The sequence below is a fragment of the Agelaius phoeniceus genome, chromosome 7 (assembly GCF_051311805.1).
Source record: "Agelaius phoeniceus isolate bAgePho1 chromosome 7, bAgePho1.hap1, whole genome shotgun sequence".
Taxonomy (NCBI): domain Eukaryota; kingdom Metazoa; phylum Chordata; class Aves; order Passeriformes; family Icteridae; genus Agelaius; species Agelaius phoeniceus.
Genome location: NC_135271.1, coordinates 36,791,895 through 36,936,073, shown reverse-complemented (window position 1 = coordinate 36,936,073; position 144,179 = coordinate 36,791,895). Strand labels below are relative to the sequence as shown.

Here is a 144,179-nt window from a genome sequence, read left to right as displayed (position 1 = left end):
CTCATTGCCTGTTTGAAAGGACTCCCTGAGCTCAAAGGATATAAAAGTACAGCAGAACCCAAATAGCACATCTGCAGTGACCTATCCCCATGGAATACACAAGCCCAGGCCTGGCAGGCAGTATTCCAGCCCTCAAGGTCTTTGTCTGGAGGAATCAAATCCATTGCTCTGCCTCTCTGATTGAAGACCAAAGAAATTTGTATGATCACCTATGTACCTAAACCCAAAAATCCTTCCTTAAATTATTGTAATGGCCCAAGACTAAACCTATATATTTTTCTTTTACAACCCCTTTTTCCCCAACACCAATCAGCTGGAAAAGGAGTTTTCTCATTACTTTTGTACTAAAAGTTGAACAGTGAACAAGGGAATATACTATGGCAGATGAACACAGTAGTATTGCTTCTGAGTATCACGTGTCAATTGAGAAAGATTTGGACCAGAAAGTGACCAAAGCCTGCTCTTTGACAGACAAGGTGGATTCTCCCTGTGGTACAAATGCCCACCATTGCATCCCCAACTATGCATCAGACACAAGTGGCAATAACACAAGAGCTGACACTCAGCTCTTGGAAAGAACTGAGTAATTTGGAATAAACTAAGTGCAAGGTAGTTTAGGCACACTTAATCTGGAAACTAGGAATTATTTCTAGTAAAGGAAGGAGACAATTTCTGGATAGATGAACAAGACAAATAGAGATTACTGGTTTTGAAGCTGAATGCTGATGTATGACAGAGATTATATAGTGCAAAAACTTAAGTTTCTGCAGTGGACCAGAGCTCTTCTGTGACCTGTAGTCCTGCCTTCACAATGTACTGCTGTGTTCAAACTCTTGTACTCTTACTCAGTCTTTGGAAAAGGTGTATGAAATTGGAAAATTGAATCCATTTATCTCATTTACTGAAAAAAACCCTGAAGTGGAATCCTGTTCCATGCAGTTCACTTGACTTAATTAACTAAAGCCTGAATCAGTGCTTGTTTGCAAATACTGTCATTCTAATCAGGAGCCAGAACCAGCAATTGTTCCTTTTCTATTAGAGTCATTGAGGAGGGCACAATTTGATTAGCCTATGGCTTTATTGATTAATTTATCATTTCTTTGTTTGGTATAGATTTTGATGGATTTTCTGTGCTCTTGGTTGTCATGAATACAAAAGCACTACACACATATCCACCACCACAGCTGACCCATCTGTTGTTCTCCTGATGCTCTAGTCACTGAAAGTGCCTCTTTTTGCTGCCCACCAGCTCTCACTCACAACAACTGCTGTCTGAATTGATGACTGCACCTGGGCTACAGCTTCCAAAAAAGTACAGTGTCCTTACCAGAGACACAACAGGACAGAAGAGCAGGTAGTCACTGTGCCCCTTCAGTATGAAATTAAGGTCTATTTAGACACAGGTCTCATTGTAGCATGACACCAGATTGCTGCAGAGCTATGACATTTTTAGAAATTTCTGATGATGAGCAATAGCTAATATTTTCGGAATAAAGCAGAGATATGATGGCATTATAGGGCAAGACCATTACCCATGTGGTCACACCAGCTTGTCCTGTTTGATTTTGGAATGGTAGAAACTCACACTGGCTCTGCAAAAGGAGCCTTGCCTCGTGAGTGGATTATGTGTTACAGCCCCTCTATGGAAAATGGATTTGTTGAGAGTTTTTAAGGTTTGATAGAAGGTTTACACCTTCTTAAGATCAAAAGATGTAACTCCAAAAACATAGCCAGTAGTATCAGATGGACACACAAACAGAAATGAGAGGACCTGTTAAATCTGAATATAGAATACATGAGCTATTGAAAGGAATTTGATCTTACTGGTAAAGGTTCAACAGCTAAGGAACCTAGGTTTAGTTTGTGACTCTTCCTCCTGTGTCTTTAGGAAGTCAATTAATCATTTGGGGCATACATTCATCATCAGCAAAAACAGTTATTGCACTCTCACCTCCTGGAAATCATTGTCTTGAAGACAAGTACCTTAATGCTGTGTTCAGGCCCTCATGGACCCATTGTCCTGGTACTTTGTGTTTTGTTTTCTGAACCAGAAAGTGTTGTTAAATTACTGTTCTCTCCACAACATTGCAAGAAATCAAATCCCAACTGAGAATAGCGAGTCTTTTGTTATCTGCTACTGCACTATTGGAAAAATTAGAGGGGCTATGCCAAGAAAAAATTAAACTGACTGTTGACAAGAAAGAAACTGGAACTACTAAGACCAATTAGAAAAAAATAACAACAAAAAAAATTGGGGAGAGGGGGGAAAACTATAGAATTAACCACTGTGCTTTTAACTGTGTGGCAGAAGCAGTGTTCATTAGAGCAGTACCATTAGGAATTGAAAATGGGAATTCTGATTTTGTATATATGTGCCTATATGTACTTACCTATATGTATTCACGTATTTATTGACATTTGTACATTAGTATCTCTTCAACTGACAGTCAGGAGTTCTTTATCTGTCTCTGAAACATAGTTCACTGAAACAGAATGTACTATAAGATAATTTCTTACTAGCAGTGGTTTGAAAATATAGAACAACAGACAGCTTGAAGTGTACCCAATTAATCTGTGATGAAAAGCAGAACAAAGATAGTATTTCCAGGGTATAAAAAGAGAAAGTATAAATGTGATGCAGATCAAGTGTCTGAACCTTTTTCCATTTACCCCCATAAAAGTTCAGTATTAAATTGAAAGGGCTACACTGAATTTTAACAGCATGGCCCTATTCTATTGTTACTTCACTCATACCTAATAGTAAGCAAACCACAGAGAAACAGAGAGGCACAACTCAGGGTTTCATCCCTGATTAAAAGGTTTTTGAGCGTGACAGAAAGCACAAAAGCTGCTGGCAAGTTGGGTATCCAGATACCATCTTTTAGCGTTTGTCGCTTGCCGGGTTTCTGATGTACCCAGGATGACATTTAGAGGCCAGGTGAGTCACCCTTCTAGCCCTTTTCAATAAAAGACTACACAGCAATGAATGCAAGGTACTGCAGAAACAGAGAAAGTGGGATACTCCCCTTTTCACCTCCTGAAATAAACTATCATGTTAACAATCCTGAAACATTGATCTGTGCTGCCTTGCATTATAGAAACCCCATCAAAAACTAATTAAGAGCCAAATACCATGCCATCTACTTCAAGATATGTTTCTAAAAGCATTTCATGCTCCTCTTGAGCTTATTCTGCGATCTCATGAAAATAAAGCATTCATCATTACTCCCAGACACACAAAGACAGAGGTAGAACCTAAGCAGCCCTTTTTGCCTGACTACTAAAATAGCACTTTGCTTCCAGGTTTAGAACTGATTCACAACAGAAAAAGTCAGAAGGTCAACAAACACAATTAGATTCAAAGCACAGACAAGCAAATCTTCACTTCAGGCCACATCTCCAAACAGCAGCCAGTTGGCAGAGAGAAGCTCAGCAGGTTAGCCTTGTCCTCTCTGCCCACTTGCCAGAACAAATGGTGCTATTTCAGTCTGCCGTGGCTGCAGGCAAGCGATTAACTCTCAGGCTGATGAATTGAGAGCACAACTAAATGGAGCAACCCAGTTTTTCCATGGGGTTCTCTAATCACAATTCACCACCTAGTAGGAAGAAGTGTAATCTTAGGTTCTTGCAGCCTTTCTGGTGGGTAACATGATTATATTGTAAAGCCATAATACAGTATAATGCTGTATACCTTTATGGAGCCTGAGATGGCTGCGGCATTTTAGCAGCATTATAATACAAAACCCAACCCACATTACACACAGAATATATTTAGCCCCTGTTACAGAGAAGTTGAGAAGACTAAGCTGATCAATAAAGAGTCTACAAAACCTCCCTGCAATGATGCAATATAAGAAAGATGAGCTCAGGATTTGATAGGATCCAAAAGTGCAGGAGAGAAATCCTAAAATTAAAGAGAAATAAGGAGGAGCCATCATCTGTGAGGTGAAGAAAACTATATAGGCAAGTTGACCAGGACATGCTCAAAGTGAAAAAGGATTTCCAACAGGCTGAACTGAAGCTAGAAAAAAGAAGTTGTGGGGATGATAGGAGAAGGCAGGTATTCAAATAAAGGGACAAGAATGGTTGAAGTGTAGAGTCAGTAGAGAAAGCCTGAGAAAGCCAATAGAAAAGCAAGAGAAGGACTGAAAAATTTGAAAAGAGACAGGGGAAGTGAATTCCAGTAAAAAGACAGGGAAGAGCTAAAAGAAACAAAGAAATGGGTGCAAAGAAAAGAAATTCATTACATCCCAGGAGATGTGATCCTATGGAAAAGCCAAGGGAGCATGCTGGGGCATTCACACCTTAGTTCCTTTTTGGTTCTGGATTTCGACAAGAAGTTCTGCCTTTGCCTTCATCCATAACCCTAGAGAAAAAAGTAGAAACAGTCATTAAGATGTTAGACATTTTTCCAGTTCATTTTCCCTGAGACAGAACTAGGACAGGAACATTTTTCTGGGACAGGACCATTGCTCCTCCTAGGGAGAAGCTTCTGACTGTCCAAGTCCTCTGACTCAGAGGTACCTCCTCCTGTCAAGAAGTCCAAACCCCACAACCCTGGAGTTCTCTATGATGGGATGCATAGAGCTGGGTGAACCCACAACAGCTCAGGGCTGCCTGGTTTGTCTTGTCTGTGATTGTATGACTTTGCCTGGCTCAGAGCAGCTGGCAGGAGCAAGCCTGGTGGATACATTCACATTGCTCACCTTTCACCTCACCCCAAACCAAGCTCCTCGCACCCATCCATCAGCATCCCCCAGCCTGGAGAGAGGGCTGAGATTCTTCTGTCTGGCTGTTAATAGCAAACAGCACCAGATTGGAGGCCTGCAGACTCCCTGGTGTTCAAAGGAAAGAATTCTCTCTGGCCTGTCTGACCACCTTTCTGCAGGTTGGCTTTCAGTCAACTTTCTGGCTGCCCTGCTGCGCAGTGCTCACAGAATGAATAAGCCTGTTCTTGCACACAGGTCTTTCATCTCTGTCTAGGCAAGCTGGAAATGAAAGACTGGGCCACAGCATTCAACTAAGGTTTCCAAAGCAATTGGCTTCCCATTCCCCAAATATAGACTGAGATTACACCTAGAAACAGTAATTGCCACAAGTTTGCTATGATCAAGCCAAGGGACTGCTGATACATATTCTCCAGCCCCTGCAGTATGTGCAGACTGTGTCTAGAGGCAAACTGCTACCAAATTTAAACCAAGGTCCCCAGACCACACAGCTAAAAGCCTTGTGGTTTTATAATTTATATTTCATACAGAAGCTCCTGAGGGAACAGAGCTGGTTTAATCCCTCCCACCAGCAGCACTCCCTAAAGCATGAATGACCCCCTTGGAAGTACCTCTCACCATCTCACTGCTAAGAGAGGACAAACAGACAGGCTGATGTAGATGTCTGCAGTCTGAGTGGCTAAATGAGCTCCAGTAACTGCAAAATGAACAAAAAAACAAACAAACAAAACACCAGCAACAAAACCAAACAAATACCACAAACAAACAAACAAAAACCCACACAAAACTCTTTGGAATTAACTCTTATGATGATTATAGTGCTGATTCCACTGCTCTTTACTGCAAGATTACATCACAAACCATTTTATAAAGAGGGGATGGGAATAAGAGGATTATTTTTGCTTTAATTTCCTTGCCCAAGAAAGGGATCTTTCAGGTGATCTAGAGTAAATGTTGAGGGGAGGGAACGTATATACACAGAAGGGAATCTTCCAACTTGAGGACTAATCAAACCTCTGTAGAAGTTCAGAAACTTTCCAAAAGTCTTTTCCAGTTTTTTGATCACTCAGAAATCTTGTTTGCAGAAATACACTGCAAGTCTGATCTTTAAATTGGATTGTTACACAAGCTTTTCACAGCCTCTAAACAAAGAAACATAGAGTCCTGTGGCAGTCTGCAATGTACTCAATGTGAAATATCTGAGCATTAGCAGGACTTGCTCTGCAAAGGCAGAACTTTTGGGAGCTTGTGGGACCACCTGAACTGTCAGTAACCTGGAGCAGCCTGGCAAAACACAGATTCACAATTGCTACTAAGATGGTTTATCACAGTTTTCTATTGAAAGTCTTATAAGCTCAACACACCCATTTGTATGAAAATTGGACTCACTCACATCTGCTCAAAAGCAGGCTGGGGCCAAGTTGAAAAGGCATCCTGTGCATTACACCTCTGCTTAGAAACCAAGGCCTATTGGTAAAGTTCATTTTGCAATAGGAAAGAAATAAAAAGAGAAAAATTCCCTCCTCAAAGTCCCTGCATGGCCTCTGCCAGTTACACACACAGTAACCCCTTCAAAGAACAAAAAAGTTCATACCTTCTCCTAAGCCAATGCTCAAGAAATGTAGACTTTAGTTCATATTTGCTTTTCTCTGATGCATCTTTTTTTACAGTTAACATATTAAAATCAGAACTGAAAATGTAACAAACATCTCCTCTCAAACAGAGCAGAGATTTGAGAATATTATCAAAGTCAGTTCATAAATTCAAACAAGTCTCTTACATTTTACTTGGATTATTTGGGTCTTGTGTGTGCATCTATATCATCACACTTGAGACACAGGGCCTCCCACTTGATTGTAACACTTTTAATGATTTGTAATGTGACCTGCAGCAAAAAAATTGCTTGTTGTGGTAATTTAAACACCCTTTCATTTGTTCTTATTCCTGTAACAACTCTATTCCTTACTTCCTACTAAACAGACAACATAGCCCAGAGATGTTATCCTTACACCAGGACACAGGAGTTTCCAATGCCTCTGAAGTGGCCATGGCCATGGGAAATTGGGGAAGGACTTGGGAGAAAGAGGACAGAGACTCATTCTTCTCTTTCAAAAGTGCAGCCTCAAGGGCTGGCACACAGCATGCTCAGGTGCTCTGAGATGGGATGCAGTGCTACCAGGGCTTTAGAGGAAGGGGAGGGCTTTGAAATATCTGGGAAAGAAGCCCCCCCCTGTATTACCAGCGTCAAGCAGAGCACTGTTCTCAGCAGGCAGGTAGTGAGATCACACCACATTGAAAGTCAATGAAGACTTTGAAGTTCTGACTTTACAAAGACAAACTCATTCTTACTTTTTTTGCCTTTCCCAAGTAGCAGTTCTGGCAGACACCTGAAAAGAAACGGTAACTAGACGTAAATATAAACAATTACTGTGTTTTACCCCTGTGTTATCCCAGCGGTACTTGGCATTTTAGGAGTTTAAAGTTTAATTACATTTTTGCTTTTGGTACATTGGATAGCCATTCACCTATGAAGAAGAGCATCTGAGAGGTTTTCAAGCTCATTTAAAACACTCAGAAGCAAAAACTGCTGAAGCGTGTGAGGCTGGCTCTGTGTTTTGATGTGCTATAGAATAATGTATGGAATTATTTATACATTCCCTAAGTGGTGCATTTTTCATTGTGCTTTCAGCTAACTTGCAAACTCCACTGGTCCCATCTCAGGAAAGCTCTCTCCACACTTGTTAATGCTTCAAGTAATATGCTGAGTTTTTCCTTGCCCCATAGCACTATTGTGTGGAAGGAGATATTTGAAAGTCTGCTCAGATTACAGTGTTATAAGAAAAGGGGGAAAGAGATGATCGAGAACATTTCAGTCACTTCATTGCTCACTGAATTTCTTATTTATTCAGATTACCCACTCCCAGCTTCTTCCAATCACTTTGGTTTCTGATGCCTTTCCTGCTGTTACCTCACAAGATGGGAGCTGTAGACCCTTCATCCTGAATCTCTTTGAATTCATTCATCAGCAAGAAACCCCCAATATCTAAAGCTCCAAAGGTCAAGTCCACAAGGTCGCAGTGTGCTCCCCACAAAAAGCCTGTCAGGGCAGGCTGTTTTGAGGGACAGAAATGGCCATGTAGAAGTCAGCTTTTGATCTTCATCACGTGGGCAAGGAGCCAGGGGAATCACCAGAATCACTGCAGAGGCTTCCTGCTTGCTTGGTTACATCCTGAGTTCCACCACCCTCGTGTGTTTACCTCCCCCATCTCTCTCACGCTGTCCTGAGCATCCTCCTGCTGCCAGGGGCATGGAGCCCCTGCTGTGCTCAGCTCCACCAGCCTGTGCTCCAGAGCAGGGGAATTGATTTTGCTAACACACATCTGAAAACACAGCTTCTGCTGCTGTGGTAAATCAACACAGCACCACAGGATTGGAGCAATAAAACACGGAGCAAGCTGGGGGTCTATTTCCTCTGCCTGAAGGGTGCTCCATCATGCCAAGCTATGATTACTACAGCCCCACACCAGCAATCTCCTCCATTTCTCAGGTCCAGTTTCAGTAGTTTGGTATAGGACTGCATAGTTGTTTGTTTTAATCTAATCACTATTTATTTTCAGTTATCCAGGAGAATGCAAAAATCTTTCACAATACGCAAAGCCCTGGGTTTCTTTACCTCTGCCTCTGAGTGGGCTGGTTGCAGAAAGGACCTGGCCACACAGGCTCTGATTTGGGGAAAAGATAGAAAATGTGTTAGTGGGCAACAAAAACATAAAAACAGCATAAAGAAGCACAGGGAAAGATATGATCAAAGAGAAAATGCTAAATAGATTGTCTAAAATTTCTTATACATACATGTATACATATATGACTATATTTATATATGTAGTTGCTGTGTACTTATGTATAAAAATATGCATGTATGTATAGAAAATGTCTCCCTCATCACATGTGGGCTCCACTAGAAAACCCATTGTTTTCATTCTAATCTATGAAGGAAGTAGATAGCCTGGTGTGATTTTTCAAAGGAAAAAGAGGGAGCATTTGATGACGCTGACTCCTACACTGCCTCCTGCCTCTTTCAGTGAGGCTTTTTTCCTCACTCAGAGCTGTCCAAGGGATTCACACATGCACACATAAACATATGCTTCTGTCTTTGCTCAGATGCTTGCATGATTGTTCTGGCCAGCAGTTACCCTCTCAGTCACAGGGACAGCTTGTCTTTCACCAGCAAACTTTGTGAGAAGCCTCTGGACTTCCTCACCATTGTTTCAGGTTTTGTTACTTTTTCTTATTTAGCTGCAGAAAATTGTTAAAGAGAAGAAGTCCAGCTCCCCACAGTGCCTTTCAAAATCATTTCAAATGTACCTTACTGGGCTGAGACAGCTGTTTTTATCTTCTTAGGGAAAAAAAAAAGAGAGAGAGAGAGAAAGACAGAGAGTTCTTTTGCTCCTTTTTTTTCCCTACTCTACAGACTCTCTTTTAAAAGGCACGTGTGTTTCCACTTCTGATCAAGGTTTCACAGCAGGAAGACAGCATCCCTCCTACCACCAGCAGCCTCCAAGCCTCACTCTGCAGCCTTTCCCTTCCACATGGAAAGGCTGCAGAGCTTAAAGCGTTACCTCTGTTTCCCTCTGCAGAAGCCTGGGACAAACCCCAGGGTAGCATCACAGAAGAGAGGTTACAGAGACACTTTCATTTCAGGATCACAAAGCCCAGTGCACCATGCACCAGGACCAGTTGCTGTTGACTCTTTGGAAACCTCTCTGGGAAATCATGGTGCCTGCATCCTGATCCATACATCCCAAGCCACACCACAACTCCACCTGCTCCTTCAGAGCTGCTCCAGAGGAACAGCCAGGGTTAGGGGAGCACAGTGGCCACCTGCACCCCCAAGCTGGACAGTCCTACCAGGTCCTGCCTCAGGGACCCACCAGGTAACAACACAAAGTTTCTCACCTGATTCCAGAAGGAATCAGGTTGTCTCCAGGACGGAGTTGAGTGCAGGCCAGCTGGACAGGGCTGGATTAGACTGTGGCAGTACTCAGGCTGCTGAACCTGAAAACATTTACAGAACCAGGAATCTATCACCTCAAACAGGGCTACCAGGTCGATGAGCAAGCTGTCTCCCTGCTATCCAGCTTTCTTTTCTGAGGACTCACTTATCACTAGCACAGGATGTCCCCAGCTCACACCAGGGAGAAGAAACTCAATAATTATGGTTTAGTCAATTAACCTTTTGGACTCCAGCTCTAATGGGGCTACCACTGACATCAAGGAAAGGGATAAGGGATGTTGTGGGATCAAAGCTTGCTAAACCAAGTGCCAGATTAGCAGAATTTTAAGGCATTGGAAAATTATATCAAATAAGATTTATAATCATAGCTGTTACAGAGCAGATCCAATGGGAAAAAAAAAAACAAAACAACAAGTCCTTTGACAAAAATAAAGGCAGCTATGAAATAACCTTTCTGAGGCACTAGCATTCCCATGTAAGAGCTGAAACCAAGTCTATACTGCAATGAAATAGTTTTCTGCAAAACCATGCTGCAGTCCATTGGCTAGGTCATGCTCATGAGCTGAACTGTGACTCTGGGATCTAAAGGCATCAGTCACTTCTGTCAGAGCAGTGTTAGTAGTTGTGAAGCAGGAACCAGGATCTGATCTCTGCGAAGGGACATAGACAAGTTCAGTCAATATATTATTTGCTGTGTCTACACTGACAGCTGGATTGGATCCAAGCCCCATGGCCACCCTCTGATTTACTGGAGCCTTTTAGTAACTGCGTTTCTGCTTTAGCTCAGTGGTGAGCCAGAATTAGCAAGTCCTGCTGAGGTCCCCAAAGAAGGGTTCTGGTAGGTCAGAGCAGCTGTAGCCATGGGGAGAAAAGGCAGGTTTCTGTCAGTGTTGTCAGGGATTGTGGCCGCTCTGTGGGAACGTTTTCCAAAGATAAACTAGGTAAACATCTCATTAAGAGCCTTTCCTGTTGGCCATCAGTGGATACTCACTTTCTCATCTTCTCAGAGAAACTCCTGTACTGGATTGCCATAGGACCAATATCAAGTTCAGCTATGCCATTCCTGCTGAGACCTGTCTTGGTTCATCATGTCAAAGCCAGTGTGGCCTTCCTGCAGGCTCTCACATCCTCCAGTCTGGAAAAAGCACAGAGTCAGGGGAGCAAGAAAACAGATATGTCTTAGAAAGTCCTCCCCAAGCTTAGGTAAAATACAGCGAGCTGTGAACCCACCCAGGGGACACTCAGACTGATCACACTCAAAGCAGAACATCATGCTGATGATCAGTACATTATTACACAGCAGCTGGGCTACAATAATTGTACTCCTCCTTAGCCTTTGTAACAGCCCAGATAATACAGCATGGCTTATCCCCAGGAAAAAGAAAGGTTACATCAAGCTGCTCCAGTCTCAGATTAAAACCATGTGAGCAGAGGGGCAGTCAGCAGTGCCCACCTGGCTTCCAGTGACATACTGAGCCGCTTTAATTTGGAAAATTGTCTAAGCCCCACATTTCATGGTATTTCTTTTAATGTGCTGGAGGGTGTTTGTCATGTTAGGCTGTGTAGCTTAGGGCTGTTTTGTGCTCTGTTGTAGAGCACAGTTTGTTAAGGTTCCTGTGCAGGTGCTGGGGAAGATCACAAGCATTACCCACCATGACAGGGACACATGCACCTCTCCTCTCAGCCCATTTCACCAGCCTCTCCAATTGTACAGGAGTGATCCCTGTGCTGTTTTATACATTTTGAAACACATTAAGGCTGACACTTATGCAAATGTAAGCGTCTCATCCTTATTAAAGGGGATGTTTAACTTTGAGCTCCTATAAAAATATGTGTGTGCTGTGGCCATCCAGAAGCCTCTCACACCTTCTGCCTACTGAGACAAATGGGGCATTTCAAGCAGCCACCCATCTTCTTCCCTGTGACACCATGAGCTGTTGGCACAACGGGCTGAGGAAAGCCAGAGCCATACTGACACCGACTGACTTGTTCCATGCCTGCACCAAGGAAGGTTATACAGACATTTTAATCTTCATTAGCACAAAGCCCTGCATCTGAAAAGATAAATCAAGCACAAGGAAAGGGCAGAATAAGCCTTAAAAATTAACATAGGGCCACCTTCCCACCCCTGTCTTTTCATATGAGGAAAAGATGTTCTATCAGGACTGTAAATGGAGCCCCCAGTTGTGAGAGATGCTGAGATGTGCAATTTTCCTTCATGCTCTGCCTCTCACAGATGCCACTAAATGGTAGTCATGGAAAGCTAAGCTGTCATCCCTTTCCTGGAGTGATTTCCACTTACTTTGCCTGTGTGTGGCACTTGGGGATGTGGTTGGCAGTGTTAGGATAATGACTGGATTTCCAACCTAAACTGTTCTATAGCTGTATTTGGTCACATTGCACTGTTCATTAAGTGATCTCAAAAACCTTTTTGAAAGGTGGCTCCTGGCACTGACATCCTTGCAGAGAGGGCAAACTGAAGTGTATTGTGGTGAGGGACCTTGCCTGTGGTCCCAGGGATTAGGAGTGATTGGAGATGGTTTTGGGTTTTGAAGCCTCAGATTAATTCAGGCTGCATAATCCAGGCTGGTACTAGGTAGTTGCTGGCACTGTCAGCTCTTGTTCCTGCAAGGAAATAATTATTTGATCATGAGATTTCTCATACACATATATCTGGCAGGTACACATGGAATTAGTTATAACTGCCTCGATTCTAAGCCACATGAACTCATTAAAATTCATTCCAATTAATGCCAATGAGCCGAAAACAAACCCAACACCTGCAAGCCAGAGAGAAATCAGCAGTTACAATACTTTACATATGTCACCCTACCTTGGAAGTTTTGCTGGAGCTTTAATGTGCAGGCTGTGAATTGAAAATGAAAATTTCTCTGCTTAGACAGATCTTTACAGCTAAGGAGTTGAGAAGGTTAGGGAAGCCAATGCACAATTAACCTCATTGTGGTGCTCTGCATGCAGCTGGTCCAGAACTACTTGCACAAGTTGGGAAATCTTTCCCTCCCCTTACCACCAAGGAAAGTGAAGCTCAGAAGGAAGCTCAGAATGGCACTAGAATTGTTCTCTTGTGAGTCCCACCTCAAGGAAGAACATGCACACAGGTGTTGACCTGATCAGGGTTGAAGAGGCAGAGTCTGCAGTTCCACTAGCCCACACTGCTTTGTCAGGGAGCTGGGAGACAGGAATATCCTAGAAAATTGTCTGCCAAAAGCAGGAATGTGCTGGTGGTGAGACCAGCCTGACAAGCTGCTGAGGTCCAGCTGCAGCTGCCAGCCTCTGCCCCAGACCTCTATCCATCAATTACAGCCCTCGGGTGGGGAAGAGAGCTTGAATGCACAAGAGCACACGGGCTATTTTCAACAGCCCAAAACATCACATCCTCTCCCAGCTCTGTCTCTGTGGTAGAGGAGCTAGAGCTGAGTCCCCTCCACAAAACCATTTCCCTTCTGAGGGTGCTCCACAGCTCTAGAAAGGTTTAGGGACCTCATTTTAGCCTCATGCAAAGGAACATGCAAATTGCAATGACAGCACTGTTTCTTTGTGACACACAAAATCTGGGCTGATTGTGCTTCTGGGGCAGGAGACCAGAAAACAAAAATAAAAGATAGAAACTTCTGAAATCTATGTGAACCATTTCCCATGTTTCTGTAGCACAGCAGCACTTCAGAGACAGAGCATGCCTTGCATTTGTTCCCTCTCCTATCTGCAGTGTTGATATTTGCTTTAATGATTTTTTTTTCATTTCTTCTCTAGGTGCTCACTGGGAATTGTCAGCATCTCTTTTTCCCTACCAAGAGTGAATGAACCACAAGTGCATTTTGTATTCAACTTAACAGACTGATTGACTTTAGACTGAGTTTCACTATTTCTCACCTGACTTTCATTACCTAGAATAAGATGGTAAGTCAACCTGAACTGAAAGTAATTAAGGGAGTTTTGGAAGGGGAGGGTAAAAATAAAAGAAAAAAAAATCATTCTCTCTTCAAACACATAATTGTACAAAAATAACAGAAAATGCAAATGACTTATAGATGTGCCAATCTGGCTCATTTGTTGTCACTTTGAAGATAGTAACTACAAAGGGCAAATATTTGTAATCTACTGACACTGCTAAAGTGCGCTATTTAGCATCTTCAAAAAACACCTCTTTGGTTGGTCTAAAAGTATCTGAAGGAAGCTTAGAAGTCACTTCTCATTCAGGCATTCCCCAAAATATCAAATCAAGCAGGATATGGACTTACAGACTTATGTGAGTTAACATTCCAGCTCTTGGATTTCACACAAAGTCAAGTACAGCCCCTTTGCCAGCATGACAGGCTGCAAGCTCAAGGGTATATGGTTTTAAGAGCTCTGTTCAAGGCCAAAATATTTCAAAGGTACCTTGTCCAAACTTGGATCTGCACATGAAAGGCAGGATTTCTTGTATAGCCATTACCAGTATTAGGAGCTTTCAGTATTGGTAGATAAAAAAAGGTATCCCAGAGAGCTATAAGGTACATCACAGAATCATGCTGGAAATTATCTAAATGTATTCAGGTCTGCTTTGGAAAAAAAAAAAACAGACTCATAGGGACGACCTGAGTGCTGAGAATGCCACTTTGTAGCTCTAACTACTTCATCCAATAAAATTTCTCTTTTCAACAAGTGCCATTAAAACTCTGGTGGCGAACATTTGATGGCAAACCCAGAATTATTTTGGATAAGGATCAGGGAGAGGGCAGAGAGCAGGGCGAGGTACTCTTTGCCTCTAACCCAATACACATTACACTCCTTCAAAAAATCACTCAATGGTGATTTCAGCCTAGATCTTATGCTGCTTGAACCACAGGAAGAGATAACGTGCTCCATATATGGCCCATCAGTCCCATTAACAGTGAGAGGAAGCAACAAAGACAAGTGTTAATGACAGCGAATCCCCAGGAATGAGGCAAGGACCAGCAGTGCAGGAGGGATATAGGGCACCAGCTTGTTCAAGTCCTTACCCCAAACAGCTGATAAATGCCTGCCTTTGAACCACCTTTTGGTCACCCATGTAAATAGTGCTTCCCACAGAACAGAAGGCTTCAGTGGAACAAGAACGAATTTCTGACATGGAAGATTTTCTTCATCTCAGCAGCACAACAAATGAATTAAAGATAAAATTTGGGCCAGGGCTTTATTTTGGGGCAGGTCAAAAGCACAAAGCACAGAGGTTTTCCTTTCCCCAAAACTTATAGGGTGGCTGCTGTGAGATGTCCATGAAAGCAATACATTTCTGGCCACTGTGTTTTACTCATGGTGCATGGACTGGAACCACACTGGATGTGTGTCCATAGCCTTTGGGGACTTTTGGATGAATGGCCATGAAAAAATATTTTCTCTCATTTCCAGATAACTGTGCACTGCAGAGATTTATCCTCTAAACAAGATATTTATCCTCTGAATAAGCTTCTCTGTCACATTAAAAATAGTGAAACCTCTTAAAGAAGAATTCAACTTTGAGTAGTGTGTTTAAGCATCCAACGGTCATGAAAGGGGATAATTTATGCATCAAATAAGGAGCTGTCACTTTGTTCTGTGATGGTGAACAGTGTGAAATTCATCACTGATGCTGCCTCCTAGCAGAAACTGTAGGGAACATGGATGTGAGTAGAGTGTCCTGGGTAGCTGGAGCCTGCAGCTTGCATCCTCTACCAGTTTTCTGTCAGGCTATGAGACTCCAGCATGTCCCTTGGAAATTCACTAGCAAGAATTTCCACAGATGAGAACCAGGCAGAAGATACAGGTGTAGAGCTGTCTGCTCACCTGGCTTGTTTATAGGCTCTGTGTTTGCTGCTGCTACCCACATGCCTTCCTGCCAGGTGAGAAAGAGTCTCAACCCCTCCCATGCTGGATCTTTCATCGGTGCCTAAGAAGGAAAGGTATCCAATGTCTTGCTTCATCAGGAATGTGTTCTCTTCTGAGTTTCAGCAGAAGAGCAAGATCTGGTTTATCAAAGTTGCTGCAATGTGGTAAGAGCCCTTTATCCTCATAGCACATCTGGCCTCCAGTGATAACAAAACCATTTATTAAAATTGAGTCTCCCACAATTACATGGTGGGCCATTATTTAACTCGAGAAAGCAAATAGTCTGTCCTAAACCCTACCCATAGATACCAAATGTATCTATTTCTCTACCATGCATCATTAAAAGTCCTCCTGTCCTCAGGCTCTTTCTAGGGCACAGCTTAAGTTCCAGCTCACATGACAAACAGCCTTTGGACAGCATTCCACAACACTGGGTGTCCTCTGTGCATTGACAGTGGCCAGACAACCCTTTCCCACTACCTGCTAATTTCGAGTGATGCCAGGTCCAGCTGAGCCAAATAGACATCAGCTGTTCATAGCAGTACTTCTGGAAGCAGTGGGGGTTGAAATTATTAGCAAAGACTGTCCTTTCCTTCTACCTCTACAGCTGGCCTAAAGAGGGGGGGGGGGAAAGCTTAATTCTTTTTTCATTAATTGTTTTTTAATTCACTCGATTCTCTGCTCCTGTTCCAGTGCCTTTGCACAGACAGTACTTTGTGCAGCAAAAGTAAGACCAGGAACAGCAAGAGGAAGGAAAGGTTTGAATGCCTGTCTCGGTATCATCATGAATGCTTAACTTGGGAAATCAAACCTGAATGTTCCCACCTGTTTCTGAGATTTTAGCAACCCTTTTTACTCTAATTGTTTCACTGATGACTGTAATTAAATCAAAGTATGACAATTGTCCCCAACATTTATTTACCTGGAAGCTGGCTACTTGTGCTTTAGGCCCAAAGAAAGGCTGTTGTGCCCACCAGTTCCTTCAGTATTTAATATTTTTCTAGATATGGCTCTTGATCTAATAAGAAAATCTATTATCCCTGTCTGCCGATTTTATCTCAAGTATTTATGGTGATTATGTTACTAGGGGCTGTAGAGTTACTTATCTGTCAATATATGCTCACTAATTTATATGTTCATAATTTTTTTTTTCATTTACCTGCAAGGCTGATTTTTCCTTTTTCTTTTAAGATCTATTTAGCAATAGATCTTCTTTTATGACAATGTTTCTAAGCCAGATTTGGTGCAGAAGCAGAGCTTCCTCCTCCTCACATTCCCTCTAAATTGTGTAAGTGCAAACACAGAACAGCTGCAGAGCTACATTTATACAGCTGGTCCCACACACCACTTGGTGGTTCCTACCTTCAAAGAGCTGACCTGAGCTCCAGCAGTGGGGAGAAACCCACCCCAGATCAGATCCTGCACTTCTGAGCAGGACAGACACAGCTGGCAACCACAGTGGTCTCCTCACAGAGAGTTATCTTCATTAAGGACACTTCAAAGTTAAATTCTGGGCTAAACAATTAAAAAAAAAAAAACCCAGGCTGGAAGCACATCTGGGGTTAAAGGCAAAGGCAAGATAAGAATTCTATGAGAACCTAGTAGGGACAAAGCCCTTAGGATAATAATGGAGGATCTCCTATCAGATCTACCAGGAATCACCTATTTGACATTATGCAAATCTTATAGAGTAAAATCCTGAAATATTAGGTTTATCAAGGTGTAGTCAAAAGGCCTTTCTTTTTCTTTTCCTTTTAGTGCTGTCTCTGTCACACAAGAAATTCATGCGATCATAGGCCCTATACAGGCTTGAGCAGAACCTCTAGCTGGAGTTTTACAGATTAGAAAATGTGTAAGGGAGGGGCATGTCACCCTTTAAGGGTGCCTGAATTGTGCTCATGCAGGGAAACAGCTCCTGGCTGCTGGGAGCTTTGTCTTCCATTCAGCTCCTTCATGCTCCTGGGGAGCTGGTCACCCTTCTCCCACTCGTCCTATTTCACAGTCTGATGGCCAGTTTGGTTATTTTGGGAATGTTTCAGCACCCTTTGAGGTTCTCCCAGCTGAGATAATAGAGAGAGACTTTAAGGGAAAAAAACAGCTCAACAAAAACCCTGTCCTCTTTATTTTTGTAAACACAAAAGCTCCCCAAACCTTTGATTTGGATTTGCTTTTAGAGGATGCTTGCATGTCTGCAAGGCACTGCTGGAACAGCAGAGCTGAGCAGAATGGACCCACATGCTGGGCAATTTCCCAGCTGCTAATTCCCACAGACAGAGCAGCCTCTGATGTGGAATGTGCTGGAAGGACAGGAGCTGCCAGCCACTTTGGGCACATGTGGGAGCTTTGTTCCTTTGACTTCAGAGGAGCCATTTTATCTGGGCACCCCAGCAGCCAGCGAGTGGGGCAGCCCTGTCAAATGCAAACTAGAAATGAGCAATACCTATGAAAGAGAGATATCATGAGAACCTGCCTCCTGGGAATAATGAAAGGCTCGGGCAGGTTGCTCTGATTGTGCAACCTACCCGGGGCCTGTCAGCTCTGATAACAATGGCAGCCATCAATTCCTGCAAAAATGGCAATAGCATGAATTGGAAATTGTGAAGAACCATTTAGGGTCGAAATGAGATTTTCTTCAGAATGCATTTGTCGACGTGTTCCCATTCACTTGAAAAGCTCTGGACAGAACAGAACGAACGTGAAGTAGCCAGGGCTGGGAGGGGTTTTTTTGTTATTATTCCTCCTCCTCCTTACAAAGCAGTTTTAAATGCCAAGAGCTTTCACAAAACAACAGCGGTTTCAAAGCTGCCAAAGGGCAATTTGAAAGTGAAAGGTATTCTCTTCAAATTACCTTGGAAAATGATACATGGTATGAAAGGGGTTTACTTTTTGGAGTGTTAAAGAGATACCAAAAATCCAATTTTATTGTCAGATTATGGAGGCAGGCAGTAGGGGACTGTGTAAAATTACCAGATCTCCTCTTTAGATTCCACAGATGTCTATTTGCCTCTCACTGACACCTACAATGAGGTATCAGAAAGAACTGAAAGGGACAAAAGAGGTGTGGCTGTTTGGAAAATCTGTTTTGTTAGAATATTAACAAAAAGAGTCAGAGCTTACACAATTGTTACCTATTAATAGTGAGGAAAGAACTGCTTGAGACAATGCTGGTCAAAATCCCTGGAGAGACAGGAGCTACAAGAGATTTTTGTATTGGTTAAAGGAAGGTTGAGCCTGAAGAGGAAAATAAGTCTGTGACCCTCTTTATCAGCTTTAGATAACAGTATTTAGAATGCAGGTTTTTAATAGGGTTCTCTCCCCACACCCTTTGGTGCATGGAAAGGGGATTTTTGCCTTTTCATTTTTCTGAACAGCATGACATCTATTATTCCCCAAGGGAAAGAGCAAATCAAGTCAGCCTCTAAAATGTATGTTTTCTAACTTGTAGAATGGATGGATGGAAAATAACAGCACAGGCCTTTGAAAAAGGAAAATTGAGTCTGAAATCTGAATAGGATGAACATAATCGCTGTGTTCAGTGCAGAGGAGAAGGCAAACCTCAGGATTGAATTTTGCCCCAAGATGAGCAGGGAAACGTAAACCTGAGGATGGGTTCAGTCCTGCTACACAATAGACTCCTTTTGCTTATAAGTCCCAGTTCTATTTTCCCTCTTTCTTGTTCTTGAATTGGTTTTTATCCTTTAGAAAAAGATGGATCAGTAAAAAAAAACTACTTTTTGAAGAGCCTAGCACGCTTAGTTCCCAGAGAGTAGATATTCCTTTCTCTGAAATCACAGAAGATTTCTTTTCTCTTCTGGTCCAGGCTGACCAGTGACAGCTCTGTCCCTGTGGGCAGAGATGATGCTCATCGATCCAAACCCAAACTTGACAGTAATGGATGATGCCTTCTGACAGCTTCTAGGAGACAAAGTCTAACTCAGCTAAGTCAGAGCAGTCAAATCCAGCTCCCACTGGAGTCAGGTGGTCCACACTGTGGTTTAAGTTCCTCAACAATCACCTAGCAGTCAGGTGAAGAGGTAAGACTGATGGACACCTTTTCCATCTCTGTTTCTTGAAAGCAGAAAGTGCTTCCTCTTCCCAGAGAGTCCCTTTTCAGGTGGAAACAAATCTGGTGGACCCTTCCCAGAGGACTGTCCTCTGGTTCTCCCAGTAGTGACCTTTTGCCTGTGCTGTCACAAGCCCCACTGGGAGCATTTTAAAGCTGGAGCCTGTAACCATACAGAATTTAAGATGCTCAAATATTTGCTTTGCATAACAGGCAAAGAGCCACAGCCTGGGGTAGTGCTCACTCTGAACCCAGTGGAAACAGGGGCTGAAACCATCCTTACCTCTTTCTCCTCCATCTGTGACCCTTAAAGGAACATCTGAAATACAGGAACAGAGCTGGATTTGTGATTTCTTTGAGCTCCAAGACTGCCTTTGAGGGAGAAAGATTGCAGCATGAGCTGCAACAGTGAAACACAGTGTTCATACAATCCAGGGTATTGCAAAGAACCATCAGAAGAGAAACAAGCTTCCAACAGCAACTCACTGCATTACTTCTAAGTTGTCCTTTCCTTGACAACTAAGCTTCTACAAGTTCAAGAGCGTTCACTGGAGAATTTCTTTATGAATCAGAAAGGCCAAAAGAGAAAAAAAGGGGGGAAATTGTTTCACATTTCCCATTGTTGCTTGCTTTGCTATTGAGGCTTCAAAGTAGGCTTCCAAGCAGGTGGCAGATCTGTGTTTTCTGAGGCTGAAATGTACATGGGTGCATGCACACTCTCACAAAATATCAGTCTCTATCTGTCAGCTCCAATGAGCTCTTTCTGCCTTTGTTTTTCAGAGAAGGCTGAAAACCATGTCCCTCAGCCCATGCTGCAGTGAACTGTTATGCAGCTGAGATAACAGAGTCAGATTAAGGGGGATTGAAAGCTTTTGGGGAGAATTTGCTACTAAGAAAGATTTGTGAAGTTTACAGAGCCAAACACACCAAAATCAGGAGCTAAGTCCTTTTGGAAAACAAGCCCTCATTTGTTTGTAAATAACATCTGTGCATGCATGCATGCACATGGACATCCTCCCACCACCAGAAGCTCTCATTGTACCTGCTCTTTGAAAGCCAAAATTTGTTGCTTCATAACTGCTCCATGAAGTTTCTAAGGAGAAACACAGCTTGCTTTGGGAATATGGCATTAATGATTCACATTAGTGGCCAAATTATTGCAGCTTTAGGGGGTGGGGGCATAGGGGGGCCATTTCCTTGGGTGGAATATTGAAAGCAAGGCAGTTGATCATTTATGGCAAGCATGGTTTACCAGGAATCTCACCCAGAGAGGGCCTGAGGGCTGCTGCTCCTCTGGCTGGTTCTCAGCCTCTCTGACTACATGCTGCTCCCCAATGGCAGCTGCAGCAATTTTTTTCCCTTCCTATTTTATCCTCAGACCCTGTTTTTTCAGTCTTACCGTGTGTAGGCAACTGATGCTTTGCTATACAGTGAATAACATGTTTTGCAGGTAGAGAAGACAGCCTGGGGGAAAGAGCAGCTGTTTTTCCAAACAGTGTCTTTGGGGAGCATTTGTTTGGAGCAGGTTAAAGCCTTGGGTACTCCCATCACAGGAAAGCCCAAAGACACCCAAAGTGAAGAGCTGGATGTTGGTGACACCCACAAGTGAGTGGCCCTGGGCAGGAGCCAGGGTCCCCTGCTCGTGCCTCTCTGGTGGTACTTGCACACAGCAGTTCCCTTCCTAGACAAGCCTGGGTGTCCTGTGCCATGCTGTGGTTGTCCCCTTCAGATCATGGAGTGATGCAAATTCTGCTTCCTTCCTCTGCCAGGGGATTTCTATTCATTCTCATCAATATCATAAACCATCTTTCAGTGATTCCTTCCTGCTGGAACCAAAAGGTTTAACCCTTCCTCCTGCCCTTGCTTCCCCATCTGTCACCTGTGGTGGCACAGTGATAAAGAATGCTTTAGAGCCTGGGAGATGCTCACAAGCTAGCAGGATGCAGGAGAAGGCTGGCACATCTCATTTTGGCCAGCTGGGAAAGAAAAGCCTTAAAAACAGCTTGGGGCTTAGCATGTGCTTCCAGAACAGCAAGAGCATGTGCTACACTATTCACCCATCTTTGATATTCCACTTCTATCATCATCACAAAGAAGTAATCGATTAAAAATTAATATCCCAGCTCTGAGATAGCAGTATTATTTCCTAATAAGTTTCTTGCCAGCCGCTGCAAGGCAGTAAATCTGACATGGCATGGTCATAAGAGGAAACATATAATCCTTCACCCTCTTTTTAAATATCTACTCAAGATTCATCCCCATGCTTGCAGAAGTTTCCAGGTATAGGGAACATTGTCCTTCCTCCTTAAGCAATGTAAGGAGCAGTAGTTAACAACAGTTAATTGTAATATTTGTCTTGATGGAACCTTTTGCAGTATTTGGTAACATCATCATCATCATTACAGACCCCTCTTCCCCCTGGGGTGTTTAAGCATCACCATCTACTCACTGTCCAGCAATTTTTTTTTTGTCACCTCCCGGCAGTCTTAGAAGGATAAAGAGTGAGAAAGGTCTCATACCTTGATTTACTAGTAGTAGGATCTCCATTCAACCACTTTTCTTTAGAATTTCTTGTCCAAAACATTCATAACCCATAACACAGAATTTTATCCCATTATTTATTCTCTCTAAGGTCTTATTCTTCCCACAACAAAAAGATGCTGGGAGCTGATACATTGCTGCCCCAAATCCTCAAGCTAAGAGCTAGAGCAGGGGTATCATCTCTTATTAACCCAATACCTCCCCAAATCTAGCTTCTGCAGTGCTCAGACTGAGTCATGTGTCCCACAGACTCAATGCTCAGCCTTCTCAGGCCATTTGCTATGTACAAGCAGACTCTGTTCAAAGCAGGGTATTTCTAGGCAGAGAGGGGATTTAACAATCAAAAAAGGAAACAGCAGCAGTCAAAAGAAAAAATATTGACTTGTCCATTGTGAGCTGAAAAGTCTAATAATAACCAATAAAGTTCCTCTTCTTTCCTCTACTCCCCAGCCTAAAATATGTCTGCTTTTCAGATTAACTCATTGCTACTCAGGCTCCCTGCCTTCATTCCTTTAATGTTTAACACAATATATTAAAGCAGAAAACAATGCCCTCAGCTCCATTTCAGGAAGCACTATGCAGTCAAGTATATCATAATCTGCTTCTTTATCTTTTCTCCAAGGGAATCTTTGCTCTCCTTCCCTCATAAACCTTCCTAGTAAACTGGTACTGCTGATTACCTCCTGCTCTCTGTTGGACTGGCTCTGCCATTTGTTTCCATTTAATGCGGGGTTTTTTTTTTCTTTGACCTTTTTGCTCTGAGGTTCAGCCCCCAAAGTCCCAACAGCCAATAAGAAAACACCAGAGCACTTGGGGTTTGGACTGGGCACACCGTGTGAAGTCTCTGAAGTGCTGGAGACCTTCACTCACCTCCAGCTTCTGGACAGAGAATGAGATGAGGAACCACTCATGGGGACAGACCTGTCCCTTGCACAGTGTGTGCATACATCTGGTGAAATCCTTCATCCAGCAGCTCAGCTTCCCCCAGCTGCTCCTGGCAGTGTCTGACAGCCCCGTGAGAAACTGGATTCCACTTTACACTGGAAAGTGGCAAAGCTGAGAGCAAAGGTGACCAAGGGCAGAGGGAGGATCCAGCCTCCCAAGTGGCAGCCAGGCTGCAGCACAGCAGCACACAGAGCCCAGACCCCCTGTCTCTGAGCCCTCTGCCTAAACCACAGGGCTATTAAGCTAATAGGCATTAGTGTATGATTTTTCCCACAGGAGCATTTATTTCCTTGTGTGGTTAACTGCTTTGTCTTGTATTTCTCACTGCCATTGCTGTGTTGGCATTCTGCAAACCTCCTTATTTGCTGTTCTTTGCCCTTCTCTCGTGGGTTTCTGTCTGCACTGGGATTGAGGTAGACTGAGGCGTCTTTCATCTCACCTGCTAAAGTAATGATGTTTGCCATGAGAGAGAGGGTTTGATCAGGGAGAAGGAGGGGGAGGATTTAGAAGGAGAAAAACAGTGAAAAGAACATGAAGGAAAAGTAACTCAGGCTGGGAGAAGAGATTGAAAATGTTGGTTGATTTGACATCTGATGCTTTGGAGAAATTCTTGGCCATATCTACTAAGCAGGAGCCTTTGTGCTCCCTTTCTGGCAGCAGCAGGAGAGACACAGCAGCAGAGACCTGTGCTGCAGACAGTCAACAGAATGTCTCATCCTCCAGAAAAGCAACTGCTGTCCTTGTTCTTAGGGATAAATTGCACTGCCTGGATTTTGTGGGGTTTGCAAATCCTGGAAAACTACATTTGGCTACATTTTACATATTGCTACTTCTCTTTATTTTTTGCGCTTTGCCTTTCCCTAGTTCCAGCCAAGCAGTCTCTGTAGCCTCAGTCAAACACCCCTGCTGTTTATGCTTAGGGGAAGTGAACACAGGAACAGACAGCAAGTCTTCTTTCTGATGGAGCTGTTTCCCCTTAGGCAACTCAGGATTTGATTCCACACAACCATGGAGAAACCAGATCTGGGGACAAGTGGAGATGTGCCCACCCTTGTGACCTGCCCTGCCCAGGCACTGCTGACTCTGTCAGCACAACCAGCTCACATATGGCTCAGTTACTTCTACCCTGTACAAGGAGCAGATCCAAAGCACAGCAAGGGGAAAGGAGCTGGCAAGAGAAGCCTCCAGCTGGATGAGGAGAAGAAATAATGATTCAAAATCTAGCTAGCTGCCCTGGGCAGTACTAAAGCTCAGGGGAAGCCCTGATGCTGTCTAGAACAAGTGGAGATGCTTTGCTTCCCAAATCACCAAAGCTTCAAGGATATTTCAGGCCTCAAACCTGCCACTTCACCAGGATGGGATGTTACCTCTGAGGCTGGGAGGCATTCATCACCCTGAGTGAGGAATAACGGAGAAGAAGCACGGAGATATACACATGTACTCACCTGTATGCTGTGCCACCCAGCAGGATGCCTGTGACAGGACACCTCCCTGCCAGGGCTCCTGGAATTCTCCCCTGCAAAGCTGACAGAAAGACCCTGTGAATAGCAGTGGGTGGATTTATGATTCGTATATAGACACATAAATGTATTTCTAAAGCTCTTTACACATCATGAGGGCTGCCTTGTTTCTGTCTGGGAGCCCCTGGACACATATACATGCTCTTAAGCACATGGGCCACAGGTTTCACATAAAAAGCACAGAGCATCCACACAGCAGATATGTTGTCAGGGAAGAGGTAACAGTACAGCTTAGGTACCTTATGTCAGACTACACTGGAAATCCAGGAAAAACAGGGAAAATTCTTAACATCAAACTGAATAAAATGCCCAGGAGAAAATGTAATGTCCCATTGCTTTTATATTTATTTATACAGCTGTGTCTAATTAGGTAGGTGCGTAGGTTATATGGGATAAATAGATTTGACAGATATAACAAATTGCACAGGGATATAAATTAAACATATTGAGTAGGCAGATTTTACATCATAGATCAGCTGCTTGAAGCTCCTCAAACCCATGAAATTGTGTCAATCATCCCCAGGAGACAGGTCAGTGCTGAGAGCACAAATGGAACAGCAACCAGCACACACGAGGCTGTGTCTGTTCCAGATTCGTGTGCCACTGCTCCCTCTCAGCCAGATGATGTCAGGATGAAGAGCTGTCACTCAAAGGTGACACTTCCTTTGGGACTAGACAGTGCTAACAATCAATAGGGTGGCATTTTTTAGTGCTCACTTCCAATACTTCCTACAGAGGTTACATGCTTTTCCTTTCTACCACATACAGCAGAAATGTGTGTTTGACACACCTGGTCACTTGAAATGCAAAAAAATAGAGAAAATAGAAATAACCTTCTCTTTATACATGGCAGTGATTTAATATTGCCAGATGTGAGCCCAAACCCAGGCTTGCCATAAAGGCACTTGAATTCCAGCACAGTGTGACTGGAGAAAGAGAGATGTTACCAAACAGGGACTTTTCCAGAGTGCCCTTAATTAAACCCAGCATGGAAGGACACAGACTTCTGCAGTTTGCATCTGTGGACTATTTTGTATGAAACCCCCGATGCTCCTTCTGGGGATACAACTCCCCGTGTGTCAGCAAGAAAATGGAATAAGCGCAGGGAACAGTGCAAACCACAGGGCAACAGTGCCACCCTGAGCTGCTCCTGCGGAGCTGCACAGCAGCAAGGCTGCTGCAAGGAGTTCAGCTGCCTAAGGCAACAGGATCCTTGTGCAGCCTGGTTTAGGCAGGAGCTCCCACAGCCATGAAGAAAGCTCTCAAACTGCTTTTGGCTTCAGCCAGACAGGCCACCAAAGTGGAATAGATGTATCTCATTCCTAAAGCCCAAATAATGTGTTAACCAGGCATGGCACCCATGGCTGTGCTCTCCTGATAAAAGCCTGTCAGGTGTCAGCTGTGACACCAATCCATCAGTCCAGATTCCCTGTGACAGAGCCATTGCTGAGCCTCCCAGCCTTCCTCACTGGGAGAAATGCTGCAGTTAAAAAGAAAAACACAACATGGAGTGTTTGAAGGACAGAGACTTTGCTTGGCATCATGATATAAAGTCCCACACCTGGACATTTATCTGCAAACTGTGGCAGTGTTTCAACCCTGACTGTAGGATCTCCTGTCTCTCCCCACAGTGAAATTCCTCTTCTGCCAGGGCCACCCTTCAAGCCTCCTTCCTTGCTCCCAACCTGCTCCTGCAACCTTCCAAAGGCTGAGGGGTTGTGCTGCTCCCAGGGGGCCTGGCCACCTCACAGGGACTCTGCTGCTTTTTCACAGGAGCTGAGCCACCTTGAAGGAAGAAATGTGCCCTTTACACAAGCATGTCAGTAACACACAGCAGCCCCCTAAAGTGTTGGTGGAGATACCCTGTCTGCAACGCTTTGTGCGGCACTCAGCATGCTGACTCTTTAACATCAGGCTGAACTTAGGAGAAAAAGGTATGCTGTTCTTTATAATGCACAGGTCAGTGGTATAAATCTGGCTTTTATAAGTGCCTGGTGTGATCAGTGCTTTCACAACCTTTCACTGTGGCTATAACCAGTCCTGTGGCTTTCACTCACCACAGGGTGTTGCAAATGAAGTACTTTGGTCCAGCAGCCCAGGCACTTTTACATCACGAAAATTTGCTTTGTCACAGAGTCCATTAAGGGGAAATGGTGCTGTGCTGCAAAGCAAGTCTTCTGTACCCCTGCAAAATCATATCAATCTACCAGTCTCACTGCTGGGAGTGACTGCAAACAGGCTGAGGGAGTTCTGCAGAGAGCCAGGGCTATTAAGTGCTATTGACTGGACTTTAAAAAAACACAGGGAGTTGCTGGTTCTTTTAAAGTCCTTGTTAATAACTATAACACACACACCCCAGCTCCTCATCAGAGAAGTTGGCCTTATCTTCTATTTGCTGCTGAAAGATCTGCCCAGCTGCCATTATGCTCTGCCCTTCTCCATCTGATGGCTGGACCACACTCCTGGGTGTGATCCATCCTCAGACAACAGGACTTTTATGCTCTGAGGAGTGGGTGATACAACTTGCTCCCAAGAGTAAGAAAGCAGAAAAGAAATAACAACTCTGGCAGCTGTAGGGCTCTATCCTAATTACAAAACTCTTTTCCCCAGCTGAGATGGGGCCTGTTATCTTTCTTCCATCCCATCCCATGGACCAGTGACACGTGCAAGGCAATTTTTAGCCACAGCAGGAGACAGGATGCAAGAAGTTTGCTTCTTGGTGGGGCTCCACAGCCTCCAATCCCACTCCAATTTTTTCCCCCTAAACTCAGAGCCAGGCTGCAACACTGCAGGGCTGAGGTTTTTGTGAGCTATTTCTGCTGAAACAGCAGTGCTTTTCCTCAGCAGAAACATCTCCATGGTGGCAGGATCATAGCAAAAGCCCCAAAAGCCACAGCAGCAAGTCCTACAAGAGCTGTAAAGAAATGGTTTGCAAGCAAGGACTCACCTCTGTCAAAGCCAGCTCCTGAGGCAGCCAGGACCCTGGCTGTAGTGGGAAAGCAAGATCTGAATGTCATAAGGAAGAATTGAGTCTGGAAGAAGCCATAAGAGGAGGGCATTACTTGTTCTCATACCCAACAGCCTGTTGCCACGTAGTCTTGAATTTGAAGAAGCTAAGTTATACAGTGCTATCCCTAGTAACACTGAAAGACACTTTTTCCCTTCTGCAATGGCTGTTATCAGAGAGACATCTTCCTTCCAGGCTGTCCCAAAAGGAAAATCAACCCCTAAGAGACATATCATGCTAGCCTACCGTGATACTGGGCTCTTGTGACAGGTTTCCTGCTGAGAAAACATGAATAATATTACTTCTGGAGATGAGAAGAAGTCCATCTCATTCCATAGGAAGCCCAATGTTAGTGATTTCTGACAGAAACTGGACACAGTGGCCATCAAAACCTGTTCAGGGACTAAACAGGACATGGGGTGAGAGACCTATTAACCAGCCTCAGCTGCTGTGCTCTTAAGAGCCTGGAACTCCATGACCTCCTGTGGTTGTGCAGAAGTCTGGGGCAAGGACCAAAACCAAAATGGCCTTCAGCCCTCCTGAAGGCCATTGCAGCTGAGCTTCCTTTCCTGATCCACCTGCCTTTATTTAGAGATGATCTTCAATGTTCCAGAGGCAATCCTTTATCAATGGCAAGGACACCAAATTGTACATTCATCTTGTTTATGCTACCCTGGCATTGGGTATTTCTGTAGCTGCCAGCTCTCTGTGACACATGACCAACATTCTTGAAAATGGGATTTCTCAGAAGTGTCTTGGCACCTCTGAAAGCAAAACACCCATGATTTCAGTAGGATGCAGGCATGGAGGCTTCTCAGTCAGTCCCCACAAGTATTTATCTGAGTCCTCCACCACCTAAACACCATGGAAATTCCAGCCCAAACATCACACTGCAGCCTCCCACTAGGATGTCTGAATAGTTGCATCATTGAGATGAAAATGTGCCATTTCCCAGCTGACAGCTGCTTCCACTACAGCAGCGCCTACATTTGTGTGAGTATCAAAGGGGGACAGCTCTTGTACATCATCACATTTGGCCAGAAGATAACTAAGCAGCTATCAAAGCTAAGACATGCAACAACAAAGATAACAGAAGATGGTTTCAAAGTACAACACAAACCACCCTTTTCCCCCTCATTTTCTTTGCTTATTCTTCCTTTTTTCTTTCCCACTCAAGCAACTGCCTAGTGACTACCTCACACCTGAAGACAGGTGAAGCAGAGGTGCTTTGGGAGTGCTGGTGCTGTGAGATATTCCATGTGTCACAAAGGCTTGGCCTGGCTGCCTGTCCTGCAGAGAAGGGCCACTGAAACACTGCTCTCTTTGCTGCTGTTGTGCCAATGTGTCCCTTCACCTTCAGCCATGGAAAGCCCAATTTTGTCTTCTGCAGCTCAAGATCTTTCTGCTCAGCAAGTGTGATGGTTGGCACCATCCCTTGGCACAAAACCAACCCCTCAGTTTTAAAAATTAAGCTGGGTCTGGTCCTTCCTGGTAGGCTGTCGTGGTTTGTTGAAGCATCTATGTCCCCAAGATGCAAAAGCTGCTTGGATGAACATTACTGTGCACAGGGAGGGGAGATGCAGGGATGGCTTCAGTGCTGTGCACACATCCTCTGTTACACACACACACAGAGGCTGCAGCTCAGTTGCTACAGACTCCCCAAAGAATGGTGCAGCCACAACAGCAAGCACCTTAGGAGGTTAGGTCTTCTTCAAGCTACATTTAATTCCTTCACTTACAAACCTACACATTAATAAAAAGGGGGTATTGGAAGAACTATTCATTTCCCAGTGCAAGTGTTTCAAGAGAACATAAATGAGGCCTTTCAGGAGTTAAAGAGCACCAGAACAGCAGAAAGTTCAAGTGGAAATGAAAAAAAGTCATTACAGATTAAACTGGCTGTGTAAAGCCCCCAAAGCTTAGAATTAAAAGCTTTTAAAAAGCTCTGCATGGACTCACTGACTCATCAAAATTTAAAGGCAGAATTATTCCAAAGGAGATGCTAACAGACTTTTAACTCAATGATGGAAAAAGAAGTAGAGCAGGAAAGGATTTTAAAAGTAAAGAAAAAAAAATTCCTTTAAAGCCTTGATAGACTTGAGCTGGTCAGGCTGCTGATAGCAGCACTGCTGAGTGGCTGCAAATCCCATCTTCAGCGTGGAGCATGAGGCAAATGCACAGCTGGGAACTGCACAGGGAGCTGCTGCAAAAGGCTTGAGCACACTGGATCCCTCACCCTGTCCTTTCATGCTCTTTAGCCTAATAACTGTAAGGAGTGTTGCATTTCTGGCCTGGATACATACTTCTTGAGATTCAGAAACAGAGTTCAGAGAGAAGCAGAGGTACAGACAACCCAACTTTAACACCTGAGAAACCTCCACAGGAAATTTTCTTTTGGGCATCTCAATTCCTATTGAAAAACTTGGGATTTAGCTCTTTCTTTTTCTGGATGTGTTAAGAAGAACACAACAGTTTCACTTTCTTTCCCCTTGAGTTTTTTAACACACACTAAAACCCACAGGATTCCCTCCTGCTGCTGGAGATAAAAATGGTGCAAGCCCAGGGCTCTGCTTGGGAGTGCTTCATATCTAAGCTAAGCAAAGCTGGTCAACAGCTGCAACACCTTACATCAAAAAAAGAAAAAGCTTAATTAACAAAATTGTAACATTTTTAGAATGTTTGTAGTAGAAATATTATGTTCTAACGTTTTGATTTTCTACTTTTCACTTCCACAATAGCACTGTGAAATTAAAATCAGGAAATAGATGTTTATAATAAAAGTGGAAAAGTTGGAACAGGAAAATACAGAAAACAGGAGTTCTGTGTTTGGCAGGCTGGTATTGTGCATCAGCTCACTGAAACTGAGTTTTAACTTTTAATCTCAATTTGCTCTTAAGGCAAATGTGAAAGTCTCAAGCTAGCCCAGAAACAGAAAATCAAACTTTTGTTTTAATTCCAATCCACATTCATTTCTACATCACCTTCATCACCCAAAACTTATTGTATCAGAACAATAATGGCAGAGGAAGACCCCATTCCTGGCCTTTGCCCAAATTTCCAGCATTAACATGCAGTTCTTGAGAAAGCTGCAATTTCTACAAAGGGACTTGGAAAATACACACAGAGCTCTCTGAGTCTGCTACTATGGCATCTTCCTGTAGTCCAGGTCCTTTGAATTGCACCTAACCCTGCTGCAGATCCCACAAGAAGCCCACGTCAGATAATTCTGCTTATAAAGAGCTTGAGTATCAAAATTAATCACAATCAAGCAACAGGCCACAAGAATGACACCTGGAAGGAGGAAGTCAAAAACATAGTCTAATTCCAGGCAGAGAAGACTTTCCTGGCTGTCTCACACACTCATCAGGAAGCCATTTGTTTATTCATTATTATTTATGATAAATGAAGTGTGCTGTAAACCCAAGGCCGGAAGAAGCTGTGCAGCTGGAATAAGATGCTCCTCAGATGGCTGCTCTGGGGAGACTGAAATGTTTTTGCAGAGCTAATTGCCTCATAAATTGGTTTTATTCTCCTGGCTGAGGCTAATGTCTTCTTTTAAAGTTAATAAAAAGAACTCAATTTGCTGATTGTTCTGGACTGGTACTAGCAAAAAGAGCTGCTCAGGGACTCTGGAAGGGCCCAGACAATTCCTCAAAGCCATTGCAGCTTGGATGCTAAGTGGTGACAAGCAAGGTGTTCCCTGTCTGCTATTTAATCTGCTTTCCAGTGATGCTGTCACAGTGCGTGCCTTGGGTATCCCCAAAAACGTTTGAGGGGGAGAGATTACAGCTGACAGGCTCCTGTAGCAGACTCCAGGGCTGGGGATTGAGGGAACAGAGCAGGTGTTTGTGCCAGAGAGTGTGACAGCAGCAGGCACGATGTGAGCCCAGGTCCCAGCAGTGCTCCAAGGCACAGCAGCCCCCTCACTCCACACCTTCCATGGCTCAGGGCCACCAACTCAGCACTTCCAATGCACCCCCTCTGCAGGTCACAGTCCGAGCAGCCCCGCAGAGCTTTGTCAAATGGAGCCTGTAGAGCCCTGACAAGCCCCATCACAGGCAGGGCTGTGTCCTGCCCCACCACCCCCAGAGCCTGGTGCACATGGAATTGCACCAGCAGGAACATTTTTGCCCTGGTCAGGTAAGAAATTAGCTATTCCCTGCTGCTGATCCTTACCTACCCTGACATCCAGAGTGAAGTGTGAGCTCCTTACAACACATCCTCGCTGCCTTTCCATTTAGGAGTCAAGGAAATCCCTATCCACGACCATGGCACGTGCAGTGCCTGGGTGCTGCATGCAATCATTGCAGACACACCAGCTGCAGCCACCACCCCTACAGGACCTCTTTGATAATCTGAGATAAATGAGAATGTCACAAACCTACAGCTTCTTACACTGACACAAATTTCCCAGGAGTTAAGCAGGGACTGACTCTGGAAAACTTCAGCAGAGATCCAAGGAGGATGCTTAAAACTCAGTGCCCCTTGGCCCCTCATGCATTGAAAGGATCAAATCCTCTGCTAGTGCTGAGCACAGGGAATTCAGCTCTGATGCTGAGCTTAATTAAATAGAAATATGAAGAAAGAAAGGCTAATTAGATAGAAATGCACAGTTAGAGGATGCGAATGCTGATTAACCTAATAATAGACAATAATGCTGTTAAAGGGAGGTAAATGGATTGCTTAATGGATGGAATGATCTATAGTATATAATATGTAAAGTACTTAACAGTAAACATTTAATTACCTCTTCAGTTGCATTTTTCTTTACTGTGTGGAGAAAAAGTGCTTCATAAAAGAGTTATTGGATGGGAGTAATTTACAGTCCTGCAAAAACATCTGTATTGTAAGGGAGAGAGCAACAATTTGTCAGAGCCACGGCAGAAAGCCTGAGACACAGTGAGCAATGCTGGAGCTGCCAGATAGTTAAATACCTGTCCTGCTGGTATGGTGCATCACTGCCTCGGTGGGGCAGGAGGCACAGCCTGCCCTGATGTGCCTCCCCCAGGAAGGAGGGCTTAGGAAGCAGAAGATGGATGTGACACTTCACGAGATGGCTCCAGGTGAAATTCACTGAGGATTTAGGAAAGCGACCACTTGTCACAGAGGAGCAAAGCCAGCTTCTGCTCTGTGCTATGGGGAAAGTTCTTAGAGGGCTGGAAGCATCTCTGGTTTATGTGACCATCAAGTGCAATGCTGTTGTAGTTATATTGCAAGAGTTCTATTGTCAGTACATTGCAAGGGTTCCATATTGCTAGAGTTTCATACCTCCTCGATGTTCCTTGCAGGCAGCTCCTGTAGGCACTGACTCTTCCTTGTCCTCACAGCAGCCAACTGACTCCAGTTCCCCTCAACCAACCAATCCACTCTTTCATAACACTCTTCTCATTGGCTACAGCTGCAGCCTGTTAACATCAGGCCTGCTCCTAATCTTTAATAATTAACACAGCTGCAACTCTTTAGGGGGTAAGATTACTTTCTATACTACTGTTCTATACTACTACTATACTACTATTTATTTTCTTATATTTTATCCCCCTATACAATGCCATGGCCCAGCCACTAAAACACTGTGACTGCTCCCAGCACAGATGAACTTTCTTCAGTTTGAGCCTTTCCTAGATTTCCTCAGGGGAGCCAGCCAGAAGTCTGGCATACAGAAGGTGTTTTTCAGACCTTAGGGATGTTTCATACTGAGACAGGGAGCTCATGGATGTCACGAGTGCCTCCGTGTGGCCAGCTCCCTGCTAAAGCAGCATCACCCACAGCAGCAAATACAGCACTTTCTGCAAAATCAATAGTCAGGTCTCTCCTGGAGGCCTCTAATAGAGATGTACAGAGGCAATCCTGGATATTAGAGAGGGGAAGTCACTCCAGGAGACTCTCACAGGTCTCTGAATTGGAGAAATTACAGTCTGTGGCACAGGGGTTTCTGTACCTGCTTCACTTCTGCTGTAATAGGCATCATTGTGACTGTCAGAGAGCGTGCCCTAAAGGGCCACATGATCATGTCCCCCTGGGACACAGGACAAGGCTTGCACTCCTTACTGGCAGCACAGCAGCAGTCTCAGTCCCATCACATTCATTTCACACCCTGGGCTGTATCATGTTGCTCAAATGATCAAAACATGTGCAATTTAATTTCTATACCTTGCACTCCTGCTAGAGCTTTTTTTTTCTCCTATTTCATTGCTAAGCAGCTGGGAGAGAGGCAATCATTTGCACTTGGTGGAGCTCAGCCCTCTCCCTGGCAGGGTCAGTACTGGAGTGGATTTCTTCCTCATCACTTGGATTTCAAAAAGCAGCCTTGCTTTCATCTCCTCGTTACAGCACAGCTCTGTCATCTCCAGTGCCTGATGCAGCATAGGTGGCACCTGAATTTCTAAATTTTAATTCCTGAGGAAGTGCTGAGACAAGCAGAGTACACGTGAAGAAGTCAGCCTCAGTGAGAGGGAGCACAAGCAGGACATGAGGTAACAGCAGTGCTAGGAAAAGGAAAGCTGATATTAGGTTGGGGCTGTGCCAGAGTTGCCTACCTGACTTTGTTAACTAACAAGTTCCCTTACAGATCTATCCCCACAGCATCCAATAAACAATCTCACCCCAAACCTCTCAGCAGCACATCAGAACAGCTCACAGAGTCTGCCCATTGCCCCTGGCAGGGGGCTATGCCTTGTCCAGTGGGAAGCAATGCCTGTTCCATTACCTGCACCACAGGGCCAAGCAGAGCAGCCTGGCCATTAACTGCCTGTGATGAGCTAATTAATCATGGGCACTTGCTGAATTCCTGTTCCCACACCATTATTAATGGCTCTGTGGATTGGGCTGCACAGCAGAGGCTCCTCCACATGCTGAAGCAGCAATTCTGCTCTGCAAAGGGCACCAGCTTCACCCAGCCAGCAAACAGGAGAAATTGCTGAGTGCTGCCCCAAATTCTCATCTTCTTCTCACCAATGTGGACTGACTCCCAGCTGCCCACTGGGGCTCAAGCTCCTGTCACAGGGTCTTCCCAGGTGGCATGGGCTCCTACTGAAGGACAGCCCTGGTACCAGCTTGTCCCTTCATGTGGGCATGTCATGAGGTGACTGACACCAGTCACTGCCAGTCCATTGCAGCACAGAATGCCCTGGCTTCCACCTTGCCACTCCCAGCCTCAGCTGGTGCCACATGTGCCTCCTCCATTTTAGAGGCTTCCTTCTCCAGCTGTGTTGCCAGAGGGAAGCCCAGTCTTCCCTCAGTGTGATGAGGTCCACTGAGGTTGGACCAGGGCCCCTTGAGCCTGATCCTGCTCCAGATGTGCTGCCAGAGCTTATGTGGCCACAGCCTGCACGTGGCCAATGACACCAACTGCTGCTTGTTTGGAGCAATAAAACATCACTGGGAATGAATTATGCAGCTGAGCAGAGACTCTGACAACGAATTCTTCACTGCTCCCACTCATCCATCTTCTCCCCTCCCATTTCCTTCACATTTCTCGGTGATGGGAATGGAACTGTGTGAGGCAGGACAAGCAGAAGGCATGAACAGAGCCTCTGGGTCTTGCTCCTGCCCTGTGAGCTCCCATCTGCAGCAGAGCTGGCCCAGCTCAGCCTCCCAGGAGCCACCACACCAAGGCAGAGCCCGAGTCACCAGCTGCAGTGATAGTGCCAGGGGCACAGCCTTGCTTGTGCCTCTTGCTCTCCCTGTGCCACAAGATGTGACTCAGGTCCATCCCAATGCCATAGAGGTGAGAGCCTAAAAGGCATTTAACCCTCCAGGCTGTCTTGGAAGCAAAGGAATGACACAAGCACAGCCTAGACAGCTCCCCTGTTCTGGCTCTGGGCTTGTGGAGCTTGTGCATCCTAAAGCAGTGGACTCTGGCAGTCCATCCATCAAAGTGTTCACTGGCACCAATTTACAGCTGTGCCAAGCCTGTCTGGAATCAGGCATCTGAGGGAGTGGCCCCAAAACCAGTCAGCTATGAACTGTGAATCCTTCTAATCCTGTCCCTCAATCCCTGTGGCTGATGGGCACAAACATCCCCTTTCTACCTGCAAAGGAAATGTCCAATTCAAAGAGCAGAACCCAAAGCCAGACTGGGAACTGAGCTCACACAGGTGTGGCAGCTGGCCAGAGGGAGCTGGAAAAGTTTGGCCAGGTGGCACAGAGTGCCCCTGCAGTGCCATAGTCCCACCAACAGACCTGCCTTAGACAATGAAGATCACATCACTTTGGGATCAGTAGCTAATAAAAAGGAAAGATCTCAAATCCTTCCTTACACTACATTCATTTAGTGCCACCATCAACTGGGACAGAGATGGCCGCTACAAGAGCTTACCCTGCTGTTGTGAGGACCAGCATCACCCTCTCCATCCCATGTGATTGTAAGAACTCCCATTATTAAAGGTGCCTGGACACCAAACATCTATGAAGCTACTCACCTCTGTGGGAAGAAAAATGTCCTGAATTGTTTCAGCTTCTTAATATAAAGGTAGGGAAAAAATAGAGAGAGAAACTGACGCAGGATTTAGGATGACACAAATTATATTTCTGAACATCACCAAGAAACAAGATGGGACAAATTCATCTAGTACTTGTGGAACTGGGTATCACAGCTCTAAATACAATGGGAATTGTTCAGCTTTGATTAAACAAAACAAAAATTAATTAAAAAACCACTCAACCCCCAAACATGTTTCAGGTCATTGTGATTAAACTCAGAGACTGAATTAACAGAAGGAAAAGAGATTGCTAATACACTGCCAAAGTCATTCCCACTTAATTCAGCTAAAGAGAAGCAATAAGCCCAGGGCTGCATCTGGCAAGTTTCAAGTAGGGTCCTTCTACATGAAATGCAGACTAGGGTCACGATAGCAGAATAAGCTGCAGGAGGAGGTGAAGGAATTATAGCCATAGGACACATCAAAGTACAAGCTTATACAGACCAGTCTTCACAGCTGTCGTTTCTCCATTTAGTTTCATAAGCAAAATTTCCAAAAGAGCCTTTTATTCTTTGCCCTCACATGTCAACATGACCCGATGGTTTGTGAGGGCTGGTGCCACAATCCAGCTCTGGGCACCACCCAGGACTCCTTTCCATCATCAGGAGTTGTGCAAAAAGTTGTGAACTAGAGCATGCAAGCAGAGAGGTGTCTGCACCAGTACCAGGTGTGACAGTACCTGTGTGGCAAGGAGTAGCTTCCCTTTGGTGGCCCAGGGAAGAAAAGCTGTTGCTTGTTTTCCTGGTATCAGCACTATCAAGCTGCATTGTGTAGGATTTGCTGATGGACATGTTTTTGCATCTTCTGGCTTTGCACTTTTTGGCTGGTGGGGCGTGCCCGATGCTGCCACCATCCTCAAAGAGCATGGGAGAGGCTGGGAGGTGAGAGGAGCTGGAGAACGGGGCCAGTGCTGAAATCAGAGGTGACTGTGTTAGATGCACACAGTCCTCCTTGTCTCTGGGAGATACACAGGTCTTCCTAGAAAGGGCTGAGAGACACCTTTGCCTCCTTCAGACAAGGACATTCACTGTTTTGGGCACTGACTGCACAGCATCCAACTACCTGTGGCAGAGCATTGCATCTGTCTGGCACAGAGCAGGAAGCTCAGAACTCAGTGCCACTGGCAGGCAAGAAGCACCTTTTATCAGACTGAACATACACATCTTGGCCATTCATATTTTGTTCTCAGCCCTATAGAGTTTCTCCCTGGAATTGAGAGGTGAGGGAGTCAGTGCATCAACCCAAAATGAAAAAGATCATGAGTCATTCCTCCATCCTCCTCCATCTCCTTAGCCTTGGGCCTTTTCCCTCCAAGAGGCTACTGCAAAACCTAATTTAGCTGGCATCCCAGTTCCAGGTAGAATTTGGAGCCCTCACTCCTGCTCCAAGTCCCCTTTGACTTGGGGCTGTCTGCCTTGGCCACAGTCTTAGGGTAGTGGGACTGGAAAGGGTTCTGCAACAGTGAACAAAGCTTCAGGGATTGTGGCACAATTCACACAAAGCACTGCCAGCTTTTGAGCAGCTGGAAATGAACCTGCACAACCCCATTTACTGCCTCACCTCAACAGCCAAGCAAAACAAAGGTGATAAAAGCAGACAGCTGAGGAATTCCCATGGAAAATAGCACAGCGTATGTGGGAGTCTCACCTGGAACATCATACTCTTCTTCACCCTGGGACTTTTCCTTGATTCTATCAAATAGATATATTACTGACACTGCTAAGATAGAAAAAGGGGTAAGAAACAATACCTTATTTACTTCTCATCAGTTGGGTAAATATTAATTCCCACTTCATACAAGGATTAGGCTCAAACTGGAGTATCATAAATCTGTAACCAAACTGAAGCCAACAGCAAGAATGTCTTTTTAAGTCCAGCTACAAAATCAGTCAATGGCACGGGATGAGAGATGCTTTTATTTTTCACCCAGTAGAACAATCAAGTGGAAGATTATTAAATGGGGAAAACAACAGCTTTGATGGGCCAGATACCAAGTAATCCCTGAAACGTGTCCAGTGTATCTGTCAGTGGAGCAGAACTGGGCTTCTTTGGGTTCTCTTCAGTGGATATTTGCAAAAAAATACAGTTTAGAGTTAACTGAAACCAGTCATCAGATTAAGAAAAAAGGCAAAGGCAAAAAGACTATTAACATTAAAACATTTTCTTTCAGCATTTTCAAAACAGAAGGTTTCACATTTTTGCTTCAAAGCAACTTGTTACAGCCCAAGACATAACGTTTGTTAAAATGCAAGCCTAGAAATTAATGTTTCATTTTGGTATGAAAGGATTTGTTTGTTTGTTTCAATTTTTCCCTTTTTCATTCCACTGCGAAAATGGAAAAAAAAATTGTCTCAGGCCACCCTTACATTTTTTCTCCGATTTTTCAGTTCAGCCTGCAAACTGAAAAACCAGAAGGGCACAGCCTACTTGAGAGTTTACTGTCCCTCTTTCTATTTGAATCAGATTTAAACCAAAGAATAGGGGAAGTTCATTTCACCAGGTAATACCAACCAGAATCAAGGTATTTAGGAGATGTAGAAACACTGAAAATGGGAGGAGCCATGGCTGTTTACAAGGGGCTGAACGACCCAGGAGACAGCTCTCCTGGCTCTAAAGAACACTGCCATCTACAAGTTTCCTGCTCTGCCATCCTATTTTCACATAAGGCAATTTATAAACTGTGGGTCTGATCCTGCATTTTCAGAACCTGACTGAGATGTGCTGACACCACTTATCTGTGAGCAATGCAAGATCCAGGTAACCCACCCTAACCTGCTCTAAGCCAGGGGGCTTGGGGGTTTTGGGGTCGGGGGAAGCAAATGGAGAGAGACACAACGCTCTCCCCACCAGCAACACTGGAGCATCACTCACATGACCTGAAAACAACATCCCTTTTTTGCAAAGTGCTACCACTTCTGCAGGGACAATACAGTACTGGATAGTTGCTCTGCAAGCTCAATAAAATGAAAAGGCCTTACAAGGATCTTTGTTGGGACAGTCATCTGGTTCAAGCACAGCAGAGGACAACAACAGCAAAAAAAAAAAAAAAAAAAACCCACAATAAATTAGGTATCAGCACAGCTTTCTAAATGGTCTAGAACAGTTACTACAAGACAAAATCACAGCTCTGGTAACTTAGAATCTTGTCCTTTTTTTAAAAAAAACAAAGCTATTATCCACAGGTTTTGCATAAAAATAAACATTTTAAGCTGACAGCATTATGTTAATTGGATCAACCCGCTTTTTTATATATATATATTTCTATATATATTTAAATGTATATTTTTATATGAATAATCTTTAAAGGAGTAATGGGAGTCACAAATGCATAAAAATAGATATTTTGAAAAACAAAAAAGAGTAATAATAAAGACAACCCTGATGAAAAAGGAAAAAAAAGTCAAACAGGGCAGTATTCTAAAGCAACAGCTCACCATACCATAATTTGTGGAGTCCAGTCCTTCTGTATTGTGAGCAGTTACTCCTAAATACTATTGGGGTTTCTAACAGTGATGCAAAATAAATTTTTGCACATTTTTTTCTTTTAAAAAGGAGAAGGGATTTGGGTATATAGGACAGATTTAATGCCTGTTACATTGCTGTAAATAACCAGCATGGAATCTCCCAAGCTGAAAGCAGGAGGAACTCCAACAATGCTTGCATCTATAAGAATATATTTTCTAATCAAAATCAGATCTGTTCCTCCAAACTAAGTTGTTTCATTTTTTTAAAACACAGTTTTTGCCCTACAATGTTTTTCTGTTGTTCTACAAATAATCCAAACAGACTGGAAAAGGTGAGATTTTCAGTACTCTGTCAGCATTTGGTGCAGCTTTGACAAAAGCCAACTCCTACCAGTTTGGAAGATTATTTCAGAGTGATCCTGAGCGTGGCATAACCTCACTGTTAAAAATCCCTTCAGGGCAAAACAATCATGGGGGAGGAGGGGAAGCTGTAAAAAATTAAAATAGCCTGACTTGCTTGCCAGCTGCGTCAGTATTCAAGTAAAGTTTATAAAGTACCTTTGTGGGACTTTAGAGTCTTGGAGAGCCAGACCGGCTTATATTAACAAGTGTAATATGCACTTAGAATATGCCTTGTCATCTGCTTGTCTAAACTAAAAAAAAACAAAATTCAAAAACAAACAGAAGCAAAGGAAAGGTAAAGGAAAGGACTCAGCATCAGTATTAGACTGCAGAGTGTCTTCTTGACACTGACAATTTGAAATTCTTGCCTTCCTTTCTAATGCATTACAATAGCATGAAGTCACACAGCCATTTTAAACAAGCATTTCAAGAGTCCTGTTTTCATAGAGGTTAACTTGATCATCAGCACAGCACTGGAGAAAGCTGATCTAACGATATTTCACTTACAGAACTCTTCAAAGGAAAATAAGAAATACAATTCCACAAAAAACAACGCCAATGAAAAGCACAGAAAGTAACTTGTTTTTTATCAGTGTTTTTGCTTTGATATTCTTACAGAAAAAAAAATCCCTTATCTGTCTTAAAAAGCAAATTTTCTAACCAGTAGATTTTAGAGCTATTTTCCATCTACATGAATCTAAGCTTTTCTGAAACCACCAATAGGTTTGGGTTTTTTTGGGGGGGGGTAAGGGATGGGGATGTGTGTACTAGAGGATTCCCTCTCCTAAATTTCAGACATCCAAATGGCATCTGTTTGTTTTGTCTTGTTTCTCCTCTTGAATTTGTCCATTCCCCTTAGGTTTTCAAAGGCCAACACCACCGTGAGAATTTAGGTGTCCGCATTTGAAAGAACTTTGGACTGAGCACAGCTTCACACATTTCACCTTCTTCATGCCCTTTCCATGTAGTTTCTTCTCTCTTTACATGTATAAAATCACAGTTTATGTAACATTGTTTTAAAGGAAGAAAATAAAACACACACACACACACACATACATTGTAGTGGTGAACACTATACACTAAATTTTTTTTTCAACAGCATAACAGAAAGTTTGGCCTACTGTAGGTTGAAGATGTAGGGAAGGCTGAATTTTTATGGTTGCCATGCAAGCCACCTTCAAGACAAAACAGATTAACCCACCCAAGAGCAAATGCTGCTCCTACTTTCAAGCCATTCAACAAATACTGCCTTTCCAGGAATCAGACTGACATCTGACAATTCAGTCAATGCGGTACTTGGAGAACCTCACTGAGTTGCTTCTGCATCAGTCCTTTGAATCCAAATGCTGTTTAAACCAAAGGGGAAGAGGGTATCTGAATTGCCTTATTATTATTAATATGTATATATTTCAATAACACTTTGAATTTCAATTAACTTCTGAAACCTTGCCCTTTGAGAAGAACACACCCTTTAAGTTGACTTTTTTTTCAGGCTTCTATTCCTTCATAATTCTCTCTTCATTTCCTCTTGTTGTTCTTTTTCAGTTATCTACCAGAAAACTTGCTTTCTTCCAGCAGAAACGCAGCTGGTGGGCTTGGACTTTCACTGCACCCGTTCTGTGAAATTCTCAGGGAAAACCCCTCGGCATTGGTCAAGTTCCTTATGCTGGATCCAGTCAGACTCCTTCACACCCATCAGCCATCCTTCATCCTGGAGGGGAAGACAGAGATCAGATGCTAAGGGACAGATGTGAGCAGGGATTTTTCTTACACAGTGCAGGCCAAGGAGGTGTCAAGACATTACCAAAGCCATGCTCTTATTTGGCTTGGAGACAATCCAGGAGGAGTATGGGGGTGAAGGGAAAAATGCTTTTGTTTCCTTTTAAACAGAGAAAAGGCTACATCCCACCAGAGTTCATACCAAAGCTCCCATCTGACCCAGACTGTGCAGACACAGTAAAAAATGAGTAAAAAATAAGCAAGTGTAACAGAAATATGTCATAATTTACACCCACTGAAACAGGAGAAATTCTGCCAAAAGAGACTCCCAGAGCTACAGGATGGGAATCACCAATCTCACCTGTCACAATGCAAATATGAGGGGTCTAGCATTCTCCATAGCCATAAAAGAGACAGAGACCTCCAGCATGTAATTCACCCTGTTCATCTCAGGCACAAGTGTTTGGAAAGGATGAATCAGCTCCAGGAGGTGCTCATCCCTGCTCCAGTCAGGGCACCCAGATGATTGGCATTTTAGAGGTGGTTCAGGCAAAATCAGTCTTATTTGCTATGCTGAAATCCTGATCTATGGGAACTGGGAGCTGAGGAACCCAATCCATCTTCCCAAAACTCAGCAGTCTGTTTGGTTTGATGCAAGGTGAGGTTAGCAAAACTCCCAAATTCTGGCTGTATGTGATTTAGGTGTCTCAATAAGGTCTTCCCTACCCACCAACCTGTACATCTATAAACACAGATGAATTTTCACTCAGGCAAAGGAACCCAGCTTGGTAGAACCTCGTCATGAGCAGAAGCAGACTTCTCACCCTCTGCCTGCAGGCTGTCCTGGCATTAAGATTTCTGCTCCATCCTAGGCACATGAGGGAGATAGTCAAGATATTCAGGGTGGGAGGGCTGCACTAAGCTTGCAGCTCAGGTGTATAACCTCTCTATTCTCTGCTTGCCTTGGAGCTGCCACAGTGGAAGCTCCCCTTCCATGCACATCCCCCGCTCATTTGCAGGGGGCAGCCCATGGGTTTAGAGTGCAGCATGAGGCATGGGAGCTGCACAGCCCCCAGAGCCTGCAGGCTCACTCAGCCCTGACGCTGCCTTAGACTGGAACATCCAGGAGATGTCATGGGAACGACACGAGATGGGAGCCCATCTGCAGCAGCCAGCTGCAGGGGCTGCGGAAGGACTGACATGCCATAAATCAGGAAGACAAACAACGAGGCAGAAGACACTGGGCCCAAGTGTGTAGAAGGCAGCTCCCAGCACATCAGGCACAAAAGCTCATCCATTTGCACACAGTGCTGTGCCATAGAGCACGCATGCATCACTCCCACCACATCCTGCTACGAAGGGTCTCCTTGGCTGTACACAAGGATCCAGATGGGGCCTTAATTTTAAACCACATCACTTGAAGTGCCAGCTTAGAAGTGTTGCTGCCCTCAACCCTTTCTTCTATCAAGAGAGATGAATCCAGGCCTGGGCATACCCACAAACTGAGACCTAAGCTGCAAGGTAGGGATGGGAATCACTCCAGTATCCTAAGCTCCCTCCACTCACGTGCACAGTTCATGCACATGTTAACAGCCAGCAATTCCTGGCTGGGTATGGTTGAGGTTAGGGAAATGAGTTGTAGCAGAGGATACACTGTAGAAGGGTTAGAGGGCTTCAGTGCAGCTACAGAGTCATGTTAGCAACACTCAGAGCTCACCCTCTGCAGCTTGGAGAGTCTCGAGTTCATGGCTGTTGCACTCACATCCAGCTAAAGTGCAAACACAGGGCGTTGAAAAACTCTGATCCAAAAACGCCATCTGCTCCACAAACGCCATCTCCTACCACAGAAACTGGGGGAGCTGACACTCATTTCCCATCCAGAAAGCTTTCTGAGAAAGAAATGTTCACAAATGCTTGTGCAGGGCAGTCCCACCCAGTGGGGAGTCATGTCTCCAGAAGGAATCAGTGCCTGTTCCTCAAAAACCTCTCCTCCTCTAGCAGTGTGGGAACTGTTGGCAATTTATGGCAACATTTCACAAACATCAGCATGATCTGCCTCCATCATTCACAAAGCCAACAGCTGGGCCTCAAAGAGGATCCACGTTTTCTGAGTTAGTGAACTACACCATCTTCCCTTTACCCCTTGTGGAATCCAGATCTTATCTGAACTTGGCCAAACCCAAAGAGCTGATGACTGCTCAATTGATTTGGAGAATTCTCTTTCTTTTCCAAACAGAAACCTAGAGATGTGAGCATTAATTTTATAAATTCAACACCTCTCTCAGTCAAAGTAGTAAAACTGCTGTAGATTGTCAGCTGGGTGCCCTCAAACACAGAAAGTGAGGAGGACTTACTCAAGGCTTCTAGCTCAAATTAAAGAAAAATACGACCAAGTAAATTCAGGTTGAAGATGAGCAGCAAGACTTGCTCTCTGGAGCCGAGACCTGCTCTAGCCTTTGATTCTGCTGCCATCTCCTGACCAAACACAGTCATTTGGAAACAGCCACTGCTGTGCTCAAGTGCAAGACATCATCCACCAGCTGCTTTCTCAGAGCTCCAACATTTCTCAAAAGAGAAGAAAACATCATAAGGTATGAGTCACTTCTCTCAATGCCACAGACTGTGCTGTAGTGGTCATAGGGAATATGGATCAAGTTTAGGGGCAGTGAGGAGGCAAAGTATGGGCTCAGCTGTGCTCCCTGATCAAGAGAGCCACTGTATCGGCTCAAATGTTTTCATAGGGACAAGAACCCATGGCTACTCCACATACTTTATGCAGAATAATGTTTCCACTTTCCAGGAACAAGCAGAGTCTCCCCTCTGTTGCAAGAAGCCAATCTCAAGCTCAAGGACAACCAGCTTTATTGCCAGCTCCCAGCCACAAACTAACGGCTCAGGACTCAGCCAGCCAACTGTTAGTGAAGAAAGAAGCAGCTCAGGAAGCCCCCTTGGCTCCACCTGGCCCATGCTCACACCCTGCCTCCCCCACTCACCTGCTCCTCAGGGTTCTCAAATGGAATCACCAGCACCACGTCCCCGGCCTTCAGCTGCAGCTCGTCAGTGTCGGTGGCCGTGTAATCGTGCATGGCCTGGACCTGCAGGGACAGGAGAGCAGCACTTTGAGCACTACAGCCTAAAATGCCACCTGAAACCACACTAAACGTTATGAGCCTCCTGTCATTCTTCAGGGCTTTGCCATTCTTTTGCTTTCAGCAGAACTCACAGAAAAAAAAATGGGAATTACAAAAGCAGGGAAATGTTCCTATAGTAAGATGCTGTCAATTCTCATTTTCAGGCCATGATACAGCTGTGCTTTCTTGCTACCACACTCCCTTATGCACATTAAATTTGTGGCTTATCTTCACCCAAAATCACTACTTCCTCCACTCCTTTGCTGCAAGTGATCTTTGGCATATTCAGAATGCCCACCCAACTACCTTGTCCTATACTTTTCTCTGTTAATTTGGACTTTTTGACTTCCCTGAACACAGAGTCCTCTGTTCCTGCTGGTGTTCCCAACTCTTCTCAATTTGTCAACTTGCACCAAAGCTTAACTTTTCCTGTCAGGAGCACATTTTATCCACTATCCAGAGTTTGTGACTGACACCACCACACCACCAAGACAGAGACCACTCCAGCAGAGAGAATAGATTTTGCTGCACAGTATAGCAAGACCTTTAGATGATGATCTTTTTACATAATCCTTTGAAACATCTGGAACTGCATGAAGCTGCACTGCTGGAGAGGAAGGTTTATCTCTTCTTCAACTTCTGTTCTGCCTTTCAATGTGGCCTAGCCCATGGCCATGCTAAATGAAAGCAGTTAATGCCTTACAGGGGATGAAAAAACCCTCACCAGGAACTCAATGCTGCACAGCCACACACTCACCTTGAACAGAAATCCTGGGGGCATGTCAGCTCTCTCAGATGAAGCACCTCCTTCCACAGTGCCATTGACAGTTGCAGGGAAAGTTTCCACAACAACAGCAGGCAAAGAGCTCTGATAGGCAGTGGCAGCCCAGGAAGGGAAAAAAAAGGACATTGAGAAAAGAGAATCCAAAACTGAAGCTCCAAGTCCACCCTGGAGGATCCAGACCCCAACCATCCCATCCCCATGGCTTCAGTGGGTTTTCCAAGCACACCAGTCAGCAGCAAGAACACCCCAAGGGACAGCAGAGACAGCAGTGAGAAGGCAGGATTGGTGACTGCTGTCTTTCTCTGCCTAAGGCTGCAGAAAGGCAGAGATGAGTTGTAGGTTTCCTGAGACCATAATGCCCAGCATTTCCCAGTTGCTGTGGTCACAATGCAATCTCATAGAACCCTCCTGGAACAGACAACTCAAATGTGACAGCCTGTAGGAACAAAGATGCCATGAGACAGGACCTACCCCTGTCCCCTATAAAGGGCAGTAGTGTCACCAAAAAGAGAGGAAGCCTGGATATTCAGGAGACACAGCCAGAGCCCAGAGGACAGAGTAGGTAAAGTAAATGGCAAGCAAGAGGGAATCCAGCTGACATAACAGCTTAGGACAGCATGGGCTGTGGGCTGACTCTATAACTTGGGTGAAGGGACAATTCCTTTACTGAATTTTCCAGCAGAACTTCTCCCTAAGCATTACACAGATAAAATGCAACTAAGTCTGGTCCCTGAATAAGAGCATTGTAACTCCTCTGGTGGCAGGGAGGTGTTTTTCCAAGCAGCCACACAGCTCTTTTCCCAGTCCAGCCTCCCACGTGTGCTGTGTAACAAAGGGATGGAGGAAAGGGATTGCTGTCTCTTGAGGTGTTTACCGATCCTGAGTCAGCTTCAGTTTTAGATGCTTCAGCTCCAGCTGCTGCTTCTGATCCAGCTGCTTCAGCTCCTGCACGGGCTGCTTCTGCAGGCTGCAATACAAAAGTCATCCCAATGGGAAGTTACTCTCATTCCAGTTACACAAGTGTGCAGAAAAGTGCAGCCCAGCCTGTCCAAGTGCTCTGTGCCACTGCCTGAGCCATCTGCTGACTAACAGGTGAGACACTGCAGGGTCTGGCTGCATTTCTGTCTTCTCCTTTCTCTGCAACTCATGGAAATCACAACTAAGTCAGAAACCCCCAACTCCAGCCATGCAATAACTCAGAGGAAATCAATGAAACACCAAAAATTCTGTCTGCCTCCTTTCTCTTCACGATCCAAACTGCAGACCTACTTAACACACACACAGTATCTATTATTAGCTCTAGATTGCTCACTTGTAAGAGAATACAAGCTCTCTTGCATGCCAAAGAACAAGGATCTCTCCATACTCTATTTCCAAGGATAACAATCACAGAATATTTAAGTACTCACCTACTCCCAGAAACAAAGGAGCATGGTAAGAATGTGGCCAGATATGAAATTTAGTCCAGACCCAGCATCAACACGACATTAGCACTGAATCAAACAGACACTGAGCTAACTTTCACTCCCTTCAATTTTGGACAGGCCCAAAGAGTTGTGAATTTGGATTCTTTTGTGAATATTCTATTACTAAGAATTTTCTATGAATATTCCAGATGGAGTGCGTAACACATTTGTGTTGATGGAAAGTTTCTACTGCACAAAAGCTGCCACCACCAAGGAAATTCAGTATCATCCACAAATCACTGCCTGGCAAAAAAAGCCTGGGGACAGGGGTTTCTGTGCACAACAAAACACCAACCAAACACCTATGACAGACTTCCAGCAGTTCAAGTTTTTATTCTCCTTTATCTTGAGTCAGATCAACTTCTTTTTAACGCAAAATCAAAGATATTCATTTGCCCCTCCCAGAAATTGCAACAATGCAGGAAGTACATTGGTAGCACCAAGACTGCAAATCAGCCCCTTGGGAGACTGGCCAGGCAGCATTTGGGAAGACTCCCAAGATTTGCCATTTTTAATATATGGGAATACCCAGCTTTAGCATGCCTACATGCCTCATACATTTGACAAAAATGTGTTGTCCTGCTTCAGCTGGGATAGTTGATTTTCTTCTAATAGCTGGTACAGGGCTGTGTTCTGGATTTAGGATGAGAATAATGTTGCCAACACTGATGATGTAGTTGCTGTTGAGCAGTGCTTACAACAAGTCAAGGACTTTTCATGTCATCATGCTGCCCTGCCAGCAAGGAGGCTGGGGGACACAAGGACATGGGAGGGGACACAGCCAGGACAGCTGACTCCAACTGACCACAGGGATATCCCAAATGCCATCATGCTCAGTGTATAAACTAGGGGAAAAGCTGATCAGGCACCACTGCTCAGGAATGAGCTGGGCATCAGTCAGCTGGTGTTGAGCAACTGCTTTTCATTCGGCTCTTTTGGGGTTTTTTGGGTTTCATTTATCTCTGTTATTTTTCTTTTCATTACAATTATTATTATGTTGTTTGAATTAAGATGGTCTCATCTCAATCCACAAGTTTTATTACTTTTATCCTTCCAACTTTGTCCTCCATCCCACCAATGGGAGGGAAATGAGTGAGTGGTTGTGTGGTGCTTCACTGCCAGTTGGAGTTAAATCAAGATACATGCACCCCTGCATACAATCGTATTCAAAACAAGGATTATCCAGATTCCTTAACTCTGTAGTTCTCATAGTCCCAACCTTACAAAACCCCAGAGTAAAGCAATCACCATGGTAAACCTCAAATGTACCAGCTGGCTACTAGGCATGCACTAGCGCAACATTCCAAGCAGCATTCTAGTAACAGCAGCAATAACAAAGAAATAAATCCTCAATTTAATAAAAATCCATTACTTTACCTTCAGCTGCTCCAGTGGTGTCATCTAACACATGCCTTCCTCCCCTATCACATCCTTCCTCATGTCTCCCAATCACCATGTCCACAGGCCTATACTGCCAGAAGATATTATAGAGGGCAGAGCTGTTCCCATCCTACAGAGGATTCCCTCAGCAGCTTTGGTAGAGCCAAGGTAAATATATGCATATGAAATGCTACAAAGGATCCTTCTGTTTAATTGGATTCACTCCCAGGTTTTCATTTGAGTTCAGTGAAACTGGAACAAATGCCAGGCCAGCTCTATCTGATCAAGCATGAGTTTTATATGGACAAGTGAAAAGGACCTCAAGCTGAGGGTTCAGGGTTTTTTTCTTAAAGCAGCTAATTTGCCAAAATAGTATGGAATAATCAGAGAAACTGGATCTAAATTAGTCCCCTGAATTTCAACAAAGAACATTTTCATGTCAACTATTAATTTTTCTATTTTATATACCTGTGGGGCATCCTGAGGCCTAGAAAAGCATTTACAGTCATGGAAAGATGGTACAGGGAGAAGAAGAACTGCTCACTGCTGTTACCAGGTTTAAAAGCTTTGCTTATTCCAACAGCAGCATCATGCTCACCAAATGCACATTTCCCAGTCTGCAGAACTAAGCCAGCTCTGCTGCACTCAAGTTTCTATGCAATTGTTAACTTCATGGCCTATGAGAATAAGGAACCTCAAAAAAGTCTTTTCTCATCAACAGCTAAGAACATTTATAACAAAAACACTTCAGAAGACTTGAAGAGGGAGATTCCCCCACCTTAGGAAGCTCCGTTCTTTGTGTATGGTATGCCAAGGTGAGAATTGGTACAGTGAGAGCACCTTGAATAGTAGAATTTCCTGGTTGAGCAGATTCTCTTTTGGGTAAAATCATTTTGCAGGATGAAAGAAGTGGTCAAAAAAACCTAAAGCCAAGACTGTAAGCACAGCTCAATCAGATACAGTCATACCTTGCCCCTGCCCATTCACCTGAAAGGAATGAGATTTTTCCTAGCTAAACCAGTCTCTTCTTCCCTATGACAGATTGACAATGCACATACAGGGGAAGGACAGATGTTAAACACTGATGGCTGGTACAACACACAGGGGAAACCTTCTTCCCTGGGGAAACCTTTTCCCTTGACATCACCCAAGCTCATGGGAAGGAGAGTAATGGCCACAGTGAGCCCTTAGGCCAGGGCTAAGTGGTGTCTTTCCAAGTATACTTATTCTAGAGGGTGATCTGGCCCTTGGGAATGGAAGGTTGGCAGGACTCAATTCCTCTGCATGAGCCAAGGCCATGAGTTCACTCAGTGAATACAGCCAGTTCCAGCAGCAGGCCTGAGAACCCAGATCAAGCATTTTCTGTCCACACGGCTGGCTGCCAGTCCAGGGGGACTCAAAAGTAGTTGTGCTTGAAATCTCTCTCAAGGGGCTAATCTGCAGCAACCTGAGACCTGCCCAGGCCACATACGAGGGCATAAACAAGGGTCAGGCTTTTGTTCAGATGCAGGGCATGTGTAGGGTCTCCCTGTCAGCAAGCTCCAAAGCTGAGGCAGATGCCAGGCAAGTCTTGGGCCTGCAGTTAACTTCCAGTGGAGACACAGGGTGAGCAAACTCACATGAGCTTTTCTGAAAATGATGGTCAATGAACAGCAAACACCACAGACAATTCCAGATGAGTACATATCTAATGATACAGGCAGTAATGATGATATATTTATGATAGCTGAGATATTTATGCATTGCACACAAGACCAAAGCACACAGAGTTCAGGAAACGTGTTGTGGAAAGTGAGGATGATGCCACAGGTGTTAAGTTTGAGGTGAAGGTCACAGCATTATGCCAAGGGAAGGATGAGTGGGTTAGCAGGGAAAGGCAATGGGCATGTGCACTGGTACAATGGTAGGTCTCAGAGTGCCAGACTGACTTGCAAACACGTGGTTGGCCCTGGGGCTTCATACAAGGTGCATAAGTGGGTCCAGCAGCACATAGCACAACTTTGGGCTGGGGTGTGCAGGAAGGGAAGCAGTGAAGGAAAGGAAACAGGCATGTGAACAGAGCTGGCACTGGCATGTGAACAGACATGATGAGAGACAAAAGCCGTATGAATTTCTTACCTCCCATAAATCCCAAGGTAAAGACTAAGCATGTCAAAGAGCAACAAAAATAAAACATGTTTATACATGATTATTTCAGCGAGTACAAACATTACAGACACTGATCAGACTGAAGCAGACATACACATTCAACAGAACTTATCTCTGCATGTTTTGAAAATATCTGTTGGTACATGAATTTATACATCTCTGGGAATAGAAGATCTTTAAGGTCCCTTCCAACCCCTTAACATTCTATGATTCTGAGGTGTCTTTGGATCAGTAGTAAAATACCTTAACCACTCTGCCATAGTGCCCACCCAACAGGAAATAAATCTGACTGTTTTGATACCTAGGTGGTTTTCACTATTTTTTGGTTACTAGTAGAAGTTATTTATTTTTTACTCTCTTTTAATGACTTCTGAAGCTACTAATAATTAGGCTAGAATACTAAATATGCCGTTGCTGAGCACTTTTGAAAAACCCACTTAGCATAATATTTGTTGCTTGCTGGAAGGATAACAATTCTATTTTAAGTCAAATTTATACTCATATCCTATGTCAGTAAAACAAATCATCTGAGTTCTAACTGATGATTCAGGAAAAAAAAAAGTAATTTTTTTTAAAAAAGGCTTATCCTGATATGCAGCTTGTCCTGAAGGCAAGTAGACACAAAATGCCCATGTACCCACATAAAGTTCCAAAAAAAGATAGCTTTGCCATATTGGTGTGTATCCAATTATGATAATAACTAGTATTTTGCAGATACAGTATTTTAATTTAGGGGAATCAAATGCCTAATGTTTGATTGCTCTGACAAAAGTCTTATTCCTACAAAAATCTGTGCCATACAGACCTACTTAACATGATGATACTGGAGATGTGCTATAAACCCAATTATGTTAATTGCAAATTTTAGTGGCATCCACAGGCAAAAAATAGCCACTTCACATATATAAAATGGAAAATCTCGGTGAGGACAACAACCATATTCAGGATGCACTGCAAAACCTCCAGTTGTGTAGACATAACATGAGGCACAGTTCACCTGCCTCTGACAGAGGACAGGACCAGGTACAGACCAGAACAGAATTAGACATCTTCCTTTTTGATACCACACTGTGAGAGGCAGGAAGCTGCTTCTCAACTATGAATGCAGGCTGTGTCATACACAGAAAAAGAAGGGCTTCACATCACTTGAATATCCATTTACAGCCTTATTCACCTTAAGTAACTGCAGATTATCAAAGTGTCTGTTAATTAAAAATCCATTTGAGAGCAATTTATAGCAGGAGCACAGAGCTCAGGCTGAATTCCCATCCAGAGTAACTTTAATACATACAGCATACAGAGGATGCTGCTCTAGGGAGGGACATACATTAAGTGGATCATCAGAGCAAAGCCCAAGCACCCCACAAACACCAAGTGCCTGACTGTGGCCAGGCCAGCAGCCACCTGATTCTTCCTGGACTTTCACAGCCAGCAGAGAAGACCAAGGTCCCCATCCTGGGCACCCACACCCAAGCCCAGCCACCCACAGCTCAGGTCCATGCTATTGTTCAGGTGGGTGCAAGTCAGTCACGAAGGGAGAAGGAATGGCGAGATGAACCAACCTGGGAGGCGGGTGTGGGGGTCTTCCCCACAGTGGCATCTGGTTTAATGGGATCAAAATCCAGATCCAACAGGCTGGCTCCCTCCTGGAAGGGCCCAGGGGCATCAAACTTGGCAGCAATGAGGGAGAGAAGTAGTATGAGCATTAGACACGCACATGTGCATGGTGGAGGGAGGGCGTGTGATATCCCGGAGCTGAGGCTGCAAGCGCAGAAGAAATGGTGGCAGCGCAAACACTGGATGTGAGTCCTGACTGCCTGGTGCCCACAATCCCAGGCAGCTCTCATGGGGGCCCTGCAAACCAAACCTGAGCCTTTTCCACAGCACTCATTCATCTTCCCACCTGGCCAAATGAGCTGACATGGTGTGAGCACCTGATCTGCTGTGGTCAAAGGGATCACAGCCACTGACAAGTAAAAGGGCTGCTCCTCTATCTGTATGTACTCCCCATAGCTCATCCAGCTGCCTTTACACTGACAGACCAACTTCTCCAGCTACATATAAAAGAGCTACCATCCATACAATCCATCTCAGGAACAAAAATCCAGGCAGAATACCACAAACTACTGGAAGGGAAGTCTGAGAGGCCTCAGAGCTAAGTCCCAAAGCTGTTAACTTGCTCATGCCTTCTGAGTCAGAAACACAAAATATGGCAGCTCACTCTAGCTAAGGGATTTGAATCCCCCCACAACTAAAAAATGCTGTTTCCAATAGTTTTCATTTCTAGGCATCCCATAAACTTACACATGTAAGTCTTCTAAAAAGCATACATTTGAGAAGCTTTGCTACTTTATTCAAAGTCATCAGAATAACTCCCTTTGAGTGAATAATGCTCTACCCTAGAGACAAGGATCCCACATTTGCTGATTACCATTAATAAGAAGTCTACAAAGGACAACTACAAAGGACACAAATTATTAGCATTTAAGACTGGACTATCACTTTGGTGGTATAGATTTAATCTAACCACAAGATACTGCTTTCCACTCAGCTTCAGAGGAAGCTGCTGTCTCTTGGAAGTCAGGAAGATTCGCCCCTGTTTCCTACAGCCTCCCAGCTCACTGGCCCAACTGCTTCAGCTACCTTTTCAATAACACAAAATTTGGCACGTTAGTCTCCACAGTTATATGAAAAATCCCACAATGGAAAAGCTTCTGGAAAGTAGCAAGTGACACCCTTTAAGGTAAGTCCTCTGAATACCACCGACATCACCATCATTTTTGCCCTTCTAATTTTCTCTTACCCCAATTTTCTTCTAGATTTTTCTCTGCCTTATGAATATGCCTTTTTTGAGATCCACAAGGATAAGGAACCAAGCTCTCCCATCTCACAATAATGAGCCCTGACCAGCATGCAAAAACCAACTATCATTCTAGTAATTCTAGTTTGTTCTTCCAGCACATCCAAGCCACCCATCAGAGAGGTTACAACCCCAACCTTTAGCTTTGTTTAGTAGTGAAACCTCAAAGGCTGCAGTCATGGAATAGTCTTACCTGTCATTCAAGACTTGAATGCAAGGGCTAACACTCCTTGCCTTTACCCAAATCTCCCACAAGACAGCTCATTGGAACTAAGACATCTGACAGGAACAGCCCTGGGCATCACATAGAGTGCCAGGGGCTGCTGGGCCCTTGAAGTGAAGATTGTTCTGGAAACCAGAGTCCTCCCTCAGAACTCCCATCTGGTCAAAAGTCACAGCAGATCCCATCCTGGCTCAGAGCACTGATCAGGTGCAGAAGAATATGACTAAGGGCTGGCATTCACATGGAAATACATGATAGAGAGCATGGGGCAGACAGAGCTGTCCATTACAATACAGGAGAAGGAAGCACAGATGATGATAAAGAGTTGCTCAGCTGCCTGCAGTCCCCGCCTTCCAGCAGTGATGTCAAATCATCTCTCCAACTCTGCAAGTTTTATCTATTGCCATGCCAAATCTAACATGGATCTCCTTCCCTCCCCACTTCATCTCTGCCCCTCAGCAGCTGGGTGGAAGGTGGCAAACCAGAGGCAATGGAGCAGCGTGACGCAAGGAGAAATGAGGGAATGAGTCACAGATGAGCACTGATAGAGACAGGATTTGTACTTTAACAAGCATTTAAGGAATATATATATACACATGTGTATATACAAATGTGTATATATATATTTAAGTAAAGTAGATGCAGGTATCTCATGATACAGCCAGAAATCTGGTCAGGCTCCTATATACATAAGGACTGCCATTCTCCCAGATCCAACAGAGAACTTCCCACCTGAGCAGCTTCTCCGGTAGTGACATAAATCAAAGGACTAGTGAAGAGGAAAACATATAATTTGTAAACTTTTTTCCTTCCTCAGGGCTTCAGAAGGTGCCACTTGACAATACTGACAGACTGTGTCAGCAGACTTAACTATAGGCACAGTCCTGCCCATCTAACTGCATCAACTACTCTTTGCAAAGAGAACTTTGGCAATTCCTTTTGGCCTTTCCTGTGCAGACCTGGGCTTTAAACCCAAAGCCATGGGTGAAGGCACAGAGGGCACAAAACTGTCTTCTCCAAGAACTGGCAGAGATGCCAAGGTCAGCAGTTAGGGATGTACATGAGCAGAAAAAACACATTTCATCCACACTCAGGATCAGTGGCTTTGGAGAAAGCATAGCCCACCACAGGATATGAAGAGAGTCATAATCCATGTGCACTGCTGCTGAACAAATGCAGCAATTACTTTATGGTACCTTGACCAGGTGCATTTCTCCTCTCTCTGTTTCTTCTATGAATGAAAGCTCTCAAAGGCCAACCTGTCACTGCCTTTCAGGTACTCTCCCCTTTAAGTCAGCTCCTAAGTAATCCTTTGCCTTCTGAGGTCCAATGCTGAGCTTGCTTTCCTCCTTCACCTGACCAGGTTTCATGGCTTGACACCTCCAAAGAGAAGAATGGTCTGAAGGAAGAGTTGAGAGGCAGAGAAAAATTAGGCCGGGCATAGCAGCTAACCTGCGAAGGGGTTGTCACACTTATCTCGGGGACAAAATTGTCATCAAACAGACTGATGATGTTCTCCTGCTTGATCTCCTTGGAGGGGGTGACTTTTGGAGGCGGAGGCACCGGAGGCCCTTTCCTCAACTGCATGCAAGTGAGCACATGGCCACAGCACAGACGGCGACACCCAAAAAAACCAAAGACAGGAACCAGGTTAGTCACAAAAACTGAAGGTGAGGGAAATCACAACCACTGGCACAGAGCAGGGTCCAATCAACTCCATCTGAAGAGAGAGGGGACGGGGTGAAGGGCTGAACTGAAACAAAACAAAAGATCAATAACCACACGCCTCCAGAGAAGGTTTGGCATCATTAGTTACACTTCAGCCACGGGCAAGTTTCCCTCTGCAGAGGAGAAGCGTAACACAATTAATATGCATTGACAGGACATGCATACATAATTTAAGCATGTGCAACCTTCAAAAGAACCACTGGGAAGGGAGCAGATCAATTACTGAGAACATGATCCAACAGAACAGGCCAGCACTGCCTCCCTTTGCCATACTTACCATACCTAAGGGAATGAGAGAAGAGAGGCTGTTTGTCCTACAATGGGCAGGTGGCATTGACAGGACAGACTGATCTGCCCAGTTCAGGACAGACTGATCTGCCCAGTTCTGGCTCCCTGGTGCATTGGTTTTCAGTGTGCTGTAAGAAAGGTCTGCAGGAGCTTTTGATGGCATCTCAGCTTTAGGCAAGAACAACTCAAACTCCTGAGAAGCCATGACTGCCGTGAGCCCAACTCTGCTCTCAGTTTCACCAGTGAGCATTAATAGTAATGAAGTCACATCTCCCAAATGGAGATCCCAGTGAATACATAAAACCACCTCACTTTGTAACTCTAACCTATTCTTTCATCCCTCATCATGCTAATGATTCAGCCTGACACTGCATCCACAACCCCATGGAAGTTGTGGTCGTCACTGCCTAGATCAGCCCATCCACGTACTTTTCATATTTTGCTGTGCACAAGGCTTAATTATCATTTCTAGATCAAATCAGACTTTGAGGAGCTGCTGCTGTGTCGGAATAAATCAGCCATACAAGTTTCCAGCACTACAGCAATGTTCAGCAATGACAATGCCTCCCATTTACAATGAAGTTTTCCAGCTACTTGATCTTCTTACTGTATCCAAGGCAGCAAGACCCAGAGACCTGACAATGTGCACCCAGTGTATCAGTGTCAAGCCCAGATCTGAAACACAGAAATCCATTACTCCTAGGCCTGTGTTCACACTCCTCCAGCACATAACTGAGTTCTACACAGCCTTTATTCAGATTTCTAAGGACATGCCCAGTTTTCTACTGGATTAACCTACTTGAGATAGAGTGATTGTGTATGAAAACACACTTTTTTCCCCCTGAATAGCTAGCTAGGGGAAATAATGGAAGCTAGTGTGTTCACTTCCAACTTTTTGTTTGCACAAGGCGGTGTATCTGTATTCTCTGAGAACAACTCCTGACTGAAAACCCCCTGCCTGCCAGTTGCAAGATGGGACCAGGAGTTTCGGGGAAATGCTGTTCTCAGAACAGATCCACCCTCTTCAGAAATGGAAGGCTCCAATTACTAACTCTCAAGTCAAAAATATCACAACTCTTCTACTATTTATTCCTTTGATATGGATAGTCAGTCTCCTTCATTCCAATGCAGTAGTGTTTTGGAAATCACCACTTCCACGCTATTCCAGCATTACTTCCAACAGCAGTCTAAAACCACATTTCAAAGACAAGATGATTGCATATTGATGATGGGCTATACTCATAAATTCATCATGAACTAACAACAATTTTGTTGCCTAGAATAGAACAAATCCTCTAAAATCCTTCTGCTGACTTCAATCTCACAGAGCTTTATCTACCCAAATTCTGCACAGTTGCACTGATTTCAAAAGTCTCATTACAGAGTTTCAGTGGTGTAACTGAGAGCAGAAGTCTGACCTTTTAAGTTTCACAGATCCCCTGAAGTCCTGTGTCATCATCAAATTATTCTGTGGAGAGCTGAGAGCATTCACTTCTTCCAAAAGACAGAAATAAACTGTTTTTAAAAATTAAATGACAGTAAAAGAGTTTGAGATTGTTTTGGGTTGTACAGGGAACAGTTCAAAATTTAGTTAGCATTTATTTGATCACTCCTGATCTTGTCTTTCTCTCCACAGCCTTTGCTCACACTCTGCATTGGTATTCCAGATGCAAAGAGGCCAGGGAATTGTTCTTGCTTGTTGCTTTGTGCTCCATCCTCCCAAAGAGGGTGAGGCCCCTCAGCCTCCCCTGGAGGACCACTGCACAAATCACTTACCCATAGGTCAAAAGTAAGAACACCTGTGAAGATTTCAGTGTTAAAGTCAGGCATTGTTGAGAGAGCAGACACTTGTGTTCCCAGCTGCCTGGCAAGCTGGCACACACTTGGTTTCTAGATTTTATCCACACAGACACCAGTCTCGGCTCTGAGTGTGAAACTCCTGCCTTTGCCTTCCCTGCCTCTGGAGCCAGCTCCATCTCTTAGCAGCTGCTGTGAATAGGGAGTGGAGCTCTTCACGATGCCTGGGGGATGAATTAAATGCAGAATGGGAAAGAGCTGCCGGGCGGTGGCAGCATTGGCTGCAAATGTCATTTCAGTCCTGCCTGTGGCCCATCCCAGCCAGGGCTGTGCTGGAACATCTCCTGCTTGTTCCTCAAGGGGTGCCTCCGGCCCCATTCCTGCGGGCAGGCAGGCAGCAAGTGAAGCAGAAAGCATTCGCAGGCTGGCAAAAACAAGGGTTATGTGTGCTATTTAAAGGAAAGGCAAGAAACCAAACTCAGCAAGATGAGTCCATAGACAGGGTGAGTGAAGTCTGTTGTGGACAGCTTAATAAATCTCTATATGATTTCTCATTCCAAATTTTAGTCAAGTTCTGGAAATCTCTGGGGGAATAAGAAAAACAAAAAGAAACCTGCAACAGAAAGGCAGTTTTGGATATCCTATCTTCTCTCCCCCATACACACAGCCTACTCCAGAGGTCCTAACCCAGGTTGGTGGTGAAGCCAGAGGTAGGCTCTGCACTGCCGAGCCATTCAGAGACCCTGCAGAAGTCCTGAAAAGACACTGCCAGGCATCCACACATCTCACAGGGCTGGAAAAGAAATTTTGCCACATGCCCCCTTCCTGTCCCTCAATAATCCTAAAAATCAAATATGCAGTGGAGAGAACAATATAGTGAGAGGTTATCTAGAAACAGGAGGAAAATTACCCCATAGGCTTGGGTTTGGAATCACACTGCCATGCATGGGAACATCAAGGAAGTTCTGGGTTGCACCCATCTCTTCTCAGAGGCAGTGAGTTTTCTTACCACTTCAGCCAGAACCCCTCTGAGCTTTAATTCTTCCTGGAAGATTTCTCCTAATGTCCCACTTACTGAGACACAAGGACTGGAACCCAATGTAAATTTGGCCTAGTTACTACTTTTCCCTACTAAGTTTTTCCCCACTCAGCAACAGAGGGACAAGAAGATGAAGTAAATGTTTTACCTTCCCAAAGTAGAATATATATGATATGATATGCTGAGTAGCTGTATCTACTGTTTTGAACATGCTGCTGGATATTTCCTATGTAAGGAAAGGCCTAATGAAGGCCACATGGAAGGTATCAGACTCCATACAATGGACTATCTTCTTCCTGGAACCTGCCTAATTTCTTCCTAGCATAAAAAAAAATAATCCTTCTCTTTTTTTAGCATAATATTGTGTCTTGATAGTAAAGTGAAGCATCATCCAATGTACAGATGTTCTTCTTATAGTATTAAGCTTTTTTACTTTAACCTTTCTCAGCTACAGAAGTTCTTAAAAAGAAACTGGACCATTGAATTCCACTGGTTAATTCAAATGCAAAGAACAAATCTCCTTGCCTAGCTACAACTCCATCCTCCCTGGATCTTCTTGGCCATCCTATCAGAGAGCAAAAAGTATTACTGGCCTCTGCCCTGTGAAACCATTCAAAGACACTCAGTTCTTATAATAGAAAAATGGCAAATAAGCAACTTGCATTCTTAGGAACTTTCTCAGCAACCAGTGGAAGAGAACAACCATCATGTGATATTCTGTGTGCTCAGTTAGCAGGATGAGGTCTAAAAAAACAACTGATGGATGTCTTTAACCCACAGAGCTTGTGGCATCAGCAGAGACATGGTCAATGCCATGGGGACACTACCTGAGACGGTGACTTTGGGATGCCTGCCCCAGGTGCTTCCAAAGTGGACGGCTCCAGCTCATGGTTGGCAGTCTTGGTCTCAGGGCTGGTGATGGGAGATCCATCTGGTGGAGGCGAGGGGCTTTTATTTGCTTTCGCTGGGGTGCTGTCACTGAAGGAAGTGGAGAGAGAAAGGGGGAGACAGGGGGAGAGAGAGGGAAAGAAAAAGAGAGAAGTCTGAGCCAGGCCTAGGAGGAGCTGTGCTAACCAGCACAGATCAGTGGCCTCCATTATCTCTTTGCTTCACTGCCCAGATATGCAATGAAGACATTTGGAGCTCCTGAGAAGCATCTTTGCTGAGTCACTTGCAGTCCAACACACTGCAGCAGCATCACTTTGCAGCAGGCTACTCACTAAATGCCTACAGAACTTACACACTTGCCTCAAACACAGAAAAACAAAAACAAAACAACCAGGCATCCTTAATTTTGCCAGATTTTAATATAAGTACCTGACATTAAATTATAGTCTTTAATACTGGGGAAGCAGATGGGGAAAGGAGTTCAGTGCTGCTCATTTAGTTTTAAATGCCACAGATTGGAATTTTTCTGTGTGGTAGTCTATGGACCTCTGTATGGGTTATGACTAATAAATTCACAACACCTGAACTAAGGCTGCAATCACAGAATATCTTATTTCTTGATGTGGTATGAACTGACTAAGCTAGTAGAGAGGCAAAGTAGCCAGAGGTTTCACAGATCACTCCAGACAGCAAAGGAACAGTGAGGTTCTGGCTACTAATAGAGATTTCTCTATTATGAAAGGTCTCCCTAGTTGGTCTCTATTCCAAGACTGCTTCTGACACACAGTCAAGAAGGATTCTTCAGGAAATTAAGATGCAAGAAGCATATGCCAGTGGCATTTGTTGGTTCACAGCTTGGACAGATTTGGGCAGATTTTTCAAAGGCATGGCAAGAGGCACATGCCTTTCCCTACAGGCGTGCCCTGGCTGGGTGTCAAGTCTCTGCTTCAAAATATAGAGTCAGGAGAGATTTAGCAAAAAGTTGGTTACCAGAGAATTTCAACAGGAAAAATTCACTGCTGGGGGATATTTTAGCAGAAGTGATTACAGTTTGGCAAAACCATACACAGATGAAAATATAATATCACAGCATATTGCAAAAGGGCTGTGCAACCTCATCTACAGGGAGTGATATTTGACTCCACTAAAAGTCACAGTTCCTGTGAAATTCAAGGCCTTAAGAGAAGCTGAAAGAAACAGACCCTCTCCTACAACTTGAGACACTAAATCCTGGCATAGAGCCAGAACTAAAGCAAGGCAGATCTGATTCTGCAGGGAGATCAAGTAATTTATTACTTTGCTCTGTCCTGAGAGAGCCCAGAGCCTCAGACATGTACATCCACTCACACCTGGATGCCTGAGTTGTGGTGGTCACTGGCCAACATGCATGATGGCCTCATTCCTAAACATTTGTTTGCAAGTAGGGGATAGCAAGAGGAAGAAGGGATAGCAAGGCATTTCAACAAACCTCCTCTTACAAGCAAGCATCTCACCCTGCTCAGCATTCCAGCTTTCAAGCTCCCCATCCCATTCCCTCTTCATTCACTTTGCCCTCACCCATCCCCCCAACTTTCTCCCCCCATATCCACACCCCACACACACATATTCCCACAAAGCACTTTTCCTCAGGTCCACATGCAGGTTGGACACTTCTGATGACACTGATGCCAAGAGCACACCAACATGATGCAACAAACCCAATGACATTCTCTGCCAGCAGCTCTCAACCAGGGGCACACACACCAAGGGAGAAAGAGGGACATGAAGAAGGAAAAGGGAGGAAGAGAGACTACAGAACATGGATGCCAACCCCTGCAGCTCTTAAGTCTGATTGAACAGTGTCCTTCCTCAGAAGTTCCCAGAAATCACCTCAATACCAGGGGTCTGTAAAGAATTCTGAAAAAAATTACGAAGTTGTGCTACAGATTAAAAGTAGTAATGGTTGGAGGGTGACGGTAAAGTTCTGATCTAAACAGGAGTCACCAGGAAACATCAGAGAACATCCTCTAATGATAAATTTGGGGGGAAAAAAAGTACATGTTACCTCCCTCAGAGTAAATGGGGGACAGTGATCTACATCTAGAGTGCCAGGACTTCCCAAATGCCCCAACTACACTGGGAATACTGGGACTACTGGCTGTCAGCTGGCCTGCCTAGACAAGGGTAGACTTTTCCTTCTAGGGACTTGAAAAGGCCAGTTCTCCCACTGCGAAAGGAGTTCAGGCTTATTTTTTAAAGGCCATGGAACAGTTTTGTTGTGACTTATTTCCAGTGCCTGGCAGTGACTTAATTTGGAGATATATTGGTAAAAGGCTCCCATGTGAGTCAGCCCCTGTAGGATGAGGGGAAGAATTGGGCTGTGAGGGCCCAACACTAAAGCCTTCATTAAGTCACTACTATTTACAGCTTGTTTGATGTGTTGGCCAGGCCCCCTAGGAAAATGCCAGTGCTAATTTTGGCTGAGCCTTTTTCAGCCCCCTGAGCGGCACCTTCATTCCTGCACTTGTTGCTTTGTAACTTTGCTGAATTTAGCCAGCGCAACCAGCATCAAGTGAGATGGTCACCAGGATCCTCTGTCCTTCACATGTCCCCAGGGAGCACACACTGCCCACACAGAGCAGAGTCTTGTCTCCAGCTAACTGTTTGCTCCAGGAAACACAGGAAAAAGCAAGAGTGCAGGGACTCTACCTACTGACCAAACGTGAGCACCACAGTAAAAGCAAGCCAAAACCACAAGGTCACAGCTCTTTTTCCTTCCCATGAGCAAATGGGAAGTGATGCCAATTCCAGGAATATCAGGCAACGAAAGGAAAGGGGTGTCAACTTTCTTCTGCAAACAGAAAGCTGGAAAGAGAGCTGGGTCTAATACAGCTGAAGGGAAAGTCAAAATCACCCAGCCTCTTTTTAGTGCTGCTGAGCTCCCAGACACTCCAAGGTGCTGCCTCATTTGTTCTGGAAGGGCAGAGTAACATCTGCAGATGAGTTTCCCTCGCACTTGTAACAATTCTACATCAGAGGATAAAACCTACTTTCCAATATGGTAAAAACAGATCAGTCATATCCTGCCAAGTTCTCAAGTTAAAAAAGAAAAAAAGGTTGGCATCTCAGTTAAGGCTCACACTGGGCCTTTTAGCCAAAGGTAATTAAATTTTTACCTCTAGAGCATACTGGAGAATTATTTGGAAGCAAAAAAAAAAAAAAAAAGGAGTGGGTGGGAGAAAGAAGGAAAAAAGAACCTACATACCTAAACATATGGTGGCACAAATGTACATTCTTGCTGCAGATCAAGTACTGACTGAGTTCCAAATCCTCCTCTGCACTAGGGATTGCACATTTCTCTGTGACCCCAGCAGCTGCTCTGACAGCACAAACCCCCAGCAGAGCCCAGGTCAGGCACCTTTATGGCCAGGTCAGTTGGACTTTACCAAGGCAGAGCAGGAGCCCATGGTGAGCAGAACTCAACATGGGGAGATTTACTAGCTCTCCTTCTGCTGCATAATCCATCCACTCTCAGTGACTGGAAATATTAGACTTCCTGCCTGGTACAGATACAACAGAGACAGACCTCCAGAGAAGTGTTCCAGTGAATCCTCCTTTTCCTATAGTAGAAAACCTCAGAATAGTAACAGCACAATCTATTGCTTTACTACTTGCATTTGAAGATATAATTATCTAAGTTTGCCCATCAGCTTCCTTGTGAAATTACCACTCTTCACTCTCCAACTTCCCACTTTACAAAGTATGCACAGCAGACACAAAAAGAATGGCTGCATGACTTGCCCTAGTCAGTGGGGCACCAGATCAGGAAAAACAAGGATCCCAATCCATCAGCACTTTCTTTTATTGCTGGCAGGACACCATCTTGGTGATTATATTTTTTTTTTCTCCCTGTAAGGATCCCATGGAGGAAGTACCAACACAAAAAAGAAAAACAAAAACCAGAGGAATTTTCCATGCCATTATGCAGCAGTTCCCACTTTGCTCCAGAGCATGTTCTTGTCAGGGTCCTTGACCTATGGTAACTCCAGGCATTGTAGCAATCCAGATAATCAATGCCATCACTCTTCTAAAGGCAAGATGCAGACATTAGTCTTTATACAAGCCAAGAGGCTTCTTATTCCTCCAGTCCTGCACAAAATTTTAAATGGACGGAGCAAGACAGTGAGGATCCTCAAGAACAGAGCAAGTAAGGAGCAAAGCTGGAAGTATCCTTCTCCCACCTCATCATTCTCCCAATTGCAACGGGTAGATAGGATAGGACTTCTGAGTGTGAAAGACCTGCCTACTGGTCCTCCCTGGCTAGGCTGGGGATGAGAATGCAGCATTTCAGACCTGTTCAAAAGGACAAGCCCACTAGGTAAAACTAGAAGCTGTTAAACACCAAAATCGATTATATTCCATGGAAAACCCAGCACTGCATTTTCCATCACACAAAAACAACTGGACAGACAATGCCTGAGTTTTCACACTGCCTTCTTAGATAGGAAAAGAAGCAAGGATTCAAACCAGGCACACAAGCAAGTTAATGGGATTATCCAGACACAGAGAGATCCCAGCAGGACCCAGCAGGCCACAAACACATCTTATCATGCACAGGACCCCTCTCCCACCACAGGGTTAACACGTGCCAGGCTGTTAGAGTCCAGCAACAGCCTCTCCAGTTTTAGGAACTAAATGAAACACGTATCGAAATGCTGCTCTCCATACCGGTACCTGCTCATCTTTTTCCTCAGCCTGGCGAACAGTTTAGTTTTCTTTCTGTTGAGGATGGCACGCAAATCATTTCAGTTACAGGATGGCACAGTCAAACCAGGGAGGAAAAGTTAAGCTTCCAAGTACCCATTTAGCAGGTGCCACAAAACTCGCTGTAATTAAGATGACAGGATCTCCCCTCTCTCTCTCTCACACACACACAAGTACACACATACACACTTCCCTTCATTACTAGAAAGCTATGGCCTGGTTTGGAGAAAGCAGAAAGATATGTCAAAGATATACATCTATATCTATACATATAAGCAAACTACAACTTTCCCCGCACTTTGGAATATGGGGCCAGGGTGCAAATGGAGAAGAAGAAAAAGGAAACTGTACAGACCACCAGAGTACTGTAAATGTCCTTTTACAGCTCCTCACTGTCCCCCGTGAATATTGCTGCAAAAGAAATAAGCTCCCCATTCTTCTTTTCTTATGTAGTCTGTGCAGTCTTATACATGGAGCCTACTCAGCAGCTTTCCTGCTATGTCTTTTTCCAGTTTGCCCAATCAAACCAGGATAATCCCACAGAACTCCTCGGTCTTCTAGGCATCTGAGCCCTGAACGTTCCTAACTCTTTCAGAAGCAAATCCCAAACATAGGTCTGAGGTTCCCAGAAATGCACCAGCTGTTCTGTGCTACTGTGCTACACTGCCCGCTCCAGATCCATCAGCCACAGCAGTATTTCTGTAGGGCCTCACATGAATGCCACAGTGATGTGCACAGATAACTGCCTCTCTTCTCACACCTCCTCATTCATTTCCTGCCATTGTATCCATCTCCAGTCCCCTTCCCAGTAGAAAAGGGTTAGGGAAGCATCTGCTCCTACTGCAGACCACAATGAGCTGTCAGATGAGTGAGGGCTATTTCCTCCTACACACTCTCACCCCAGCCCTGCACCACAATGAGAGGCCAGATGTGCAGCAGACACAGAAGTGCCTCACAGCATTTCCTGGTCACTGCAGAGCTACCCGGGCAAATCTTTGCTATATCCTCCTACAACACCCTGCTCCAGTGTGCTCAGGAGGAAGAGATTCACTCTGGGGCAGGTCTGGCTCCTCAGCTGAGATGCAGAGGGCAGGTGATGAAACAGCAGCACTCAGACTGCTGCCCACAGAGGGACCCTGTGCATGCACTCAGCTTTGGGTTTTAGGGCCATGTGGTCTCCTAGCCAGCCAAAGGGCACAGAACTGCAGCTGAGACACCCACTACAGCCCCAGAGCAAGCCAGCAGGCTGGGGGGAGAGGGGGGCAGAAATTGTACAGAGATGGGGCAGGAATTGTAAAAACAGGTAATTTGTTCACTGAAAGCTCTTTAAGGCCAGAAACTTTGCCACAAAAGCAAGGAACATCTCTGGGCCAGGTTGCCATTACTGCCTACAATTGGTTACTCAAGGAATAGAGAAAGGAGGAAAAAGAAGCTGGGCAAAGCAATAGTACAGCCTTCATCTGTCCTGTTACCTCATCATCCTCCTCCAGGGACCCTGGAGGATGCTGCTAACAGAGACAACACAGCCCATGGCAGCAAGAGGATGGGCACCACAACCTCCTCACAAGGTTTCAGTCTGGTTGGGTTGTGATGATCAACAAACACCACATAGTAATTTGGGAAGAAGACATTATTTTCACAAGTGGCATTCCAACTGGCATCACTGACATCTGCTGTCAGCAATCCAGAATTCAGGGGCCAAAATTCAACTCAAACCTCCTCTTTCTTTAGAGTTGGCAACCACCACACTGGAAGAATTGCTGGGAGAAGACATGCAAGTCATCTATGCATGACTGCAACAGGTTAAACTGGGAGGAGACACAAGGGAGCACAGAGGTCTCAACAGCTGATCTATCCCTTCTAAACCAATGCACTCAGACCACAGCCTGCCTTTACTTCATGCTGACTTCACCACCTCCCTCCATCAACACAGCAGTTGAGGCCCTGGGCTGTGCTCCTGCTCACCCAGCACATGGGATTAGCAGCAGCTGGAAGCCAGAGCCCAACACTATTTCATCACTCGTGCACTTGGATGGGAGCCAGTCAGCCCAATCCAGAGCCCAACCCCTCCCTCCCTTCTCAGTGCTAGGGAATGTGCAGAGTTGCACTTAAACATGCAGGACAGGACCCAGCTGAGGAAAGAAAACTGAAGGCCCAGAGGACACTCACTCCTTGCACACACACGGATTGGAAGTGCTCTGAGTTCAGGAGGCCTCGTATGAGTGATGCTGCAACTACTTCCACAGCACAGGAAGGAGAAACACTGCAGCTGGGTACACAGGATGGGCATAAGGCTCTGGCAAAATGGAGATTCCAAGTCTGGAGGGCCAAAGAAGGGGCTGGGGAAATGGGCTCTTGGTGCTCAAGCTGACAAGCTGCAGGTACATGGAAGCTTTTGAGGGAAAGAACAGGAGAGGTGCTGGGCAACTGGACCCAGAAGGAAGGGCAGCTCAGTAGCTGGAATTAGACTTTAAAAGCAGAGCTGAGAGTCAGTTGCCTAAATATCAGGACCTAGTGAATGTTCAGGCCTCCAGATGCTATCCTAGAAAGGTAAGATGTATTGGATTGCACCATGCAGTGCCAAGTGCAATCTTGGGCTTGGCTCTAGGAAGTCTCAGGAGGGCATTGGCAGGTGGGCAAATCACTTGCAACTGACAGCTTGGAGGTTTCAACACCCCTGGGTAGGTAGAGAGATCCCTGTCCCACCTCCCCCGCTGAGGGAAAGACACTACCCACAGTTACTGACCTGGGCTGTGCTTTAACAGGGAAGGCATTGCCTGAGTACTGCTTGTCTAGACCCAGCAGGACATCGTGAAGATTTTGGTTCAACTGCAAAATATAAAAACAAAAGACAGAATTAGAATAAGAAAGGAGCTCAGATGCCAGAAGAGAGCCTGGGCTGGCCTGCACAGACTGACCAAACACAAGCTTGTGGCAGGACGTGCACAGTACCTCAGCTATCCCAAGAGAAGACAGCACTAAATCTGTTCCCATTCTCTGTGGCTGTGCAGTGCTACAGCGCTTGAGCTGTCAAAGAGCTGCTGGCATTTCTGGGAATGCTCTGTCTTCCTTGGAGATCATCCTCTTTGCTTCCCTATCACCTGGGCCCACCAGTGTGCTGCCAGGTACCACTGCACAGAAGCAGGTGGATTGTTTGCCTAAGATCTGTGTGCTACAGCTGGAGTTTCACTCAGGATTTGTAGCCAAAAGCTGTTTTACAGCTTGGGACATGGCCATTTTCACTGTGGAGCCAAAGGCCTTCAGGTGAACAACCCTCAACTTCACCAGCTGCCTGGGCCATCTAGGCCTGGGCAGAACCTGGATGTCTTTGCAGAAATGCACTCTTAGGGGTTAAACTCTCCCTGGCACTGAAGGCTGCAGCAGTGACTCCAGACACTTCTATTCTGGAACAGCCAATCCATGAACGAGACAAGATGTTGGATTTATCACTGGCAGGAGGAGGGATCCCATGAAATCAAGGTTGGAGGCATTGAGCAGGCAACACCAGCAATTAATTGGATGCTGTAGCAGTAATAAGAAACAGATGGTTCTTATGGAACCAAAGCAAAAGCCCTGTCCTCATACAAAATTCCTCAAGAAAGAAAAAATCCTGACAAGAAAAATCATACAAGAAGAGAATTCCTGTCTAACAAGCATCTTTCCCATGTTTTGTTGAATGTGAGTTAGCAGCAACAAACCAGTAATTATAACAATCCTCCCTATTCTTAACACTTAGTTCATCCCTCAGTGGAGAAGAGCAGGCTATTAACTGGAAAAGACCCCATAAAATGTCAGCAGGGCTCAAAATTGATGTGTTACACCAAGGCAGAGGGCCCCTGACTGCTGGGAATTGAAGGACTATAATGTTTCCTGTTGCTTAGTGGCTGTTTTGTTGTCAGGATGACATTAGGGAGCACAGGGAATATAAGGGTTTTCCATCTGGGCTCTCACTCCTGCCTCAATATTAGTGCAACATTTACATTTTCAAGCAGCATACAGACCTAAGGAATTCAGGATTTCTCTAGCTCTTCACTGAAAGAACAAGAACATATCTGTAAATGACACTGGCAATGGGGGACTTTCCCACAGACTCTGGTCTTGAGGTCTCCTGTGGGTGCTGCCAATCCTGCTTTCTGTTGTGATTCTCAACTCAAGGCACACTGGGGGCCCATACAAGGCCCATACTAAGTACTTAATGCCTTCTTTTGGGTCACAGGGCAGGAAAGGAGCCAAAGCAGACAGGTACCCGGGGGGAAGGGCTTTCTGAGGGACTGGAGTGAGGCATGTCTCAGTCTTCAGTCAATTTGCAGACTCCCTGCTGGCTTTAGCCCCACACCTGGGTACAGTGAGGGTACACAGCAACTGGCTGCCAGGCAGCAGAGGGGGAGGAAAACACACCAGGCTTTGCCTGGCCAGGTCATAGGTTACAGATCCATAATGAAGATGAACTAAAAATGGCAGCAAGAGATAGGTCTGGCTTCCCTTTCCTCTGTGGATCTGGAAATGAGTGCTGTCAAGTGACATGAACTCCCCAATGCTGCCCATAGCCCTGTGGTCTCTTCCCTGTGCTCCATCCCTTTACATTACTGTGTCAGACTGCCTTTGTCCCAGGTGGCTCAGAAAAATACTAAGGGTTTGTATTATGCTCCAACATGGGGCCATTTTCTCCAGCTGTTTTTTAGCTTGAGGTTTTGGAGGTTTTTTTGTTTGGTTAGTTTGTTTTTTCTTTGGTTTTATTTGAGTTTGTTTGCTGGATCTTGGGTTTTGTTTTTCTTTCATTAACAGTGAAGAGACAGTAAGTAGGATAAGCTGTTGGCTGCCTTACCTTGCTCATTTCTTTATGGAAGTTCTCTTCTAGGCCAGCTATACTCTGGAATGTGTTGACATAGAAACCAACACGACTGCCAAATGAAAAACAAGAGAGAAAAACTTAATGGACACAATGCTCTCTCAAAATCTTTCAGTCCTGCCCTTTCTGCTACCTCCCACCCACCATTCCCATGCAAAATCAATTCTGTCAGATATGGTACATGTGAGAAGAGAGGGTAGCAGGGAAATGGAGCAATGGAGCAAAGGTCAGGCACAGGACAAACACATCCAGGGGAAAGAGGAGACTGAGTAGGATCTCAATTTATGCTGGCTAAAGGGAGAGGGAGGTATAGGGTGGGGAGGAAAAAAAGGAAATAAAAAATACAAAAGAAGGTTAAAAAAAATAAAGCACCAGCAGTAGTAAGATGGAAAGAAAAAAAGGATAGAGGCTGTGATGTAGACAGTGCTGGCAGAGCTGGGAGAATTAGCAGGGGACAGATATTAATTCATCCAGAAGTCCCTTAGCACCAGGGAATCAAAACCAGCATGAACTGTTTGCTTCAGGGGCAGAAAGAGTAAGAAAGCAAAGGATAGCACAGAGAACAACAGGGAAGCAGAAGGATCAGCTGGAAAGCAGGAGCCTGTGAAAAACCTGTGGGGCCTTAAAATGCCAGCAGCTGCCTGTCACCAGCCTGCCAGCTGCCAGCAGAGAGTGCTCCACCAGCACCCAGCCAAAGGAGCAACAGCAGGAGGGAGAGGAGAGGCTGTCCCAGGCCAGCAGCACCAGGGAACCACCCAGATGCCTCTGTCCCTCCCAGCTCCTTCCCCAGCCAGGCCTGCAGGCTGCTGTGAGAGCAAGGAGTCCTGGCCCAGTCTGGTGGAAAGGGGAGTGAAGGCACACATCAGCACTTGGCTTTCCCACCCTGCTGCTGCCCACTTTCTCAATCCTCACAGAGCAGCACTGTCAGCCTGGACAAGACCACTGCATTTACAAATAAGAAACTGGGACACTGCTAGGAAGATTTTGCCAGTTTTTCACTGTGTCATCCCCATAAACCAGCTTCTGCTGCCCTGCAGTTCATCCCCCAAGCTAAATGTTGGTCTTTGCTTCACCTCCCTTCTCATCACCACAATCTCTGGTATGGCAAACACATGCTGTCTCAGGTCTTTCAAGAAAGTGGAGCAGAGTTGGTAGGGTGCAATATAAAGACTATTCTGTGCAAATCTCTAATAACTCAGTGCAAAACAACCACTAAATAAACTATTTAGCGCAATACAACAGTAGGGCAAAGGGATTAAACAGACAAAGCAGAGAAATACAGTTTCTCTTTGTGGTAAAATCATGTTTTTGAGGAAAATTATGAAGTAAAGCACAAGAGTGAACCTGTGGCTGGAGGGAATCCTAGGACAGACAGAGACAATCCAGGAAAAAAAAAAAAAAAAAGAGCAGACACCCAGTCTAGGCTAAGAAGAATTATGATCCAAGAGCTTGGATATTCATTTGCTTCCAACCATCCCTTGGGAAAACTTCCAGCACTCACCTATTCCATAGTGAAGGCAGTTCCTCCTGCAGATCAACATTCATCTCTTCAAACACCTTCTGAGCCTTTACCAACTCTTCTTCAGCCTTAGCAACAGAGAAGGGAGATTGTCAGCTCCAGCACAGCCAAGCACCCTGCAGGGCTGGAGCAGCTTGACTCTTTCCACTTCTTTGGGAGACCAGGCAAAATTCTGGCATGAGGTAACCACCATCCCAAATGAGTTTCCCAGGAACCAGGGCTGCACCATAGGGGACCCTTTAGGTTGAATGTGTTCCTTTCAGGTTCTCTCAATGGATTTCCCCATTTATACACTCAGCAAGTAATTCAAATAACTACTAATTTGTTTCAAGTTCTTTAAATTTCCCTGACTTCAAAAACTGAAAGGGAGTTCAGCCTCCAGCTTGGATACAGATAAAGGTAATAGGGGCCTCTGTCCTTTGCCAAATCTCAGAAAGAGTTGAAATCCATCCCAAATGGCTTTAGAGAAGAATCTTCCCTCTTGGGGACTCTGCTGAGGTAAGGTCATGCCAAAGCCCTGTCTCCTTGAGGAAGGTAGGAGGTCTGCATCCTTGGCTGATGCAACTCTTCCACAAAGCTGACTGGAGAAGCAAGGAAGGGTATGCAAAGCATGAGTTGTGCCAGAGGGAGGCCAGGCTGCAGGGCTTCAGCAGCACATCCTGGTTTCTGTGGTCTCACACAAGGGCAACCCCTGGCTGGCTGTCAGCCCCAACTCCAGCAGGGATCTCCTTCTCCCAGATGAGAGTTTAAATTTGATCTGGATCATTGGACCCAGACACTGATAGATCCCAACACTGATGGACAATTCTGTCAGAGTTCAGCAACAAAAGGGATGCTCCTGGTTTCTGTTGCTGACAGCAGACACCAGCAACAAGCACATGCCCTTTCCTACATCTGGCCTAGGTCACCTCTTTCTCTTTTCAGTGCCTTGACCTAAAGTTTTCTAATTAAAATGTTTCTGTCCTGTAATCTATAGCAGCACAGCATTCTGCCATGCAGTGGGATGTAGAATGGAAAAAACCCCTGCATGAGCAATTTGGAAGGTCAGTGCCTATATATGTGACAACTGCAGGAATTTCACAACACCACAGGCCTCTGCAAAGAGCCCACAAGCTATGGAAGCTGGATCTCCCTACCAGCCTGCAGTCAGATTCCTACACCTTCTGTGAAATCAAATTTTATCTTCTTTGTGTCAGCTTAATTAAAGAAATCCAGCTTACTGCTCCTTAGTGACACTTATATACAACAACAGGAATGATGGGAGAAAGGGCTTAAAAATATTTTGCAGTTCTGAATCCTGTTCCTCACAGGAATCACTCTCCATTTTATAGAGTAGGATCCTTTCACTCTCCACTTCTCTCCTGAATCAAGAGCAAACCACAGGAGCTCCTACTTTCCAGCTAGCTTCACCTGTCAAAGGGTTGCTCATTGCTGCCAGAGGCAAGGCTAAGGCTCTGTGCTCAAGACCAGGGGGAAAATATTCCCCTGTAAAAAGACACATCTGGGAGGTATTCAGAAATTAAGACCTGGTGAGGAACAGGCAAGGGGAGAAGGGGTCATGATGCTTCCACCCAGAAACCCCTGTTTCGCTGCTACACTCACTGAAAAACTCAACATTTCAAGAGGGTTTGCACAAAACAAACAAAGAGTCTTTTAACAGAGACACAGTTTATGCTGAATGAGAGACAATGATCACAAAGACTCATTCTACCTTAAAATACCTTTATGAATGAATGCTACTATGCAACCATTTTAAAGGAGTAAAAAAATTAAAAAAACCAACAAGTCCACCCTTTGGCTTTATCTTATTCTAACTTCCAAACTATACTGGAACCAGAATCAACCCAGGAGATGATGTGACATCATTGAATGCTGTTAGTTTTTCAGATGTGGTGAATATCATTAACATTCTTTCCCTCTCCCATTTACTTGTTTATAAGGTCAAAACCTAGAAAGCAAGGTGTGAATATTTTGACATCCCAAGGCAAAGGCAAAGCCAGGAACAGGCAACGTTCACTCTAAAGCAGTTGTAGGAATCAGGGATCCATCCAGCAGGGCCTATGGCTCAGCTAGTGCTCTCATCCTCAGCTAGAGCATTGAAATAATTCTTCAGTCCTTAGTCTGCCCAGGGATCTTCTCACCAGTGGGATTTATTTTGCTTGGAAGCTGAAATCCTGGCACTTGATAGCCCTGACTGCTTCCAGCTGGAGCCAAAGCCAGACATCAGCCCAGTCACAAGCCCTTCTAGAGAAAAAATAGGAAACAGGATCTCAGAAAATCTTTCTCTCCTCTCCCTGCCTGAAAGGGGGAAGGTTTGGGCAGGAGATGGACAACAAATACTTTCCTGACCTTCCACCGAGCCAAAGCTCAGAGTGCCAAAGCACAACCAGTTGAGTTGTGACAGGGGGACAATTTTTCCACACTGTTTCTGCTACTACCACCCATCCCAGCCCTCCTGAGTGTCTGGTTAGGTACAGCCTGGTGCTTTCAGGCAGTCTGGTGACCATTTCACTTCAAAGACTATGTTGTGAACTGTGGTAATTAGGCACTGCTCAGTAAATAGTTTAGATATGCAAGAGGCAGGGATAAGGAAGAGAGCAGGAGGACTCCCTCCAGGCCCAAGCCCCACCAGTCCCAACCAGACCTGCCTCTCACAAGGACTCAACTTGCTCACCTTTTCCTACAGACAGAGATATTGTTCTGTTATCATTGCAGCACCAAGGATGTTGCTTTTTAGTCTGCATTAAACATGTCAGCAGAGCTTAGTCAAAAGGCAAGAATGTGCTGTTCTAAGCCATTTTCCTCTTTGTTTCAAAAAGCACAGTCACTGACATTTCTAACTGGGAGTGTGCAACACCAACTCCCACAGCAGACCTCACCAAAAAATCCCCACTGTGTTGTTTTTGTTTTTATCTGCTAAAGGCCTAAAGAGCCAGAAGTTTGCACACTGGAGGGAAGGACTTTGCTTTACAGTAGAAACACCAGATCTCACTGACCCCATTTTTGCATGGAGGCTGTAAAAGTATCAGGCAAGAAGAGACAGCAACACAGCTGCTGGTAAAAGGAGACTTTAAGGCTTAACATTGTGAAGCCTCTCAATAATTCCAGCGTCATCAACCCTCCCAGTTTTATCAAGAGGTTAATGAGATTTAGAGCGGTCATTAACACCTTAAGTCTTGAAATCACACAAATGTAAAAACTGAAGCCTTTTTTTCCTACCTACTCATTTTTGTGAAGGCAAGCTGGAAAACCTACAGGCTGAGAATACAACTAACACTCTTTGTTAAGCTTTTTTTTTTTGTTAATCTCCAACCAAAAGTAAAATTAAAATAAAGAAAAAAGCAAAGAAAAAAACCCCAAATGCTTACACAAATAGAAACAAAAAATTAGGGTTGGCAATAGCATTACTTAGCAGAGGAAAAAAAGGGAGTGTTTTGAAAATATCTGTGGTCACTGAGTATATTAATGCCATGTAGTGGGAGATTAACGCCCTCGCAGCACAGTGGGTAGAAAGATTACACAGTCCCTTGCATGTGCTGTAGGGCAAAGTGACCCAGCACAGTGAAATTATGGAGTGACTCTTGGTATCCTGTCTAAGATCCATGGGCAATGCATGAGGGGGCACTCATAGGTACTGCCTCTCTGGGCAGTCTGTGCTTGCTGCTATTACAGCAGTCACCACAGCCAAGCCTGAGAGGAGGAAAAATGCCCAAGAGCTGATAGATTTATATTTTTATTTGTGACTTGAGGAACTTCCCATACCTGTTTTTCTAGTCCTCCAGAAAAACCACCAGTCAAACAAACCAGTCAAGAACCCCAACTGTGCAGGTAGCTGCCAGCTGGGCCAGCAGAGGCACAGGAAAAGCCCCCAGGAGGCTGCCATGTGTCCTTCTCCCTTCAATCAAGAATGAATACGTATTTCCTCCCTTTGCTATGCATCTTAAGCAGGGCTGCTAACAGCTGTTCTTTTCCCAAGCTTTACTGATGTGGTAATGGAGTCTTTTCCCTGATCCAAAGTCATAAAGTGACTGTGAAAACCCAAGGGCTTAATAAGGTGAGAGGCGAATCTAAACTGCAATTCATTCAGTGGACAAGGAATGTGAAAACACAGGAGCATTTGAATGAGAACAGATGAGCTCACCAGGAACTTGTGAGCAGGCAACTGGTGCTCTCCCAGTTTGGGTAAGGATTTATTACCCCTTGCTCATTGAAAGCATTTTCTTCTCACTGTCTTCTGACAACTCCTCTTATCCCTTAAGGTGTTCCAACTGAAACACTGATCGAGATTTCATCAGAAAGTCACACTTGTATGCAAGTAGGATTGAAATTTTTATTCCCTGCAGTTCCTCTGAGCTGCTCGTGTCTCTCAAGATGCTATAACCTAAGTTCTGCTAGATGACACCACCTTGGTTCTCAGCCTGTTCAAATATGTCACACAGGGTACAAATTGCCTGATCTGGGCCCATCTCCTCTCCTGTGCAGATCGAAATTGTATCTAAAAATGGCTCTTTTAAACCACAACAGCCAGGACAGTGCTCATTTGGGAATATCACAGGAGAATGTTGCAAGCTAACTCAGCAGCCACAGAAATCACAATGTTATTTTTTTGTGGCTTTACTCAATGACACGAATCCATAGGCCAATTTTTCAGCGTTTCCTTTTTTTCTTTTTTTTGAAACAGCAACAATAAAAATTGACTGCTTCTCTTAGCACAAAATGGAAGCAGTAATTGGAGGAGCTTGTAGTACATCACCCTCTGCCTCAGTTATTCCACAGCCTTTCTTCATCTACATTTCATCTCAGGGGGAGAAAACAACAGCCCAGTATTAACACACCTGACTAGAAATCAGTCGGGCAGGCACAGACTCATTCACTGGTCAGCAACTTCTACATGCCCACAGTGGCTAAGGAGTGTCAAGGACACACGGATCAGAGAGGACTAGAGTGAACATTGCCTAGAGATTATTGCAGGGTACAATCTAGAGCCCAAAATAGCACATGCAGGGTTAGAGCCAGGTAGATCAGCAGTCACCTGATTTCGGAGCAGATTAGTTTGTGCAACGAGGTGAGCTTGTAGCTTCCCTTGACACCACTGAGGCGCAGCTTTCTCAAGCAGCGAAACAGGCTGGGGGAGGGAGCATGTTTGAGTGGGAAAAAAAAGAAAAACAAATAAACAGAGAACAAGAGAGACACAAACATACATCTTTTAGGATAAAAAAATTAAAATCACAACAGAGAGTGTATTTAGAGGCTGGGCCAAACCAGTATCACCAAGGCGAGAGAAAAAAAACAAACATCTCGGGACTGATCAGTTATGAATCCTTTGAAGCATGCCAAGTTTAGCAGTAATTAATGTTCCCATGTGGGCTGGATACTGCAGACCAGCCAGGCAGCTGTAAGAGCAACAGATACAGTTGTTAGTCACCTAGCACACAGACAACCCTACTCCAAGGCATGGCTGTGAAGTTGGAGCTCCTTAAAGAGAGGTCAGGATTAATTAATCATCATAATTATTTGCATGCAACATCTGAAAATCCACAGTGATTTATTTTAATAGCAGGATGTAAGTTTAGCAATAAGTGGCAGGGGTCCTGGGTGGGAAAAGAACATCCACATATTAGAGAAGAATAAAAGAGACCAGGTAGTGCCAAAAAGTATTTGCACTGCTGTTTCTGTTACTATACCATGAAACCTTAACCAAGTCAGTTCCCACTTGTATCCTGTGTCAGAAACATGATTTCTCTCTCCTAGGGGTCTGTCATCACATGCCAAAGTAACTTACACTGGAACAACCCTACTTCAAAGGTCACAGGAGCACAACTCCAGGCACAGAAACAGAGGTGAACTACCTCCAGCAGCTGAGTGCACACTGAGCCCCAGCTGCTGCCCACAGCCCTGCAGAGCTCTGTGACTGCAAATGCCAGATCCCAGGCTGGGCAGTGAGAACTGTCCCCTTGGGAAGGCCATACACACATAACTCCCATCTTTGGGACTTGCTGCTCCCATCTTTGCAGGATCAGGACAGTGCAATGTGTCACCTATTGTCCTGTGCATGAGCTTATGGCCTGAATTCCAGAGGGTGGAAAGATCTGATCCAGTGCATGCCTTGGCTAACAAGAAGAGTTTGATCAGGTACTGAGAGACCCCTTCACAGGCTCATGAATAGAGCACCAACTCCTAACTCTCAATATTTCACTCTTCAAACTGCACTTTTTTCCATACCTGTTGTATCATCTTAGCTGAACATTTGGGGCAACAGTGAGCGCAGCAGTGATAAAGGCAGCTACACTCTGCTGCAGAGCATCAGGTACCAACCTGAGTAGATCAATTCCTACAAAACCATTTGGCTTTATCTTATATTGCAGCAAAGATCCCACTGGCACACACCAATAAAATAACATGCCCCAGGGAAATTCTGCTCCTACCCCAAACACAATGAATTACTGCTTTGATCTGAAGGCACAACCAGCTGGGCCTCATGCCTTGCATACAGAATCAAGACTTGCTTTGCCACACAAGTGATGCAATGACACTTGGGCCATCAATCTCTCTCCCCTTTTGTCTGTCAAGGTTAATCACAGTGCATGCAGTGCACTGTAGATGACTGATGACTTGCAGGTTAACAATAAAAGCACTATGGCCACTAAATGCACATTTTTCACTCAGGGTAGGGATGCATCTTAATTTCTTCTGTACAAGAAAAACACCAGCATCTCTTACATAGCTCATACTCCTCCCTACCAGAAATAACCCTAAGCAAAAGATGACAACTCTTGTCAGCCTGGTTCAAAGATACAGATCCAGGGTCTTTCTTTCCTCTACTGCTTCTACCCTGAGGATTTACAATTTACCATGGCCCACACTGAAGAGAATAAAAGATGTCTCCCCAGCCCTGGACTATTCTGTTGTGTCAAGAAGTGTCCTGTGAAGGGAAGCACATGGGTTCAAATACACTTAGGGTACAAGAGGAATCCATAGCTCATTTTAGGGACAGTATTCAATCCATGCACCTACTCTAGAACAAAATTAGCACTATTACCTTTTTTCTGCTACATTAAAAAAATATAGACTTTATTTTTAATTAAATTAAATCTCATTAAAAATAAAATCCTTCATTTGACTATTGGGCAAGCCCTGGATCAAGCTATTCAGAGGCAGGAAAGAAACCTGACAAGAAAAAACTCTTATTTTTCTGCTTTCAGCCATATTTATTATCCAGTAATTGAGACCAACAGAAAATAGAATACATTCATCAAGTGTGCACAGAGTGCTCTTCCATCACTGTACTTGTAATTCACACTCCTAAGGCTCTCTTCTCCTAGGATATCAGAGGGCTTCAAAAACACAACAAACTTCAAATAACATTGAAATGTTCTTACCACTGCTCTAGGATGGGGAGAAAGTCCCAAGAAGCAGACAAACTGTAACATTTTTCTGGAGCACTGCAAGATTTTGCTTCCCCAAGGGGCACACAGGCTTTTCTGCCAGAGGTTACTGGTCCTGTGCACGTGACAAACCCATGCCCAAGCATCTGGCCACCAAGACATGCAGACTGATGATGGTGGGACTGAACCAACCCAGAGGCCATCCTGCCTCTCAGGAAAACTAAACAAATGAGAAGAAAATACCTAGCAAAACCTCACCAGTTCACAACACCTCAATGCTCTTAAAGGTCCTTTCCAAAATGAATGAATTCTATGAAAACACAATGAAGAAGTACAGATGAACTTAAAAGCAGCTCAGAAGGTAAATGGAGAGCTCCCAAAAAGAAAGGAAGGCTGCATATCCTCCTGATTCCTTTACCTTTGCAATTTTGGTTTCATCCTTCTTCTTTGCAGTTTGCAGGGCTTCAAAGTGGTGTCTGGCACTGTCGTAGTCCACAAGCTTCCTTCCTCGCTTCGCGATACGAGACTGGAAAGATGGAGAAAAGAGTCACACCTATCTTCCCCAGCAGCCAAAACTGCAAAGCCTCCCAGGGAAAAAACCCTCCCAACTTCCACACTCTGCCCATGCAAGGACTCTCCCTGGATCCTCCACACAGGCTGCCCAGAGAGGAGGCCCTGGGAGCCACTGTGGCAAGCACCATTTGAGAGGGAGCACCTCAGGAGGAGAGAAGAGCCATCAGGGGAAGGTGGAGGGACCCAGCCAACAGGCCCCACCTTTGGGTGATATGTGTTTTCAGAACTTTAGCTCCACTGCTTCCTAAGCCCCACCATATGCCTGCATCCTACATCCTTCATTATTTTCAGGGCTTCCTGAGGGCTGCAGCCAGTCTCTAACTAACCAGCTCACTAGTTAGTGTGGAAGTCTGAGAGATTAAGTTCAACAAAAGAAGGCATTTCTGCTGCCAGCACAGCTAAAGCACTCAGCACATGCTCAGGATATGCCATGGACAGCCTTTTGGACCCTGTGACAGAAGCTGCAGACAGTAGTGACTGCCAAAGGCAGAAGTTGCTGTCACCAGCATTCAAGCAAGGGAAGTGCAAGGGAAAACCTGCAGCACTGGGTCACCAACACACAACACTGAAGCCAAAACAAATACAAGGAGGGTGCTGGCTGTGTACCAGACTTAGATTTAGGAATGGAGTCCTGACAAATCCATGGTTGAGAATCCAGGACAGACCTGTGGCCTGATCCTGTGTGGAAGTGAGGAACCTAAGGCTCTCTCTCTCAGCAGAGCTGCACATCATTGAGGCTCTGGCCCACTGGGTTTCCCTGTTTTAGGAACTATCCATCCCTCAGCCCCCTTGCCTCCCACACTGTCTGCAAACACCCCAGACTATCTGGGTTGGAGCACACACCTTCCCAGCCCCACCATAACATTTCCCCCTGGATCAGAGAGCCTGGACCAGCGTCAGTAATCAGCAGCCCAGAGACAGGCTGGATAACAGAGGGAAGAGGCATGGCAAAGAGCCAGGAGCATTTCTAATTAACCAAAAAACCCAGGGACATAGTGCAGAATGAGGAATCAGCACTGGGATTTACTTGCAAAAGCAGAATCTCCTTCTCTCCTGCCTTGGCAGGGAGCTGTGGTTTCCTCTCCCCAGGCTCCTGCAGATACGCTGCAGAGCCGTGCTCAGGGCTGATCTGTGCCAGAGCAGCTCACACACCTCCCACACACACTGCTCTGCTCCTCCAGCAAACACTGCTGCAGCTCTGGGTGAGTCACAGCAGAGCTGCAGGATCTCAGCCACACGCACTCCCAAACTCCCCCCTAAAGGCTCAGCTCACTCCAAGAGAGGAGTCACGAAGAAGCTGAGCCACCTCACAGCTGAGGTCACTAGAAGACACCTCCCAGATAGCACACTGCCAGCCAGGAGACAAGGTACTGGAGGGGGCTTCCAGCTGCACAGCAACCTGAGATGCAGGTTAATGCATCTTACAAACACAGCAGAGGAAACATGACTCCATCTGGGATTTAAGAGATACCATTTTGCCCCCAGGTCAGCCTGGTAGAGACAGCTGGAGTTCTCCCCACCTCTGACATGGCCACTTCAGTTTTCAGGCTACCCACCAGGAATTTTGATTCAATGTCATCCATCTTTCAAACAAAGTCACTCCTCCATGTTTATGCAGCTCCCATACTCCACCCCCCTGTTTCTGCTGGAGTACAGGGAAATGCTGCAAGGTACAGACACGCAGGGGGTGAGCCCTCCTGGAGTAACCACTGAGCACACCCCTGCCTGTTAGTGGTGGCACTAACAGGATTGTTAGGAAGGCTCAGGGCTCCCTTGTATGACTCCAGGACAGCTGCAGGGACTCACCATCACCCAAATGTAACAGCTGAACTCCAGCAGACTTTACTACTTTGCAACAAATCCATCTTAATTTGAGCCTCCTTAAAAAAACAACCAGACTCAAGCCATCACAGAAAACTTCTGCCCTCCACACCCTTCTTTACTGATGTTTGGTTTTACAGCTAGTAGAGCACCAGCTTTAGTTCAAGTCAGAACATCCCCAATTGCACAGCTATTCAGAACTTGGGCTGTAGTTTATCTTCTCTGGCCTCACTGCAGAGACCTGTACTATTATTGTACATTGTGCAAAACCAACAGAAAACTCACTCAGAAATATTAAATGTTATGCAAGAAGAGTCCTACTCCAAGAAGTACAGACACTGACCTGCAAAGAAAGTTTAAAGTACTTTTTCAAGTTAGAGAAGATGAAGAGGCCTTGTTCAGAGATTAACATCCAACATTGGATAAGTTATTTTCTTTAACACACAAAAATTCCTTACTAAAGGCACACTCTGTTTTCACATTCCTGCTGTGGATCCCTTTTCAAGTCCAAAAAATCCAAGGGAATTTTTACAGCCCCTAAAGATTAATTGAGAACATGCTAGAATGTAACAAAAAAAATAACACATGCATGATCTAACTCATCACACATTTTAATTACTAGGCTATTAATAAAAACAGGCCTTTTTACAACGAAATTAAAATCATCTTCTCTCCATTAATCAACTTATTTTACCAGAGTAATGCCAGAATTCCAGGAAAAGCAGAAAATTTCATTTTGTGGAAAACAAAAACCAGAAAACTAATATCACAACAACAAAAATGAACTCAAATATTCTGTAAATGACATGAGACTGGAACTTTTTTTTTGTTTGCCTGCAAATCTCAAGAACATTAATTCTTTATGTGAGGCTTAGCTATACTTCTGTACAGACACAGCAACGTTCAACAACTGGTGAAATGTTATTTGGACCACAGGAGTGCCAAAGCCTGAGTCTACAGCAAGCCCAAAGTAAGGCATCCTGCTGAGGAAGCAGCACAGGGTGCACTTTGACTGAGGCCCATGGCATCACACCCCAGAGAGATCAGCCCTACAGCCTCCAGGGGGTGGAAAGCCACAGCCCTTCCCCACCCCAGAATTCCAGGGGCACAAGAAGCTGGAAAAATGAAGCAAAACCAGGGAGTTTCAGAAGACAAGGACACTGCTGTTCAGGGCTCATTTTACAAGCCTGTGACCTGCCCCATCTGATACAGCAGGGTCCTCCTGAAGCAATAAATATTGACAAAGGTTTTAAGAGACATGTGCTGGGAAAAGGGCTGCTTTCACTGGAAAGGAGCCAAGCTGATACTTCCCATATGGTGATATCATTCCTAGGGCTTCCATATGGTAAAGACATTTCCTGCAAAACCTCAAAATAAATAGAGAGGAGATAGCTATGGGGGAAGGGAAGGTCACAGGCCAGCATTCAAACCCTGGTCCCTGGATACAATCTGTCCCAAAAATTACACCTATCCAGCACTCTCCCTTCCCTGAAAAAAGCTGGGTACACACACAGCAGGACTTCAAGGACTCACAGAAATCTGCCTTCCACACCAGCCTCTACTCATAAAGTACATTTGGTACTAACTGCTTCCTCAATGTTTTCTACTTACAAGGATGTTATAAGACAAAAGGACCAAAAAGAGAGATTGAGACCACCTGAGCTATTGCTGACACTGCCCCCCTGCACTCTGATGCAATAGGGAATTTCATGGATTCTCCTGTTTCACACTTATATTTTCTTTTCAGCATCTTTCCCCTGGATTCTTCACTCTTGTTTTAAGCCCAAAATTAGAACAAGAACATTTTCAATTAACCCAGAGCTGCAAATATCTTGGCTGCTTTTAAAGAAGACCTTGGACAAGCCCAGCCCACACTCTCCAAAAGCAGATATAAGAAATTGATCTTCAGAGCTTTTATCTGCTGCGAGTCTCTAGATCAAATAGTTCCAAGCGAATCTTACTTTAATATCTGGAAATTGGCCAAGGTATGTATCCATGGTCAGAAGTGCTTGATCCACCAGCTTCTGATGGAAATCTGTCCACAGGAGATCATTGTTCTGAAAAACAAAAGTAATGAATTAACTATTAAGAACACAGGGCTCCACATTTCTGTTTTTCTCTGTGAGTGCTACAGCCAACAGTCTTGGGCATTCAGACCTCTTAAGAAACAATAAATTCTTTGGAAAACTAATGATAACAGATCTTGGCAGAAATGGCAAAGCCTGATGCTGCTAATTCTGGTGACCTCTCCAAGGACAAAATGCCTTTAAAGCCCTATCTTTCCCCTACAATGTAAAACTCAAATCTGTACAAGGGAAGGTGATTGCCAAGCTGGTTTTGCCTCCTTCTCCCAGCAGCTACAAACAAGGGACACCTGACTCCACAAGGCATCCTTTTCTGTTATTCATTACAATACAGCTTCCTGGAGAATCATGAACAACAGAAAGCTACACTATCAATCTTCAGTCCTCACACCACCTGCCTCCACAGCCCAATGGAGGACAAGGCTTGCACTCTGAGCTGTGCCCACTTCATCCTTGACCTTATCTCAGGCACAGCAATTTCCTATCAACACCTTGGATTAGGTGAAAATTACCCTCTCTCCTGTTCTTCCACTTGAACAAAGGGTTTTGGCTAAAACACTCAGGAAAAATTCCCACTTTATGCTTTTTATTTGGCAGGAATAACTCTTCTCTCTCACCTGTCTTTTCACAAGCAAAATATAAATAAGGAATTAAAGGGGAAGGTGGAAAGCTGGAGGTATTCTTGCAGACCCAAAGGGTAGCTACAGTTAGTTCTCAGGATTCGTGTCCCCTTTGATGTCTCTGGCTCAAATTTTCTGAAGGGTCTATCTCTCAGGAGACACCACAGTGGCTCAGGAAAAAACAAGGCCAACAGAGACTGTGAAGTCAAACCAGCTGAAATACAACTCCATTATTTACTGCAACAGCATTTACTAAGGCAAAGTTTCCATGTTAATGAAAAAATTGACCTGGAAATGTTCAGATTTTGTTTGAATTATCTTCTTTGAAGTCATTCTTTCCTGGGCAAGATACAGATGTTATTTCAGGTGAGATTTTCTGCAGGGCAAAGAAAGAGAAGGAAAGAATCCTCCTCCTGGCTCTCCTGTTTACTCCTTCACCACTTCTCCAATGGCACAGACAGCTGCAGATAAGCCCAGTCCTGCAGCTTCCTGGCAAATGAATCCAGAGAGCTGAACAGCCACAGCTGCTGCTCAGCAGAACAGCTGAGCAAGAGAGCAGAGGCTGCTGCCTCCAGCTGGACCCACCCCAGGCACAGGCCAAGGGGACCCACGCTGCCAAATGCCAGGCTGTGCCCTGAGCCCCACAGAAAACACCTGGGCAAGCTGCACAGGCATCACCTCGCCAAGAGATGACAACACCAGCAGCGTGGGGTGACACATGGCTCAGCCAAACAAGGGAGCAGCTGGAACAAGGCAGCAGGTGGAACTGCCATGAGGGGTTGTGGCAGCTACACAACTGGCTGCTCTGACTGCTTCAGCCAGAGTTTTATCTGCCCCTTTCTCTTATACAGAACATAAGCAGTACACCCAGCTGGCCCTCCTGAGTTTCTGTTGGAATCCTCTGTCCCCATTTAGCCACGCTGGGGGGAACAAACAGCCTCTGGGCATAAGTGTGCAGTTCTGTGTAATGTACAAGCATTTGGCAACAATCTCCTACAAAAATACAGGGCACATCCTTCCAGCCCTCCTTTCTTCACAGTGCTGAGTTTGTCTACAATTCTTCTGCAAAGTCATATGCCTGAAGAAATGTGGTGTGCACACAGAGCTTCCAAAGCTCATCTCTGCTGACAGAGCAAGTCTGGGCATCCCCACATCCTGGACAAAATCTTACCTCTGCTATTTTATTTGTGTCATCTCTCCCAGGCCAATCTGGCTCATAAACTTCCTGCAAACACTCTGTCAGCTTCTTGGAGGCCTCGTGCATAGCTAGGAAAGAAGAGGGAACTGTTCAGACAAAGAAGAAAATAATGTGTTCCTCACAGTTTAACCCTCGCCCTGAGGAACAGAGGCACAGGAGCATCACAACAGATGCTGAGCTCTTCCTTACTAAATGTCTGACCCTTGATGACACAGAGATGGAAGGTAACCAGAGGGAGAAAGGAACCAAGGGTGCACTTGCATCAAGCCCTTTGTGTCCATCCTCTCCTGGAAGAACATGTGGAGGTCCATCTGCTAAGACACCACCACGTGTTTGGCATCAAAGCACAACCCCATTCCCAACTGGTCCCAAAGGATTCTGAAAGATTCCCCCCCTGACAAAGCTGCAACTCATGCCTGGGGAAGCAGAAGGGAGGGGAAGGCTGCAGAAACCTCCCTGGGAGGTAAGCACTGGAGGGGAACAAACCTCTGCTGGTGCAGACCTTACCTTTGACAGAAGCCAAGTAAGTCCGGAGGTCCTTCTGCAGCCTCGTGCCTTCAGACTGTGAACATAAGGAGATCACCAGTTATTCTCTCAGCTAAGGAGAGTCTGTAAGAAGCACTCAAGCATTTCTAACTAAAGAAAACTGGTCTTGCAGACAGGCTACACACCAGTCCTATGATCACATGAAACTTCAAGCCATCACATTTTTTGTATTTTTTTGCTCTGTGTTCTAGGAACTTCCAGGACTTTTGCAGCAAATGTAATCATAACTTCTCTCCTCTTGTACTCGCTTTGGGTCAGTTCCCAATGCTTCCCCAGACCAGAAGACTTTGTTTGTAAAACTGGCCAGCTTTTTCCAATCCCTCATTTCCTTTGCTGATGGCAGTAGGAAAAGAACAAATGTGAACTCATCCAGAACTTTCGAGGCATGGAAAACAATTTGGGCCATGCTGCTGGAAGCAGATGGATTTCTCACAAAGCTATGCTATCACTGCCACTTCAACAGCTGGGCAGATTTAGCCTCTGCTTAGAGAGCACAGCTGCACTGGGAGCACAAAGCTCAGCATGAGCTCAGTTGAGACAAGAGGTGCCTGAGTGGTGGGAGAGCTGATGGGAAACATCTGCTTTTGAAGTCAGTAGCTCTGAGGCAGCTATTGAAGATGTCCTGTGAGCTCCCTGTCTCTGGAGTTGGCTTCAGCTGTCAAAATTTATTATGCTGGGGTGCAAAATTCATCATGGGGCACAAACTGGGAAGGAGGAAAATGACAGCAGGCTGTGAGGTGCAGTGGTTCTCTTTTCTGCATTCTTGTTTTGCAAAATATATGCAAAGTCCCACCAATGGATACATTATCATCTTGCTGTATCATTTTTAAGAATAACTAAATTTCAACTCACAATTTGGAGGTTATAAAAAACTATCATCAGGGAAAGTCCTCTGCAGAACTTGCCCACCACACACTTGGGCACTGCAATGTCTGGAGCAGAAACATTCAAAACTGTAGCATCTAAAACCAGAAGCCACTTCTAAAATTGTGTCCATGCTTGCCCTAATCCTGCCACAGCAGCAAATGACACAAGCCAAACTCAGAACTCTTCAAGTCTCAACACCCAGTTCCAAAGCCATGGAGACAAAAGTATCCTCTGAGCAGAAAACCAGCACCACCATTAAATGCCTAGTCAACATTTTTAGATAGATCACCTGAAAAACCTACAAGGCAGGGCTGAAAACTGGAGTATGCAATTGCAGCAATGCAAACCAGCCTTCCGTGCTCTCCAGGCACCCTCACCAGTGCTGCTGCATCCTGCAGCTGGAATGCTCTCAGTCAGCTCTTGCTGATGTTTAAAACTCAGCTGTGCACTCAATGCACATTTGCCATCTGAGGGGGCAGGAGGTAATGCCCTGTTCCAGATTAGATTAATGTAGGGCTGGAAGAGCAGACTGTGGAATTACAGGGAGGGGAAGCACTGAAACAACACCTCCAGGTAAGCTCCCCCTCAGTAAAACTTCAGAACTGTTAGGACAGAGCATGAACTCTGGGAGGGAAGCTCCACTCTGGGGTACCACAGGGAAGCTGTTAAGCTTGTTTTGCCACACAGGGCTGAAATGGAAACTGCTGGGTGTGAAGGGTTCTTGTCAGGGAAGAAGCCCTCTCTCTGAGCTACTGACAGCAAAGGTCCCCAGTGCCTGCCCTGCAGCAGGGGCTGTGCCCAACACAGCGCGGTGCAGGCAGAGGTGGGTGCAGCCCGTGCCAGCAGCTGCTTCCCTCTCGTGTGCTCGGTGTGCAAGGCTGTAAACCAGCCCAGAACTTCCACACAAGGGGCAGCTCATGAAGGGTATCAAAACCCAGCTGCTCTGCCAGGCAGAAACACACCCAGTGGCAGGTGTAAGAGCTGCCACCAGCCTCACACTGTCCCTCCAGTGAGTACTTCAGCTCAGGGCAAGAGAAGCCAAAGCCTGGCACACCCCAGGAAGGGGGCAACTTGCACCTTTATAGCAGGACTCTTGCTCCCAGGTCAGCATTTGGGACAGATCCTTGTGCCAGTGACTGAACACAAGTGACCCTGGGAAAGGGAAGGAGAAGGGAACCTTCAAATGGCCATTTGGGAAGGTTAATAGCCAAAGAATCTCCATGAGGGAGTAGTGAGGGGCAGTTCTGCTGCTTGTCAAGCCTTCAGGAGACACAGGCAAGCCCTGCACTTGCACAGATGTGTCCAGCTCTTTTGCCACAAAGTAAATCCATCTGAGCCAAAATGTTCATACCATTCAGGGACCTCAGAGTGGTGTTATATGAACCTGATGGACAGAGAGTCAGGAAGTGCAATGCCCTCCCTTATGTTCACTCAACCACTATTTGAGAGAACCACAAATACCTTGGTTGAAAATGATTTTTCAGACCTGCACTCCATTCCTCAACAAACCACACACAGAAACATGTGTCAAAGTGGTCCAGCACAGTCATTAGAGTCAGAGGAGCCCCTAATCAGCCAGTGAACAAGGTCACTGCCTGCTCACAGCCCAGCCAGTTCCACAAGAGAGCAGCACTGTCCTGTCACCAGCCTGCAGCAAAAGGTCAGCTTTCCTCCAGACCTCCATCCCCCACTGGAGCAGAGTTTGTAATGAAAGGTCAGAGAAATCTTAAGGGTAACTATTCCACACACACTTTATACATATAAAAATATAAAGAAGTGCGTATATATGTATATAAAGCTGATTTTTTTATTCCCCTAGCCCTCAGCTCTGGATAGCCTAAGAATCCAGCTAACTCACACTCATGGTTTGCCCTGTAAAACAGGCACTGTCTGCATTTATTTTAGTAATAGGTAAACTGAAGGCCTAAGCAAAACCAACAGACCTCAAGGAGCAAATGCAGAGCAGCCTCCAGCTTCTTTGATTAATTATTTGGGCAATTTAGTTCATGGTCTGCTCCACAAAACAGGAGAAAGAATTCAGATGTAAGGGATACAAGAGGCAGTGCTTCTTCAACAGGCTCCTCACTGCACCACTGGAACCAATGGCTTTGGAAATTGAAAAAGCCATCCCAGAGAGTCACAGCTAGAAATGTGGATTTGAGGTCTTTTGTATTTCTCATTTATGAAGGTTATTTCTTAATTGCTTAAAAATTATACCAAAAAAGTCAGATCTGGTAATGTCATGTTGTCAGAAAGCAGTTAAAATGTATTCTGCTGTGTACAAGAGTATCATTGCTGGACATGCTACAGACATGCTGCATAAACTACTGGAGCAATAGCTGCTATTGCTGCCAGGAGAAGGAGCATTAGTGTCCAGGAATCTGCAATCAGCTCTGGTTACACATAAGTCAAAGCCAGACTGAAGGATTTTCATTACATTCAGCTGTGGCAAATCCCTGCTCAGCTGGTTTTGCGACACAACCACATCTGCTGAGTCTCAACAGACACGATGCAGCTGCCACTAACAGCTCTGGAAAAAGGTCCTAAATGTGTCAAGCCACAAAAGAGTAACATTTATTCAGCACCACCTGAGCTATGCTGTGGCACACATTTCCTGCCACAAAACAGAAGCAATGCTTCCCCTATCAACAAGCACCAGCAAAATCCACAAGGTAACTGCTGTTTTCCCTGCTGGGAGGCTGAAGTCTCTAGATTAAAAATAAAACAAAACACACCCAGTTGAAGATTGAAGCCTACTGCTGTGGAAGTAGGAGGGTGGGGAAAAATTGCTACACTGTTAAAATATTTCTGTGCCCTAAAATATTGGGGATGAGGCAGACACGCAGAAGAATAATGACTCAGGCCTGACACAGTGATTGTGCAAGTATGGGGAAGTCAGATTTAGATCTTAGCCATGGAAGGATGTTCCCTTTTCACCATTTGCTTTCTTTGTCTCTTTTCTGCCCTACACTCTGCTTAGGAAACTGAAACTGCCTTGTTCCATTTTATTTTTTTTTTTTCTAATCTGTTTCCCAACCTATCCCTTGTTCAGGGACACAATGTTGCTCTTATATCTCTGCTTCCAGCAGAGCAGCAAAAATTACATTACAAAGCAGCTGCTAACTGAAGAAAGTGTTCTGCTTGAGCTGTTTCTTTTTCTAAAATTGGTCCTAGAACAAGCATTACTTTTACTGATCTCTTCACTCTCACGACCAGTGACAGGACTGAGGAAACAGGATGAAGCTGAGGAGGGGAGATTTAGGCTGGGTATCAAGAAAAAGTTTTTCACCCTGAGAGGGGCTGGGCACTGGGACAGGCTCCTCAGCACCAAGCCTGACAGAGCTCAGCGTTTGGACAATGCTCTTGGCACATGGTGCGACTCTTGGGGTGCCCTGCAGAGGCTCAGGAGTTGGACTTAGGATCCTGATGGGCCCCTTTCACCTCAGCATGCCCTATGATTCTCTCATGAAAGGGACCCTGGAAATTCACAATGTCATTTCTTGTAAGTGAGAAGTTATGAGTTATGGGTCACTTGAATAGGCCTATGTCATGGTTTAATTTAATGGCCTTTAATTACATTGCAGCAGATGACTGGAGGCTAATACTGAATCCCAGGGTGCAATTACATATTGACAATTATCTTACCAGCTGTTTGTTGAAGTTTTGCACACACTGTTCAAACTGCTCATCTTTTGTTTCATCTGCTTTACCAAGCTTCTGAAGGACCTGCAGAGAGAGAGGAGAAAGGAGACTTTAAACACAGATACAGAAAAGCATAGAAAGAAACAATTGCACGTTTTTGGTCCTGAGGCCAAAGTTAAAAAGTCACCCTTATTCTTGTGCTCAAGGTTTTCAGAATATTTTTCCACACAGTTATAGTTTGAAAACAGATTTACAGATGAGTAAGGAAGAACTCAGACCCCTTACATTCTGCTCTACTGAAGAGCATGGCTGAGGATTCTCTTTTACTGATCTAATGTTTTTTGTAGACAAAGCAACAGCAAACCAGTTATCTCCTGAACCAGCAAGACACAAACCACATCGCTAATATGCCTTGTGTTGTGCAGTTACATTTTTCCTGATTTAACACTAGTGTCTAGTCCAGACAGGGTGGGGTTCTGCTTGCAGAACAGCTGGATTGGCCTCAAACAGAGAGCTGTGCAGGGATCTCAGGGAGGGAGGGTGGCTGGAGCAGTGAAAGTTCCACCTTCTTTCCACCTTTTCTCACTCTGCACATGCTTGGCAAGAGCTGGCTGCTGAGAGCCACTGGGGACCTTACACCATTAATCTGTGTGACACTCAGGCCAAGTGTCACTTCTGAGAGTGTCAGCAGCCACCTCCCTGCACAGCACAGCTCCCCACAGCCTGTACAAAAATCCTTATCAGACTACTTCTCTTATCAGCCTTCTCTCTTAGCTCCCTCTCCGTGCAGCTAAGTGGATTGATCCCAGGTTAGAACAAAACAGCATTTCATGTTCTGGGCTGGCAGGTACATTCATCACAAGAGGTCTGGGCAAACCTGTGAAGGAGGGCAGCAGCTGTTTGCCATGCCCCAAGCAACTCCAGCTACAGAGAGACTGGGATATACCCTGTAATTGGTTAAGGCTGATTATATCACCTCTCTGAATCAAAACTAAAACCTAACCATAAAAAAAAAAAAAAAAAGCCTTGTATCACAGGGACAGTGAAACCAGAGAAACCAGAGAAAAGCCCACCCAGCCCTCAGCCACAGGAGGTTTTGGTGAGCCACAGGTGAGCTAGAAAGGGAGGTGAGGGAGCCTCAACAAGAGAGGCAGCCCTGTCTGGAAAGGGCACGAGTGCCCAAGAGGCAGAAAGCTGGAAAGCTGGAGTCCCCCTTGCTCTGCTGAGCACAGCAGAACAGCCCTTTTTACCCACAGACCCCAGCTGTAAATTCAGCCCCTTTTGGGGAAAAGGGGATTTAGACAAAAAAAGCAGGTCCCTGTTACTGACACCAGGTCTTCATGCAGACCATCAGTAACTGTTCCCAGACTGAGGGACTGCCAGAGAGCCATGACAGTCACCCAAACCAGTTTCCTCCAGCTGCCTTTGCTACCCATGGATCTTCTCAGAGAACACAGAGAGAATTTTATTCCTACAAGGCAGGGGTCAGTCTTTCATGATTAGTCCCCAAAATGGAATTGAAAAGGATCATGCAACAGGATGTAGAATAGAATATTTTCAATTTGAAGTGACCTACACTAATAATTTAGTCCAATTGCCCATGCACCTACTGGCCCATTCTCACGTTCTTTATACTGTTGAGGTGGAGAACACCTGTTATGCCTATTTGGCTAAGCTCAGTTTCTCTCTCCCCAATACATGAATGGATAATTCCCATCTCACCCCTGACCACAGTAATTGACTGTAGTGAAAGATCTGATATATCAGTGCAGTCATTCAGCATCCAGCTCCTAAATCCCCTTATTTCAGCTGGGATTAAATGTTAGGAGGGAATCACTGTTTTTCATTCTCCCTCTGTTCAACAGCTTCTCTTCACCTCCAGAAACTGCTGAGGTATTCCAGTGTCAGCAAAAGGAGGGAAAAGGACACACAAAGAGTGTCCCCTTTGTCACCCAGAGCTGAATCAAGGACCACCAGAATTTTGAGTACAACTTTCTACAGCTCAAATGCCAGCAACAAACACTGCAGCCACAAGTGCCTAATGTGCTTGGTAAATCTGTCTACACAGCAGGACACAGCACAAATATTCCCTTCTTCCTCACAAACCCTTGGCACGTAGGAGCTTGCTGGAGAGAGAAGCAGCAATGGTGTTTGTACTGGCAGAGTCCTGTACACCAGACATTGGTGTCTCCTGTGCCCACCCACTCCAGCAAAGGGGAGCACATCCCATAACAGCACTGCTGCTGAGGTTACTCATTCCTCTGCCATGCCAGCAGGAGACAAGGATTCAGTATGGCCTCATCTTTCTCATCAAGTGGTATGGGCAACCTCCTCCAGATATTGTTCAGCTGCACTCCCCTAGGCTGTCAGATCTATGGAGCAGGGGTTTCCCACCTGCTGGGTGACTTTCTAGGTGTCCAAGGAGCAGGCACACCAATAGCACCCATCACTGATAGCAATGAAGTATGCAAGCTGTAAATTCCAAAGAAGAATTACATTCTCCCTCAAAGTGCAGATCAATAGAATTACTGGAGATACAAAGGAGATTTTTACAGGGCAATGCATCTGTCTGGCTATTCAAAAGATGTGATGCTTTCAGGCCTGGAGGGGAGGGAAGGAGAGCATTTAACTGGCAGGAATCTGGAGTATGTCACCAGGGTCAAAGACTCAGAACAGCCTCAGTGCTTCCTGATGTAAAACACTGAGCAGCACTCACAGACTATTCATTATGGAGCCACATGCCTATCCATCATATCCAAGGAGTTAATTTCCAATTCTACTGCCCCTTGGGGAACATGCACACTTAGTCTGGGATCATCTGACCAGCTAGGAAAATCCTGTTCCACTGCGCTGAGGTGCTCTGCTCAACTTCTGTAAAACACTGGGCACTGCAAAGAGCTCTGACTCCCAGCCTATCTCGAAGGAAAAAGCTCCTGCTGTAACAGGAAAGCTCAGGTGAGGAGCAGCTCTGAATGAGGAGAGAGGAAGGGAGAAGAAACCCTGTGTGATTCCACAGTGGTGACAAGGTATGGGTGAAACAGATGACTTGGGGATGCCTGCAGAGAAATAAAGCAAGGAAAAGAAAATCAGGTACAAGAGAGAGCCTGTGAGAAGTGAATCCTGGCTACACAAAAAGCCCCCCTTTTCTTGCTTCCTACACTACTCCCCATGTGGTAGATGAAGGCTTGTGCCCCATGTCTGCTGGCCCTGTGGGCAAGCCCCAGCCATACAATGATCCCTTTTTTACCTGCTATGATGCAGCAGAGAGGCAACAGCCCTGGGCTGCAGCAGGACAGTGGTTATCTCCTCATAATGCTCTCCCTCATAGCCAGATCTGCCCTGCACAAACAGCCCAGAGGTCAGACCCCAAGTCATCTGAGCAGCACAGAGGACGGCTCCTCAGTGCTGGCCCTCCAGCCTACTCCCAGCTCCCCCATCAAAGAGCTGTGCTAGCAAATCACACTAACAAATCCCCCTGGACTCCCTGAACCAGGCAGGGATGGAGCAGCTGGCCCAGGGCGTGCTGCTGACTGCAGACATGTCTGTGCTCACTGCTAATAACCCGTGAGCTCACAGGACAACTCCCCTCCCCAGGCTGGCACTGCCGTCATAGGTCAGGCTATTCCGGGTGAGCCGCGGCCGCTCCCTCCCTTCCCCTGCCACAGGTTTTAATCCTCCAGCTCACTGCAAAGCCAGATAAAGTTGGGATGGAAACTTCAGGGTCTTTGATAGCTATTAATGGAGCAGATTTACCAGGGCAGGAGACAGGACTCCACCGCAGCTCCCAGATCTCGGGCGGATCAGAGATGGTGTGATGTGTCAGCTGCTGTCTGGCGCAAACCACACCAGAAGCAGGCATGGATCTGGCATTTAAGAGATTAAGCAGCAACCATAGCTTGGCTCCTTGGTCTGCCCTTGACCTCAGGAGTCCTGGCCCTGCATAAGGATAGGGACCATTTCAAGATGGTGCAAGATAGGGTGAAGGAGGGAATACTTTGTCTGAATCCCACAGAACACCTTGTGAAACACATTTCAGAAGAGGCTCTAGTGATGCTATGGGTTTCAGTCTTGATTTACAATTTACTATGATTTATTGATTTACTATGACAGGATGGGGCTGTCATCCCAGCCAGTGTTTTTTGCCTCAGTGTTTTTCACTGAGGCCAAACACTTTTCCAATGTTTCTCAGAAACCATGTCTCTTCTAATACTTATAGCTAGGACCGGCAAATGTTCTGCATAAACTAAGATCAACAGGCACAGACCAGCTACTGTAGAATCTCCAAAGAGAGCCAAATTCCACCCATGGACCCTCAGTTTTTCCTGCATTTGAATAAAAGCAACAAACAAACCAAGGAAACTCAAGAGTTCAACTGAAGTTTTAAAAGCAGTTTAAGAACCTAGAAGGCAAGATGCTATTAAAAAAATCAGTAAATAATCACATTCCTCTCATATCACACATGTGTTTGTGATCTGCTGTTGTGGACAGAACCATCTGCAGTAAACTCAGAATTGCTACACTTTGAGAAGTAACACAGAAGTGAAAGGAAAATATGAAAACCTTCATACCAGAGATGTGGTGTTTGCTAGCAATTGTCAGAGAAGTCAAGGCATGAAATAGCCTTTGAAAACAGCAGCTGTTCCTACCAAAACATTTGGTAGGAATCTTCAAATGTTCATTGAACATTTGCTTTGGGCTATCCAAGTTGCAGGTTCTCCCCTAAGACCATTAGATTCACACAATGACTGATCATTACCTAAATACCACAACTTTGTACAACTCAGAAGAAAGCAGCTCATGTGGCCGCAGTTTTTTCTGTACAGGTGCAAACATTCCTGAAGGGCAAGTCCCACATTGATTAGCACAGGGTATCCAGTGCTCTGCTTCAAGCACTGGGTGGGAAGGGAATGGATATCTGGACATCAGCCTTGTAACCACGAAATTCTGATATAGAGCAGCAATCCCCAGTAAGGACAAACACTTGCTGGCAGTGCAGCAGCTGTCAGCACCAAGCAACAGTATCAGACCAACTAAAATGCAGTTCTGCTTTGCTCAAAAGAGCAACTGCAACCACATTTATGCTTTCTAATAAAGAAATATATGCCAGCTGCTTAATGCAGCCACAGTCCTCAATCAGCACTTTCCCTCACTCCCTTTTGAAATATCAATGCTGCAAACACAACACAAGCCCTGAAACTCCAAATATTCTCAACAAACCCCAAGTAGACTCATTATGTGAACCAATAACCTAGTAAAAGTCTACTTTGCATGACATATGGGTCACCCAGGCCAAATACCAGTTTAGGGAATGCAAGTGATGAGCAGGAAGGCATTAAAATAAATGCATTTATTTTGTGGATCTCGAACAAAGCTAAATCTGGCTCTGAAACATCTGAATTAAGAGTGGTCCAGCCCTGATGAAGGGGAAGTCATCAAGCCCACAGCCAGGGAACTTCAGCCCTACAAGTGCACATCTTAGTCCCCCCACAGTATCAGAGAGGGGCTGCACTTACTGACATGGGCCCACTGCCCCTAAATCACTCCATCTCCTGACCTCCCCACCCCTTATCAACAACACCTCTGACTGTTGCTGTGTCTGCCAACTCCAGTGCATAATCTCCAAGTACCAAATGGGCACTGAGCCAGTAACTACTGTGACTAATTTTGAATTGCAATAAATTGGCATGTGTCAATGGGTCAACCAGCAACAGAACAAATAGACCTTTGATCTCAGGCCGCTGCCTGTTATCCCATGGAAGACATTCTACTCAGAACAGGAGGAGAAGAAAATAGTGTCCAAGTCAGATGGAAAGCACAAAGCCATGTAACTTAATAAGGTACAAACACAGGAAGTTTCCTAAGCTTTTTTAAGCCTCGTTTCTTCCGTGCCCAGATACAATGTGACTTGTTCACTGAAGTAGACTTGTGCTCATGGAATACTTTGGTTATTGCATTCAGATCTGGGGAGAAAAGCATGAGCAGCAGTGGGAATCTGCTCCCCCTCCAGCCCTCCCCAGGAGAAGGGCATGTCCTCCTGCCCTCCACGCCTGACTCCAGGCTGGTTTTGGGGACAGCCTGGCTTTCCTCATGCAAGCCTGACACAATTAGGTCTTTCTTTCAAACAACTGGACAAAAGAAGATGGGGGTGGAGAGGAAGAAACTCTGAACATATTAATGCTTAATTTTAAATTGAGGAAATTATTCCCATAGCTGAGCAATCACCAAGGCCCTTGGATCACCGGAAGATGGGAAAGGGCAATGTCAAACTTGGCACAGACAGAGCAGTTCTTGTTTGCTTCTTACTTGCCAGCAAGGTTCAATAGATCCCACAAAGACAGGATATTGCCTCTGCTACAGTGCTAAGTGTTGGGAAATGAGGGTCCAATACTGCATTTTGTTAGCAGCTTCCTGAATGACCTGGAAAAGCCATGTCTAATGTCACACTCATCTAGCTCTAAGGAGGAGTGTTTGGTCAGCATGTCACAGAGTCACCAAGTTTATCTCTGGCATTTCCAGCTAGCAAATGGGAAAGAGGAACAGAGAGATGAGATGACCAGTTTTCAGTGTTCAGCTCAAGGCACACTGAGTTTGATTTTCACAGGTGTCCCTATAGTTAAACTATGTGAGAATTTGCATGCTTAGAGCCATATTGTAAAACAGAAATGACTAAAAAGTCAATTTTCTGTACACATCCCCCAAAAAAACATTACCAGTGAGGAATTTACATCATTAGGATAGATTGCATGAATGTCCTTTGCTAATTAAAGACTTTAAGACAGGAATCTCAAGTGTGATTTAATGATTGATTCCACTTTACAAATGGGTCAGACCATGTAAGGCCCTTCCAAAGCTATTCTTTCCCAAATCCAGAAGATGACAGCTTCAACGAAGGTCAATCACTTCATCTCCAAACAAACAGATCAAAAAGATCTCGTTCCTTTCTCCATACGACACAAAGTGTGCGACTAGATACTAATAACATGCATAGCCAAAGAAACAGCATGTATGTGTCAAAGAACCATCATCTTCCCTAAACAGCACTATATTAAAAAATTTCTGTAGGAGCCAGTCATGCTGCACTGCCTTGAAGGCTCATCTCAAGTATTTGCCTCTGACAGCTGTTGAACAGCAGTCTCACCATGACCTGCACCTTCAGGACACACCTCTCAAGTTTAACATGACTCAGTGTGGTCAAATTGCAATGCCTTTCATGCTTCACTCTTCTCTCTCACTCTGTAGTCAATAGAGGGAAAAAAAAATCAAGTTCCAGTTTTCTCACTCAGAATTATTTCCTGGAAAACTTGCTTCCCCATAACAGGGGGAAAGAGAAAGTTCACAGCAACAAGTTTCACCAGGCTGAAGTCAGCATCTTAAAATACACAGGACGCTGAGTGTCCTAAGACCATATGTGACCAAAATGAGAAGCATCAGGTCTAACCCCAGTTTTTGGACATTCTTCCCACAACTACCTCTGTGGGTTTAGTGGATCTCAGGCCGTTCCTGCACCTGGAGCTCAAGACATTGTCCTTCATGCTGTTGTTGGAGAACTCCTGACCTGCCCGGCTGATCAAAATTGCTACACCCATAGGTAGAACCCTGGGCCAAAGATAAAAAGCCCTCGTGGACATGGGGCTAGAATCCCAGTTAATCTTCTGCCCTAGGAAAAAGGCCAGGATAATTTTCATTTCCCTGCTTACCTCTTCTTCTCTTTCTACTGCTCCCAGAATCTGCAATATCACCTGCTGACCCCACTCTCTGTCTCAGCAAGACCAACGTCCCTGAGGACCCACATTAAAAGCATCTTTGTTTTTGGAGAACCTATAACAGTTTCTCCCAGGCCATTCCCACACTACTAACAATACTCAGTTTTTCATGAAGCAAGTACCAAACACTTTGCCTTCAACCTCCAGGCTGTGATCAAATCACTTATCTAAAATGGGCTTTGACATTTCCCTGCCTTAATGCCACTCCCACTCTGGGAAGCCTTGGCTATCTGCTAACACTGTCTCTAACCGTGCAATGCTTTAAAAAACATTCATAGTCCTTTGCATTATTGCAAGGCTCACTGCTACTTCCCACAGAACTGAGCTACAGTGGGATGGGTTGAGCCTTGACTTCCCAGAACACAGCAGGGGGACTTGTGCAGGGCAGAACTCTAAACCAAAAGGCACAGTAAGTTCTGTACCCCTAATCTGTGCTGACTCTAGTTTCATACAGACTCATTAAGGAAAAAGATAAAGATGACATTCAAGTGTACACAAAGCCAAGGGGCTCAGTCAATTTTTTGTGGCATCAGCTTTGGCAAAAAGCCTGCAAATAAGCAGCTCTTTGAAGAAATGGGCAAGCTGTATATACACTCCCTTGCTTTTACTTCAGATAAGCACTTTCAGTGGGAAAAAAATTGTTCACATTTCTCTTGAATGGCTCCAGTTGAGTTCTAAAGAAAAAAAACAACAAAACAAACAAAAAAAGTACAAACTTAAAACCAAAACCACAAACTCAAGAGCTCCCCAAAATCAGAGATATATTTAAAAGCTCCACCCCAAGCTCATTATTCCATCTAAAGTGTTAATTGAAGTAATTTTTTTAAAAAAGAAAACAAAAAAACACAAATAGAATTGCTCCCTTAACAGTAGTATGTCCTGCATTTTTCATTAGCTGTCCTGGGAAAAGTTTAAAATTTGCTTGTAAGGATTTTTAAAACTGACAGTGTAGGAGCATTCTTTTATTCAAGACCCTAAAGTAACCCTGTCTCAGTGGTCAATTGTGAAAAGACATTTCTGAACAAATTAGCAGGCTTTTTTAAGTCATATGACCAGTCCCCAGATGTTCTTCCATCTAAGAACAGGTTGCCAAGCACAAGCTCTCTCCTTCCAGCAACAGCTCCTGTGAACACATCTGCATCAAGCAGATTTGTTCTGTTAGATGGACCCTGAACTTAGAGATCTTTAGAAGGAAGATAGCATGAAGGGACTAAGTCAAGAGCTCCTGGTTGGCCTGGCAGCAAATACTTTAATCTCTGCAAAGGGCAGATCCAGAATGCTTCACTGTTTTCTCCCAAGAGCACAGATCAAGGTGAAGGACATTCACCACACCTGTATCAGGTAGAATACAAATGACATTTCTTGATTGCACCATTTGGGGAGAAGAGGCCCTTCCACATTTTACTGCCTACATCAGGTATGGATTTCCCAGTAGTGTGAAAGGAGATGCTGTCCCCATGCTACCAGTCACGTATGTTCCCACAGCAGGCAATGACATGAGGAGTTCAGCTGCCCCCTCTTCCCAAAGGATCACAACTATGTCCTCAACACAGAGCTGTGCAGACTTCTCAAGTGTCTTTTTCTTTCATGGAAGAAGATACCAAGAGCTGCTGAGAGAGCCCAGCTAGGCTGACATTAGCACAGGGCAGCAAGGGTGCTGAGGTTCTGTCACCAGCACCAGACAGCAGGGACTGCCCGAGTGTCTGTATCTTGTGAGCTTGGGAAAGGAAGCCAGCGTGGGAGAGGCACCTCAGGGTGCTTTTGCCTTTTTTGTTTTGCTGTTTTCTAAAGAGAGAGAGCTCCTTCATATGCTAAAGCAGCAGCAATTGTTTGCTAAATTCTTAAACACAGGTACATGGGAAAGCATGCTGTGCTGTTCGTTATCAACTCAGTCATTTCTGTCCTTCACAGTTTGCAGTTCTCAAATATCCAGATCTGGTTCAAGCTCAGCAGCTTTTATTTTTGACAGCAGTCTCAGAGCTCAGTTACCAGCCTTGGACAAGATGGCTCTGCTCAGCTTCATACTGGAAGGGTGTCGACAGATGCTGAATATATTATGAACAAGTGGACATGAACTGTCACTCCCTAAGGAGAAGAAAATGCCACACTGAGGAAATTTGGTCACTATAAATCAATTGGAGGGGGGTCTGTTAAAAAATCCTCAGATTGTTTTTATTCCTGCTGTGCACCATACATTAATCAACATTAAAACAGGTCCATGAGACAACATAGGAACAACAACTTAAAGCTGCTGCAAAGTACTTCAAGGAGAGCATTACACAGCTAGAAATGGCTCAAAACATCTCTTTATTTGATGAAGTGTGGTGGAAAGAAAAAATATTTCCTCTTTTTTGTCCAAGCAAGGCAGTACCATCGTAGGTATCCTTACAGATAGATATTGTAGATCTCTGTATCTATAGATGTAGATATCTTTTCACTCATATCTTTATAGATGTCACATGAATTGTCCAGGGATTTTAGTACTATCCCACACATAGCTACTGAAATAACAAAATTCATCAACCAGAACTCAGTACCTTTCATTCACAGGAGTGTTGATGGACCAACTCTTCTCTCTCCTCCTGGTACTCCTTGCCCCAGAAAATCCCAAATCCAGGCAAGCAGGATTGCTGATTACAGCATCAGTGCAGCTGCAAAGCCTGGTCTGCTTAGTATCATCATTCATTGTATGCAACCTCAAGGCAGAAGGCCTTTCTTGTTCCAGATTTGTTTACAGTGGGATTCCAACCCTGGAGCTTTACTCCTCAGAAGTGCTGCAGTACTAATGCACAATCACACTAACAAGAATGAAACTGGACCATGTGTCCAGCTTAGCAAAGGGCAGAAGGGTTGCAAAGCACACGTAACTGAAAATCCTCAAGTCTCCTACAGACAAAAGATGCAGCTCATTCCACAAATATCAAGTGACAATGGATAACACTAGCACTGCTCACATAGGTGTAGTTTTGCAAACTTGAAGAGCGAGGACTAAAAGAAGTGGAAACAGAGGGTCGAGTTATGCATTAGCTCAGGACATTTCTGGCTCAGCCATCACTGGACAAGGATCTGCTCTCCTCTCTCCCTGTGCTACTAGTTGCTTGAAGATTCAAATAGAACAGGCTTCCCCTCCTAGTCCTCATCCTTCAAGGCCACCTCTGCTCTTTTGGTCTAGCCTGCTGTGGGAAGCAGGAGAACTTTTGTCTTGCAACAAGGTTCATTAACAGGAAACTCTTCTGAAAGAGTAACAGGGATGCAAGGCAAGAAATGAAATCTCAGCAGTCAGAGATTTCATTTGATCACATGCTATTTCCAGATGGCTTATGGACATACACCCACAAAGCATGTCATTAGCTGTGCACAGGTGGGGCTAAGGCTACCAGCCAACTCCAAGTTCAGCTTGCCCAGAAAACCCAAAACCACAGAGTCACACTGACAGCCCCAGAGTTATGAATATTTACCACACACTTCAGGAGAGCAAACCCAAAGTGCCAAAATAGGTAACAACCTTTCAACACTCCAGTATCTCAAATGAGAATTTACGACAGCTAGTCCATGAAAATCCATGAAGGTTTAACACCTCCCCCTTTCACATTCAGCCATAGTTGGGAATTCCTGTTACATTTTCATTTGCAGAAGGCCTCCCCTGTTTTTGTATCTTATCAAGCACACACATGCAGACAAACACAAAATCACCACCTAAACTTAGACCAGAGAAGTTAACTCTGCTGTAAATGTCACTGGGTTTAAGCCTTGGCTGGGAGGAGAACAAGTTTGTGTTACTGTCAATCAAAAGCCAGGCAGAGACACATTGCTGTACCAAACACCATTGTCAGCTGTCTCCCCCAAAGCAAACACAGGGTCTATTCTCAGAATCTGAGAGACCTTGCTGTGGCCATTAATAACCAGGGAACTGTCAACAACCTGCAGCTCTCCCAAAGCCCAGCTCCACATGCCTCCACTTGATGTTACAGCCTCACTTGGAAAAGCCTGAAATTTTAAGCGGATTCACAGAAAACAAGAAGGTTTTATATATGAATCAATGCAGCTGCAGGTTTGCAGAGCAGCACACGTGAGGGGACTGAGTCAAGCACAGGCTCAGCTCACCTGCATCATCACTTGGGGGGTGTCACAAAGAACCAGCATTTGCTCTGCACCATCCCAGTCACATCCTACTACAGAGTGACACAGAGGCAGCCTGGCACTCAATCTCTCATCTCTCCAAAAGGGCTCACTGAGAACCTAAGATTCTCTAGGAAACTGGTGGATGCTCAGTAACCTGGGAGCAAACCCCCTTGCTTTTATTTGATTCCAGCTTTGTGGCAGTGCTTGTGGACAAAACCAGGCCCACTCATTTTGTTTTGCATTTAGGATATGAAAGACTGTAAAGAAGGGGATGTCTTGCTATACACTACAGACTTTAAATTTCCAACACAGACCTCGTAAAGCAGAGCAGAGACAGTGCCTATAGAAAAAGGAGAGTAACCAGAAGAAAGTAAGATTTGTGGTTTTCTGCATGGAGCAATACCTAAAGGAGGGGTGTTACATCCCTCACCTTGGGCCCTAGGCGTGGAACAGTCAGAGCCACCAGTGCCTGAGCACTCCCTGCCCACCACATTACTTATATTTCTGTTTATGCACTAAAAAGCACCTATATATCTACAAACATCATCACCATTCTTTCAATCCTCTGTCATAATTAAAATTATACAAATATCAATGGCTGCTAAGATACCCACATGCCCAATGACACCCCCCTACTACTCTGCCCTGGCCTCCCTCTTGTTTGTGTTCTTCTGTTCACCATCTTCCCATGTTTTCTGTATACATCTGGGGCCACAGTTCTAAATGACACCAACTCCTGCAGGAGGAATCGAGCACACAGTTCTCACCCTTGCTGCACAGCTGACTTCACCCTCAGCACACTTTCAAATGGTGTTTAAGAGGCCTCTTGGAAATTCAGGCATCAGTTTGGAGTTCTCTGTTTACTCCCACCAAAAATGGGCAAATCCAAGTCTTTTGTAAACCTCTTGAGTTACAATGAAGATCCATAAAGTTACTGTGCCCAGATAATAAGCAAAAGGGGAAAGATACAAGTTACAAGGGGGACAAGTTACCTTGCCACAAATTAACTCCAATTGCATTTTCATTATCAGCTTAAGATATCAGCTTTTAAAATACAACTCTCATCACAGTATCTGATTAGCAAGAGACACCCAGTATTTACATTGGTGCTTCTCATTTTAAAAAGATGAGATTAGCTTCATTTCAACATAAGGAAAACCCCAGAACCATTTCAAAGAAAAACAGTCAAACAGGGAAAAAAAAAATAAACCCACCACTCTTTCAATGTTTGTGTTTAATAAAGTTGAGAGTTCCCACAGAAAATACTTGCCACTGAAGACCTGATTTTGTCAAAGTTTTCAGCCACAACATTTGTCATGGTAATGAAAATGTCTTCATACCAACCCAGATACAGAAGATTAAAGACCACCTGGCTTGTTCTGTGAGTCACTTGGTGCTAATCTTGTTATACAGGCTAACAATAAAATCATAATGTCTGTCTGGAGCCTGAAGGCCTCGCTGACCTTCTGTGGTTAAAGCACACTTATTCCACTGCTAGCAGCACTCACAAAAGAAAGGCTGGAAATGCCTCTAGTTGCTTTTATCTCCTCTTGCCCAAGAGTTTATTTGTAAAGGGTTACCAGGAGCCAGCAAGCCCAGATACAACTCAAGCTCTCTCTCTGTCACAGCAAGCCTATTTAACTACATCACTCCTGTTCAGATCTCATGCACATTCACTGCTGCCCACCTTTGGTTATGCCATCACCAACTGTACAGCTTTGTAAAGTCCCCTCTAACACTCAACATGGCCTGCAAGAACACCATCAGGACATCTTTGTGTCTAAAGTCACTTTATGCCATCTTTATGTCTAAATCTTCTATGCCAAGATTTCTGTATTTCACAAACTTTTTCTGGATTGCCTTTGAAGTACCAAGAGCCAGTCCCTTGAAACTCCACCTCACACACTTTAAGTCACACACAGAGAACAGAGAAGCCCCTGCCAGTATCTAAGAGCATTCACATCCTCTTACATTACATTTCATATTCAACTTGTTGAATTGACGTGCAATAGACACCCTTGCACTACCCTGGATGACCAGGAGGGATTCAAGTGCACAATCTGCTTAAGAAGTGGGACCAAAGAACCCCCTAACAGTCCTGGACTCACTCTGGAGCAGTACAGACATGTACATCCCAGCCCTGCAGCAACTCTGCCCTCAGAGCAAAGTGGCCAGGCTCCTTTTCTGTTCAGTGCTGGCTATGCAATGCTGCTGCAAGACTCAGTGGCACCGTAAAAGAGACACAAAGAGCTGCCTACACACACTGGAACAAGAGCAAACTCAGCTTAGTATACTTTCTAACTCACACTTTGATGCATTACAACCCTGCCCAGTAACCAGTCAGGCTGTGTTCTGAGTTACTGTCACCACCACAGTGACAAAAGCCCCAAGCTGTGACCTTCAGGTAGATTCATCACCATAGGAGCACTTACATGCCAGCATTCCATCTCATTCTGCTGCACAAAATTTACCATGAAAGCCAAATAAAAAGAAGGGACCAAACAAGTTTTTGTGCTTCTGTCTCACAGGACATATTTAAATGCTTTGTTACAACAAGCAGGACAAGTTATCTGTTCTAAAACCTGCGTCCTTTAAACATTAACTGTCTCCAGACAGTCATGTACAACTTTGTGTAATGATCAGTCTCTTAAACAGCTTTTTGAAAAGCTTGTCCCTGGAACAGAGCCATGTTTGAATCTTTACTATAAAGTCAACATCTAAAGCATTTTTATTCCAGATAATTACATGCAAGCAATTTTGCCCTTCTTAATCGCACACGTGAAATACAACAGAGGCCTCTTTGACTTACCCAGTTCCTTGCAGTAGATTTTATCCATAGGTAATGCAAGATTAACTTTTGCTTTGACACAGAACCCCTTTATCCAGGTGGTTCCCAAGCCTGCTTCTATTCTTGCTGCTGCTGAAGTCAGGGAAGAGCAAGAACCAGCTAAATAAGGGAACTAAGATTTCAGTGACTAAAGTGATTGAAGGTTTTGTTCACCTACCCAGAAAATGAAATTCCCAGAGAACAAACCCTGCAGAGGAGAGTCTAGATCTATGCTCAAGGGGAACAGGAAGGGCAAGGGTTCAATACACAAAATAAGGCAGAAACCACAATGATCTGGCACTGTAGGAAGCATCAGAAAGCAGCCACACGGGAGTTGCCATAGAAGTTACTCCTTCTCTGATTACCCATGAAAGCAATTGTCAGTCAGGACGTGAGATGAAGAGCCAGGCAAACACAGGCATCAGCCAAACAACCTCCACCATATATTACCAAAAATCATCCTTCTCAGAGGAGACAACGGGACCAATGAGGGAGCCACTCAGTGCAAAGCCATCTCACCATTCTGGGAGCCAGATCTGAGCAGGCAATTTTGGTTTGCTCATGTTTGGACAGGAGGGAGTGTCCAGCTCTCACCAAGATATTGTGCACCAACGTAGTGGTTCAACACAGCATGGGTGGGGGTTGCCAGGGTTTACTAAAAAGTACCCCAGGAATACAAAGGACACATGAAAAGTACACTGTCATTCATCTAACTTCTTCACAATGGGGAGAAAACCCCACTGAGTTTTCAGACCACTGCCACAAACAAATCTGTTACATCAGCCCAGGATTCCAGGAGACCATGTTAGGAAAAAATAAATGCCTGAGCTCACTCTGCAACAGTCATGCTAGATTGTGGGATGGTGCTTCAATTTTTTTTTTCCTCCAACTGTAAACAGCACAGGGAGTTACACAGACAGCAAGGCCAGAAGATACTGGGTTGAAATTACAGATCTGGCAATAAACACAAAAGAATGTCGCGTGATTTTCAGCATGTGGTCTGCAGACTTCAAGGCCACTGAAGAACAACTATGGAAAGCAAGCTGGATATCTGGCATTTACAGAGAAGGCCAAATCCCTGGAAAAGAAAATTAAGGCCCCACGACCCAAGAAAAGGTTTGAAGCCCTCCTCTAGTTCATCTAGAACATGGATGATACTTTTTTCATGAGGTACATTCCTCTCCTGGTTTTAAGGGAACCGCCTTCAATATCACAGACACATTCACATACAACTCAGCTATGGGGAGCCAGTACCTGATGTGTCTGTAAAAAGAACAAGCACCTCATTAAGACTAACACAACACAATCTGCTCCCATTATGAATAAAGATTTAAACCTGGAATGAGTGGGGTATGAAACAAGATAACCATAGTGATAAGATTTCTTGCTAAAAGCCTTATAAAGGCTTCTCTGCTTTCTGTAATTCCCAAGCAGAAGTAAGGGGAACTAAGTAATATCTCTTTCTTGGTTTTTAAACACAGAGCCATGCCAGTCAGTACAGCTGCCCAAGTCATGGGTCCAGCAAGGCTCCTGCCCAGCCTCATGCAGCCACACCAGTGTCATGGCTGTGGCCGCTGCCCCTCAGCCCCGGGTGCTGCAGGCGTGCTGGCTCACACGGGTGTCCTTCCAGCACAGTCACACCAGCCTCCTGGGCAGCTCCTACACACTAATTTTGGCTCAGCATGGTTTTAATAAAAATGAGTCATGACAGCAACCAAGCAAGCCTTCCACGGCTGTGGCTACCCACACTGGCAGCTCTGGAAAACAAAAATGGCACATGCACACATCTCTGTGCCTTCCTTCCCACAAGGCAAGTGCCATCACCTGAATACTTCTGCTGGCACCTGCAAGAATGAGGGCAGGCATTGAGGCTGCTGTCAGCAGCTGCTCCCTCCATTCCCCACCACACTGGACAATGCTGCAGATACCTGATGAGCACAGGACACTGTTACAAAACCTCCCTGCTGGATCCTATCCTGCCACAGGTTTCACTTCCCGCTCCTGAAACAGCTCTGCGTGACAAGAGCCAAGCAAGCACAGGAACTGGAGTGCTCCCATGGAGGGGAACAGAAACCTGAGAAGGGAGAAGAACTTCTCTCAGCAGGTGGATGCTCCCCAGCTCATTCCCCAAGTCCCAACTTGCTCCTCCAACACTTCTCCCCACCAACCACCACTTTACTCTCAATGATGTGCAGCCTGCAGAGTTTCAATGGTGTTAAGGGCTATTACTGAACAAAGACAGGGTTTAGGAAAAACAAAACCAAACCCCAAAACAAACACACAACTGAAAGATACTTTATGCAGCTAATCTAAGAGTAAAGGTAGAAGAGAACAAGGTAGAAGAGAACGTGTTTGTCACTGCCTATTCACTGTTTGTTACCCGCACCTGGCCACAAAGGGTCACATTCACCCAATATTTAGCTTCCTCCTGTGCAAACCTCGACCTCACTCATGCCTTTTCTCCTCTCCCAGAATGACAATAGGAAGCACTCTCTGGTCAGTGTGGTGACTCCAAGCTGAGACCCACACCCCCCCCAGGAGGCTCTGAGATCCCGCTGGAATCGCTGCAGGATGCCCCAGCAAGAGGCAAGTGCTGAGAAGCACGTCCATGCCCCGGGCTGCAGCTCCCAACAAAAGGAGCCTTTGTCCCCCGGTGGCTTTTGCAGGACTGTGCCAGAATCAACAGGGATCGATTCCAGCAGCGCTAGGAAACAGGATGGGGCAGGAAAAAATAGGCTGGGCTGTTCCTACCTTCTGCTCACCTCTGACTTGCACTGGGGGGGGCTGCATATCAAAGGAATCTGGCTTTTAAGAAGAGTACCATCCTAAAAACCTTCAGGTACTTGATATGAGACATAGGATCCATCTTCTGTAGACAGCTTAAATATGTATATTTAAGAAGTACTGCCACCTAACCACTTCCAGGCAAGAGACCTGATGGTAGCAGTTTCCAGAGTCAAAGTTCTGCTTTAATTCATCTCCTGCAAGAAACAATAGGACCTTCCTTTGAAGTACATTTTCCAGCAGAGATGGGTACAGCATCCCCTCCACCCTCATTTTCAGAATGGAACTATCCTGCTCAGGGGCTAGAGAGAAAACCTGCTTTGGACTGGAGAAATTCCCAAACCACAGAGGAGTCTTTGCAGAGGCACAGTTTCATACATACTTTAAAGCTTTCCCAAGAAGGCCACTGAAAAAGCCTCATTTCCCACTCTCCTGCCTCTGTCCCTCCTTGTGCTACCCCAAGAATGCAAGGGCTAAATGCTGAAACAGGATTGGCAACCAAACCTCAACTCAAAATAGCAACACAGGTTGGGTTGAAAGTAACCACTGGTTTCAATGTCCCAGCCTGGCTCACAAGGAGTGGAATTGAATTTCCAAGTAGCACTGCTGCACTTATGCCCTCCTGTAAATTATTGAGCCATTGTTTTCACTACGTCACATCAGCGAGGGTGGATTTGGGGCTAAAGGACTAGAAAGGCTGGGCTGTTTCAGCAGAATGGCCCCTGTTTCTATCACTCTGGAAAACACCAAGCTTTAGACTTACTAAACTTGTAACACTAACACTAAACAATTCCCACCCATTCCTAAAGAGGAGAATCACTGCCAAGCCTTTTTCTTTTTCAAGATAAGATGCTGAATTCCAGTCTCAGCATTTCAATTTTTTTTAACTCTTAATTATACAAGGGAGATACAGATAAGTCAGACACAATTTGAGACAAACCCATTCAAATTCGGTGGTTTAGGAACCAGTTTATTGACTGAAAACTTTGGCTTTGCTCACCAAGAGTAATTTCCAAACCTCAATATTTACATACCTTCTATAACACTTGAAGTTCTCACTGAGCTTTGAGTGTTTAAAAAAAAAAAAAAAAAGCATGAACCTACTGTTCTAAGCAACACAGAGTATGACCCAATATTATGGAGATAAAACTGTAATGGCAAAGCTCCAAACCAACTTTACCACATATCTTCACAGTTCATGTAACTTCTGGGGTAGGTTTTGCTGTCCACTCAAGACAAATCTCCCAAGAAACTGAGTGCTGGGTTTCTGAGACTTCGTTACTGTCAGATTTTTAAAGAGATACCATCTAAACTGTTACAAAATTATTTTTATATTTAAACTGTTTTTAAAATTATGTAGCTTTTTGAGACAGTTTCTCAGGCTGATGAGGCCACTGCAATTGTGGCTACTCTCAGGATGTGCATAGCTACTCAGGATGAACTTTGGAAAGCAATTAAGAGCTTAAAATGACTGTATATTGCCCAAATCACTAATTAAAATTTTGAATCAAAGAAGAGCCAATGCACCTTGTAATGTTATTTCCTCAGTAAGAACCAGAGCCCTATTATTAAATGCAGGCTAGGATCTAAGAGGCAGCTCCATCTGGATTCTGGTCTGATTGCACAGCTGCCACAGGCAAAGGTTAAAGATGATGAGAAGAGAAAAAAAAATAGAACAATGAGGATATAGATCAACAACTAAATAGATGTTACTGTGGAACACCACAGATCCTGAGACAGAAGCCTTAACTTGGAAGAGGAAGGGTCACCTGTGTTTTGGCTGGTCTATGATTAGAGGACAGAAAGCTCTGGGGAGTTGTTTGATGTGACAGCTTCAGGTTTTCCAAGAGCAGGAAAATACAGCCAAAGCAGGGGCACTCTTCCTGACACCAACAGGGAGCTGGGAGCACAGACAGGCTCCCAGGGCTTCCCTTGGAGCTCTCTGGGGAAAGCCCTTCTCAGTAGCTGAGGAGGGTATCCCCTCCTTAAGCACTTGGCTGCCTGCCACGTGTGGAGATGGCTGGGGATTACCATGGGGGATTGGAAGGAAGGTGGGATTGGAAGTAGGAACTGAAACAATGCACAGCTGATGCTATCTAGGCCTTAGGTGCTTTGCTAAGCAGATGAAAGGAAGAAATAAATGCACAATCAGAGCTGATCACCAGTTTCTTGTGAAGGGGAGCATCCAGCTGCAGCTATTTTTTCCACATGCACCTGCAGGCAAATGTAAAATGGTTGGACATCTTCCTCTGAAACAAACACAGAACCTTCTTCTGTATCAAAAGAAACAAGCACATCACACAACAGCACTGGTACTGCCCCAATGCAAGCACAAAATACTTTTCTTTCTCATCTCTGACTTCAGAGCAGAGACACAAATAAACCAAAGATGCTGGCTGAAAGCAGGCAGTCTGTCTCTGCCAATCCCCACCAGCACACACAACACAAACCCAGAACACTTCTGCCCCAGAGAGCAGGGCAGTCTCTCCCACAGCACTGCCAGGAGGAGAGCAGCCTACGTGCAAAGGCTTGGCACACACATGCTCAAAGACTTTTTCACCCCAACACAGAACCACTTCCTCTTCACTATTTGAAGACTTCAGAATGAGACCTCTAGAGAACAAGTAACTTGGCCATGGCTGTACAAGGAGTACTCAACACTGCTACAAAATAACCCTAAAGTACATGTAAGTCAATAATAAACAATAATGTTTACTACAGAAGGAATGGAGAAATTGTCACAGCTCCCTTCAAACCCAGGAAAATCTGCACTGAAAAACTGCCTCTGTTATAGATGCACTGCTGAGTTTTGTACAAACCATGATGCCCTTCTGCATCATTACCTTTCCTTTCTGTCACAGTGGAGCCTACACTCCAACACAGCCTATGAGGAAGCACAAAATAACTGATATAAAAAAATCAGGTGCTTAATTTAAGAATTCCAAGCATTTTCCCTTACCACTGCTGGGGCCATTGTGTATGGCAGCACTATGTTCTTGCAAGATCAGATTTCTGTCAGGTAGACAAGTCCAGCTGGCTTCTTCAGCTACTGCTGAAGGAGATAAAGATGTTGATTATGTTCCTGGCTCTCTTTCAGCCTTCCGGGTTTTAAACACTGGGTAATGGTGAGGGAGGAACAAAAAAACTGTTTACTTCTGCAACCTTGAGTCAGCTTTGCATGGGCTACATCTCAGCCACACAGGGCATTTCCTTCTAAAAAGCAAGGACATGAAGTTAAAAAAAAAAAAAAAGTGAAAGCCAGTCTAAAGGGCTCAAAAGAACATTCTCAAGTGGTCATTCTCAAAGTGAGATTTCCTCCTGGGCAAGTCAGGATTGAAGCATCCAGGATGCACAGATATTGGTCCCAAGATATACTAACACAGGTAAATAAACACAGCTACTCCAAAACGATTTTCTTTTTTTCCTGCACCCACATGTTCCTAGCAAGAACTATTTCTGAAGCCCAAAGAAATGAGCTGCAGTGGTGCAACATGCCCCAAGGACAAAGCACAAGGACAGGGGAACTGACTAACCTCACATCTCCTCCTCCTTCTCTTCTCCCCTGCAAGAGCCTCCCAGAGCAGTCACAGTTGATTGAACAAAGGATATCCTGACTTGTACCTTTCTTTTCTTTACAAAAATGGCAAAATCAGTCCAAGCATGACTGACTAGAAGGAACACTAGAGAGAATGACAGCAACTAACAGAAAGCAGATCAATGGGTTTTAGTAAGGAAGCTATAGAGCCAGACAGCAAACGTAGCAGAAAGCACTACACATGAATTTTCATCTCTCAGCCTGTCACCACAAAAACAGATTCTGTTTTCCTACATTTTCATCATGGTTCCAACCACTTGTTAACATCCCTGCTTATCCTGGCCACAGTTTCAGGATAACACTAAAAATCTGTCTGGGTTGGTACAGGCACATGGGGTTAGAGTAGCAGAGCTACCATCACTACTGGAGACAATACCCTGTGAATAAAAATATCACCAGAAGGTTACTATGGTCAGAAAACTAAGGGAGGCAGCAGCAGGAGGAATAAATTAAAGAAGAGTTTCTTGTCTCAACACACAGCCTCTTTTCCACATTGTAATCTCCCATCATCCAGAGACTCCTTACAGGTGAGTGCTTGAAGCATGGCACAGGAGTCTACACATCTTTCAGATCCCAGTTTTCCCTTTTTGCATCTTCCCCAATAGCTTCACCACAGACAAAATCTTAGGGATGGGAGGAAGGAACAGAGGGAACAGGTCAGGGAGGGAACAAGGACTTAGGACCAGCCCATCACTGATAACCACCCCTACAGTAACAGACCAGAGCAAATGAACAATGCTCTCTATTTGAACAGCCTTCCCTCCAACTCCAACCCTACTTTTTTTTTTAAAAAAAAAGGGACATTACTCAAGTCTTTTGAGTTTCCATGTGGGATGGAGCTGATTTTTACGTTACAGAGTCATGTCTTAGTGCCACAGATCCACCAACAGCTCAAGGAAGAACAGAGAAGGAAGCTCCAAAGGCAGCAGGTTCCAAACATGACAATTCCACCTCCAAAAACAAGTGCCTGTTTCATCTGATGAGGAAAAAAAAAAAGCTTTTTTGTCTGTTCTCCATTCCATGAAACAAGGAATTAGTCATCCCTTAAAAAGGACAGCTGGTTCCTCAGCACCAGGAGACGAAAAAACACAGGAATAATTTTTTTTTTCTATCCCCTTCAACCCTTGCCCCTACTCATTCTGGCTAAAAATATCCATCAAGGCTTTTGATACCCTTCCATACCTACAGCATGACTGGCTTTGGGCCCACACCATCCCTGGGCTCAAAGAATGTGCTGCAGGGCTCCTCCCTCAACACAGAGGTCAGCTGTCCCTTTCCTTGCCACTGCCCATCACTGCAGGCTCTCAAGGAGGGCTTCACTTCCAGGGCCTGCCACTCCACTGTCCCATCCTGGTTTTCATTAACAGCTCCATTCATAATGGTGAAACCTTAACTCACCCAGGCAGCCCAGCTGTGCTGCTGCTCCTTGCTGCCTGTGGATCTGTGTCTGCAGGGCTCTGAGGACAGGCACAGGGCACACTGCACAGGCAGCCTCTGCCAAGGGCAGCAGGGGCTTTAGGAACCTGTTCCAGAGCAGGACTTGGCCCCCACCAACACCTGCTGCAGAAAAACAAGGCACACCATCACACTCTAGGGATTTCTTCCTTTCCTGTCCTTCTGAAGTAGCACTTTTCTAGACATGAGCTGGCACTAGGGCCATTTCCCCTGAAGAAAAAGCCTCATTTCCCCCTCTGGAAGCCCCACTCCAGCCCTCACTCCTCCTGTTCTTCATTACCCCAGTGCAGCTGGACCCTGTTTTCCTGTTCAGCCCCCTAAAACACATTTGTTCCTTTTACAGGATCAGATCTCCTGTGACAAGGAGAACATTTCCATTCCCTTCCTCAAGCAGCCTGTGCCACTCCCACTACAGTGTGCTGCTCTCAGACACTGAGCACCACGAGGTTTCTGAGGCCAGGTCCCTCCTTCAGCCCCTGCTGCCCACTGAGCCTGCCCACCCATGGCTGGCAGAGCCTCCAACTGCTCCCATTGGACATCCTGCTGTCCCACCAGGTAGGACTCTGCTCCTTGCACCATGGGAGAGGGCTGGAGCTAGGAAACATAGAGGTTATAGAGCAATTGCAGCTTAGTTTCCAAGGTTTGGCAGGGCAGAAGGGACTATTTATTTTTCTCCTGTTTTATTCCAGAAGACTTTACTGGGTGCCTCAAACAACACCACAACTCACTGGTGACAGTTTTAATGACACAGCTTCCCACACAAACACCTTACTGTCTGTCTCCTCAAGTTCTTCAGGGCAGAGCAGTTCCCCAGAGCTGATTTTTGGTTGACTTTTTCCCAAGCAGACTACACTGTTTTGCCAACTAACAAGTCTGCCAGCTCAAATTCACCTCCTGAGCACCTCTCCCTTCCTTCCTTCCTCAAATATCCATTAACTCCCATTAATCCATCCTCCTGGATAATCAGAGTAATGCTCTTTGAACACATAACCAGGGCAATGCCACTCTCTGTCTGCAGGTTGTGTTAGAGGGCATGGTGACCCTGCAGGTAACATGATTTGGAATATTATGCTCCAGAGCCTCCAAATAATCCATTTATGGAGAGGGGTCCCCAGAACAGGGCATGACTACTGCAGAAAAGGCACTTTTGCTGAGTTTCCTGGCATACTCAAATACACCTGGCTAAACAGCAACTTACTGCAGTCCTAAAACAAAGTGTTCCCTCCCCTCCTCCAACCACCCTGGACAACATCTCACCTAATTTAAGAGTGACATTGGATGAATCATTTCTGGCTGTGTGACAGAAAATCATCTTGAGAAGAGCTGGCAGCATGATTTTCCCCTCCTTCCCTGGTAAATTGTCCAGGTCATCAGCATCCACACTATACAGAATTGTCAAAAAGCCAGTGCATGGGAACACCAAAGGAGAAGACACTGGGACTCTTCACCATCACAACAATCTGCTTTTCTGACTCACTGGCCTTGGTGCAGGAACTGAAAAAGGCTTTGGCACCCATTGCAGGAGAAACCAAACTGGTGCACCATGAACCAGCAGAAATGGAAAGCTGCTGTTAGCCTCTATCAAATACCTTGGAATTCAGGTGGCAGGGAAACTGTAACATCATGTAATTCTCTCTTTTGTCCCAGGAAAAGAGCCAGTTAGATTTCATTAGTCGGTGAGCTGTAGCCTCATCCCTCATTCCCCCTTCTGTGCAGTCACAGCCAGCTCAACCCCGTGCATGGAGAGGCTGGAAGGAGGGCAGGATTCTCACCCATTCCTGCCAGCTTGAGGAGCTCAGACTCAGTGAATTCAACAAACAAGGACAAAGACAGTTTTTCATCCAACAGTAAAAACTGATTTTTGCTGCCACTTAATATTACAAACAAAGCAAATTAGGGTATGACATTAAGGATGTGGCTTCTTACATAAAAAACTCTCAAGTGACTTTCAGAAGTGACTGGGATGTAGCACTAACTTCTGAAACTGCTCCAACAACAACAAAAAGGTCAGTGCAAGTGGGAGACTGGCCCAAAAGCACTGCAACAAAAAGCCAGCCTTGGAAATAGGTGAACAGCACTTGTTTGACCTAAACTGAAACCTGAGTAGAAGCAAAGATCTATCTTAAAAGTCTGTACTCACTGTTATAAGAGAAAATTAATGTACCTTCTATATGTATAATATCAGCCTTTATAAGGTAACTTTTCTCTAGAAAACTGCCATATTGACAGTTTAGGAAAACACAAGAACAGATCTCCAGGATGCAAGAGTTATTTTCCTCAAAGCAATCTACAGCATGTTTACAGAAAGATACAAATAAACCCCTGCCTCTCCGGATGTTTTGCAAGCACTCTCTGCAATGGCCAATCAGTTAAGATGAAAGGTTCTTTTACCTACATAACCCCAGGCTCAAACCAAGCATCTCCTCTCCCACAGAGAGCATTTAGAAACAAGACAAGCCTCGAGATGGTGAACTGGCTGGGGACCCTGGCGTGCATCGAGTACTGACACAAACCCTGACATACCAGGATTTTTTTATATGAAGATTTTAGTCTCTTCACTATGTTCAACATTTTAGGTATTTTCTCCCTCCCTCTTCACCCACAGTTTTTGCAGTTTAGCTCCATTTGTCAGTCAAGTCTAAATTAAGTGATGCTCCAGCAGGAGCAGGGCTGTGACAGACAGCAAGGAAAAGCAGCTCCCTGTCTCCCTGGCAGGATGCTTGGTCTCTGCACTCTCACTGTGCTACACTCACACACTTGCAATGCAGTTCAGTGTCTGCCTAGCCCGAGGCCACCCAGGCACCTTCAAAAGCAGATTCCTTTCCAAGGCGCCTCCTACATTCGTTGATTTATCTTGTTACTCCTCTCTCTCTCTCTCTCATTTCTTTAGGTCATTTTGCATTATGCCTGCCCTGCAGGTACAGCCCAAGCACTGTGTTCTAGCATGAATTCAAGGGTTGGTTCTCAGTTATAACCAACAATATATAACAAACCGAAAAAAAGAATTATTTCGTCCTTTTTTCTTTCTTAAATATATCTATGTTCCCACCCCCCATCCATCTCCAAACATTTGACTGATTGTCATGTTCCCTGCAGGTCTAACTCACTGTGTTATTTAGTGGAGTTTTTTTTCTCCCTTCTATAAGTGAACAAGCTTGCCTTGCTAAACAAAAGCTTATGAGGAAAAAAAGTATTGGGTTTTATTTATCTTCTCCTGTTCTTTACAGATTTTAACAGTTAAAAAGAAAACAAAGGTATTTCCCTCTTATATCCTTTACTCTTCACACACACACACCCCTCCCCCCCCCATTTATCTTTAAGGACATGAAAATGTCCTGCTTTTTCACCACCCAAGCTTTTGAGAATAAAAACAAATCTGGGCAAATGTGATTTAAACTCCACTTCCAATTTTTTCTTCATCTATTTTATAGCCTTCAGTCAGGGGTTTCAGAGAGTCAAAACATAAGCTAAAGAGAACATAAAATTAAGAAGTTGAGTGCTAGCACAGGTCTAGTTGAGCTGAGCTGGGACAGAGGCAAAGCTCAGGCACCATCCCACCGCCCCGTGGTCTGCTTGTCTTTTCCCTGTTCCCACACTTTTTCCTGCCCTCTAGTCCCTCATCCAGAACTTGCCATCAAATCTACCTATGAGAGGAGAGATTTGAAAGAAAACCAGGCTAAGCAGCACAACCAGAGGGTTGATAATGGAGCAGCAGAATGCAGAACAGAGGAGGAAAAGGTGCAGCCAGAGATGACACATCTCAGTGGCAGAGGTGGTTTCAGAGTGATGTGAAACAGCTGCCCCAGCAGGAGTAGCTGGGTCAGGTTAAACTTCAGTCTGTAAAGGCAAGACTTTATCTATGGCAGGCAGATGGAGACACAAAGAAAGTGCTCCAGCAGCAGAAGACAGAGCAGCAAGATAACTATCCAGAAGTGGTCACTTCTCCCACCAGAACAAACCCAATGCCAGAAGCAGGCTCTTGCCTCAAGAGATGTGGGAGACTAAGAATATTAAGAGCTTAAGCCAGAGTTTTCAGACTTTGAATGCTTTAATGTTGACACCTTAATCCAATGGCCCAGTTCCTGAGGTGCTGAAAACACAGCTCCACCAGGAGACACAGCTCTGTCAGGGTCAGCCTCAGTCTGTCACGCCTGGGGTGCACAAACTGACACAGGTACCACTCTACCATCACTATCACTGTCCCAAAGACAGACCACTGCCCCCTCAGCTGCTGGGTGTGCTGGCCATCCTCACCATATGCTGTTGTAGGCCTCATTCTTAACTTTGGGGGCAATTTTTTCTACTTGGTTTGCTCTTATTCAAAGCAGGCAGCTAAAAACACTACATTCCTGAGTTCATGCTATTCAACAAAGCAGAAACTGGAGAGAATATGTATTTATCAATACCCTGAAAATAAAGGAGGAGGAAATTTCAGTCTCAAGAAAGCAGGTAAATTTCCACCCTCCCTTCTCTCTGCCCAGCCTTAAACAGACACCAAAGAGAGGCCAAAAAAAGTGGCACAACTGTGGAGCTAGATAGCCACTACATCCTAGCTCTATAGTTAATAAAGCCAAATGGCATCATTTAATTCAGCTGGCATCAATGTGACATTCCAGGCAACAGGACTTCAGCAACATCAACATCTATTACTTGGGTAGGCATTTAACATAGCTTAATTAAACCCTATCTATAGCCAACAGTAACACTAGCAAGAGGAATAGATAGTATAAATAGTGTTGTTTGCACAAATTCCCCTTCTCAATTCCTCTGCCTCCTCCTCTGCAACACTCATTTTAAATGCTGATACTTTTGCATGAAGTATTTTTATTTTTACACAGGCTCTGATGCAGAATGAAGCAACCAAATCAGGAAAACATAAAAGGCATTTGAGGCCATGACTGAAGTGGAGAAAGAGATAGAGGAGCAGGTGCATGCTAGGAGGGAGGGGGCCAAAGAGCTCTTACAAGGCAAAACAATGCCAGAGGGGGACTCCAGAAGGGACAGGCTGGATGCAGAGCCCTTAGAGGCCAGTACAGCTCCTTCACAGGTTCACAACCACCTTGCTGAACAACAGTGAGAGTTGCTCAAGTGCAGGACAGATTGGGAACACATGGCACACAGAATGGGGCACAGAAAAGACATGGGCATCTGGATCAGCCATTGCAACTCCCTGAGCTGGAAGGTGATAGCTGCAAGGGATCAGCCATGGGGGATTCAGGAACAGTGCCCTCCAGGCTGAGCTACAGAATGTGGTTTGTCCCATCAAAGTGGGAACATATGGATCAACAGATGATCAGCTCTTGGTTCTTCCCTAGCAGCTTTTGAACAGCTCTTCTCCTTTGCACCTTTGCTTTTTCTTCAGCAGAGCTGAAGGGCAAGGAACAGTAAATTAGAGAGCCAGGCTTGATAAGGCAAATCCTCTGGCTGTGAATGAGTGTTAAGTCCACCAGCTTCTTTGCCAGAGCACTTGTTAAGAATCTGGGCCACGCTGGTTTTGGAGAGGAAAATCACCACAAAGTGCTCCCCAAAGAGCCTCCTCAAAAATGAAGGCCTCAGCTGGAGACTTGGGACTGCCAGCTCAGGAGACATTCCAGCTAAAACACCCCAGCTCCAAGTCACCTTCATCCAGCATGACAAAGCAGCTCTTTTAACCTACTCCATCCACAGCCTCACAGTAAGGGCATCCAGCCCTGATAACGCACACTTCCTCCCTGAATTATTTATGGCCACCAAGGGTCACAGAATAAGGAAAGCAAAAGCCTCCAGCTTGGCAAAAAGCTCTAGTCTGGCAACTGACTCTGACATCCATTCACAGAGAAGTCCCAGACCATGAGCAACTGGGTGCAGCACACCATTCCAGAGCTCTGTGATTGATGGATCATGTCATCCCTCTGACCTTCTGACTCCCACCACAGTCAGGTGAACAAACCCTACTGTCCCAGCCCTGCACAAAAATTGTTCTTCCTCTCCAAAGAAAGACAAATCTCTTTTTCCACTTTCTTCAGCTACTTTCACAAAAATTTTACTATTCAAAAACAGTCCTGAACCTTTGCCTACAAAACAATTCATATTAAACTGCTGCAAAAATATCTGAAAACCCTTTTACGTCTTTTGGAATACACTTTTACTGAAACAAACCAGAATCGTCTTTATTAACTGAGACTGTCCAATATTTACATTGGAATTGCTTCAGAATAGGGAATGGCCTTTTTTGGCAATACATAATGCAATCACACTGCAGATACTAACAAATAATCATACTGACTGCCTGCGTGATGTAGGAAACATTATCAGAGCAAGTACATCCTTTTAATAGCTCAAGCTTATTAACACACAATTAAGCTTGGCCTTTCACAATGGCTGCCCAGTCTAAACAGACAAAAAAAAAAATCCCTACTATCCCTCTACTGCAGAGGTCAGTTCAATACACTGAAGAATAGCCACTTCACTCCTCTGCTGAGGAAGCTGTACCTTAAGGAGTGTTTCAGTCAGAACCCAAGCATGTTTCTCCATCTGAATGATTTTACACTCTCCTTGAGCCTTTTGTGCCTCATGTGTCAGACTCAACATTTGGACCAAGGGGTCACATTGCACCCACAGTGGGGAAAGACAGTAGCTCTCCAACACAACACTTTACTGCCTGAAAATTCAAAATTAATGAGCTGAACATTCAAATTCCAGGAAAGGAATTTCCTGCAATTTTTAAAGCACACTCGTTTTTTCCCCTCAAGGTTTTGCCCATTTTTTCCCCACAATGACTGTAGAAGCAGGAATAAGGAAATAAGATTGGTCCTTCCACACTCAAGACTCACAGAGCTGGCAGGATCAAGACTTAAGTAGTTACAACAATTTACAGAATGGTTAATTTCACCTACAAGGGTGCTAGAGAGCTACAAGACCAGCATATCTGTTAAATAAAAAGATGCAGAGATCTACATTTTCTTCAAATGTCAGTCTCTATAACTCCTCGGTATAAGTTTGCATCTGTTGCTAGCACCATTCCAAGTAAATCCAATGGGAAGAACTGCTGTTTCACTCTGCAAATACCATGCAACTCAGTTCTGAGTTGGTTAAGTCACACATTATTGTTCCTGGCCTGATAAAATGTGCAATCAAGCCAAGTAGTACAAAGGAAAAAAAAAAAACCCAAAACCTAAAGTGTAAACACTTTTAGCTGTGTTTTCAAATACTGTAGTTTCTGCACCATTGAAGTTCCCTTTCCATCCCTGCTGGCAAACAAGCATTCAGCTCTAATACAGTTCCAAAGCAGAGTATTAGCAATTGCACAGTGAAAAATGTTTGCACTTCAGCTGTATCAACCTCTAATCTCCCTCCTGAAGAGCTAACTTTGAAACAATTGAGAAACTAATGTGGCTCTTAAAGTTTAACAGAAAGTTCCAAACCTATTTAAAATAAACAAACCAAATACAATCAATACAGAAGCACCAAAAAAAAAAAAAAAAAAGGAATTTCAGAACAGGTTACCAGCTTTTTTCTGAAACTGCAGAGAGGGCAGCACTCCTGCCTATCAAGAGATTAAATATAGCCCATGGTTTTCACAGAGGGATTAGTTGCTGTTAAGCACTGCTTTCTCCTTATTGGTGAAGTTCGCACTCTCCATCCTGCCTGGCAGCCTATATTAAGAACACACGGCCACCCAGACTTCTTCTTTCTTGTAAAGAATGGGACAGAAAGAAAGGCAACACTGTCTGGCTTTCAGGACTCTCCCAGCAGCACTTCTGTTGAAGTTTCTGAGAGTCAGCATTTCAATCCCCCAGCCACAGGTCTGAGTAAAGCTCACTCCAACCCTGCCTAAACAGTAGAAAATTCTGTGCTGCACATGTGTATTAGCAGAGATCTGAGCAAACACAAAACCTATTTCTCATTTCATAAAGCTGCTTTATAGTGACTCTGTGAGACCTCTGTCTACATCTGTGAATGCCCCAAGCTCTGGGTCCCAAGTTCATCACAAAATGCAACTCCCTGCTCTGGCAAACCTTTCCTGAATGCAGGCTCCCCATAACAAAGGGGAAACCCAGGGGAAAAAAAAAAACTAAATTAAACAACTGTCCAACTTCAGCAGGTTGAAGAATTTCTATTCCCTTCTGTTCCTTCACATCATAAATCTACAAATCTAAAGAGAACTACAAATCTACAGAGAGGTACTTTCTGAGTAGCAGCAAAGAAACAAAACTATGCAAGCAAGTTGGCATGACGAAAATATCACCAAAACAAAAAAAAAAAACCTCATCAATCCTATTTTCTGTTAATAAATACATTTCAAGTTTTTCTCCAGGAATGTGACACAGGACCTACCCTGCAGTACTTGCCAGCTGTATGAAGATCAAATGGCTTCAGAGGCTAGGAAAGTGCCCAGGGAAACCTGAACAGTCTGAGGGCCACCAGCCACTTGGATGCACCTGCTGAGAAGACACCTGACAAGATTTATTCATCCCCTGTGCCACTGCCAATAGCTCAGGCAAATTTGCAGGGGTTCCCCTCTCCTGTTCTGACAGTATTAGGTACTCAACTAATAGCATATTTAAAATTGATTTTGACCAGCAAGAAAATGGAAATTACTTTCTTCCCTCTCCCAACCCCTTCCTGTGAGAGATGTCCCCTTTTAGCTCAGTAGAAGGGATGCCAGAATGGCACAGGTTTGGTGGCACTCACACATTCAATATTGTAGTTGCTGGAGAAACCCAAATAAACAACAGTCCCTCAAGAGAAGGCTGAAACAGCCTGAAGTCAGAATGGGCCTTTTTGCACAATTCCACCTGCCAGCAGTGCTCCAAGGAGGCTTTATTTATATCTAATGTTTGTTCCCATCTCATTGCTCTGGTAGAGAATGCAGTCTCCTGGTCAGCATTAGTACAGTCTTACCCCATTAGAAGCTGCTGGTCTGCACACCCTGAATGGGCCAGCCCAGGTAGGGGCTGAGCTGTGGCCAGCTCAGGGTGACAGACCTGCCTGCTCTGCTTGGCAAACCGAGTCTGGCTTTGTGATCATGTCAGGGTGCCAGCACAGAGCTTCTGGGAAGACAGGCTGACCCCTCTGTGCACAGGTAGGCAGCCAGGGCTGTAAGATGATCCTTGCAAAGCTGCAGAACTCACACCAGGGGCAGCTCAGGTGTCTGGTCACCATGGCAACAGCAGAAAAACACAGCCACTCTAATGCCTGTTAACCTAAGGGACCCTCTTGTCATCCCAAATGTTTCTAGGACCAGAGCTTTATTATACATTTGATCCCAAGCAATAGGGTCTTGTGTCTCTGTCTAAAGAGTCATGAACAAAGGAAAACTTGTGTTATTTCTAAAGGCCCTAGTCCAGTTAGATGCTGAACCCAGCTTTCCCCAATGGCTTGGCTACAGCCACGTGCAAAGAACAATCGTGATGTTGGAAAGAAAACAAACATCTGTGCCTGGAAATACAAACCTTGCCTAACAGCATGCAGGATGGAGGTAGAGGCCAGACAAGCTTTGATGTCACCCCCAGAGAGATGAGGTCTGAAACACTCTGCACAGCCTAGAGCCTCTTTAAAAGTCCACAGAGAAAAGAGATCTTCCAGATCCGGCTTCATTAACCTGATCTCACAAGAACTGCACTGAAGAGGACTGTTTGCAAGACTAGAACTTACAGGGAAGATAAAATGACAAGGAATAGGGTTGGGCCTTTTCCAATCAAAAAATTCATCCATCCATGAGATTCTGCTTCACATAAGAAATCTGTTGCCAATAGCCAGACAGAAGGGCACCTTCAGCACAGCACTGTAAGTGCACTGCCAGTCAAACCATTCCATGGGCAACGAGACATGTGGAGCCTGGTTTCCTATTTCACCTCCTCCCTGTACCATGCAGATTATCTGATACCAGTAATACAGTCTGAGCTCACACTGGAATCATCTGAACATTAGGGGCATTAATTCAGATCTTCCTGCTGTATCCAGTGCCTGTTTTCCAGCAACCTTTAGGCATAAAGTACCTTTGAGACTCTACCCATCCCCTAAGCCCTGCACTCTTAAAAAAGCAAGCTAACAAAGTAAAAAGCCCCGTCTTTGTCATCTGGGGAGTCCCACAGAAAAAAAACAAAACATCAATTTTCCTGCCAGATCAGTAGGCAAAGAATACTTGTAGCTGTTCAGGCTATTTGTTCTTCACTGGCATAACACGGCAGACTGCCACCAACCCATCCTACCCTATGCAAAGGCAAGAAAAAACCATAGAAGCTTTGCAGAGACAGAAGGACCCCAAAGGAAAACCAATAAGGAATTTCTCTCAAGTAGGTAGATGGATTACTACTTCTCAGTAAGAGAGATTTCTGCATCTACCATTTATATAGAAAGGCTCCCTGCCCACCTGTAGAGTTTCTACAGAGCAGGGAGCCTCTGACAGGTCAATCCCGGTAACAGCTGTATTTAGATTTGCTTTAAGGTTCTTGGGTACTGCTCATTAGTATGGACTCTCACCTGCCTCAAGAGGGCTGAAATTTTATTCCAAGTGTTTCCTCCTGCAATGCCCCACCTATTGGAGCTTGACTTAGAAGGACAAAAACTGTCTTATCAGGGCAAACTCAAAATGCAAACCATGCCTCCTGCAAAGCCAGTTCCACCCAAACCACAACCTGTGAGACCAAGACTGCAGCCCAGGCTCCTTGGACTGTGCAGCCAGAGGCGAGCAGAACTTTGCTCTGACAGATGGTTTAACCGGGAAACCTTCAAACACATGTGGGCAAACATCGGTGGAATCAACAAAGCCAAGAACAGGAAAACAAAGTGACATTTCATGGCAACAGGCAAGCCAGAGTCTGTGACTATAAACCACAGTCTACGACCTAAATGTGACCCCCTAACACAAGGGAGTTTGGATTTCCAAACTAAGCTTTAGCAGGTCCCATGAGGAAAACAAAGCCTTCCCCTTTGGTTAGGGATGGAGAAAAGGGGACGCCTTGGTTTGTTGGTACATCAGAAGATACCCATGACAAAACACGACAGTCTGTTCATGGCACAGAACACGGACTCCTCATTTTGCCCAGCTTTGTAACAAAGAGAGAGTGAGAGACCAACACTACTATAGGATAAGAACTTCCCACACTAAGTCTAAGTAAAAATAAGTTCATTCCTTTCTACTCTCCAGACCAAAAAAAGCTCTCAAGAGGGAAAAAAAAAAATCTTTTTTTCTGATGTCAACTTTACAGTTCATCTCCTCAGACAAAGTTATTAACCTGTATGCAACTTAAATCAACAGTTGGTGCCCATACAGCCAATACAGCTTTCCACACTGAACCTCCACCTAACATGCAGAAGGAAAGCAAAGAGCCTGATGCTGTGACAAGGACACTGACAGCCAAGATACTAAACCCAACTCTTTGCTCCTTGAGCTCAGCTCCCTGCTGGAACCACACAGAGTTACCCTCACCCCAGGATGGCATCGAGTCATCAAGATGCTGTTTGAATTTGTTGAAAACAGAAACATGCACGTGCAGGTAGACACATCCAGAAACAGGACATTATTAGAGGAAAATGGGAACTATGGAAACTGGGGAGATTTTTTAAATTTTCAGAAGTGTTAAAATAAAACACAAACTTTAACCAAGATAACGGATTACAGACATAAAGAATAAAAAAAAACTTCACAGCCTCACTGGAAGAGTTTAAAAGAGCTGCAAACACCAGGCTCCCTCTAAGACACCATGACAGTGGGGGCATTACATTTTTACTCATATTTAAGAAGTTTAGAATTATGAAAAGTCTAGAGCTCAACATCTCAGTCTGAAAATCCTTCAGCTAAATTTAGGAGGAATAGATTGTGACTTCCAGTCCAAATATCCTAATTAGTTGAAAAAGGTGATATGAGTTAGAAACAGTTGCATGAGTTCCTTCTGCAAGGTGTGTTCCTCTTGATAGCAGCATCAACTTATTTGATACATTTCACTGGACAATTGGCAAATTATTGCCCAGTATTGTACTTGAGGCTACCTCTGAGTAGAGTTGGAGGGTAAATGGGTGTCCATCCCCTTTGTAAAAAGCACAGTCAACCATTCCATCGTATATTTCCTGTGGGATTGCTCGAGTGCCTTCCAAAAATAGCCGACAGTTTTACTGAAAGGCTCAAAACAAATAGCACTTCTGAAGGAATATCTTACATAGTTTACATAATAGGCATCTCAGAAGGGGAAAAAAGGATGTGTACAGTGTTTCAATGTGAATTCTGCACTGAACAAAAAGACATCATTCTTTGCTTAGCACAAGGCTGAAATTCACCAGAAAGAAAACTGCTGAGGTCAAAGCCTCAGGGCTCAAGTTAAGAAGGAGATATTCTCAAGGGAAGAACTTTTTTATCCTTGATTCAAATGAAAATACAATATGGAAAAGGAACAGTCCGCTTGTTTAAGTCTCAAAAAGGAAAAGTTCGACCCTAGCCAAAATATATTCACAAAAAAATCTAACGCATATTTAAGCTGTTAGCAGATCCACCTCTGCACACTTGTGCTTACTGTTTTTTTAAATTATTTAACACCTGGTCCTTATCTCCTGACCCACGGTTCACCCTTCCTGCTAAACACAGTATCTCAGTTTATAACTAAATACCACAAGTGTAGAGTGTCATAACCACTGGTGCTTCCACATCACTTCATATTCAGCTGCATCTCTCCTCACAACCTGAAAGTTAAGACTGACATATATTCCTCAGTGAAAAACCTGTCCTTCATGGGTAAAATACTGAATGCTTCACAAAAGAAGAATTGTTACATAGAACCCTGCAGCAGTATGAAGAGGCAAGTCAGATGATGAAGCAAGCAATGCCATTTTTTTTCTTTTTTTGAGAGCCCAGAGTTTTAAATTGTGCTGTTTGCATCAGGGTAACAACGGCTGTAGGGTCTAAAATTTGTGTTAGCAAGTGCTTTGGGCTTGTTTTCCTTTTCTCCTTAGAGCAAAACAAGCCGTGCTTTTCTCTTCCCGAAGAGACAAACAACTGCTTTCAGATCGTGCAAATCACCTGCAATACCCAGCTAACTCTCGATTTTTATTGTCATTCCTAGTCCCCAAACACCACCAGGGAGTGAGCAAGGAAGTGAGCTAGATCAACAGCTGACAGAAATTTGTGGAAAATCCTGCTTAGGAAAAGAACCTGTGTGCGTTTGATAAGAAAGAGGGCAGGGCTTGGCAGGACACGCTTGGTTCCAAGCTGCACCACTAAATATAAAACTCCATCAGCAGGCCCAGAAGCTCTACCACCTACCCTAATGTTAACTACAAATATGGTTGCCATCTGGTGGCTAACACAGAGTGAAGTTTAGCATCTGTGATGAGTTCAAGGTGGACCAGATTCCCTGTCCTGTCCCCTCTGGAACAGCAGTGGTATAAAGAAAACCACAGATGTGGCCGTGTTCACTCTTGTGTACAGAGTGAAGACAGGACCTTGCTGCTGCAGCTCCATACTGGATCTGGCAGTCATTGGGGAATTTTACAAGCAGTCAGGCAAGTTCAAGGGATGCTCCTCGTCTCAGCAAGCGAGCTAAAAGTAGTGGATGCAGCATGGGCAACATTAAATAAAAGTGGTTTGGGCTGCCATTCTCACCCAGCAGCGTTTTTGAGCAGTGTCAGAGATTGGTACAAGGCTCAGGCCAGCACTGCATTTAATCCCAGCCCTCCTAGATTAAATCTAGCTGCTAAAGATAACTCCCAGGGAACACGAGCAGCAGTGGGCAGATCTGCTCGCCCGCCCTCCCTCAAAGATGCACCAGTCCTTATTCAGTCAATGTCATCTCACAGCAAACCACTGAAAACCAAGACGAGCGTGCCCGCAATAAAAGCAGCTGATCAATGTCCCTGCGTAAAACGCCCGATAATCCCTCCCCAGAGCAGGCAGCTGGCATCAGATGCAGCATGCCAGAGAGATGAACAGGAAAAGTATCCATTGCATATTCCTGGCACCTTCTGCCGGCACAGGGGTGGGCGGAGAGCAGCGAAAGGGCTCCCGGGATTCAAAAATCCCCCCCCCTCTTCTCAGCAGATCGGCACAATGTTTAGAGGCCGTACGGCTGGACCACCATTCCAAAACGAGGAGCTCAAGGTCAGCACAGCGAGCAGCGACTATCGCGCGATGCTGGTGAAGATAAGGAGCGAGTGTCCGTCTCCTTTCCCTCCCCATCTTTGAGGTTACGCATTTAGCGCTATGGCAAAGCACAGAGCCGCTCTCGAAAACGCTGCATAAAGCACACCCTAAATGCCACAAGCAAAGGTCTCCTCCTGGTGAAACAAAAAGCATCCGCGGATCCAAGCCGAGCGTGCGGCGCTCCTGCAGCCGGCCGGAGCCGATGCCATGTTTCCGGCGAGCCCGCAGCGCTCCAGCGGGGACACCCGGCATCCCCGGGATGCACGGGGGCCCCGGCTCCGCAGGCAGGGAAGGCAGCTGCCACCCCCCCGCAGGCACCCACTGCCAGACCCATCCCTGCTCCGGGCAGGGCTGTCATCCCCGGTGCCCGCGCCCAGCCCCGCATCCCGGGGATGCCCCCCTTCCCCGCTACCTTCTCCTGCGCCCGGGTCAGCTTCTTCTGCACGTTGCTAGCGATTTTCCCGGCCGTGACCCCCTTGCTGCCCAGCTCGGCCATCTTGCCTGCTCCTTTTAACGGGCTGCGAGCGACGGACCGGCAGGAAGGGGGGGAAAACCCGGCGGGCAGGCGATGGCCCCGGCCGTCACCGCCGCCGCCGCCCGCCCGCCGCCTTTTAAAGGGACAGCGCTGCCTTACAGGGACAGGCACGGGGGCAGGTTCGGGACGGATTTCCCCCACCCTGCCTCCTCCAGGTCCTCGCCGCTGCCCGTCCCAGAGGAAGCCAGCAGGGTGGGAAAGTCCGGGGAACACCGCAAGGCATTCGTCTTAGGTGGTGGGATGAGTTTGCTGCCGTCTTTCATCCCGCAGCAAAACGCCACTCTTGTTTTAAGAGACTTGTGCCACTAATTGTTATCTCTGATTGTCCAAATTCATAGGACAAAGGTACTTTCCAGATTACTCCTGGATATTCACAAGCACAAAGGGAAATTTAATTCCTTAAAGAAGGGCACCTGGAAATTAATCAAACCTCTGATTTTAAAAGGTGACATGAAATTTCAGAAGATTCCATCCTTTAATCATGGAATTATTAAGGTTAGAAAAGACCTCTCATGTAATTGAGGCCAGCCATTACCCCAGCATTACTGTGTTCACCACTAAACCATACCCCCAAGTGCAACATTCCCCCACTCTTTGAACACTTCCAGGGATGGTGATTTCACCATATCCGTGGACAGCATATTTCAATGCCTGACCACCCTTTCAGTGAAGAAATTTTTCCCAATATCCAATCTAAACCACCAACAGCACATCCTGAAGCCATTTCTGCTAGTTCTGTCACTTCTTACCTGGGAAAAGAGAACAATCTCCACCTTGCTACAGTCTCTTTTCAGGTGAGCACAGAGAGTGATGATGTTGTAGTTGAGACAGCCACAACACACAGAGTATCATCATACAAGTTCAGAAAGCTTCAAGCCATACAGAGTAACATCATACCTCATCAGAAGGCTCCAAGCATCTGCCCTTCTTGTTGTTTACCCCAACCTTTTAAATTCTTCATCTTACATGCATTGCACCTGTGTGCCCTCTGCTCCCTTTGGTGGTTGGTCAGTGCCCCTGGGCACTCCATGGCTCAGTGCTGTCAATGCTGCTCACCTGCTTCTCACAGCTGTGCCCATTGGGGATGAGGCTCTGCCTCGCTCCCAGTCACCACCACAAACTGTGTGCCGACATGATGAGGCCTCCCCTGAGACTCCTTTCCTCCAGGCTGAATCCTCCCAGCTCCCTCAGCTGCTCCTCACAGCACTTGTGCTCCAGACCTTTCACCAGCCTTGTTACCCTTCTGTGGACACACTCCAGCACCTCAGTGTCTTTCCTGAATAGCACGGCCAGGAAACTGAGCACAGGATTTGGGGTGTGGCCTCACCAGTGCAGGTACAGTGAGGTGATCACTGCCCTGGGTCTGGTGCCACACTGATGGCATTTCTGATGCCATTGGCCTTCCTGGCCACCTGGCTTTGGTTTTGCTTTGCTAGGTCTACTGGGCAAATACCTTTTGTGAAACTTTATTCCTTTGCACGTCAGGACAGAGTTCTGCTTCCTGGAACACAGGAAGCCACCTCAGTGCTGTTATTCACATCCTAATCCTCAGCCCCCAGGCTTCCCTCAGTACCACACACCAGGGCTTGGGTGAGTGGTGGGGAAGCTTCCTTCCTTCCTATCCTGCTCCTGCACACTCATCCCGGTTCTTTGTGGGAGCTTGGGACTATGTGCACTCAGTACCCAGTACAGTACCAACCAATCCAGTGCTCTACAGAAAATTGAGACATATAGCAAACTCGCATTTACCTTTGTTTAAGGTGGAAGCACCTATTTTAATTCAACGGTGGGACCAAAACCTCCATGTGTCCCTGGAGCATTTCACACAGCCATTATTTTTCCAGATGAAGACTGTTATCTCCAGTTTCACACACAGGGAATAGTGTAGCACGCACTACTCCAATGTAAAGCAACGGATAAATGTTGAAGGTGATAACTTAAGACAGCTGAGCCAGGTCTTCCAACATATATGTCATTTATTGTTTCCCATTTCTGCTTCAGTACTATTTCTGTTCATTCCGAACAGAAAATAAAAATAAAAACAATTGTCTTGCCAGAGCCCTTAGAAACTGTGAGCAGAGAAGCTGTCAACACCTCTTTGTAAGGCTTCATGAGACAGTGCCTCTGCATTTCTTGCCTGTTTTGACAATGGCTTTTTTTAATGACAAAACCTTAATTCAGAATCTAGTTTAAATCCATGGTATACTTCAATTATGTTAGTAGACACCCTATTCCCATTTAATAAAATACTAGGGCATGTGTTCCAGTTGTGCATAAGAAAAGTGCAGTGACACTGGACATAGTGTGTGCCTACCCATGATGCCAATCTGTATTGCAAACTGCAAATTTATGCAATTTCTTCCTGGTTTTACATCTAGTATTCATCTATCTGTATGATTAGCATTTAGTATTACTATAAATTAATACTAAATGCTAATCATACAGATAGATTAATACTATTAATATAAATTAATACTATAATATTGTATATATATTATATAGTATTTATTTATATTAATACTATAAATACTCATTTTCTGTAGTATTTGTCCCAAATGCATCTGATTTCTTCCATAATTTCAGCCTTACTAGTTATTTTCAGATTACCTTTCTTCTTGGGTATCATCCATAATTTTTTTCTCACCCTCACGTCCCCCGCCTTAGCGGAGTTTTCAAGGTTGAAAGATGCACATGTGGTTAAACATTTATAAAATTACGTTAAAAAGAGCAGATGTTTCAGGGTCAGAACACATTCCTCTCCGCCCTACCTCATATATTTGCTCCTCCTGCTTAGGTCTTTTCTTCAGTGGAACTGGTTTTGAGAGGATTTTTTTCTGATTACGTCCTTTCAAGTGAAAAGCAAATTAGCTGAGAAGAGAGTCCACAGCAAACATCAGACAACCGTGAAACAAAAGCAGCCAGACACACACGTTCACCACAATGAAAAATGATGACAAACTGTGTACACTTTAAAAGCTGGGATTAACAGCAAGTATCCACCTCTCAGCATGAGTCATTTCCCAGTTATTTCTGTACTTGATTGGATCAGCACCAAAGCTGCAAAGCATTTGCTGGGCTCCAGGTGTGTTGCAAAAGGTACTCCCCTGGCATGACCCACATATTATGAGTGGCCATGCACCTGAATGACCATGTAAGCCATTTCAGCCAGGTAACATATGCAGGAGGTTGTTGCTTTGTGAGCAAGAAAGGCTTCAGGCTCATATCTGTCCACCATTGTTCTGATCTCAAGCTTGCTGTGTTTTACAAGGTTATAAATGTAAATAAATTCAATTGGACTGCAGTGCAATTATGTTGTTATAAATATACAGGCTGGTAACTTAATGCTTTTATATTTGTTTATGTTTTGTTTCATTGTGTAACAGAGATGTCAAGCCTTTTGGAAGCCATTAGTGACAGATTCTGCACAATTTGAGTTAATATAAATCAAACTTCATGCTTAATGGGTATCATCTGCAATGAGATTAAGTTCAATACATGCATAGTGGTCTAATCTATTCTAACACTGGACCCCAGAACACTTCATTTTGCCCAACTGTAACCAGCTAAACATATTTAATTTCAGCTGAGTCACCTTGGTTCCTTTTATAGTCAAAAGAGAGAATCTGTATCTCCAAAGCTGAGGAAGGGTAAACCAGAAAGATCTCCCTTCCCCCTGAGCTACAGAGGGAGATTAGCTGGATAGCTTAAATAGCTGAAGTTAAGAAAGCCAGATGGGTTATGAAACCCACCTGTAGTCCATCTCCCTGGTGACAGCATGACTCATTGCCACAGTTCAGAGGGAAGAAGCAAATCTGTCAAACACTCCAGCACAAACAGGCATATCTAACATGTACATAGTCACCACTGCTTTTTATGGCTCTCTTAATTGATTAATGCTCTAGTCAATAATAACTGTGTTAGGCCTCAGCTCCATAAGTGCATTTGACTTCTCAGTTGTCTCATTAAAGGGAGATGAACTGTTCACCTGTTTACAATTAAACATATGCTTAAATGCTCACTGGCTTGGAGTCTATTATTTTGTAGCTTAGGTACAATTTATTCCCTTCATTGCACAAATTGTTGTTCCAGCTATTTTTTTCATTATTATCAGTACTCCTGTTTTGCCAGTTTTGTCCATCTGGGAGCAGGATGTTTTCTTCATGATTAGAAGAGTGATTGCAAAGAGTGATTTCAGCAATGTATCCATTAACTTATTTTTTATTTTTTCTGACTTGAACCTTTTAATTGTAGTTAGCGTGTTTAAAAGTACAAGCTGTGATAATCAAAATCTTCCCTGCTACTGATGGCAAAATCTTTCATAATACAACTCATTTAAATAAAATAATTGTAAAATAACAGCAGAAGTGGTTTCTACTATTCATGTAACTAGAAGTTTATAGTCTCTGTTCCAATTACACAGAGGATTAAAAGCCAGTTAAATTGATTTTTGTTTCTTTTCAGCAAGGATTTCTGATTTTAAGTGTATAATTACATTTTTTAGAAAATATTTAGTAGAGCTCAGTTAATTAAATGTTTATGGAAATATAAATATATCATTATTGGATTCTTTAAATTCTTATACCAAATAATATTTGCAGTAAACTATTTGAAGAGCTCTAAAGCCCTTTACCCCAAGTACTCATATGATGCAAAATGGGTCTGTTTCAATCACAATTTCTTGTAGCATTCAAAGCTGAAGTTCAGATATCAAAGAACCTGGTTGTTTGGATCTGTAGTTCTGTTCTGACTCTGGCTGTAGCACTCCAGGCCAGTTGGCCTCACTCCCTGCCAGCACCACTCTCTGGCTTCAGTGACATCAGTTAAAGGACTAATTTAAGACAGTAAATCCAACATCTTGAAAACAACAAATTGCACTAAATATATTATGTAACAAAATCTAATCAAGTTCTAACTCCAACCTTGCCCACCTTTTTCTTTCCATTGCAGATCATGCATTCTTCTGGGACAGCATTCCAGAAGAGATTGCAAAGGTGATTTCTGTCTTGTTTAACCTGATAACATTGTCAGGGATAATTTGGTTATCCATTTCACCATTATCTAGTTTGCCTTAAAATTCCTTCCTGACTGACTATAATCTCTTGCAAACTCTCCCTTTGTTCTCCCACAGGAAGGTGCAGGGAAGAATCAGGAAGTTTCTGCCATAAAAATAATAGATAAGAACTTGCTGATTGCATGTTCTCTCCTTTAAAACAAGTGCAACGTGAAAGAACTTTGATTTAAAAATAGTGTCCGAAGGTGTTCCCTCCCACAGCTCTCAGACACTCAGTTCCTGTTGAATCTCTCCATTTTTTTTTATGAGAAACAGAAGATGATACTCAAGTTACTCTTGTCATGCTTTAGACACACAAAAAAAAAAAAAAAAAAAAAAAAAAACAACAAAAAAACTAATACTCCAGCACTGGGAAGGCTCCAAAGCTGAGAGCTTTGCCTGCCTAGTCCAGACTCACCTGTTCAGAAACAGAGAGAGGCAGGAAATAAAATGGCATTAAAACTTTGTGTCATGTCTCACTGAAGACTGTCCTGTGATTGCAAGCTTGCGTGAATTTTAGGTAATTACTGGGTGCTCATGATGTGCTTTACTGGAATCTCCAAATTTTGGCAGATTTTTTAAAATTCAGAGTGTATTTCTTTTCCATCCACATGGCTGTTTAGGTGCTTGATGCGCATGCATGTAACTATTTTTTTTCTCTGCCTGAGTGGATTTAGCCATTACAAAGTGATCTTTGGCCCTGAATTTGTGACAGATTAGCTGCCCTTCACTATTAAATGAAGTGAGTAAAAAATGGCAATGGTCTGTAAGCTTTGCATAAATATATTTACAAGAAGCTTGTCAAAATTTCTGTGTACCCTATTGTGCAGGAAAAAAAAGGGGTTTAGCAAATATGAAATAATTTTGGTTTTCATTATCATCAGTCAGTAAGGAACAGGCAGTCATGTGCTTCCTTAGGAAAATACTCTGAAAATTCTGGAAGCTTTCAACTATTTATTAAAATATCTAAAAAAAAATCAGAAATAATTATATACTCAAATGGACAGGTTGCTTTATCCCCATCTATAGCTACAGTAGAACACATGGGCCAACTGGTGGAATCACACAAAGGATCTCATATCACCAGGATACCATATCAACAGCACAAACTGTCACTGAAATGCAGGAGGTATTTGATATTTTCTATCAAGCACACATCCACAAGGTTCCACACTTGTGATAACCATGCCAGGTGGATTATGTAATGCTAACAGTTGGCCCAGTTGCAATGTCTTCCTCCTTGCTTCCCTTTACCAAGAGCCTCATTTTATTTCCTTGGCAACGAAATAGAATGACTTATTCACTGCACATTACTTACAAGAACCATCTCTCCTTCAACTACTGCAAGGTTGCTATCAATTTAAATCTTTGCAGTTTTCAATATTATCCAACTCTTTGTTTTTGAGGTTTGGGATTTGATTTTTCCAAAAATAAGGATGGTAACTTTCCAGTCTGGGCAAATCCTCTTTTCTCCACATATCTAATAAAACATTGGATACAATTTATTCATACAATCTATTCTGTTTAATAATTACTGACATTTATTATAATGTTTTCCTAGACCTGGATTAGAAGAAAATACAACACAGAAAAATGTAAAAAAAAATATTCTTACCTGTAACAACTCAGCCATTTCCAGAGTTCTATCAACTCTGTAAAAAGGCTTTCATAAAGATTCAGCAAAAAACAGTGAAGGCCTCAAATAGTTAGAATTAGTTAGAATTGATATATTTCTCTTCCCAAATTATGTGACATTTTAATGTATCATTCAATGCTGTGGCATCTTCAAGTTTCCCTGCCAAGTTTAGCAAGGAACATTCACAGTCCTACAGGAAGCATCCTCTACAGTTTAATGAGTGAAAGCCATGTGTGTACAGATATCAGGGTCATCAGCATGTAGAAGAATAAACATAAATTTCAAGCTAAATTTCCGTTTTGTTTCCATACTGTATTTTGAAACAAGGCAACACTATCAGATAAATGAACCAAATGTAGTCAATTGTGAAAAATTTTCTTAACACTTCGCTCCCTGCACAAGTGATGGAAATACATGTTATTTCTACTACTGTACTCTGACAGAGAAACCACATGTCTAGAAATATTGCAGCATCTGAGCATTTTTACTAGGAATTTTTTAATAATTTTTAATAGAAATTGTAATAATTTTTTTTAAATTTTTTGATGTTCCCTCAAAATCCCTTTTGGATTTCCCAACCTTTTGGAATCACATGAATAGGTGTCCAGGCAGGAAAAAAAAGTCATAATCTGAATCACAAAAACTGAAAACCAAAGAAGGACAGGGGGAATTAAACCATCACTTTAACATTTTCAATTTTTTTAAGGAATTCACAGCCTTGAGTCACAGGCTAAGGAAAGACAAAACGTGACACTTCTCTCTTGGACATGGAGGTAAAGGTAAATTAATTATATATATGTTGCAGAAATATGCTGCGTGAAAAACAAGCCTCCAGAAACTGGTAGCAAATGGAAACCCAAAAGGCAACTATTAACAGAGAGCAGTATTTTTGATCTACATAACAACAGTGAGCAAAACAAAGCAAACTGCCTGGATAGGAGTAATCTTGCACAGCATTATCCCCTGGCTGTATGTGTGCTGTCAGATCTTCTGATATCCTAGATTTAAAACAACCAACCAAACAAAAATAATCCCTTCCTAGCAAGCCAACACGATCCAGATTTACCAAGTCTTACACAGTAAATATTTAGAAAGGAAAGCAAGCCTTCATTCCCTAGACAGAGCAAAAAATAGGTACAATCCACTTGCAGATCCTACAAACACGTGCACCAAGTCATAGCCTCAAAAGGGTATGGTAATCCTAGAAACCACACAGTTCTTTCCTGCTGAAATTACACATTTCCATTCTATTTAAAAAGTTTGCTGTTTGTTTTTTTTTTAATGGAGGGGAACAAGAAGGTTTGACCTTGCCATTAATGAAATGTTTCCTGGAGATATTTAATTAATCCTATCCTATCCTCTCCTATACCATCCCATCCCATCCCATCCTATCCTATCCTATCCTATCCTATCCTATCCTATCCTATCCTATCCATTATCACAGCAAACAAGTCTTCATCTTCTTACATAATTACCAGAATATAAAAAATGGAAATACACACTATTTGTCCTTTATACTGTATTGGATAGAACAAGGCACCAGGCAGGTTTTGATAAAGATACTCTGATCGGTTATGATATTTTTAGAAAAAAAAAATTACAGATTCCCTTTTATTTATATGTAATATTACAAGTAGTTCTCTAGTACCAAATTAATTATCGTGAAATTAGAGGCTCCTCACATCCCACAGGAATGTCCAGCTGACCAGAAAAACATTATTGACTCACTGCTGTCTTTGATGCATTTCTCTTGGCCCCTTGGTTAAAATCACAAGTCTCCAAAAACACCAATCACAATCACAACTCATTTTTCTGTTTCGGACTTCAGCGGAGATTAATTTAGAAAGTTTTGCTGCATCTGCCTGCACATGATTGCATATGGAAAAGATTTTTATCTTTTTTGTTTTTTGTTTTAAGCATCCATCCCATGTCCCTCATATCTTCCCCTCCAAGATTTGTCTTGCTCCTCTTGCAATTTCAATGGGCACCAAGATTGGAATCTTTGGTGCTTGTCCTGGCACTTGATGACATGCCATGCCTTTTGATGGCTTCGACTTTGGGAAAAATTTTTTCCTTTTTTTTCAGTTTTTTTTTAAGTGTCCATCCCATGTCCCTCATATCTTCCCCTCCAAGATTTGTCTTGCTCCTTATAGTAGAGGAAATGTATTTGAATATGTGTATAGAAGCTTTGCCCCAGAGGTCCCGGTTGCCCTCGACGGGCTGCAGCTGCGATGTCCTTAATTGGGCTGCAGCTGTAACCGATGAAGATGACCGGGATAAAAGAGGGCGGGTAAGCCAGTCAGGGAGAGCCTTGGAGGAGCCCTGACCTGAGAGAGGACTGCATGCAGCAGGAGTCAGTGAAGATCTGCAGCCATGAGAATGCACCCAAGAGGTATGGACTTTAGAAATCTTAGAACAACAATATGGGACTCTAGAAATAATAGAAGAACAACAGCTCCTCTACTTTTTCCCCTGCTTTTGCAACGTCTGTGAGCTTAGTTTTGGCATGGTTTGGTCCTTTGCAATGCAGCTCCTTTCCTCACAGACCATTTCTTGAAGATACTAAAACTCCCCATTTTCTGGGTTTTTTGGGGTTTTTTTCAATTGCATTTCATTTGATCCTATCTCCTTTCCAGAGTGTTTTCTAGCCTTTCTTTTTGGATTCGCAAGATTCCGTTTCCCTTCCCGAAAGGAAATGAAATTTCCTTTCGGGAAGGGAAACGGAATCTTGCGATTTCAATGGGCACCAAGAGAGGAATCTTTGGTGCTTGTCCCGGCACTTGATGACATGCCATGCCTTTTGATGGCTTGGACTTTGGGAAAAATTTTTTTCCTTTTTTTTTCAGTTTTTTTTAAGTGTCCATCCCATGTCCCTCATAGCTTCCCATCCACGTTTTTTCTTCCTCCTCTGCTTTTTCCCATGCTTTTGCAACGTCTGTGAGCTTAGTTTTGGCATGGTTTGGTGTTTTGCACTGCTCTGAGAGAATCCCGGTCCGTTTTCTTATAGTCTCTAAATTGCCCAAATTTCCCAAATTTTTTTTTTTTCTCCTCCAATTGCAATTCCTTTGATGCTATCTCCTTTCCAGCGTGTTTCTAAGTCCTTCTTTTCTCTTTTGGCCTTCAGCGGGGATCCATTTTTGCAAGCTTTGCTGCATCTTCCTGCACTTGATAGCATATGGGAAAAATTTTTTTTTTTTTTTAATTTTTTTTAAGTGTCCATCCCATGTCCCTCATATCTTCCCCTCCAAGATTTGTCTTGCTCCTCTCCTTTTTCCCCTGCTTTTGCAACGTCTGTGAGCTTAGTTTTGGCATGGTTTGGTCCTTTGCAATGCAGCTCCTTTCCTCACAGACCATTTCTTGAAGACACTAAAACTCCCCATTTTCTGGGTTTTTTGGGCTTTTTTTCAATTGCATTTCATTGGATCCTATCTCCTTTCCAGAGTGTTTTCTAGCCTTTCTTTTTGGATTCGCAAGATTCCGTTTCCCTTCCCGAAAGGAAATTTCATTTCCTTTCGGGAAGGGAAACGGAATCTTGCGATTTCAATGGGCACCAAGAGAGGAATCTTTGGTGCTTGTCCCGGCACTTGATGACATGCCATGCCTTTTGATGGCTTGGACTTTGGGAAAAATTTTTTCCTTTTTTTTTCAGTTTTTTTTAAGTGTCCATCCCATGTCCCTCATAGCTTCCCATCCACGTTTTTTCTTCCTCCTCTGCTTTTTCCCATGCTTTTGCAACGTCTGTGAGCTTAGTTTTGGCATGGTTTGGTGTTTTGCACTGCTCTGAGAGAATCCCGGTCCATTTTCTTCTAGTCTCTAAATTGCCCAAATTTCCCAAATTTTTTTTTTTTCTCCTCCAATTGCAATTCCTTTGATGCTATCTCCTTTCCAGCGTGTTTCTAAGTCCTTCTTTTCTCTTTTGGCCTTCAGCGGGGATCCATTTTTGCAAGCTTTGCTGCATCCTCCTGCACTTGATAGCATATGGGAAAAATTTTTTTTTTTTTTTAATTTTTTTTAAGTGTCCATCCCATGTCCCTCATAGCTTCCCATCCACGTTTTTTCTTCCTCCTCTGCTTTTTCCCCTGCTTTTGCAACGTCTGTGAGCTTAGTTTTGGCATGGTTTGGTGTTTTGCACTGCTCTGAGAGAATCCCGGTCTATTTTCTTATAGTCTCTAAATTGCCCAAATTTCCCAAATTTTTTTTTTTTCTCCTCCAATTGCAATTCCTTTGATGCTATCTCCTTTCCAGCGTGTTTCTAAGTCCTTCTTTTCTCTTTTGGCCTTCAGCGGGGATCCATTTTTGCAAGCTTTGCTGCATCCTCCTGCACTTGATAGCATATGGGAAAAATTTTTTTTTTTTTTTTAATTTTTTTTAAGTGTCCATCCCATGTCCCTCATAGCTTCCCATCCACGTTTTTTCTTCCTCCTCTGCTTTTTCCCATGCTTTTGCAATGTCTGTGAGCTTAGTTTTGGCATGGTTTGGTGTTTTGCACTGCTCTGAGAGAATCCCGGTCCATTTTCTTATAGTCTCTAAATTGCCCAAATTTCCCAAATTTTTTTTTTTTCTCCTCCAATTGCAATTCCTTTGATGCTATCTCCTTTCCAGCGTGTTTCTAAGTCCTTCTTTTCTCTTTTGGCCTTCAGCGGGGATCCATTTTTGCAAGCTTTGCTGCATCTTCCTGCACTTGATAGCATATGGGAAAAATTTTTTTTTTTTTTTAATTTTTTTTAAGTGTCCATCCCATGTCCCTCATAGCTTCCCCTCCAAGATTTGTCTTGCTCCTCTCCTTTTTCCCCTGCTTTTGCAACGTCTGTGAGCTTAGTTTTGGCATGGTTTGGTCCTTTGCAATGCAGCTCCTTTCCTCACAGACCATTTCTTGAAGACACTAAAACTCCCCATTTTCTGGGTTTTTTGGGCTTTTTTTCAATTGCATTTCATTGGATCCTATCTCCTTTCCAGAGTGTTTTCTAGCCTTTCTTTTTGGATTCGCAAGATTCCGTTTCCCTTCCCGAAAGGAAATGAAATTTCCTTTCGGGAAGGGAAACGGAATCTTGCGATTTCAATGGGCACCAAGAGAGGAATCTTTGGTGCTTGTCCCGGCACTTGATGACATGCCATGCCTTTTGATGGCTTAGACTTGGGGAAAAATTTTTTTCCTTTTTTTTTCAGTTTTTTTTAAGTGTCCATCCCATGTCCCTCATAGCTTCCCATCCACGTTTTTTCTTCCTCCTCTGCTTTTTCCCATGCTTTTGCAACGTCTGTGAGCTTAGTTTTGGCATGGTTTGGTGTTTTGCACTGCTCTGAGAGAATCCCGGTCCGTTTTCTTATAGTCTCTAAATTGCCCAAATTTCCCAAATTTTTTTTTTTTCTCCTCCAATTGCAATTCCTTTGATGCTATCTCCTTTCCAGCGTGTTTCTAAGTCCTTCTTTTCTCTTTTGGCCTTCAGCGGGGATCCATTTTTGCAAGCTTTGCTGCATCTTCCTGCACTTGATAGCATATGGGAAAAATTTTTTTTTTTTTTAATTTTTTTTAAGTGTCCATCCCATGTCCCTCATATCTTCCCCTCCAAGATTTGTCTTGCTCCTCTCCTTTTTCCCCTGCTTTTGCAACGTCTGTGAGCTTAGTTTTGGCATGGTTTGGTCCTTTGCAATGCAGCTCCTTTCCTCACAGACCATTTCTTGAAGACACTAAAACTCCCCATTTTCTGGGTTTTTTGGGCTTTTTTTCAATTGCATTTCATTGGATCCTATCTCCTTTCCAGAGTGTTTTCTAGCCTTTCTTTTTGGATTCGCAAGATTCCGTTTCCCTTCCCGAAAGGAAATTTCATTTCCTTTCGGGAAGGGAAACGGAATCTTGCGATTTCAATGGGCACCAAGAGAGGAATCTTTGGTGCTTGTCCTGGCACTTGATGACATGCCATGCCTTTTGATGGCTTGGACTTTGGGAAAAATTTTTTCCTTTTTTTTTCAGTTTTTTTTAAGTGTCCATCCCATGTCCCTCATAGCTTCCCATCCACGTTTTTTCTTCCTTCTCTGCTTTTTCCCATGCTTTTGCAACGTCTGTGAGCTTAGTTTTGGCATGGTTTGGTGTTTTGCACTGCTCTGAGAGAATCCCGGTCCATTTTCTTATAGTCTCTAAATTGCCCAAATTTCCCAAATTTTTTTTTTTTCTCCTCCAATTGCAATTCCTTTGATGCTATCTCCTTTCCAGCGTGTTTCTAAGTCCTTCTTTTCTCTTTTGGCCTTCAGCGGGGATCCATTTTTGCAAGCTTTGCTGCATCCTCCTGCACTTGATAGCATATGGGAAAAAATTTTTTTTTTTTTTTCAGTTTTTTTTAAGTGTCCATCCCATGTCCCTCATAGCTTCCCATCCACGTTTTTTCTTCCTCCTCTGCTTTTTCCCATGCTTTTGCAACGTCTGTGAGCTTAGTTTTGGCATGGTTTGGTGTTTTGCACTGCTCTGAGAGAATCCCGGTCCATTTTCTTCTAGTCTCTAAATTGCCCAAATTTCCCAAATTTTTTTTTTTTCTCCTCCAATTGCAATTCCTTTGATGCTATCTCCTTTCCAGCGTGTTTCTAAGTCCTTCTTTTCTCTTTTGGCCTTCAGCGGGGATCCATTTTTGCAAGCTTTGCTGCATCCTCCTGCACTTGATAGCATATGGGAAAAAAATTTTTTTTTTTTTTTAATTTTTTTTAAGTGTCCATCCCATGTCCCTCATAGCTTCCCATCCACGTTTTTTCTTCCTCCTCTGCTTTTTCCCATGCTTTTGCAACGTCTGTGAGCTTAGTTTTGGCATGGTTTGGTGTTTTGCACTGCTCTGAGAGAATCCCGGTCCATTTTCTTCTAGTCTCTAAATTGCCCAAATTTCCCAAATTTTTTTTTTTTCTCCTCCAATTGCAATTCCTTTGATGCTATCTCCTTTCCAGCGTGTTTCTAAGTCCTTCTTTTCTCTTTTGGCCTTCAGCGGGGATCCATTTTTGCAAGCTTTGCTGCATCCTCCTGCCCTTGATAGCATATGGGAAAAAAATTTTTTTTTTTTTTTAATTTTTTTTAAGTGTCCATCCCATGTCCCTCATAGCTTCCCATCCACGTTTTTTCTTCCTCCTCTGCTTTTTCCCATGCTTTTGCAACGTCTGTGAGCTTAGTTTTGGCATGGTTTGGTGTTTTGCACTGCTCTGAGAGAATCCCGGTCCATTTTCTTATAGTCTCTAAATTGCCCAAATTTCCCAAATTTTTTTTTTTTTCTCCTCCAATTGCAATTCCTTTGATGCTATCTCCTTTCCAGCGTGTTTCTAAGTCCTTCTTTTCTCTTTTGGCCTTCAGCGGGGATCCATTTTTGCAAGCTTTGCTGCATCCTCCTGCACTTGATAGCATATGGGAAAAATTTTTTTTTTTTTTTTAATTTTTTTTAAGTGTCCATCCCATGTCCCTCATAGCTTCCCATCCACGTTTTTTCTTCCTCCTCTGCTTTTTCCCATGCTTTTGCAACGTCTGTGAGCTTAGTTTTGGCATGGTTTGGTCCTTTGCAATGCAGCTCCTTTCCTCACAGACCATTTCTTGAAGACACTAAAACTCCCCATTTTCTGGGTTTTTTGGGCTTTTTTTCAATTGCATTTCATTGGATCCTATCTCCTTTCCAGAGTGTTTTCTAGCCTTTCTTTTTGGATTCGCAAGATTCCGTTTCCCTTCCCGAAAGGAAATGAAATTTCCTTTCGGGAAGGGAAACGGAATCTTGCGATTTCAATGGGCACCAAGAGAGGAATCTTTGGTGCTTGTCCCGGCACTTGATGACATGCCATGCCTTTTGATGGCTTGGACTTTGGGAAAAATTTTTTCCTTTTTTTTTCAGTTTTTTTTAAGTGTCCATCCCATGTCCCTCATAGCTTCCCATCCACGTTTTTTCTTCCTCCTCTGCTTTTTCCCATGCTTTTGCAACGTCTGTGAGCTTAGTTTTGGCATGGTTTGGTGTTTTGCACTGCTCTGAGAGAATCCCGGTCCATTTTCTTCTAGTCTCTAAATTGCCCAAATTTCCCAAATTTTTTTTTTTTCTCCTCCAATTGCAATTCCTTTGATGCTATCTCCTTTCCAGCGTGTTTCTAAGTCCTTCTTTTCTCTTTTGGCCTTCAGCGGGGATCCATTTTTGCAAGCTTTGCTGCATCCTCCTGCACTTGATAGCATATGGGAAAAAAATTTTTTTTTTTTTTTTAATTTTTTTTAAGTGTCCATCCCATGTCCCTCATAGCTTCCCATCCACGTTTTTTCTTCCTCCTCTGCTTTTTCCCATGCTTTTGCAATGTCTGTGAGCTTAGTTTTGGCATGGTTTGGTGTTTTGCACTGCTCTGAGAGAATCCCGGTCCATTTTCTTCTAGTCTCTAAATTGCCCAAATTTCCCAAATTTTTTTTTTTTCTCCTCCAATTGCAATTCCTTTGATGCTATCTCCTTTCCAGCGTGTTTCTAAGTCCTTCTTTTCTCTTTTGGCCTTCAGCGGGGATCCATTTTTGCAAGCTTTGCTGCATCTTCCTGCACTTGATAGCATATGGGAAAAATTTTTTTTTTTTTTTAATTTTTTTTAAGTGTCCATCCCATGTCCCTCATAGCTTCCCCTCCAAGATTTGTCTTGCTCCTCTCCTTTTTCCCCTGCTTTTGCAACGTCTGTGAGCTTAGTTTTGGCATGGTTTGGTCCTTTGCAATGCAGCTCCTTTCCTCACAGACCATTTCTTGAAGACACTAAAACTCCCCATTTTCTGGGTTTTTTGGGCTTTTTTTCAATTGCATTTCATTGGATCCTATCTCCTTTCCAGAGTGTTTTCTAGCCTTTCTTTTTGGATTCGCAAGATTCCGTTTCCCTTCCCGAAAGGAAATGAAATTTCCTTTCGGGAAGGGAAACGGAATCTTGCGATTTCAATGGGCACCAAGAGAGGAATCTTTGGTGCTTGTCCCGGCACTTGATGACATGCCATGCCTTTTGATGGCTTAGACTTTGGGAAAAATTTTTTTCCTTTTTTTTTCAGTTTTTTTTAAGTGTCCATCCCATGTCCCTCATAGCTTCCCATCCACGTTTTTTCTTCCTCCTCTGCTTTTTCCCATGCTTTTGCAACGTCTGTGAGCTTAGTTTTGGCATGGTTTGGTGTTTTGCACTGCTCTGAGAGAATCCCGGTCCATTTTCTTCTAGTCTCTAAATTGCCCAAATTTCCCAAATTTTTTTTTTTTCTCCTCCAATTGCAATTCCTTTGATGCTATCTCCTTTCCAGCGTGTTTCTAAGTCCTTCTTTTCTCTTTTGGCCTTCAGCGGGGATCCATTTTTGCAAGCTTTGCTGCATCCTCCTGCCCTTGATAGCATATGGGAAAAAAATTTTTTTTTTTTTTTAATTTTTTTTAAGTGTCCATCCCATGTCCCTCATAGCTTCCCATCCACGTTTTTTCTTCCTCCTCTGCTTTTTCCCATGCTTTTGCAACGTCTGTGAGCTTAGTTTTGGCATGGTTTGGTGTTTTGCACTGCTCTGAGAGAATCCCGGTCCATTTTCTTATAGTCTCTAAATTGCCCAAATTTCCCAAATTTTTTTTTTTTTCTCCTCCAATTGCAATTCCTTTGATGCTATCTCCTTTCCAGCGTGTTTCTAAGTCCTTCTTTTCTCTTTTGGCCTTCAGCGGGGATCCATTTTTGCAAGCTTTGCTGCATCTTCCTGCACTTGATAGCATATGGGAAAAATTTTTTTTTTTTTTCAGTTTTTTTTAAGTGTCCATCCCATGTCCCTCATATCTTCCCCTCCAAGATTTGTCTTGCTCCTCTACTTTTTCCCCTGCTTTTGCAACGTCTGTGAGCTTAGTTTTGGCATGGTTTGGTCCTTTGCAATGCAGCTCCTTTCCTCACAGACCATTTCTTGAAGACACTAAAACTCCCCATTTTCTGGGTTTTTTGGGCTTTTTTTCAATTGCATTTCATTTGATCCTATCTCCTTTCCAGAGTGTTTTCTAGCCTTTCTTTTTGGATTCGCAAGATTCCGTTTCCCTTCCCGAAAGGAAATGAAATTTCCTTTCGGGAAGGGAAACGGAATCTTGCGATTTCAATGGGCGCCAAGACAGGAATCTTTGGTGCTTGTCCCGGCACTTGATGACATACCATGCCTTTTGATGGCTTGGACTTTGGGAAAAATTTTTTCCTTTTTTTTTCAGTTTTTTTTAAGTGTCCATCCCATGTCCCTCATAGCTTCCCATCCACGTTTTTTCTTCCTCCTCTGCTTTTTCCCATGCTTTTGCAACGTCTGTGAGCTTAGTTTTGGCATGGTTTGGTGTTTTGCACTGCTCTGAGAGAATCCCGGTCCATTTTCTTATAGTCTCTAAATTGCCCAAATTTCCCAAATTTTTTTTTTTTCTCCTCCAATTGCAATTCCTTTGATGCTATCTCCTTTCCAGCGTGTTTCTAAGTCCTTCTTTTCTCTTTTGGCCTTCAGCGGGGATCCATTTTTGCAAGCTTTGCTGCATCTTCCTGCACTTGATAGCATATGGGAAAAATTTTTTTTTTTTTTCAGTTTTTTTTAAGTGTCCATCCCATGTCCCTCATAGCTTCCCATCCACGTTTTTTCTTCCTCCTCTGCTTTTTCCCCTGCTTTTGCAACGTCTGTGAGCTTAGTTTTGGCATGGTTTGGTCCTTTGCAATGCAGCTCCTTTCCTCACAGACCATTTCTTGAAGACACTAAAACTCCCCATTTTCTGGGTTTTTTGGGCTTTTTTTCAATTGCATTTCATTTGATCCTATCTCCTTTCCAGAGTGTTTTCTAGCCTTTCTTTTTGGATTCGCAAGATTCCGTTTCCCTTCCCGAAAGGAAATGAAATTTCCTTTCGGGAAGGGAAACGGAATCTTGCGATTTCAATGGGCACCAAGAGAGGAATCTTTGGTGCTTGTCCCGGCACTTGATGACATGCCATGCCTTTTGATGGCTTGGACTTTGGGAAAAATTTTTTCCTTTTTTTTTCAGTTTTTTTTAAGTGTCCATC

General features: G+C 44.3%; 1 protein-coding gene across 9 annotated transcripts; it reads right to left on the bottom strand.

Annotated features, from left to right (window-relative positions):
• Positions 1-36,166: 36,166 nt before the first annotated feature.
• BIN1 (bridging integrator 1) lies at positions 36,167-126,584 on the bottom strand. 9 transcript variants are annotated; one of them, XM_077181603.1, is made up of 19 exons: positions 126,377-126,582; positions 89,309-89,389; positions 84,758-84,812; positions 84,224-84,318; positions 82,310-82,405; positions 78,373-78,480; positions 75,602-75,694; positions 70,552-70,637; positions 69,027-69,102; positions 66,948-67,030; positions 64,172-64,216; positions 59,398-59,548; positions 55,171-55,299; positions 52,198-52,305; positions 50,606-50,629; positions 46,516-46,608; positions 45,615-45,725; positions 44,720-44,821; positions 36,167-41,718 (listed from the first exon to the last, which is right to left on the bottom strand). In XM_077181603.1, exons 1-19 carry the CDS (start codon positions 126,458-126,460, stop codon positions 41,611-41,613), a joined length of 1,728 nt encoding a protein of 575 aa, XP_077037718.1. In that variant the 5' UTR covers positions 126,461-126,582; the 3' UTR covers positions 36,167-41,610. The 9 variants fall into 9 exon arrangements, with proteins under 9 accessions (XP_077037718.1, XP_077037720.1, XP_077037719.1 ...); XM_077181605.1 differs by lacking the exon at positions 75,602-75,694 and having other exon boundaries at positions 126,377-126,584; XM_077181604.1 differs by lacking the exon at positions 50,606-50,629.
• Positions 126,585-144,179: the final 17,595 nt, after the last annotated feature.

Excerpts from the sequence above, each read along its gene's own strand:
- BIN1 (XM_077181603.1), bottom strand. The coding sequence starts at position 126,460 with ATGGCCGAGCTGGGCAGCAAGGGGGTCACGGCCGGGAAAATCGCTAGC. Across the intron at positions 84,813-89,308 it reads AAAACTTCAACAAACAGCTG|TCTGAAGGCACGAGGCTGCA; the intron begins GTAAGATAATTG and ends TTATGTTCACAG. Across the intron at positions 44,822-45,614 it reads CCCCAGGATTTCTGTTCAAG|GTCCAGGCCATGCACGATTA; the intron begins GTGAGTGTGTGG and ends CTGTCCCTGCAG.